A 144,179-nucleotide genomic window follows, 5' to 3' on the forward strand; every position below is an offset into this window, starting at 1 on the left:
TCCCAGAGGTTACTTATTGTGACCACACGGACTCAGGTATGGAGACGCACTTTGCAGTCATTTGCCCTTCTTATTTGCAGTCAGGCCATTGTGCCTTTAGTACAATATTTAGAATTGAAGATTATTAGCCCTTCCGAAATCCCCTGATGAGTCCATGCTGGCAGGCAGACTAAAAGTGTAGGAAGGGTCTATCAGGGCTGTTTAGGGCTAAGTTACATGGATAGCTGCAGGCAGTGGGTCGCCCCTTTCGGGGTGGAAGTCCTGTGCACCTTCAAGGAATAGTAGGAGGTTATTTTTTTTGTCTATGTGGTGTATTTGTTTTTTTTATAGGTTATCAAACTTAAGATGAGGTTTTACACTTTTTAAATGTAGTGCAGCCAGAAATGTTCTGCACAACCTGCTTTTTTTGTCTTTGCCTTCCCTCAACATCAATTCTGTAAATTTTCTCTCTGTAACTGTGCTGAGTGGGCATGTTTTTCTTGTATTGGCGCTGGAGAGCTCTGCTGTATTTTCTGACCAATCAGCTACCTCCACCTGCTGCTCCCTCAACCCCGATCATGCACACTGGCTGGGTAAGGGAGACTGCAACAGGACCCCTCTCCTCTGTGTCTTCAGCTACTGTGTAAGGGTATGTTCACACGCAAACTCAAAAACTTCTGAAAATACGGAGTTGTTTTCAAGCGAAAACAGCTCCTGATTTTCAGAAGTTTTTGTAACAACTTGCGTTTTTCGCTGCGTATTTTACGGCCGTTATTGGAGCTGTTTTTCAATGGAGTCAATGAAAAACGGCTCCAAAAACGGCCCAAGAAGTGCCCTGCACTTCTTTTTCGCGGGCGTCTTTTTACGCGCCATGTTTTGACAGCGACGTGTAAAATTAAGCCTCGTGGGAACAGAACACCGTAAATACCATTGCAAGCTATGGGTAGATGTTTGGAGGCGTAATGGTGCAGTTTTTCAGGCGTAAATCGAGGCGTAAACAGCCAGAATTACGTCTGAAACCACTGCGTATGAACATACCCTTACTGATGAGTCTTCTACTAACTGAAAAGGTTTCTGAACATTTAGGGTATGTTAACACATTTTACGCCTCGAATTACACCTGAAAAAACGCCCCTAATACACCTACAAAGATCTGCCCATTACTTTCAATGGGTTTTACGGTGTTCTGTTCCTACGAGGCTTCATTTTACGCGTCGCTGTCAAAATACGGCGCGTAAAAAGACGCCCGCGAAAAAGAAGTGCATGTCACTTCTTGGGACGTTTTTGGAGGCGTTTTTCATTGACTCCATTGAAAAACAGCTCCAAAAACGGCCATAAAATAAGCCGCGAAAAACGCGAGTTGCTACAAAAATTTCTGAAAATCAGGAGCTGTTTTCGCCTGAAAACAGCTCCGTATTTTCAGACGTTTTTGGTCACTGTGTGTGAACATACCCTTACAGAGATCCTGCAGGCAATGGGAAAGGAGAACTGCAGGCTGCTCAGAGGCAAGGAACATGCCACTTTCTTGATATACTATTTCACTGCGAATCGCTGGCGGTTTTTATTTGCCGTAGAGCTCTGGCCTAAAAATTTTGCATTAATTGGCTTCATTTGCATGAGAAAAATATAGACTGGAACAAGAAAAAAAAAAGCAAAATCCTCCTCTCAATCTAAATCTAGACTGACAGCACTGCTCAGGTCTGGTACAACCCAAGAACAGCAGATTGTAGGCAAATTCCTGTGAGTTTAGAATAGGGATGCACGGTGCATCGAAACTTCGATACTGTTTCGATACTGTGCATCCCTAAACGGTTCGATACCGCTATTTCCTGTATTTCGATACTGAGCTGCGCAGCCGCACAGCTCAGTATAGTAACACATGAATGTATGGGAGCGCGGCTGCGGCTGTGTAATACATGTGTAATTCAGCCACAGCCCCGTTCCTGAGTCATGATAAGTTTGCGGGGTCAGGATGACGCGATGCGGCCAGCGCTGCACTAATGATCTGCGGCACTGGAGACAGAACATGGCGGGCGCACTCCAAAACACCCCCATGTTCTGTCCTCAGTGCCTGAACCTCCGCTCATTAGTGCAGCGCCGGCCGCACCTCCTCATGCTGACCGCGCGCGCACTTCCTGTCAGGAGCGGGGCAATGGTTGTATTACACAGCCGCAGCCCCGCTCTATAACGGCGGAGATCAGAGAAACCTCTCATCTCCGCCGTTATTCCCCTGAATGCTGCGATCACAGCTGACTGCAGCATTCAGGAGAAAATGAGCAGGGGGGATGCCCCTCGATCGCGTCACAGGGAATTCCTGTGACGCGATCGAGGGCCATACCATATATGGGCAGACAGCCCAGGGTCTATTGACGGACCCCAGGGCTGTCTTACCATATTTCCTGTTAGGGCATACCCAAGTATGTCCTAACAACTGCCTGTGTGCTATCTGTCCACAGGTTAATGTACTTGCACATATCTGATATATGTCAGTACATTAGAGTTTAAAAATAAAGTAAAAACAAAGTATTGTTAAAATGAAAAAAAAATACACATTCACCTTTTTTACAATAAACATTAAAATAAGTCTCAATACATAAAATATTCACACATTCAGTATTGGCGCCCGCAACAATTTTTTTGCATCATTTATGACGTGTACGCTGTAAAAAAATGAAATAAACACGGCTTTCTTTCACTTATTAATGTAATTAACCCCATCATGTACCTCGCACATTAACCCATTATGACTGAGAAACATGATGGGATTAATTACTATTAATGTGAGGCGCGTTCAAAATTCATCACACGTCGCGCCTCACATCAGAAAACGGAAGAATTTTTTTTTTATTACTGTTGGCAAAAGTATCGAAATTGGTATCGAAATCGCAATACTAAACGAAGTATCGGTATCGAAGTCCAAATTCTGGTATCGTGACATCCCTAGTTTAGAACAACATTTTATGGGCAGCTACACATCATATGGGAAAAAATAAACGCAATCAGTAGGTATTGTGTCCATTTTTTCTTATCTGAAGACTGAATATAAGTTTTTAAAAATGTAATTCTAACTATACAATAGATAAAATCAGTATCAGTTGTGCATTTTATAAAAAATCTATTGTGCTTGAATTCAATGATCTCGCTGTGCAGATAAAATATTAGTTTACACATTTTTGGCAGAGGTTTGGTAGTGTTAGTGGCCAACATTAAGTATTCTATACAGAGGTGATGAGAGGTTTGATTAATAGCACCAGGTCAATTTCAGTGTCAAATACACAATTTAAAAAATGTGTCACAAATGTTCTGTATATACCCACACAGATAATAAAGTGCCCACATACTATGGAGGCCCAACTGCTCAGTTAAAAGAGGATTTCAATTTTCATACCCCCTAAGACTCTGTTCACACTGCCATTGAATTTTCAGCAATTTCATCACATTTAAAGGTAAGAATAGCATAGCATGTGGTGTCTCGGGTATTGCTAATATCTATCCTATGACAGATCCAGCAGAGCGTTGTGCTTTCCGTTATAAATAGAAGCCTTGGTGCACATGTTAACAGAGACAGTCTTGTGTTGTGTCATGAAAACGAAAAGGAAATTGTGGGCAGAATAAAAATATCACCCATAATGGAAGGGAAAGAAAGGGCAATCATAAATTAATTCCTTTCTGCTCTAGCGTTCCTATAGGCAAGAAATGTGCAATATGTATCTGTAAATCTAAGTGCAGGGTTAGGCTACATTCACACGACAGTGAAAAACAATGGGCGTTAAAAATTAATCAACTGTCAGATTTCATGGCCGTTTTGCATCAGTGTGTCTCCAACTTTTCATCCATTTCCAGTCCGTCTGTCCGGTTTTTTTTTAATGGCCGTTTGACATCAATTTTCTATTCGTTGTTCATGTCCGTTAAAAAAAACTGATACATTTCATTTGTTGCCACACAGCCACCCTGTAGATGATGTCAGACAGCCCCGATGTAGATGCCACACAGACCCCTGTAGATGATGCCACACAGACCCCAATGTAGATGATGCCACACAGCCTTGATGTAGATGCCACACAGCCCCGATGTAGATGATGCCACACACACCTCCCTGGAGATATTGCCACAAATTACCCCTGTAGATAGCGCCTCATCTTCCCTGTAGTAATTTGCCTGGACTGTCTATGTAAATTATGGACAGTCCGGGCAAATTCGGGACAGTTGTCAACTATACACAATGCCCCTTCTACTAGCGCCACACTACCCTTGTAGTGAGTGTTTACCCTGAATTTATCGCTAAAAAGCCGACTGAATGCACTACACATCCTATGCAGCTCCGTGTTATTCAGGTGTGGTCTCTTCACGGGTTCTGCGCAGGTGGGGCGATGTCATCATAGCGCTGCCGATAGCCAGCAAGGGAACCAATAGTTCCCTTGTCTCTTGAATCCCCTTGTCACAGATCTGTTTTTGACAGTTGTTACATGTATTGACGGTCTTTCAGGTTGCTTTGTCACATTCTCACTGCTCTGTTCCTGCCTGTATTGTGTTTCTCTCTGGCAGTGAGTACACCCTATTAGACCTACCCCTTCCTCCTTACTGGTATTTAATCAGACCCTACGCGTTTCCATATGTGTCTATTTCAATCAGCGGTCTTAGTAACACATTGAATTTTATGCATTGGTAATTGTGCCGTCCGGCAGCATAACGGCATGGATCGGCATTAATAGCAGCCTCCCTTTATTCCTCCCCGGTGGTTAAGATCCACATTCGCAGGAACGAATCAAACTCAATTGATATTAGACGCGGCACAGGGCAGGGGTGACTTTTGTCACCCTTACTTTTTGCGCTGGCAAATGAGCCTCTGGTGGCATTTTTACAGGCGGACCCAAACAACAAAAGGTTTTCAAATAGGAAGTCCGGATCCCAAAGGAACATTGTTTGCCAATAATATTTTGTTGTTTGTATCTTCTCTACTCACATCGCTGCCGATCATATATAGAACTCTTGGTAGGGTATCTCAGAGATAATTATTCTAAATCCATGGCTCCTAATATTATCTTGACTGACCATGTGATCAAACTTTTGAAGCTTAGTGCGACTTGTAATAGCGGAGTGCAAGTCTTCCTTACCGGAGTCATTTGACTGCTACATTTGAGACCTGTACCAAACTAATTATCCACCTTTATTGCAGTGTTTGGAACAGGAATTTATACAGTGATTTTCTCGTAACGTGTCTAGGGAGGATACATGCTGTCAAAATGACCTGGATCCCAAAAATCCTTTACCTTCTCTGCACAGTCCTCATATCTACAGTTAAATTTTTTATAGCAGGGTAATTGTCACCGTATCCCTTAAAACACTCTACATGCCCCTTGCACCTCTGGCGGCTTGGAGGCTCAACATTTATTGAAATACTGCTCTGTTGGCACTACTTTCCACTGTTTTTTTCTAGTCACTACCTTCTTGGACAACTATAGAGGCTCAGGCAGCATCCCCTTCTAAGTTAGACCATATCTTTTGGTGCAAACCTACAACTAGACAACCGATTCTCTCTGGTTATTTCCAACTCTTTTACCTTATAGAATAGACTGGCAAGAAAACACACCTTGATTCATTGCCCACTGTCCACTGTGTTTGGCAATCCTGTTTTCCCTCGGGCCAGAATCTTCGCAAATTTTAGTGGTGGATATCCAAGGGACTTCTGAGTGGGATTGATCCGGTGGACAGCTGGGTTTTAAATTCCTTGAATACTTTTGTTCAGTTCATTCTATGCCTGATGCAGAGCTGGTTCACATCAGCAACTTAAAGTGAAACTAAAATATTTGATCAACTTCTGACATGTCATAATGATGTCAGAAGTTTTGATTGCTGGGGGTACGAGCATGGAGAACCCCACCAATTGCTAAAACAAAGCAGCAGAAGTGCTCGCGTAAGCGCTCAGCTGCTTCGTGTCTGTTCGGCTTTTTGCGGGAAGCCGATGTATCGGAGTACGGGTTTATAGACTTTGTTTAGCCTGTACTCGGATACATTTATTTCCAGAAAAAACCGAACAAATACAAAGAGGCAGAGCGCTCACACGAGCGCTTCTGCCGCTTTGTTTGAGCGATTGGTGGGGGTCTCAGTGCTCGGACCCCCACCAATCAAAACTTCTGACATGTCACAAGTTTGTCAAACATTTAGTTACCCTTTAAGCTTTATGCTTTGTCAATCGCTTCAAATCAGAAGAATTTGGCAGATAAGAGTTTGTTTTTTTCAGCTGTGTGCCTGGGGTCCGGGTGGAAATGGTGGGATATCTATATTTTATACTCATTAGGTTACTCCACAGAGGAAGTTGTCCTACATGTCCCAATGGGAGAGGGACTTGAGGGAGCAGCAATCATTGCGAGACTGATAATTTGGAAGCCGCTTCTGCAATTTTCATACCAATAAACGTCTCCCTTGCAAAGGTGTGATATAAGGTCTTAAATGTGTTGGTATTTGACTCACCAGAGACTCTCCCATATGTTTTCAGAAGCTTCCAGCAGATGCTTTAGAGGTTACGACGGTAAGGGACATTTTTTGGTTCGAGGGTACTTGCTAATTTACTCATAAACAAACATCAACTTACACAAATCCCCATGGGAGGTTCTTCTGGCACATTCCAAAGACTAATCATAGATGGATTTGTGTGTGTTTTCTGGCTGCCAGGATTACTATAGTGCGCTCATGGAAGAAACCTTCCAGTAGAATTGATTTGGTAAAACTGAAGCTCTCCTGGATAATGGTCAACAAAATATTGGCCTCTATTCTTCAGACCTGTGCAGAATTCTTTAACAATACATGGTCCTCCTGGCATCAACACTTCCTCACCATGAGATTTTGGAATCCTAACTCCCTGCCGGGGGTAGGGGAGGGCATGGAATATAAGAATTGTTTATTTCAGTAAAACCTATACCCTCCTCTTTGAGGCATGTGTGCATGGCCACTCCATGAACGGGGGTCCCGAACCCCAAGATACTTCTCACTGTACCCCCCCCCCCCCGTAGTGAGGAGCTGGAATGTAGTGGCACATGAGCCCGCCATTCTATTCAATGCCTAGGGGACTGATAGAAACAGCCAAGCATTGTACTCTGTGATTACCATAGACTTTAAATGGATGGGCAGCACGCATACTCAACCGCCGCTCCATTTAATGCTCTCCTCACTGCGGTCAAGCAGTCAGGAGAATCTGGGGGTTCGACACCACCGTTCTTGCGATCGGTGGGGCCCCCAGCGAATAGACAATTATCATCATCAGATAGGTGATAATTGTCGATTCTGGGAATAGCCCTGTTATAAAGTGATGGCCAATTGCTAGGATATGTGTCATTCCTTTATGATTGGTGGGGGTCCGACCTCTTTATTTCCCACCGATTCTGAGAATAAAGGGGCCACAGTGCTGATTTAAGTGCTGCATACCCATCTAAGCTTTCCTTGCACTGGCGCGCTCCAAGCCACCCAGCTGTGCATTGAACTGCAGTCAGTCCCATTAAATTCAATGGAGCTGTGGTGCAGTTCCCTACACAGCAGGAAGCACTAAAGCAGCGCTCCAGCACCTACATTCTCAAGATTGGTGGAGTTCCCACGGGTCAGACCCCACCGTTTATAAAAAGATGGCATATCCTAGAGATATGACATCACTTCATAACATGGGAATAGTTCTTTATTTCCCTCATCTCTAAATAGGACCATAGTATTTTCAACTACACGTGAGACGTGACTAATGGACATAGAGCAAAATTTGTAGTTTTAAGATTTATTGAATAATAGAAATAGGCAAATACAATACAATTAGGTCTTAACATAAATTGGCCATAATTGTTTCTTTGTACTATAACAAAGAACAACTGTTGGAAGCAATATCACATGTACTCATTTCCACCTTGATTCAATCCTCAAATGTAAAGCTCACGGACAACGTTAATATCATACATATTTTACTGGATTTAGAATACGGCAACTTTAACTAACAACCACCAGATGCTATGGACAATACACACAACCAAAATTCTAGTACACTGGATTACGGTTTTCGCTCAATGTAGTCTGTCTTTCAACATAAGCTGTCAAAGCTGTTCATCCCTTGAAAACTCAGACTTCTTTCGATTCTTCAGTCAGGTGCAGCACTCTCAGAAGTTAGCTAGGGTCCTCCTGCTCTGCCTTCATACGTTTCATAAGATGCTCCGTCACAGCAGAGAGTGGGTTGGCCTTGTAGGAAGGATTTTTCACCAGCTCCTGAACACGAGAAATTTCTTCTTCCCTATGACAAAAATAAATAAATAAAAAAGTCATATTCCGAACTCTTATGCATTAAATTACAAAAATAGTAAAACAATTTCAGGTGACACCCAGGAATGCCACTCAGATGGCCCAGGGCGGCTTAGTGGTTAATGATGAACATTCCTGGTGTTCTAAGGTGCATTAAGCGTTAATGATAATTTTTTCTCTGGTCGTCTAAAGTGATTACAAAGGTAATTCATACTATTGCCACTTTTTAGCCGCACTACTACCGCCTGGTCTAATGGTTGCTTATGATTTTTAAGAAAATATTGTAACCTACAGAAATGTTGGCACAATTCTAATTCACCATAATACTGTTCTATTCCACAAAACAGGTCCTGACAAGTAATACTGGCAACGCAACAACTACAAAAACATGGGTAGAAAACTTTTACTCCATGTGATCATAGTAAATGATCAGTGAGATGCTAAACATATGCAGACGATTTGTAGGCAAATGTAGCGATAACTGGAGACTGAAAAATATAGTGGGTCCAATAAATTCCCCAGTCACTGATAGAACTTTCAGACATATGACCCTTTATTATTGCTTGTACTGGACAAATGATCACGTCAGTGATATGAGTCACATGGTTCTTTGTAGCACCCCAAGACTTTTCCATAGAAAGTGCAACACTTACACATACTTATAACTTTCAGATTATTGTAATCTGTAATTTTATAAAATACGAATCCAGTTGAGTTTAGTAATAAGTTGCATGTAAATCACACTGTGTATGTAAACTCAAGAAGGGAGACTTACTAAACTAGAATTCTGGATCAATTTGAGCCCAAAATAATGGAATACAAACCATGGGTACGCTCACACACAGCGTAAACACTTCCCGTCAGAATTTTCAGCGCGGAAATTCAGTAGCAAATTGGATGAGATTTAAACAAATCTCCTCCACACGCTGCGGAAAAACCCGCAGAATACAGGTGCGGAAATTGACCTGTGTTGTGGATTTCTCTTGCGACAATGCTGCAGAATTTCTGCATGGAAAATAATTAGTGTTTACACGGCGTATGGACAAACTCTTAACACCTCTTGCACAAGACCGAGTTCGGGGCATGAAAAACGTTCTGAGTGTCGGCTGCATTTCTTGGCCCGACCGCGGTACAGGTGAACGGGACTCCTGGCATCATAGACATTTTATGATGCTAGGAGTCTGCCTCCCCACGGAGCTGCTGTTCCTAACTGAACAAAATACTGCAGCTCCGTGGGGAGGCAGGGACTCCTAGCATCATAAAACTTTTATTATACCAGGAGTCCCATTCACCTGTACCGCTGTTGTGCCGGGAAATGCGGCCGACACTTGGACCGTTTTTCACGGCCCGAACTCGGTCGTGTGCAAGAGGTGTTAATCTACGGTCATCAGAAGAGCAGAACAAGGGAAAACCGGAAGGGACGGTTCCGTTGCTCCATGGATACCACCGGCGGCCAATGGAACCCATTGATTTTAATAGGTTCCGTCGGAGTGTCTGTGGTTTTACAGGAAACAATAGCGAGGCATGCTGCGCTATGGTTTCTGGTAATCTCGGTGATGTGAACAGAGACTCCGTTAAATACATTTGTATTAAATCTATAAACAATTGCGATTATAACCAGCTACACAAAAGGAGTTTAAGGTCATGTTCTGGAATCTATCAGGATTTAGGAGCGGATTTTGTACCTAAAACTTGTCAGAATCTGCTCACATTGTGCTAGCAATGCATGTAAATGGGGTAGTTTCTACCCCATTCTCACACTTCGGAAAATATCTGCGTGGAATAATGAACGTGCTGCAGATTTTAAATTACGCAGCACGTTCATTAGTGGTGTGGATTCCACGCTGAATAGCCGCAGATAAGCTCCACTGAATTAAAATGAGACTAACCCGCGTGTGGATCCACTGGCCAATCTGTGTGAGAAATCAGTGTCAATTGTGGATGTGTGCCGTGGATCTTCTAAAATAATCCAGGCCGGATTTCCCCATGGCGAATCAGTGTTTTGTGAACATAGCTTTAGATTACTGCCATGCAATTTGTAGAGTAACATTTATCGCTTCGATATATCTAAATAACCTCTTACAGCAGACAAGAAAATGGAGACAGCACACTGCGAACACCAATGCCACCTAAACATTATAAATAAATAAATATGCATTTCTGCTGAATCTACTTACAATAGTGAGGTTCTTAGCGCACATTCTGATCATATTGTGTGAGCCCACCTGCCACGACAAGGCGACCTCTGAGGTGGGTCCCTATGCTGCACATACACCCAGAACTGGGACTAAGCCTACATATTCTTGGGGATGGTAGGAATCAGCATTAAACTAATTAAAGTCACCCAGGGCAGAATGGGAGGAGTGCAAGATAAAAAAAAATGGAGGCAGTCACTAATCCCACATATATGCAATACACAAAAGATTGATCAGAACATTCCAACAAAATGAAAGAAAACGTGTATATAAGTGCAAGAACGCCTGTGACTGCAAATATAGAGCACACGAGAAAATGGCGACAGCACACTGCGAACACCAATGTCACCTGAATCTACTTACAATAGTGAGGTTCTAATAGTAATAAGCAATAGTAATAAGCTCTTAGCTGCTCTGTTTTAATCTGTATCTTCATAGTTTACAAATTGCAAGGCCCTAAAACGGTCTTATAGCCTAGAAATGTAAAAGAAATGAACCGTGGTGAGAAGTCTTTCCTTCCTCTAGGTACACAGATGGTTAATCATTCACAGTTCTGAGATTTGGTACATCAGTGCTCCACTCTTGGCAGCTGTGCCAGTACGCTCTGCGCATCAACTGTTATGTCTGAGAAGTGGATATAGCTCCCTAGGGTCTGGAATCAAAATGTTAGTAGAAATCGGAGGCCAACAGCCAAAGCAAACGATGTATAGTCCAGACTTCGCTGCACAGAAATAGAGGGTATGCGAGTCATGGTATGCTTAATATACAAATTTTATCAAACTGAATGTCAAAAGTAAACATGCAGAAATCATAAAACCTAAGGAGCAATAGATGTGCTGCAATGTTGGCAGATAACTATAAGGCTGAGTTCACACGGGGCAGATAAGCTGCGTAAAAGCACACAGCGTATCCGCCCTGCGCACAGCAGGTAATTCCAGGCGAAAACCCGCAAAATGTTTTTTGCCCGGAATGTGCGCTGCGGAAAACTGCATCACTTAGTCTGTGTTTCTTTCTCCAGGCCGGCCTCCCGGGATGACATTTCAGACCTTTGATTGGCTGCAGCGGCGGTCACATGGGATGAAACGTCATCCCAGGAGACCAGCCCTCAGACGTCATCCAGGCCAGCCTCCTTGGATGACGGTTCATCCCATGTGACTGCCGCTACATCCTATGATTAGCTGCAGTGGTCACATGGGATGAAACCTCATCAAAGGAGGCTGGCCTGGAGAAAGAAACACAGACTTCTGGTTAAGTATACGATTTTTTTTTCCGGAGTTGTGTTTTTTGCGACGGAATCGCTGCGAATCCGTGGCAAAAAAAACGCAACGGCTATTTGTTGCGGGTTTTACCTCCCCATTGAACTCAATGGGGAAAATCTGCAACAGATAAAACTCCAAACCGCAGGTCGATTTCTGAGCCTTTTTCTTTCGCTCAGTATTTACGCAGCGTGTGGATGAGATTTGTTCTAGCTCATCCACTTTGCTGCTACTGTATTATGCTGCAGATTTTCCGCAACGTGTGAACGGACCCTAAATGAGGAGAACAGCTAGTTGCAGGAGGAAACCATTATAAAACCTGATATTATATGTAATAATAATTTAAAAAACAAAAACACCACAACACTTGAATAATACTTGGATGCAAAGCTAATTGGCCATGGAAGCAAAGCATTTTCTACCAAACGTAATGAGATTGTAATTAGTTACATGCATATAAGTCTATCCGGCATTCAGCTTTGAATGCATTTTGGGAGCGTGGCAGACACAAGATAAATGTACCAACAGTAGAGTGATCGCCTTCGTATCACACACAAGATTACGGGAGTCTTGCACATGTAGTGCACCTCCTGGGGTAAGATCTGCATCAAACACTTTAGTTAACGGAGAAGTTCCAGAGTGGGGGGGGCGGGGGCTATGCCTTTAGCTAAACATGCCCTAACTGGGTATATAGGAAGAGCTTGCATGAAGGGGAAACGTATCCGTGAAATAAGTCATTTGTTTATTAAAGGGATTATCCAGTTTCAGCAGATGTTCTTTTTTTTGTAGAATTAAAAGTTATACAATTTTCCAATAAGCTTTCTGTATTAACTCCTCACGATTTTAACCCCTTAGTGACCAGCCTACTTTAAACCTCAATGACCAAGCAATTTTTGTACGTTTTTCCATCGTCGCATTCCAAGAGCTATAACTTTTTTATTTTTCCATCTACATAGCTGTATAAGGCCATTTTTTTTTGCGGGACAAGTATTTTTTAATAGCACCATTTTGGGGTACGTATAATTCATTGACTAACTTTTATGAACTTTTATTGAGGGTAATAGAAAAAAAAAAACCAGCAATTTCGCCACACTGTTTTGTGTCCTTAATATACACCGTTTATCCTGTGGTATAAATAACATAAGAATTTTTTTCAGCGGGTCGTTACGATTGCGTCAATACCAAATTGATATAGTTTTCTTACGTTTTACACAGTAAAAAAAGTTTTTCCCAAAATGATATGTTTTTGCTTCTCCATATTTGAAGAGCCATAACTTTTTTATTTTTTCGCCGATGCAGCTGTATGAGGGCTTTTTTTTTGCGGGACGACTTGTGGTTTTCACCTGTACCATTTTTGAGTACATGCGACTTTTTGATCACTTTTTAATCACATTTTTTTGAAGGCAGTATTTACAGAAAACAGCAATTCTGGCATTGTTTTATATAGCGTTCGCCGAGCAGGTTAAATAACATAACAGTTTTATAGTTGGGGCCGTTACGGACACGGCGATCCCAAATATGCGTAACTTTTTTTACAATAAAGCATTAAGGGAAAAAGTGGGTTTTTCTTTTTTTTTTTCCTTTGGGCTTTTTATTTATTTCTTTAACTTTTTGACTAGCCCCACTAGGTGGCTTTACTGTGCGATCTTCTGTATTGCAGCGTATTATTGCCAGTCAGTGTAAAACTGACAGGCACACGCTAGGCCATGCCTCTGGCATGGTCTAGCAGGCATTAACTAAAGGAAGACCTGGGGGCCTTCCTAAGGCCCCCAGCTGCCATAGAAAGCACCGACATCCTGCAATCGCATGCAGGGTACCGGTGGGGTTAGAGGGGGAGCCCCCTCCCCCTCCAAAACCACTTAAGATGCGGCGCTCGCTAGCGAGCGCCTCATCAAAGGGGTTAAATGGGCGGATTTTGATCCACCCGCTCAAGCGGCACTGCTCCAAGCCCTCCGCTACCGGAGGTAGCGGAGAGCATGGAGTTTTTTTCCTTTTCACGGCGCCGCTTATTTATTCTGATGCGGCGCCGTGAAAAGTCATATGTATCAGAATAAAGCCCGTTAGTGGCCGCCGTGAAAAGGTGTATTGGTGGTCACTAACGGGTTAAAGATCTTGGCTGGTTGTTATTCAGTAGGAACATTCAGCGTTTACTTCCAGGGGATAAAATTCTTGCAGATCTGATTGTAACTGCAACTATCCCAGCACCTGTGTGTCCATCACATGACTATGGACAAAATTGTATCCACTGGAAGTAAACAATGAATGATCCTACTGAATAACAACAAGCAGAGATCTTGAAAATATATTGGAAAATCGTATAACTTAATTATTAAACAAAACCAACAACATTTATTTGCTGAAATTCGACAACTTTAGGGTTATTAACTGAAGAGAAACATAGTAGTGAACATCACTGAGTATAACGTGGGGTTGTTTGGTATCAAGAATGGAACTCCATCGCAGAGGTACGCTAATATTAGTAATTGCCCCCAACAAAATGCTTGGACCATAGTATATGGAACGGGCTCAGCCCATTAACACAATCCATACATCCCTCCTCCGACAATGACATACATGTACATCAAAAGTCGGAAGGAATTCAATAGCTTTTCAGAGTTCAGGAAAAGCAGGAAATGTGTTCACTGGATAATTTCCCCACCTCTCCAATGCTCCCAGTCGGTCTTTGTTTACTTGGCTGCAGCAAGGACGTGGTGCCCGTATAACCATCAGTGGTCTCGTGCTGTACACTGCTGAGGACAGTGATTGATTGCAACGGTCACGTGGATTTACAAGCGCATCATTGCTGCAGCCAAGTAAACAAAGACCGGCGGGGAGAAACGAAGCGGTGCTCTGGAGCGACAGGAAATTTATAAGAGGAGCACTGGTTGTTTTATTATTTTAAACACATATTCTGCTATTACCCCATTTTTTCCCTGAACTCAGAAAAAACTTTTCAAATCTATACATGCAAAGCCCAAAGATTACATTTGGGCTACATGTCTCTTGCAATATCGGGCGCAGGAGTGTCACATGATCCATATGAGTCAATGGAAAAGAGGTAGTTATTACATTCCGTTCTTACTTAGGCTATGTTCACACGCTTAACCAAAAACGTCTGAAAATACGGAGCTGTTTTCAAGGGAAAACAGATCCCGATTTTCAGACTTTTTTTAAGCAACTCGCGTTTTTCACTGCCGTTTTTGGAGCTGTTTTTCTGTAGTCAATGAAAAACGGCCGTGTAAAGAAATGCCCCGTCGGTACAGAACGCCGTTTTTCCCATTGAAATCAATGGGCAGATGTTTGAAGGCGTTCTGCTTCCGATTTTGTCGATCGTTTTTCGTCAGTTTATGACCCGAAAAACAGCCGAAAATAAGTCATGTGAACATACCCTTATACGTAAGCCAAGTATGAAGGAGGTCAAAGCAATCTCCTGCCTAACATCAACGTTAAAGGGGTTTTCCCATCTCAGACATTTATGATGTATCCTGTGATTTTGCCATAAATGTCTGATCCATGTGGGTCACAGTCTCCCAGACGGGGGTCCCCCGACCTAGGTAAGCCCACTGGCTGCTGCCGGTGAAGAATCCGTGGAGAGGTGGGTGGGAAATTACGGAAACCGCCAAGCATGCTGAGCTACCAAATACGCATCAATTTACAGTACAAAACAAGTGGATAGGGTTTTGAAAACCCCATCAACATGTAGCGGGAAAAAATCTGCAGTGAAAGCATGCTCAGCATGTTGCGGAGAAGCAGCGGATTTTCACTCCAGATTTTAGTTTTTGCATCGCATAAGTGGAAACCTGTGGCAAATCCGCCGCAAAATCTGCATGTTTTATATGCAAATTTAGACACACATCGGCACATCCATCAAAAATTACGGCGGATATTGTCCGCAACCTCTAAGACCGATATGAGCTGCCCATTCGATCCAATACAAAATCACTTGAAGACTTTACGGACTCTGCTTTGTACGGTCTCTTTTTTTAGACTAAATAATTATAAATTTATGTGCTGCATATACAGATACCAGGGTCATGGCGGAATAGAACAGCCCTACTTTGATATACTCCACAGCTCACCTGGACTGAATATGTAGGTCACATTTTATTTTTATGACCAGAACTCTACACTTCTTTTTTGCAGCATATGAAATCCAATAAATAAAACATTAGTAATCCAGACAGTCTATGTAGACTTAGGGAAAATAATAAATGTAGCCATATTTGGAAGTCTCTACCCCTGGAACACGACGTATTACAGTAGAATAATATTCTCTGTATGTCTGGCCAGGTCTACTGGTTTCCCACTGGTTATTCAGGAGGTTTCCAGGCTGATTGTGAAGCTCCTGCCTGCCAGCTGCAAACAGCTGTTTTCGCTCTCTTGTTTGCCTCCAACGGGATAAGGAAAGTGATAAGACACACACACACACACACACACACACACACACACACACACAAAACCTGAGCGAATATCACTAAGGGGCAGTATGGAGCAGATGAGTCTATGTGCAGTACATGAAAGGGAAATGTTTACACGAACAGCCATAGAAAACAAATATATTAAATAGTTGCGGGAAGGAGGGGGTAAAGTAAACAAATTATATACCCTTGGAGAACAGCTCAGATAATAGTTTGAAATTATGAATATTAATATAAATACAAAAGTGTTTACACCGGGCTGCGCGCCGACCAGAGCGTTTACACCGGGCTGCGCGCCGCCCAGAGCGTTTACACCGGGCTGCGCGCCGACCAGAGCGTTTACACCGGGCTGCGCGCCGACCAGAGCGTTTACACCGGGCTGCGCGCCGACCAGAGCGTTTACACCGGGCTGCGCGCCGACCAGAGCGTTTACACCGGGCTGCGCGCCGACCAGAGCGTTTACACCGGGCTGCGCGCCGACCAGAGCGTTTACACCGGGCTGCGCGCCGACCAGAGCGTTTACACCGGGCTGCGCGCCGACCAGAGCGTTTACACCGGGCTGCGCGCCGACCAGAGCGTTTACACCGGGCTGCGCGCCGACCAGAGCGTTTACACCGGGCTGCGCGCCGACCAGAGCGTTTACACCGGGCTGCGCGCCGACCAGAGCGTTTACACCGAGCTGCGCTCCGAACAGAGCGTTTACACCGAGCTGCGCTCCGACCAGAGCGTTTACACCGGGCTGCGCGCCGACCAGAGCGTTTACACCGGGCTGCGCGCCGACCAGAGCGTTTACACCGGGCTGCGCGCCGACCAGAGCGTTTACACCGGGCTGCGCGCCGACCAGAGCGTTTACACCGGGCTGCGCGCCGACCAGAGCGTTTACACCGGGCTGCGCGCCGACCAGAGCGTTTACACCGGGCTGCGCGCCGACCAGAGCGTTTACACCGGGCTGCGCGCCGACCAGAGCGTTTACACCGGGCTGCGCGCCGACCAGAGCGTTTACACCGGGCTGCGCGCCGACCAGAGCGTTTACACCGGGCTGCGCGCCGACCAGAGCGTTTACACCGGGCTGCGCGCCGACCAGAGCGTTTACACCGGGCTGCGCGCCGACCAGAGCGTTTACACCGGGCTGCGCGCCGACCAGAGCGTTTACACCGGGCTGCGCGCCGACCAGAGCGTTTACACCGGGCTGCGCGCCGACCAGAGCGTTTACACCGGGCTGCGCGCCGACCAGAGCGTTTACACCGGGCTGCGCGCCGACCAGAGCGTTTACACCGGGCTGCGCGCCGACCAGAGCGTTTACACCGGGCTGCGCGCCGACCAGAGCGTTTACACCGGGCTGCGCGCCGACCAGAGCGTTTACACCGGGCTGCGCGCCGACCAGAGCGTTTACACCGGGCTGCGCGCCGACCAGAGCGTTTACACCGGGCTGCGCGCCGACCAGAGCGTTTACACCGGGCTGCGCGCCGACCAGAGCGTTTACACCGGGCTGCGCGCCGACCAGAGCGTTTACACCGGGCTGCGCGCCGACCAGAGCGTTTACACCGGGCTGCGCGCCGACCAGAGCGTTTACACCGGGCTGCGCGCCGACCAGAGCGTTTACACCGGGCTGCGCGCCGACCAGAGCGTTTACACCGGGCTGCGCGCCGACCAGAGCGTTTACACCGGGCTGCGCGCCGACCAGAGCGTTTACACCGGGCTGCGCGCCGACCAGAGCGTTTACACCGGGCTGCGCGCCGACCAGAGCGTTTACACCGGGCTGCGCGCCGACCAGAGCGTTTACACCGGGCTGCGCGCCGACCAGAGCGTTTACACCGGGCTGCGCGCCGACCAGAGCGTTTACACCGGGCTGCGCGCCGACCAGAGCGTTTACACCGGGCTGCGCGCCGACCAGAGCGCTTGCGCCGACCACAGCGTTTACACCGGGCTGCGCGCCGACCAGAGCGTCTACGCTAGATTGTGGACTGACAAGAGCGTTTACACTAGGCTGCACACTAAAGAAAGCATTTACAATAGACCACAGACTGACCAAAGCATTTACATTGGGGGTACAAACTCTATGCTAAAGATTATTTACATCCAAATGGAAGGGGATCTGCTGTGCTGGGGGAGAAAATTCTAGCATGGGTGACAGAGTATTTCAACCAAGGCAGAATAGAGATGACAAGGCAAAAAACAGATATTATTTGGGGTCATAATTCTGCAAGTGAAATATCTCAACTTGTTGCAGGATAATTTCATAGGCCAGTTTGTCGTAGAACCGACTACAAATACTTCTTTGGTGGATTTTGTCATTTCTAACAATGCAGAGCTTGTTGGGAATGTCACTGTTCATGAAAACCTTGGTAACAGTGACCACAATTTAATTAAATTTTGTCTAAACTATAAAAAGCAAAGGCGGGATGGGCAAGAGGACTACATTTTAAAAAGGTATCAGGTTGAGGACATAAAATGAATCAAATATTGTCAAATAAACATACAGACACTACATGGGAGTTCTTTAAATCTACTACTACATGTATTTCTATAGGTAATAAGTATAAAAGACTAAAATAAACCCACACACGGCTAACACCTAAATGTTAAAAAGGCAATAAATTACAAAAAAGGGAATTAAAAAATATAAGTCTGAGGGGTCAGCTTTAGCCCTTGAAAATAACAAAGAGTTTAATAAAATCTGTAAAATCGTGATAAACTGGGCGAAGAAACACAATGAAAGGCAGGTGCCAAAGAAAGCAAAAACAAATTCCAAAAATTCTTTAAAGGGAAGGTGTCACGAAATTTTTTCTTTTTATATAAATTTGCTTTTAGTATGTTATTAAAATAAATTTTATTTGTGTTTTTGTGTTGTACTTTTTTCTGTCTTTTACTTCACTATGGGGGCTGCCATTTTTTTTTCATCTCTGTATGTGTCGATTAACGACACATACAGAGATGGAATACGGCACATACATCCCCATAGAGAGTGCGAACGGGAGCCGTTCCATTCACTATAGTGTTCACAGTCCAAAATGAAGGTCTTCGGCAGAGCGACATCCAACGCCATTTTCATGTGGACCGGAAGCAGCGGCCGGACAGTAAAGAGGACTACTTCCGGTCGCGGCTTCCGGACATGTGTTCCAGGCAGCGAAGACGCGAGGAGTAGGATCGGAGGCAGCAGCGGCAGCAGGCAAGTTATGTTTGTGTATGTGATGTGTGTATTATGTTTGTGTTATACTGTCTGATTACCACTGTATCTAATCATCCTACACTGTGTGCCGCCATTTTCTGAGTGAATGCACAGTGTAGGAGGATTAGAAGATTCAACCACCTCCTTCTCCTGGCACTAGCCAGAATAAGGGAGGGGGGATTGTGTGAGCACACTAGAGCGTGTGTGTCTACACCAAATTTGCAGCATAAAGAAATGAGGTTGCTTTACCACAGTGCAATGCTGCAATTTTGGGAATTGCTCCCTCTAGTGACCAGCACATGGAAAGGTTATAAATTATTATCTAATTTATAATATTTCCTGACTTGTGAAAAAATTAAAACAATGTTTAATCACTTAAATACTGTTTAACTGAAAAACATTTTTTTTTTTTTTTTTTTTATAGGGACACATTCCCTTTAAGTGTATGAAAGCAAGAAAAGAAAGGAGTAGATGATGTAGGCTGTGCCAATGTTGCGACCACATCAATTAACAAATAATTGGCTAAATGTAGATCTGGTCCTAGTAAAGTTAAATAAAGTATATGGAACAAGGCTCTGGAACCAGATGCGTTATACCCAAGAGTTCTTAAACAAATTATTTTTGTACAGCTGCTGATAATATTTAGGAGATTATCCAATGACTGCCATGGTGCTAATGCACTGGGCCAAAGCAAAAGTGGTTTGCCTTTTTTAAAAAGGAAGTATGGTCTTCCCCATATTATTATAGACTAGAAAATCTATGGTTGGAAAAATATTTGAAGGACTATATACAGGACTACGTAATAATGTTCTAAGTTACAGCCAGCATGGTTTTAGCGGAGAGAAGTTGTCAAACTAACCCGATTTGTTTGTATGAGGTGGTAAGTAAAAGCTGGACAGAGGGGCAGCCGTGGACATACAGTGCTTTTGGACTTTACAAAGGTGTTTGACAATGTCCCTTATAAATGCCGAATGAGTCAAATAAGGTCTTATTGGTTTAGAAAGTAAAGTTTGTCATTGAATTAAAGACTGGCTCCGTATCCAGAGAGTTGTAGGTCAATGATTTCTACTTTGAATGATACCTGGTTATAAGTGGTGTACATTGGGGTTCAGTGCTGGCACCACTATTATTTAACTTGCTTATTATATATAGTAGATCAGATTAAATGAACGCTAAATAAACAAAATGTTCATGTGTGTGATGTATTCCTTCCAACTACCGGTCGGCCAACAGCTATCAGAAGTGTATGGCCACCGTTAATCTCCCCTTTTCCTATGATACCATTTTGTCTCATAATGCAATTGATCTAGATAAAAATATAAAGAATTCTTCTGTGTCCCAGAAGATAAGCCATTTCTCCCCTCCTTCTCCTCAGTATCCCATGTCTGCCTGTAAGTGAATTCTAATTTTTGCTGCAACAGGAGACTCCTCCCACTGCGCTGTCTGCAGTAGGACACACATTAAGCCCCACCCTCTTGGATAAGCACTGCCCTCAGTCAAAAATGTAAAAGATCAGCAGGAAATTAACCCGTGTTGTCTGCAGGATTTCTACAATATTGTCAAGTTAGCAGGATTTTTTTGCATGGTCCTGAAACAAAGAGTGAGCAATTTTATCTACTGGTAACTTTTATCATACTCTAGGTGTAGAGTTCCTTTAATAGCATGGTTTCTATTTTTGTAGGAGACACCAAGCTATGTAGTATCGAAGTCTATTGAAGATGTTTAGAAATTAGAAGAGGACTTGGTCATACTGAGGGTTTGAGCATCTATTTGGCAGACAAGATTCAATGTGGATAAATGTGAAGTATGCATCTGTGCACTAATAATCTGCATGTATTATATCTCCAGGGGGGGGGGGGGGGTGTAAAGAAGAATCTAAGTGTACTTGTAGATAATACACTAAATAACAGCATGAAATGTCAATCAGCTGCATCTAAAGCCAGCAGGATACAGCCATATATTGAACGAGACATGGACTCGTGTGACAAGGTCAGGATATTACCGCTTTACAAAGCAGCCTTATCTGGAATATGCAGTTCAGTTCTGGGCGACAGTTCATTAAAAAAGATACCCTGGAGATAGAAAAGGTAGAAGGAAGAGCATTAAAACTGAGGGTCATGGAGGATCTTAGTTGTGAGGAAAGGTTAAAATAATTAAATATATTTAGTTTTGAGAAGAGATGTCTAAGGGGATATGAAAAATCTATATACTGTAAGTATATTAATCCCTTGAAGAAACAGACAATTTGTTTTTTAATTTTCGTTTTCTAATCATTGCAATCCAAGAGTCATAACTTTTTATTTTTCCATTGACATACGTATGAGGGCTTGTTTTATGTGGGACGAGTTAGAGTTTTTAATAGTACAATTTAATGTACCTTATAAAGTACTGGGAAACTGAAGAAAAAAAATCTTTGTGGGATGAAATGGTAAAAAAACCCAAAAAAAAACAACTGATTCCTCCATTGTTCTTTGGGTTCTGTTATGGCTTTACCATGTGGTAAAAAAGACATGTTAACTTTATTTTGTGGTTCAATATAATAATGGCGATACCAAATTAACACTGTTTTTTTCATGATGTACTACTTGCAAAAAGAAAAAAACAATTATCATACGGCGTTCACTCAGTGGGTTAAATAATGTGATATTTTACCAGTTCAGATTTCGAATGAACGCGGCGATACCAACTATATTTACTTCTTCTATTACTTACATAAATTATTTTTTAATGTTTTAAAAAATACGACTTTCTTTTAGTCCCACTAGGGGACTTTACCATGCGATCGTTCGTTCGTTCGTTCGTTCGCGTTCGTTCGTTCGATCATTATACTGCAATGCTTATGTATTGCCTTCATTCAATCCTTGCCTCTGGTAAGGCTCAATAGTGGGGCACTGATGGCAGACCTGGAGGCCTTTAATAGGTCTCTGGCTGCCATGGCAACCAATCGCCCCTTCCCCCTGGTGATTTTGTTGCAGGAGGGGGTGGGATTAGGAGACAGAGGGAACCCTTCCTCTGCCTAACCGCTCAGATGCTGTGGTCGTTGTTGACTGTGGCATCTAAGGCATTAAACATCTGAGATCGGAGTTCTCTCTGATCCCGGCTATTGCAGGCAAACGTCAGCAGTTTGAAACAGCTGGCGCCATAAGTGGTTTGAGAGGTGAAAATGTGATGACAGGCTTCCTTTAAATGGTCAATTTAAGAGAGTTTGTCACACAAAGACAGCCCCTTTTTTTAATAGAAGCTGGTCGGCAATCAGCAGTTGCTGGTTGGCCCCATTAAAACGTTTTTTTACATTTTTTTATTACTATTTTTTAGCCCCCTAGGGAACTTGAACCTGCGATGCTTGATGGTTGGCTTCTGCAAAACCTGTGATGGTCGATGGTTGGCTTCTGCAAAATCTTTTCCCTACGTGGCAATCAACATGAATGGCCAAACATTTAACCGATTGATGGTGGGCTCAGTCTGCCAAAGCTCATAGAGGAGACCCAAACGGCTGTCCCCTCTATGAAGTCTATGTGCACTATTAGGGCATATGGACAGGGTTGGTCATGCAGCGATAACCTTTTAAAACTAATCACAACTGTTGCCAAAACAAACCCACCAACATAAGACCTTGGGACAAAGGTTTTTAAGCCCCATAGACATTAAACTATCAAAAAGATCCACTGAAAAATATCTAAAAAGGTCTCCAGAAAGGCTCTAGAAGAAAAATAAAAATAACTGACTATAAGGCTGGATTCACACGAGAATGTGCGTTTTGCACACGCAAAAAACGCTGCGTTTTGCGTGTGCAAAAAGCACTTAACAGCTCTGTGTGGCATCAGCATATGATGCATGGCTGCGTGCTTTTCGCGCAGCCGCCATCATTATGACACTCCGTTTGGATGTTTGTAAACAGAAAAGCACGTGGTGCTTTTCTGTTTTCATTCATCCTTTTGACAGCTGTTGCGCGAATCACGCGCGTCCCATGGAAGTGCTTCCGTGTGACATGCGTGGTTTTCACGCACCCATTGACTTCATTGGGTGCGTGATGGGCGAAAAACGTCCAAAGAACGGACATGTCGTTACTTTTTTTCCAGCGGACTCACGCTGAGTAAATATCACGCACATGTCTGCACGGCCCCATAGACTAATATAGGTCCATGCGACGCGCGGACGTATATCCCGGTTGTCTGAATAAGCCCTTAGAGAAATTAACTGCTGAATTTATTTCTAAACTCTGCAGACATAAATGCCCATCTATTACATTTACAGAAACAATTGGGTCTGCATTTCCCTATATTTCTGTATAATATGTCTATTACAGGTTTAAATTGGGATTATGCATAGCGTTATGTACTCACATCATTTTACGTTTTTGTACAGGCCTCATTTTGCTGTAATCAGTCGGCTCTGGTTTCTTCTTCTTTACAGCTCTGAAAGGAGAGGAACAGTAAATAGATTTGATGAGATCACCATGTAATTAAATATTACAAACGCACATGCCAACAGTGGCCCTGAGGAATCGACATCTCTCATGCCTGCAAAATACCGAGATGATGGCTGCGTACACAACATGGAGAACAGAAACACACACTGTAAGGCTCGGTTTCCATATAAAGTAATTTGAAGGTGGAAAAATCTGCCTCAAAATTCCCTCAGGAATTTTGAGTCAGACTTTGACCTGCCGGCAGAACATTTGCCGCGTTGTTTGTCCGCGGCCATTGAGTGCCGCGGGCATAAACCGCTGCGAAATATGCAATGGGAGGTCAGAGACGGAAAAACCAAAAGAGAGGGCATGTCGCTTCTTTATCCTGCGAGCGGTTTTTAACGCTCGTGGGAAAAAACGCCTTCTCCTCCCATTGAAAATTTCGGGCGTTTTCCGACGCAGTTACCGTGTCAAAAACAGGGCCAAAATACTCTGTGTGAACAAGCCCTAAAAGTAACTTTTGGACATGAGGGGGGGGGGGGGGGGTCGCTGCCCACCTGCACTGGAATCCTGAAATATTGTACATAGCTCCGTAAAACTATATTACAGTTTCAGCAATTAAAGCTTACTTATTGTATAATTAAAAGCTGTACGATTTTCCAATACATTTTCTGAATTAAGTCCTCACAGTTAAATCCACTTAAGGGAATGGATCACCTTTATTTTTTTTCTTATTCACCAAAACCAGAAACAAAAATAAAACTGTAAATTTATGTAATTCGTGTAAATTTTATAATCTGTAAATGATGAGGCAGCCATCTTGCCCGAGCTGCTCCTCTGCTCTGTGAACAGCAATTCAGTGACTGCGCTATTGATTCCATCGAAAAAACTGAAACCTTCCGGAACGGTGACAAACGGAATCCATTAGCAATGTTTCCGTCACCATATCAATGGTGATGCAAACGGAAGCTAAGGTTTCCGTTTCACTTTCCGTTGCAGGGTTCCACCACGGAACCCCTCAACGGAAAGCCAACGCTGATGTGAACAGGCCCTAACTGACGAATAATTGAAGTTTTTTGGCTTTTTTTTTTTTTACCATATCTATACATAAACATATAAGAACCACAAATTACCATAGACTAAATATTCTGAAATATTTCTAAAATAATTATTTGCAGAAATTTGAGCCACACATTATCGCTAATTTAAACCAAACATTTTTGTTTTAGAAATTGTAACAGCAAATGAACATCACAGTAAAACAATGGCTCAAAAGCAAATCTAATAATCTAAAATTCACAAGTCAGGGTCTGGCTGACTTCTACATTACAAAGCCCTTCAAGAGTCCGGAAGGGTACTCATCCAATGAGATCAATATAAATGACTCCCACATGCACCAGGATCGATTTTTGGTACCTTGGCTTTGTGTTTATGAGGAATGCTCCACCCTGATGAATAGGACTGATTTTCTGGGGTATACAGGTCGTCTATATGGTTTCATCTCTAAAGTAAATAGCAGTGAAGAAACTCTGAATGCAGATTTTTGTCTTCTAAGCATATGATATTAATAGTAAGGTCAATAGATTGATCAGATCCAAATAAGCAAATCGATAACTATTGCTTGAATAAACCAACAGTTGCAGGGTGATTTCCTCAAATATGACAGAAGACAAGTTCCAAGGGCTGATTATTTCGCAGTGGAATACAGTATGATATCTTGGAATGCTGGTGGACAGAGATCACAGCAAAGTGTTTGCTAAAAGCACTACTTCACAGGTCAATGAATGACCTTTAACAGAAGCTGTAATGACGGGGTAGGGAGACAGACAGGTGAGCCCTAATCTACCCGCCACTCAGTCCCTGCCTACTTGCAGGGCCCGTCCTAGGCGACGGCGTACAACTGGGCGATGGTCCCTATGCTCAATATGTGCACGACAGACAAACAGACAAGGGTACACAGAAGCTAAGGGAAATGGGGCAGTTGCCCACGGCAACACAGTGAGAAACAGGCGTAGAGAACGAGCCGAGTCAAACCAGGAGTGAACGAGGTACCAAACGCAGAGCAGGAGCGTAGTCAGTAAAGCCAGGGTCAAAATGAAGAAAGGTCAATAATAATAGCAGGAGCAGCAGAGCCAGGAAACAGGACAGAATCACAGGAAAAGACAAGCAGGAAATGAAGGTATAAATAGACCGAGGGCGGGAGCTAGCTCCGTCTGGCCAGGCTGGGATAGGTTCTCCGACTCCTGAGCCTACCAGCCTGAGTGGTAGCAGATCGAGTCACTCTATCAGACCTAGGAGCAGGTGCAGACTGATTAACCACGGGCGTCGACACAGAAGCTGTGTCTGGCAGATCCTTTACAGAAGCATTTGGATCTTCCTCCTATGACAATCTTCAAACCGTCTTCTAATAATCTTTGCAACTATAATATAGAAAGAATGCGGAGATGATACCATTTTTCACTTATTATATATTTTGGCAGCGAACAGAAAATGAATGTGGTCAGCGCATGAATCATGTTCTTGAGTTCCTTTGTAGGACTGACAGTGGAATTTCTGTCCGTGACAAAGTAAATGAAGACTTGGCTGTTTGTCCGTTGTCTGTGGTCCAATATGTTCGTTATAACCTCAGCAGCACCCATGTTTGCCAATGTCATTATTTTTGGTCTGTGTTTAATGTACGTATCTCTAAACATGCACCGTTTGTTTTTTTTACCTAGTATGGGCCGAAACCATTAAATGTATAATTTGTAGATTTATATTTATCCTAAATGAGATTTCTGCCTCCGCTTTTCTAATAGATAAGATACAAAACAAAAAGAGAGAAACAAAAGGACACGAGATGAAGCTGCTGGCACTGGCGTTTTAGTATGGCTTTGCCCCAGTACATTTTGGCTGGCTGTACATAAGTGGATCTTTTGTTTTACTCTTTGTACCCAGGATGGTGCGCAGTTGGGTGCTCGCCCTGCTTTTGTCTGCATATACAATATGGGCCCTTACTTAATTACCGTGCACTGTCATGGCAGATTAGAAATCCCATCCGTATACAAGTTCCCTCCAGTTGATTTTTATCAGAACGGGTGGGGGTACTGAGCTTCCAGCAGAGACTAATCTTTTATTAATAACCCTTTTACAAACGGCTCAAGGATTTTTTTTTTTTAAAACACTTTTTATTTAATTTTTCAACAGTAGTAAACAGAAACATATGCATGACATTACATTGGACATTACATGTGAGTTATTCCACTGATCGTCAATACAAAATTGTACAGAACTGGCAGACGAATTTGACATAAATCATGCTTAGCGAACATTGTTTTCAACCTTTAACCCCTTGGAACTCCCCCCTCCCCCCTGACATCCTAAATATGTATGTTTCTAATATTAAATTGTAAAATGTTTGGCTCAAGGATTTTATGTCCTTCCACACATCAATTCTAATCTCTTCAAATAAACGCTTCTGTTGAAATGTTTCTAGATTATCAACATCAGATATAAACTGTAGGAGAACAAGCTGTAGTGTCAGAGCAATTAAAATTGTAATCTCTGAAACTTTGTATCAGGGAACAATCTGGATGAGCAGGGATTGTGTCTTTTTGGTCAATCTCAGGAAATGAATAAAGGTTTTAAGGAAGTTATTAAAATAAACATCGAGGTGGCCAGTATAAGAAAGGGAAGCGCCGCTTGATAGAGTAACTATGCTGATACCTTGTAACGATTACATAATTCCAATCTTTTGTAACAATTGTTGTTTAATGTAATTGCACAAAATGATCAACAAGAAAAAGTACCGACTATCAATTGGTGAAAAAAAAACATACATACCATATATAAAAATGGGAATTGTAACCTGTAACTGGACGTCCTCCAACCTGGAGTTATATTACTACCAACATCATATATACAATAGTTGTAAGAATGTTAAAGTCTAACTAAAATGTAAAAAACTTTTCGCATGTCCTAGTGACATGTCAGAAGTTTTGATCGGTGGGGGTCCTAGCACTTAGACCCCCACGATCACTAAAACCAAGCTGCAGAAGGGCTCGGTGAGCGCTTTTGCTGCTTCGCTTTAGGGATCCGTGGGGGTCTCGGTGCTCCGACCCCCACCAATCAAAACTTCTGACGTGTCACTGGGACATGAAAACCTACAATAGTATCCCAAAAACAGAAGGATATTGTATTATATATTATGTATTATATAATATGTATTGTATTACTGGAAGCCTCGATAAGGTAGGATAGCAACACTATACAAAGATAAGACTCTACACATCTGCATTGGTCTCTGCGGGAGAGGTTGATCTCCATCACTTCTTTTTCTCAGTCAATTGACTTCCATTAATTTCAGCTGCCATACAGCGCACACACACTCCTGTTCTGACTAAAAAGGAAGGGTGTCTCCAATATGGCCGCCCACAGGGAAAAGTTTACGAATAAAAAGTAATTAACTACATAAAAAAAAAAAAAAAAAGGCCAAACACCTTATTTATCATCAATATACTTAAAGTGTAGCTAAACGTTTGACAAACTTCTGACATGTCATAGTGACATGTCAGAAGTTTGTATTGGTGGGGGTCCGAGCACAGAGACCCCCACCAATCGCTAGAACGAAGCAGCTGTAGAGTTCGTGTGAGCGCTCAGCTGCTTCGTTTCTGTTCGGCGTTTTCAGGAAATAAATGTATCGGTGTACAGACTCAATAGAAAGTCTATGAGCCCGTACTCCGATACATTGGCTTTCCGGAAAAAGCCGAACAGAACTGCTTCGTTCTAGCGATTGGTGGGGGTCTCAGTGCTCGGACCCCCACCAATCCAAACTCCTGACATGTCACTATGACACGTCAGAAGTTTGTCGAACATTTAGCTACACTTTAAATCTAAATAATGAAGCCAAAATGAAATACGACACACACCGACACACACACACACCAGATGTTGCATTTCATTGCCAGTGTGCCAGCCTGCAGGATGTGAGAGGGAAAAAGTTTGAACCTTTACCTTTTAAAATGTGTTCGGTTAATAGATATACTAAATAAAAGTCATGTTTTAGAATCATTCCATTGTCCTACTGTTACTATGGATTAGTAGTGTGGAAATTGGGTAAGGGCTCATACACACGACGCCTCTATGACAGTGCACAGAGGCTGTACAGCTCCATGATAGAGCCGTAGAGCCTCCATGCCTTGCTGTACCGGCTCCTTTAGACTGTTTGCATTGTTTTGTTTCTAGGAGATAACAATACATACAGAGTTCAATGAAGCATGCCATACGATGGGTGAAAAACCCTCTGTCTGCCTCTGTAAGAAATTGGAGTCATAAGTAGGTGAAGTAGAGGCCTCATGGACCTCTGTGGCACCATACAGAACAGAGCACGAATGTCGCGGTGTGAATGAGACCTTACTTTGAATATTACTTTGTTCTAAGCCTCTTATCAGCATCGTACATGTATATATGGTATGAGCTTTACTACGAGGCAGCTTTGTTTTTGTGTTTCAGACAGCACAGCAGCGGTGCCTTAAATGCTTTATATATTCAGGCACTTTTCTCTAGTCAGCATATTCTCGAAAGATGATACTTAGAAGTAAGCCGTTTGTTTGTGTGTAACCACACCAAATAAAGTGAAAATGTTCAGATCAATAGGACTTCTATTTCCTGGGACCAGATTAATTTCTCATATTTATGTGGTATAATCCGACCTTTGCCAATTTACTCTCACACTGGGGATCACGTATGTTTCTATTATACTTTATTGAAAAATGACAGCATTGAAAACAATATTTAAAAATAAATATTTTTGGCTGTGTTCACATTAACACCATCGCTTCGGTTCTTGGATTCATGCTTGATTTTTAATGGCAAAAAACAAAAGTCTAATTAATCCCCATTGATTCTGTATTGTGTCGTTCCTCTGTTATTCCTCCAAGAAATGTCTGAATAAATTAACAATTGGGCGTTACTATTCCCCTAGTCAATAGGGTGTGTCCCTACACAGTGACACGATCAGCACTGATTGGACAGCGTCAGAGTGTATAGGGACACACACCTTTGACAAGAGGAACGGTAACACCCAGTTGTCAATTTATTCATACATTTCAAGGAGGAGTATGCGGTTTTAGAATGGTTATTTTATGTAGAATACAAGTATTTACTAAAATAGACATGTCAGGAAAGCGGACACGTCCTCTTTAACGGAAACGTTTTTCTACATTTTTACAGAAAAATTACAAAACAGAATAACATAGCGGAACACCACATAATGAACAGAGCCTTAAGGTGCCTATGATGCCAAGCTAATGGGGGCCATTTGACTCTCCTACAATGACAGATGTCAGGAAAAATCAGTATCGGGCATGTTGGACTTCAACTTGCCCGATCGTTTGTCCCAATTGGAAAGACGTCACTGCCAGTGTTGTCTGGCAGTGGCTTATTCCCCTAAGTCCATTAAAATAAACATGCACGCTGCATAATTTATGGGGCACTCGTGAGAAATATCGGTCGGCCAAAATAAAGAACCGTTTGACTTTAGAGCTGTTCATGTCTCGGGGGAACAAATCGTACACCATTATTTCTGACGCATATGCTAAAAAAAAAAATATTTTGGTTGTTCTGGGATACAAGAGCTTCAATATATTTTGTTTTCAAATAATATGGTGAACACCACTTGACTGACTGTTTCTTTACTACGAAACGAGGGGGAATCCAGAGAGGTAGTGACTGGGAAGTAAAACTAAACCCAGAAATAATCAGATACCAGAAAAATAGTGACAGGAACAGAGTTCGACAGCAGACAGGATTGAACTGGTTACATTCTCTGGGACTTCTAAGCAGAGAAGTGCATTGGATGACTTCATTATTGTAAATGAATGCCAGTATTAAGCAGGTTTTAACGCCCACCACACCTATCACGTTGCTATGGAGCTGTGTCGTGCAATTAAAATACCACTCTCACTGAGGTATGAATTCCAACGCTAATGGGGAAAATAATGAATTGGCTACAAAGGAGGGAATGTTTGATACAAGTCAAAAACAAAATTCCACGGTTTACCGTTTATGTGCCGATACAACAGTTAGGACAAGGTTTCCATATCTACTCCATTTATTGTGCGGTATTCTAAAGATACAAATTCCGCACAGAAAATTTGGTCAGAAATTCTGCAGTGTTTACACTACGTGTGAAATTACCCTAAGGGCTTATTCAGACGAACGGATAATAGGTCCGTGCAACGCGCGTGATTTTCACGCGCCTCGCACGGACCTATGTTAGTCTATGGGGCCGTGCAGACTGTCGGTAAGTTTCACACAGCGTGTGTCCACTGCGTAAAACTCATGATATGTCCTATATTTGTGCGTTTTTCGCGCATCACGCACCCATTGAAGTCAATGGGTGCGTGAAAATCACACGCAGCACACGGAAGCACTTCCGTGTGACGCGCGTGATTCGCGCAACAGCAGTAAAAAGTATGAATGAAAACAGAAAAGCACCACGTGCTTTTCTGTTTACAGAGTGTCATAATGATGGCGGCTGCGCGAAAAGCACGTAGCCACGCATCATACGCGGCTGACACACGGAGCTGTTAAGTACCTTTTGCGCGCACAAAACACCGTGTTTTTTGTGCGCGCAAAAGGCACCCGCTCGTGTAAATCCTGCCTAAGTGTGTTGTTCAGTTTCATACAGTTGTAATTCTACATCTAGATTGTTCTGCATTGGGGTATCCAATCAGTTCTATTATAGTGTGCTTCAGGGTGCACACGCTCGTGTAAATCCGGCCTTAGGCTGGGATCACACAGGGCACTTTGGAAGAGGTTCACAATAGTCAGAGAATTAGATTTTTATTTTATTTTGTTCTACTTGTGGTCTCATGGATGTTTTAGCACATACTTCTGGCAGCGCAACCCAACCCCCATTTTTATGATGTTCTTCCCCACTCCCAAGACAAATCTAACCTATCTGAATACTCTAACCCAGCTGCCATACTGCTAGTAGAAATTGCAGCAAAGAACAGTTGGGTATTACCTCAGCTCCGAGGGAAGAGTTCATTTGAGGTGAGGAAGATAGAAGGGAGATCGCTATATATTATCTACATTGAAAAGGCAGCAGCCCAGGGCGTCCTTTAGTGCAGATCTGCTGTTGTCACCGGATTCATAGTTACATAGTTGATAGTGTTACCAAAAAGGCGTCCATGAAGTCAAATTTATAATTCTACCATATTGATCCAGAGACCGGCAAAAAAAACCAAAAAAAAACCATGAGAAGTATGCCAATAGACACTACACCTGTTATATTGGCCGTCACCAAGAGAGAGTTCTCTGGAGGTAGCGACCTGGGGTTCCCCTGCAGCAAAGTCCAGATCCCTGTACAGGGGTGAAAGGGTGAAGACAAGGGTTCCCTTAGACACTAGTACCCGGTTTAGCCCCAAGTCAAACCCCTTGATGACAAGGTGGGTTCACATAAATCTCCTCAAAGAAGCTACAATAGTTACTTATGCAGCAGCCCAGTCAAATCCCGGGGGATATGTTATTATGCAGAAAGCCAGAAAAAAAAACGGCAGAGGATTCAGACATGATTAGGAGTAAATCATATGTAAAGTTTTTTTGGTTTTTTTCTTTCACTTAAATAGAACACCAAATACAGACAATGTTATGCACATTCTTGGAGGAATTGGCACCAAATTTCAATATATATGTTTGTGTAAAGGGATTCTTATGGCAAATTTTCACAACATAAAAAAAAAAAAAAAAAAAAAAAAAAAAGAAAGCTGCATTTTCTGGTTTACGAGCCCGTCCCTTTGAGTCCATACTCTATACGCTAAGCTGTGGACCAAACACTTTAAACATGTTTGGTATTACTTCCAGTGACTAATACTTGCAGTTGACAGAATAAACACATGTCCAATACTTCCCCAGCTCATAATAAAATGACTGCTGACAATAAGTGTGGTAGGCTATAAATAAAGAAAATCTTATTACGGATTCTGCGGATTTTCATGCAAATATGCAAAATGTGCATATAGAAAACACGCTGGTTCTATTCTAGGGATTGTAATTCTGCCCCAGGAGCATAAATCACAGGAGAGAAGTAAAAAGAAGAGCAGGGAAAGAATTGTACATTGAAGAAAAAGTGGATATCTGTGGAATAAAGTGAACTCACAAATATAAGGTAGCTACTACAATCTTTAAAGGCTATTTTTGTGTAACTTTATAAATAGTTTTTATTAAAAATGTATTTTACTTTGAGATACAGCTGCTCTGTATTCACGCAGGACCCGCTGACACTGAACCCGTCAGATCCGTGGGACTGACGGATTCTGGTAACAGCGAACGATATAGCTGCTCTGAATAGAGAATAGAGAACAGCTATATCCCAAAAAGTAAACCGAATTTTTAATAAAAAACGAATTATAAAGTTATACAAAAATACACTGACTGACCTGTTTATTTAAAATAAATAAATAAATGCCCTGCCCCTACATGGCCTTTAAAATACCACAATAAAAATAAGTTGGTGTAATATACATATGTACATTATTCTTAAGAAAGACCTGTCACTAGGTCATATAAGTTGAACTAGTAAACTGATCTGAATAATATTGTCTCCCTTAGGCCAGCCTGGATGACGTCAGAGGGCCTGGCTCCTGGGCTGCAGCAGTCTCCTAGGATGAAACATCATCCCTGGAGGCCGGCATGCCAGCAGGCTGGCTAACTTCAATTTTCCGCAGCGGACATTCCGGATGAAAAACTGCACAACAATTTGGTACGGGTTTTTCCCCCGAAATTCCCGGCGGCCACCGGGGTGAATACACTGTGTACCCTTACACAGCATATCCGCCCGTGTGAACTTACCCTTACAGTTCTGGATGCCTCCAGGTGAAGAAAAGAATGATTTGTATGTCTTTGCCCACTAGAATGAGTATTATTATCCTTATTATGCGGATGTATGACGGAAGTGAGTATGTGAATACCTTTAGTTTTAAGAAGGCCTTCTGTGTATGCCAAGATATTACACTGCGGTTTGTGCTCCTACTAGTGGCTTTTGCAGTTTCTATTAGTAACTAATGAAATCATCTTGATATTTTAAGTGTGTATGAGCCTATTACTAAGTCACATACTTAAAAAGGAACATTTTTCAGGTGCCACATAAAGCCTCCGCAATAGCCCCCCTCCCCCGCAATCACACTGCAAGCCCCAATGCCCTCCCCCAGCACATTGCATCCACAATGTAACCTGTACGTCTTGAATATTGCCAGCCACAGAGCACCCATAAAATTGCCAGGAATAATGCTTCAAGTACAGAAACAACCACCGAAAATCCATAAAATTGTCAAACACAGGTCTCTTAAAGAGACTACCACCACATTATAAGTGTCCTATCGCCTACATAAGGAGATGGGCGCTATAATGTAGGTGACAGCAGTGCTTTTTATTTAGAAAAACTATCTATTTTTACCACGTTAGGAGCGATTTTAGCTTTATGCTAATTAGTTTCTTAATGCCCACGTGGGCGTTGTACAGAGGAGTGCATGACGCTGACCAATCAGAGTCATACACTTCTCTCCATTAATTTACACTGCACTAGCGATATAGCTATATCGCTATGTGCAGCCACATACACAAAGACTAACGTTACTGCAGTGTCCTGACAATGAATATACATTACATCCAGCCAGGACGTGATGTTTATTCAGAATCCTGACACTTCTGAATCTTTTCTGGGGGATTTCCAGCAAGGCAAACGTAATCTCGCGAGATTACGCTGTAAACGGTCATTTAAAACGAGATTACGTTTGCCTTGCTGGAAATCTCCCAGAAAAGATTCAGAAGTGTCAGGATTCTGAATAAACATCACGTCCTGGCTGGATGTAATGTATATTCATTGTCAGGACACTGCAGTAACGTTAGTCTTTGTGTATGTGGCTGCACATAGCGATATAGCTATATCGCTAGTGCAGTGTAAATTAATGGAGAGAAGTGTATGACTCTGATTGGTCAGCGTCATGCACTCCTCTGTACAACGCCCACGTGGGCATTAAGAAACTAATTAGCATAAAGCTAAAATCGCTCCTAACGTGGTAAAAATAGATAGTTTTTCTAAATAAAAAGCACTGCTGTCACCTACATTATAGCGCCCATATATCGCTATGTGCTGTGTAAATGAATGGAGAGAAGTGTATGACGCTGATTGGTCAGCGTCATACACTCCTCTGTACAACGCCCACTTGGTCTAAAGTAAAAACACGCCCACTTGGGCATTAAGAAACGAATTAGAATAAAGCTAAAAAAAATCGCTAAAAGTGGTAAAAATAGATCGTTTTTCTAAATAAAAAGCGCTGCTGTCACCTACATTATAGCGCCCATCTCCTTATGTAGGAGATAGGGCACTTATAATGTGGTGACAGAGTCTCTTTAAGCCAAGTATCTCTGATACCTCTGCCAAGCTCCCATGCCATGCTGCTTATAGACACACTTGGGTTGGACAGCAGCTTTTTTAGTAAAATGTTCGGTGCAAGTCTCAAAGGCCTACCTGCCATAGATCATACATACAATCTTCAGAAATGGAGATATGACACAAAAGGCATTGTTTTTCAAAATGCCTTGTGGTTTATTTTACCAGCCACACATACATAAGTACAATGCCCTTTTTCAGGCAATTGCGGTGGTGGTGCGGGGAGGTTCCGGCACGGTTACTGTAAGTGGCCGGTAAGAGGGAATACTAGTCTTGGCAGAAGCAATCTGTAGCTCTGTAAGTAAAATGCATCTCCTAGTCTTCACTAGATATACCAATCCAAAATATATCCATTGTTTACACTGCTGGCTGCAGATTTATTTAGCAAAGTTATTCATTCATTACTAAACCGCTTTATCAATAAAATAAAAAATTTGTCCGAGGGTGCACCCCCCTTTCCGACTATCTAGCATTATTAGAGATTAGTAAAAAAATATAAATCAGAAGTAAATAAAATGTAACTGTGCTACTATGTATTTCATCTGGAACATGCACATTCTATATACATTGTACTCTTATAATATTAAAAATCATAGGGCTAAAACTCAATGATAAAATTTCATATTCTAAAAGAGTAGATTTTCTGTAACATTATCTTTTCAGCAGAAGGTGTATTACCACACAGCACCACATAAGGAAATATAAAACCTAAATCACTGGATTAAAAATACAACGATGATCCAAAAATCCCCTAATTCCTTAGTATCCCTGATGAGGGTTTAAAAAAACCAAAAAAAAACCTGCTCTAAACAAGATCCTTTACGTCACTGCAGAATTTAATTCTTTGTTCTCACGGCATCGCATCTGTCCACTATTCATCACTAGCAAGGACATAAACTGTTATGTTCCACAGAAGGATCTTCATAGGTATATAGCTCATTCTGTGCTACAGAAATGTTAAATACAGAATTTACTAAACTCTATATATGCTCCTGGACTGTATACTCAACCCAGTCATATACAAGGCAGATTCTAAATGGTAAATCGAAACAGCGCACAATAGGGTAAAATCCTACCAACTGAGGGTACGCTTAAAAAGCCAATTTGCTGCTCACCTCCCAGGATTGTGCTAGGTAAGGCCCAACTCTACTAAGGGCCTCGTAGATCTAAAAAAAAAAAAAAAGATGACGCGGCTGCTGGTCCTACTCCAGTGATACATGCCAGTGCGTGGTTCCCGAATATAAGAACCAGAGGAAGGAAGGTTTAGGAAGTTATGAAGAAACAACTTCAGTAAAAAGTTTATTACATTCCCAAGTTTATTACTTGATCAGCAGATCCCAAACCTTGCTTCCCTTGGTTCTGATATTCAGGAACCCGCTCTTGCATATATAACACAGGGCAACTGAGTAATTTTTTTTACTGCTTTTGGCTTTTGTATGTTTCCTAATTTTTACAAGAAGATTATGATGCTAACAGGGGCAGCAGGTATATATAGACGCCGCTCAGGTATGAGCAATGACATGTTAATTTTCAACGTCACCTCAAATTCTCGTTCAGGGCTCATAATACCAGTGGAGGTAGAGTCGATATGGTCACGTGATGCCTCACAGTCCTCTCATGACAAGAGACAGCATTCTGGTATTCGGTGGATGTGGGAACCTGCTGACACGTTACTCGGACTTACAGGGGTCTGTCATATTGTTTTTATTTTATTCTAGTGTATTCAATGACATCTGTCAGACATACCCAGGTCAATATTCTCAAGGGGAAAATAGATTAGCCAAAATAGAATTTCTCTAATTTATTAATACATACTATATATGTCCATATGAAAGCCTCTTAAGCCCACAGAATCCCAAAATAAGGGATAGGACCAGACCACGAATGACAAATACGCTCTATACCATATGAGATAAAGTGCTATGTGCTCCAAACAATATCTCACAGGGCGCGAGGCGCATGATGCAATAGCCTATGTGAAGTGAATATAACCAACACAGACACCAGCAATAAGCCTTCATTTGTGGTGTCTGCTTTGGCCAGACTTCACGCTCCCTTATTATCTTTGTTCCACCTTTTTTTTTTGTTCATTTGTATTGCATAGTATATATTATGCATCCCGTGGGGCGAGTCTTTATACTACACCATGCTTTTTGTATAACGGAGTTGGTTATATTCACTTCACATATGCATTTGCATCATGCGCCTCGCGCCCTGTGAGATATTCTTTGGAGCACATAGAACTTTATCTCATATGGTATAGAGAGTATTTGTCATTCGTAGTCTGGTCCTATCCCTTATTTTGGGTTTTCACCACAAGAGGGTCACATTATCCTTTGCGGCCCTCATTTGATTTTCCCTGTGCGGGTGTGCATACCTCCTGTGGGTTGCTGCTTTATTTTGTGGTTTCAGAATCGGAACTATTAATGACTTGAAAGAATAAAAAAATTTAAAAAAAAACGCTGCGCCTTGTTAAGAAAGGAATAAAGTATTTATCTCCAAATTCATATGTGATAGACAAAAAAGTAATCAGGGGTAAAAAAAAAAAAAAAAAAAAAAAAAAGACTAAAAAAAAGTTCTAAACTATTAAAAACTTCTCCTACTAACAACTTACGCCCAGTTCATACAAAATTATTTTTCCGGCAGAAAAAAAATCTGCCTCAAAATTCCTTTAGCCTGCGCCTTTTTGCCACATTTTTCGACCCCCGGCCATTGAGCACCGTGGTCAAAAAACGCAGCGAAAAAGCTTTTTCTGCCTCCCGTTGATTTCAACTGCAGGTCAAAAGGCGGAACCGCAGCAAGAAAGGACATACCGCTTTTTTTTCCCAGCTAAAAGCCGCTCAGGAAAAAGATGCCTTTGTCTCCCATCGAAATCAATGGGAGGTGATTTCGGCAGTTTTTTTGGCACAGATTCCGACGCGGTTTCCACGTCAAAATCAGCGCCAAAAAAAACCCCTCAGTGTGAACTGACCCTTAAACTCAACTACCAAGGCTGTTTTAATGACGTGATACTGGTCATCTGCCATCACTAAACTATTCTATATGTTTTAGAAATTAACTTCATTGGATTAAAAAAAGTGGAAAAAAAACCCCACGCTCCGCAATTGATGGGAGACACCTGCAGTACTATTCACAAAAGCTTTCCTATGCAAATAGGCATTGGGTTAAACAAAGACGACAATATTACAAGGGGTGACTTGTGGGCCGAATATCTTAACTCTATACTGCCAAAAATACTGGTAAAGTATATACAGATAAACTTACATTTTTACTAATGGGGGTCAACTATGGCTTACCGTGCCATGAACAGTGTGCTAGATACAATGAAACGAGGCGCAGAGCACACTTTGACCGGCACTGTAAGAGGGGCTCACTGCATTGAGAAAAAAGGGGAACCTGCTGTATCCAATTTACATATTGGTGTACCGCTATTGATAAACATGCCCCATTCTTAGTACTTTACCTCATCCCAATAAATGTAAAGTGCACTCGATCACTTATATATAGACACATATATGAATGTACCTATATGAATAATGAATAACAGAGAACTTAGAAAACAACTTACTCCTTAGGCTGCTTCCTAGGCGCTTTGGGTTTACGGGCAGAGGTCAGTTCTGACAGCTCAGGTAAGGCATCCACCAGCGGTTGCAGGTCCCCAACGACTGGTGTAGCTTTTCTCTTGGCCTGTTCCTTTTTTGCCTGCTGAGCCAATTTCAAGGCCTCAATTTCTAGAGGAAATGATAGGCTTTAAGTAAATAGATTTCTTTTACATTCCAAAAGGAAAAAACATATATAGAAAATATTCAAAGTAAACAGAAAGTAGAAGAGCAAAGTTCTTAACCCCTTCCCCCTGCTTGCATTCTGGGCCCTAATGTCCAAGCCATTTTTTACATTTTTCCATTGTCACATTCGAAGAGCTATAACTTTTGTTTTTGCGTCGGCATAGCTGTATAAGGTCTTGTTTTTTGCGGGACGACTTGCAGTTTTTATTGGTACCATTTGAGAGTAGATGCGACTTTTTGATCACTTTTTATCACATTTTTTTTAAGTCAGGATTAACAGAAAACTGCAATTTTTCCATTGTTTTTTATTTAATTTTTTACGGCGTTCACCGTGCGGGTTAAATAATGTAACAGCTTTATAGTTGGGGTCGTTACGGACGCGGCGATACCAAATATGTGTAACTTTTTTGCTTTATTGTAGTTCTTTTTAATAGTAAAGCATTTTGTAAGGGGAAAAAGTGGGTTTTTCATTTATTTTTTTTTCACTTTATTAAACTTTTTTTACTTTTATACTAGTCCCACTAGGGGACTTCGCTATTATAATACACTGCAATACTTTTGTATTGCAGTGTATTTACTGCCTGTCCGTTTAACACGGACAGGCATCTGCCAGGTCATGCCTGCGGCATGATCTAGCAGGCATTCGCCCCAGGCAGACCTGGGGGCCTTTATTAGACCCCCGGCTGCCATAGAAGACACAGACACTCGGCGATTTTATCGCCGGGTGTCGGTGGGATGAGAGGGAGCGCCCTCCCTCTCTCCAAAACCACTCAGATGTGGTGCACGCTATTGTGCACCGCATCTGAAGGGTTAAACGGGTGAGATCGATACTAATATCGATCTCACCCGGCAGAGCAGGGACGCCCCCAGCCCTCAGCTGCCTCTGGCAGCTGAGAGCAGGGAGATTTCACGGCTCCCTGCTCTGTTTACTTTATTCTACAGCAGCGCCGTGGAATAGCGGCGCTGTAGAATAAAGCCCATTAATGACCGCCGTGAAAAGGCTAATCGGCGGTCATTAAGGGGTTAAAGAGCTATCAGAACTATAAACAGAACTGTGATCGGTCAACAGATTATAACTGGTAACAACCCTAATCTCCAAATGATTAAAGCGACTATCCAGTTTCATGACTGGAAATACTCAGTGTGTATTTAAAAAAAAATAAGAATAATAAAAAATAAATAAGAATAATAAAATGCCCAACTCCTCTTCCAGCCTGCAGCTCCAGAATAGAGGGGGAGTACAGACGCTAGCGAGTTCCATCACCAGCTTTGCTTGTCCGTTGCATTCAATGGCCCTTTAACTACACCATACTGCCACTGGGGAGAAGCAGTAGTCTAAAAGTCACGGTGGCGGGTGCTCGCTCATGGCGTTTAGCACGATTCTACAGTAGAAACGAGGTCATGGCTGAAAATGGCTATTCAGCCCATTCTCCAAATAGATTTTACAACTGGACAGTCGCTTTAAATGTTATTTACTGTTGCTTGTTATTATGGTAGACAATTCAACATGTTGTGAGAAGTTTTAAGTAGCGTTTTAAAGTACCCTTAACTTCTATAAGTGCGTATAATAAGTTTTATGAGACGCCTACTCAATAATGTTAACAGAAATACATACATACTTGCAAATACTACAAATTATACCAGAAATCCTAAACATACATTTTGGACTTTTTCCCAGTATAGCTTGAAGAACAGGTATTTCAGATCGATTGATTTAGATCTCTGATAAGTTTTTACACCCATGGGTGTAAACACATTTGTGTAGATTTCACAATTTCACATTAATTGTAGGCTAAAAAGCGTTCCCGAAGCAAGGAATTCCTAGAGACAAAGAATAAGAAATAACTACGTGTGTTGGAAAGCCCATCCAGGGGCGGACTGTTGGTGCAACGGCACCAGGGCCCAGTGGGTAAGGGGGCCACTGTCACCTTAAAGAATTCTTCTTCTGTCTATTAGATTGCATGTAAAATGCCTGAGGAAATACATTTTATGGCTGACAATTACTGAGAGATTGTTAGAGCGACATAAGGTTGGTGATCTTCCATATGCTGTTCTTGCACAGGGAGCCCCCAGCTGTCTGTGTCCGCCCCTGAGCTCATCTCTATGTAGAGAATGTCTAGGAAGTAGGTTGCAAAGTGGAGAACGGCTATGAAGAAAGGCTTTAAACTCTAAACAAGAAAGGGCCAGATTGAAGTGGAGGGAAGCCAGGCAAAAAGTGCAACTAAAGACAGATGTTGTGGTGCAACAGAAACATGCTGGTGACACAGTAAATTATCCACCCCAGCCATCATTGTGCGCTAGAACAGCTGCCATGGCTCGCTTCAATGACACTTCTGTGTATGCATAAGTGGGATCTGACGCTAAACTAGGAAGCCCTAAGACAAGCAGAATGTTAGAAAAGGGCTTAGGGGGCTCTAACTATTTTTGAATGAACAGTCCGAAATATCTGAAGCCCTTAACATTTTAAGACCAGAAAATTTTCATATTTTGCACTACTAAAGCTGGGGATGAATTCCGAATACCAGAAATACAAAAAGAATAAACTTCTCAGTAATCTTCATTAAAGGCTATGTAAACCTTTGAAAGATTTTATTTATATATATATATATATATATATATATATTTATTTTTTTTAATAAAAAAAGTTTACTAAATGGACTTTCTAATTCGTTTTGATTATAACAAAAAATATTTTTACTTTTTGAGATACAGCTAACTGTATTCTGTAAACAGAGTAGCTGTATCGTGCGCTAAATACTGTTCCCGTGAGGTCCGCGGATCTGGCGGGTTCAGTGTCAGCGGGTCCTGTGTGGTAATTATCACTACTAAGTTACGAACTAAGATGTGATCGTTAACAGCTTGATCCTGCGTGTCAGAGAAACACAAGACCCGCTGACACTGAACACGTCAGTCCCGCAGACCCAACAGGAACAGTATTTGGTGCACGATACTGCTACTCTGTATACAGAATACAGAGCAGCTGCATCTTAAAAAGAATAACTAATAAAAACAAATTATAAAGTTGCACCAATCACACAGATATACCATTTTAAAAAAAAAATGCCTTTCAAAAAGATGTACATAGCCTTTATGTTCGTAGATGGGGCAGAATAATAATAGTAACCATACACTACAGTCACTGTGACGTGTCATCTATGGTGACATCTAGTGGTCAAGTGACACAATCACATGGCATTATTTAATGGCTCTAGGCCCTTATGGTAAAATTGTCTGAGTCTTTGCAAATAAACAAACAAACAATATACTTTTGTTTGAACTTGCTAGTTTGTCCACGGCAATGAATTACCACAGTGACCAGATATTACATTGTAATAAACAGGATTTCTTAAAATCGAATTCACATAATAAAAGACTAACAACCTAGCAGTTTTTAGGGTATGCTGCTGCGGTTTGCCCTATTCTTTGCCGTTTTATTGTGGCTATTGACTTTAAAGGAGAAAAGCACACAGCATAAAACGGCACTTTGTATTAATATGCGGTATCGTAATGCAGTTTCCATAGAAGCCGTTCAAGAACAATTTCCTAAAACTCTAAGGCCTAGTTCACACAGTTTTTTTTGGTGCTGTTTTTGAAGCGGAAACCACGCCAAAAAACACCCGGCGGGAAAGAGAAGAGTGATGCTCTTTCTTCAGGCGTTTCGGTCTCTGTCCTCTTATGAACATCAATGGGAGGCAGAGAAAGAGTCTTTTACTGATTTTTGTCCGCGGCGCTTACTGGCTGCGGCCGAAAAACACCGCAAAAAACACGGCAAAGAGTGCAGGAAGGTCAAAATCTGCCTCAAAATACATTTTCCTGCCTGAAAAAAACTCTGTATGTGCTTACCCTAACAAGAAATCCTGTGTATTTAACATGCGGTCTTACCACGTTTTTTTCTCATGCTGTAGCAGTGAGACAAACAAAAGTTGGATCAGTGGGGGTCCGAGTGCGGAGACCCCCACCATTGCTGAAACAAAGGTGCAGAAGCACTCCGCTCAGCGCTGTGCACCTTCGGCTGTGATCAGCACTCCCTGTCAGGCTGAAGACGGCTCACATGGAACATTGATGTGATATGTCTCTATGGGTTTGTGGGTTCCGTCAAACCTTTCAGTCAGGGGAACTAAAACCATAGCTTTTCGTTTGCATTACCCTTGATTTTAATGGTAACGCATCGGTTGCAAATGGTTTCCGTTTATCACCGTTCTGTAAGGTTTCCGTTGTTTTGACTAAATGAATAGCGCAGTCGACAACGTTATATATTCTGTAAAAAAAACAAAAACGGAAACCTTACAGAAGGGAGACAAACGGACACCATTTGGAATGGATGCGACACCCTTGCCAACGGAAAGCTATGGTTTCCATTCATGGGTTCCGCTGATGGAAAGGTCCAACAGAGCCCATGAACGGAACCACGACGCAGATGTGACCGAAGCCTAAGAAACACTGTTTCAAAGGCAAATAAACTAAACTGCTAATTTTAATGTTTTACTGACTTCAGGAGATAAATATTCAGATAAATTAAGGAAAGTTTTAAAGAATTTGGAATGGACTAACAACCAATGGTGAGACCCAGGCATCACCGGTTTCTGGCTAAAGAGGCCCCAGTAGAGAAAGATTGAGACGCCCTGCCCTAAAAGTTACCCAGCAGTGCCATGGTTACAGGATATTAAGGCTGTGTTCACATATAATGAGCCTCCGTTAGAGATTCCTCCAAAGATTGCAGAAAAATTTACAAGAACAAAACTGAACCCATTAAAGTCAACGGGTTCCGTCGGGCGCCTTTGGAGTCTGTCATGAGATGGATTCTGAACTTCCGAGTTTTTTTACCATTTTTTCCTGTTCCTATGACGGAAAAGAAAAATGGAACAACGAACACAGATGTGAACATCGCCTCAATATGGCCAAGCACTGCAGGCACCTAACATGCCCTCACTCTGTAATAAACATTATTTTAACCCATTAAGGACCGGCCTGTTTTCGTCCTTCAGGAGCAGGCAATTAGATATTTTTTGTATTTATGTATTCCTGCATTCCAAATGATATAACTTTTTTTATTCCCCTCATCAATGTGGCTGCATGATGGCTTGTTTTTATGCGGGACGAGTTGTAGTGTTCTTGGCACCATTTTGGGGAACACATCATTCAGGTTGTTGTTTTTGTGTTTCTTTTTTACACTGTTTAACGTGCAGTATAAAGAACATATTTATTCCACATGTTGTTACTTTTGCAGCGGTACCAAATATGTATTGGTACCTTTGCACGATAAAAGCATGTTTTATAGAAACGCTTCCACTTTGCAATAATAACACTCACAGTGGATGGTGGAATATCTAGGAGGGAAGAAATGTCACTGACTTGCTGCATCCTATTACAGGACCATGCCCCAATTCAGTGAGCTATTTAGAACGACCTACTCTTTCACAAATGTTTGGAAGGGCATGTTCACACGCAGCGTAAACACTGCAGATTTTCTGTCTCTGATTTCATTGCGGAAAATCTGCAGCGTAATACAGTAAAAGCAGAGTGGATGAGATTTAACAACTGTCATCCGGAAGCAGCAGAAAAAAAAATTAAAAACAGCCGAAAAAGCGTTAATAAATTGACCTGCAGTGTTTTTTTTATTGAGCAGTATGTCAATTTATGCTTCAGAATCGCCGCTCTTCCGTTGCGGGTTTTCCCCATTGAATTCAAATAACAAATAGCAAGTGTTGCAATTTTTGCATCGGGAAAAAAAAGAAAACTTATTTTTTTAATTAATAAAAATGCTAATACTTCCCACCCGCGCGTTGTCATAGCGACAGTTTCTAGTCTCTGTCCAGGCCGGTCACTTGGGATGACATTTCATCCCATGTAACTGCTGAAGTTGGTCACATGGGCTGCAGCGCCATCCTAGGAGGCAAGACTACAGAGAACAAAGGGATGCGCCGCTATGACAACGGAGAACGGGGTAAGTATTAGCTTTCGTTTGTTTTCAACCACTGCTTTCGGCAGTGGTGATCCCGTCTGAAAAACTGCACCACAATTTGGTGCGTTTTTTGGGGTGGAATGCCCTGCAGGTCCCAGGACGCATACGCTGTGTACTTTCACGAAGCCTATCTGGCCTGTGTGAACATACCCTAAAGGTAGACTGAATGGCTAGGTGCCTGATTTATACACCTGTGGTAATGGGACTCAATGAAACACCGGAATTCAATGATCAAGACTGTTGTCCCTAAACTTTTGTCCATATAGTGCAGCTTAGATTTAACAAAATAAAGTGTAGATGCAACATGCCTTCGAATGACAATAAGTAAAGAGGATAAATGCATTTCTATGTTCAAATCATGAATAATACAGATATTTCCATGCCTGGAGCTGAGCTCATGGAACATTTATTAGACTGGAGATTGTGACAATAGAAGTTAATAACTGGAGATACTGGAGCTGGCGTAGTTGAGGAAGGACAGTGGCCGAGTAACTATATCATGCAAATCAATCAGGTCCACCTATTTTGGGAATGCTTCTGTCTCATGACAAGGAATCGAAGAGGTCTGTTCATCTGAGCAATAAACATTTTTTTTTTTTGCAAGAGCTTTAGGAAACTCATACTTACTCTGTAACCATCTTTCTCGCCTTTGTTTTGTTTTTTCCTTCTTGGAAAGGAGTATTTTCTCTTCTGTAATAAATAAAGAAATAAATAGGTGAATATTGTGTATACACACAACACGGAAGTCATATGGCAGTGTTAAAAATTCTTCAACAAATCTACAAAACTAAATGCATCATTTCTCAATTGATTTTTTTAAAGCGGCTCTGTCACCACATTATAAGTGCCCTATCTTCTACATAACGTGATCGGAGCTGTAATGTAGATAACAGCAGTGGTTTTTTTATTTAGAAAAATTATTAATTTTGACCAAGTTATGACCTATTTTAGATCTATGCTAATGACTTGAATGCCCAACTGGGCGTTTTTTAGCTTTTGACCAAGTGGGCATTCAGTGTCATACACTTCTCTCCATTCATGTACACAGCACATAGTGATCTTGCGAGATGACGCTGAGCTGTCACTTACTCACATTAACGTTACTGAAGTGTCTTGAGAGTGAATAGACATCACCTCCAGCCTGGACGCGATGTCTATTCACAATCCCGACACTTCGGTAACGTTTGTGTGGAAGTTAATGACAGCCAGCGTGATCTCGCGAGATCACGTGTGCGGTCATTAAGTCCCACACAAACGTTACCGAAGTGGGATTGTGAATAGACATCGCGTCCTGGCTGGAGGTGATGTCTATTCACTCTCAAGACACTTCAGTAATGTTAATGTGAGTAAGTGACAGCACATCATGATCTAGCAAGATCATGCTGATCGGTGGGGGTGACGGGAGTCGGATCGATTAGCTATTGATGGCCTATCCTGAGGATAGGCCATCAATTTTATGGGACTGGAAAACACATTTAAGAACAAAAAAACAATTATATTGTTCAACCCTAGAAGTAGCTGTATCAATGCAGCTGTGAAGTTAAGAGAATTCCAGTAATAACAGATTTCCATGATCTGTACTTAAAGTATTCCTTTTTTAGGCATTTAGAGCATATCAAGAGGATGCCTGTGGGTTGGCTGACTTCTGATTTCCAGCTGATGCATTCTCCATACATTTCAAAGAGGAGGTGGCCGCATGTGGCCCTCTCCTATAAAGTCTATGGGAGTTACGGAAAGAGCCATGCAAGCAGCTATGAGCCTGCTGTATTCATGGGGTGAGCATTCCCCTCATTAATACAGCGGACTCATGACTGAGTCAGATGCGTTCTTTGTATGGGTAGGGCCACACGGAGCAGTCCGGACACGGATGCAATGTGGCTAACAACCCACCGTCACCATGTTCGGTGCGGCTGTCAAACAGCCTGTTAGTGGCCGTATGTTAACGCGGGTAAACCGTCCCTTTATCTGCAAAATCGTGCGGCCATGAATTAATACACCCCTTATGGCCGCACGATTTTGCAAATTACAACAACTTAGCTTCTATTCATTCTCTATGGCAGCGCTGGAAAAAGCCGAACACTGCACTCGGCTATCTCCGGCGCTCCCATAGAGAATGAATGGAGCGGCACATACTGGAATACCCCTTAACGAGGTATTTGACAGCCGCTCCTACATAGTGCCAACACGGTTGGTGGCCGCGTAGCGACCTTGTCAGGGCCGCACCCTTCGGCATTAGCCAAACCGCACAATATTTTTTTTATGCTGTTTGGGCTAATCGTACTGCGGACCGATTTTAATAACATGCTGCCCTAAAATAGGCCTGCATATTATGTTGGTAGGTCCGCTTTAAAGTTATTTGTAGAAGTCTGAATGTGCAAGTGTTTGAAAAACAGAAATTCTATGCCAGATTTATATAAACTACTTAGTAAACTAGATGGAGAAACTATAAATATACTCTTAAATTAGAAACAAACTCCAATACATACAGGTAATTAAAAATAAGTTACCTGCCAAAAAAAGACTTTATTAGCTCAGCTCGCCCCAGCATCAAGCATATGTTTTATAAACACACTTAAGAGTACGATTTTTCAAATACATATCTCAGCGCTGACATGTTACTGCAAAGTCGTCTTATAATGCATTCCAAATCTTTGTGTTGTAGGAGCACCGAACAAACAAAATGTTCTGTATAAATCAGCAAAAATCACACAAAGTCAAACCAAGAGACACACCCCTGGGCATGATTCCATCTGTCCTGTTCTGATGGATTCAGAGGAGCTCCTTGGAGGTTCGAGGAGTGGTACACTCAGCATTATTGACGTTCTAATGATAAATAAAATCATTAAACTATGAAAATATGGGAGCTGTTTTCAGACGTTTTTTTAAGCCACTTGCGTTTTTCACGCCCGTTTTTGGAGCGGTTTTCCTATGGAGTCAATGAAAAACGGCTCCAAAAGCGGCTCAAAAAGTGCCATGCACTTCTTTTTCGCTGGCGTTTTTTTATGCGGCCGTTTTTCTAAAACAGCCACGTAAAAAAATGCCCCGTCGGAACAGAACGCCTTTTTCCCATTTAAATCAATGGGCAGATATTTGGCAGCATTCTACTTCCGATCTTTCGGCCGTTTACGGCTGAAAAATAAGCCGTGTGAACATACCCTCACTAATAGAAACGTTTCTAAAGTTCACCTTGAAAAAAAGGCATCATTGTTTCCAGTCTTTCCAAGAATTCCTTTATCCTCCCAAAGCTACATTTTTTTTCTTGTTGGTGTAATAATCCCAAACAATTCTATTGCACACGTAGTATGGGTGGTTGTACACGAGCAGATATCGCCCGTGTTTACCACTTTTAGAGTCAGTTCACACGTTGCATAAATACTGCGGATTTTCTGCAACGGAGTTCGTTGTGGAAAATCCACAGCAAATACAGTAGCAGCAAAGTGGATGAGATAAAACAAACCTCATCCACACGCTGCGTAAATACTGAGCGGAAAAACGTTCAGAAATTGACCAAACAGCAGTTGTTGCGTTTTTTTGCGACTGGTTCACAGCGATTCCCCCCACAAAAAACGCAACTCAGAAAAAAGAACTTAAAAAAAACCCTCATAGTTACGCAGAAGTCTGTGTTGCTCCCTCCAGTGCGACCTCCTGGGATGAAGTTTCATCCCATTTGACCACTGCAGCCAATCACAGGCTGTAGCGGCGGTCACATGAGATGAAACATCATTTCAAGAGGACGGCCTGTAAGAAGTCAGAGGGCCGGCCTCCAGGGATGCCGTTTCATCCCATGTGACTGCCACAGCAGCCAATCTTGGGTGTCTAGAGAGCCGGTGTGTATTAAATAAGTGCAGAGTTTACATCATCATGAACAATATTTTCATAGGGAACATTTCTCGCACCATTAACTTCCCTCATAATCCACACACCCCCTTCTGCACAGTCCAGACAGACAATGGCCTCCTCCAGAATAAGGTTTAAAATTACTCAACTATACATTTAGGGGAAAAAAATATTTCTCTTATTCATACATTACCTTAAATATTTTAATTTGCATTGTAATGTATAAAATAAATGTGCAGTTGTGCTCTTAAAAACACTACTTATGGGTAGCGACTGCCTGTCATTTAATTCTTCATTCTGGCTGCTTGGCTAGTTTTAAAGAAGAACTCCAGCAAATTTGATTTTGCACAGATCATGCATTTTGAACCCTTTCATTATGGGCAGCTGTATCATGTGACCACCACTAGAGACCATGCTCCCGCGTGTACACAGGAGGTCACTATCCCCTGTGTAGATGACATGCTGTGAATTACAGGATTACATAATCGCCTATCAAATCCCTCCTGGCAGCCCTGAAACCCCTCCCCACCCAGCTCCACCCTCCTTGTTTCACTGTATGTCCCCCCCCCCCCCATGTGTATAATGCTGCTGAAGAGATGATGTCTTCCCTATCTAAAGGGACAAAGCATGAGGTGATATAATAGGCGAGTCCATACAATGATTAACTGCAGTTATAAAAGTCCCCTACTCACACTGCCTTCTATACTATATGCGAGCTCTGTGTGCAGCTTCACACGGCTCTCCCATTCCTCCTGCTTGTAAGAGCGGACAGAGAGAAATCTATCACAAGCAGGAGACCGATGAGACCGGCTGAAACTGCATCAAATAGGAATATACTGAAGCCCTAGGGTGTGAGTAGAGAAGTTCTGTGTCACTGATTTATCACTTGCTGCACTTAGATTGCACTTGCTATGCTCTTTGTCCTGTGTGATGAGACTCCGCCCCTTCTGCCTCTGCAAAGTCAGAGGCATGATGGGAAATGTAGGCTGCATTAGGGGAACCACATCAGAGGGGGAAAAAGGAACCTAGATGGCAGGCATCAACTAAAGGAATGACCAACTAAAACAGGTATACACAAAGCATACACAGGAACCCCTACATTATTCTTTTTAAGTATCTGTCATTTCAGGAAAAGTTTGACATGTCATAGTGACAGGTCAGAACTTTTGATCAGTGGGGGTCTGTGTCAAAAAAGTTTCCTGAAACTACAGCTGCTCTTTAATAATAGCCTATACTGCACTATAAAAGGCAAAAATAAAAATATTTGCTGGAGTGCTTCTTTAAGCACTGCTCCAAAAGAGCACATATTTGATCAGTGACTCTACCTAAACTGCATTGTTCAATGTCTGAGGCATTCTTAGAAACACCACCTGTCTCTTCATAAAGTCCGGCTTCTCTGTTGTTTTACACTGCAGCACTGCTTGCTCAAATACGCTGCTATGTATATGCACAAGCCCATCAGGAAGAAAAACGTGAGCAATCGAAAAACATGGGCAATTGAAAGCCGTCATCTATCTACGATGCGTATCATCAAGTGTTACAAAAGGTCATAACCAGTCGAGTCACATTATTATGACCACCTTAGACTGCGCTATTGATTCCATTAAAAAAAAAAACGGAACCTTTCACTACGGTGACAAACGAAAACCAATAGTTCTGTCACCATTGAGATCAACAGTGATGAAAACGGAAGCAAAGTTTTCCGTTTGCCTTTCCGTTGAGGGGTTCCCCCGACAGAAAGCTCCCACGGAACCACTCAACGGAAGGGCAACGCTAATGTGAATAGGCCCTAAGATAAAACTTTAGAAAAACAGGCACTTTCACTAAATTTAACTTACTACTCGGCTAACCACAAGAACCTTTAGTGAATGATTCTACCTTACGTAGTATATTTTAAGAAGTTGCTTTCTTTCATCAGTCTTCCCAGTAATGAATGTTCTGCTTATTTGTTTTCTTAGTGCAAAGTGACCACAGGCAAGATTGAAAATGAGCCATATCCTTACTGGCAGAACTCGAGAAATAAATAGTGTTAAGAGTTGGAATCCATCGTGTCACCTGCGGATACTGTAATAGACATATCACTAGCAGTGAAAGGCTGCATTGCTCACACAGATATTGTGACCCAAGGAAAACCGCAGGCATCTGGGATCTTTCAGCAATGTTTGTGCGCTACTCAGATAGTCCAGCCCTCAACATCTGTAGCGTGTGCCTGAAGACATATGGAAAACCTCCGATAGTGGAAGGCACACACAGTTAATATAAGCTATGAAATATGAAGAGGAAACTCGGCAATGCTGAGCAGAGATGCCGAATGCTCGAAGAGTCTGTATGCAAATAATCAAATAGACCTTAAAGTTCATAGGGGTGTAGTGTGCCGTTTGAGATGCTTCACAATCTCAGAAATAGTCAAAAATTACTGAATTAGGTACACCGAATAACTGAAACCACAACCTGCAAGGTTTGGAAAAATATATGTTATTCTTTGCATAAAAAACGCAATTATACAAGACACTTATATAATAGTCTTTTAAATTGGTATTCACCCCATATAAAGAAGTCCCCAGATCGTTAACTCTGGCCGGTGAGATGTTCGTTGAACCAGGCTTGAAATCCGATGGACATCTGCAGAGACCGCCGTTAGACTACGCCAGGTGCGACGTTTCGGGGATCCCCACCTTTCTCAAACGGGAGAAAGGGGTGGATCCTCTCCACGTCGCACCTGGCGTAGTCTAACGCTGCACTTCTCCCTCCACGTCAGTCTCTGCAGATGTCCATTGGATTTCAAGCCTGGTTCAACTAACATCTCACCGGCCTGAGTTAACGCTCTGAGGACTTCTTTATATGGGGTGAATACCAATTTAAAAGACGGTTTTCCACTATTTTATAAGTGGCTTGTATAATTGCGTTTTTTATACAAAGAACACATATATTTTTCCAAACCTTGCAGGTTGTGGTTTCAGTTATTCGTTGTGCCTAATTCTGACATTTTTGAATGCTGGAAGAGGCCACGGAGTTGCATGGGTAAATGATTATTGGTGGGAGGAAAACCACAAGAGCTGGAAAAATCTATTTCTGAGCAGCAGAAATGCCTCAAGTGACTTCATCTTGCCTTGTATTTACAGCACTGGCTGAGAAGAATTTGTACATTTTTATAAAGAAACGGCTTGTAGCTTTATCAGCACCAAGCAAAAGTTATGAAAGCTATATTTATAATAACAACACCAACAAATAAAACCGCAACAGCACATTGATACCCATTGACATGATAATAATTACATTCCCATCGTTTCTGCAGGACGCTGGACTTATTGGGGGGGATTTATTAAGACATTTCATGTCAGTCTTCATGTAAAGAAAGTTAGGAGTAAAATGTGCCTAATTTATTAAGCCACGAGCTGGCATGGATTTGCACTATAATTTACGCCAGTTTTGGCAGAAATTATATATTTGTCGTCCATTTTGCAAAGCCACACCTATTTTTTAAAAAGTGCAGAATGAAGCATAAAATGTAAAAACGTCGCAATGTTTTTGTGCTACACAGGCATGCGCCAATCTTCCCAAAGTTTTTGGCCAAAACTGGACTATGGCACCGATATATTTCGAATGAACATTTCAAAACATTTTGTAACGTAAAAATCCTCTCATTGCTGGAAACAATTTTAAAAAGTTAAGATACAGAAATTAAGGACTCAAACAGCCCTGTGGACTAATCCAAAAGACAGCAGCAAATGCATATAATTGAATTCCTAATGAAAATGTTCCACCTGATGACGCTCTTCCCTAGAGCATGGCAAAGCGCTATTCCGGAAGTCGATTGGAAAGCATTTGATTTACATTAGGGGAACGGTGTGTTCCCATTAGCAACACATTATTCAGGAAACACCGCAGTATAGGAATTGTAATTGGAAGACAATGCAGGTGTGACGTGAGCCTGGTGGATAAGACGACCTGCTTAACCTCAACACAACAATAACCCCTATTATGGTCGTTTATGGACAAAACAATTATCATCAAAGTTAGTTATACTTTAAAAATAGATTAAAGCGTACCTAGCCAATCAGGCTTAGTTTTCTCTAAGCTAGTGGAGACAAACTGCTATCATGTCTTATATACACAGCACACATAGGAGAGCAGGATTCTCCCATTTTATCTCTATCACATAGCTAGATCGATCGATCGATATAAAGAAGGTGCTGCAGCATGGAGGATTTTATACAAGAGTAATGAGCTATGTAGCTGAGAATCCAACACTGGGGTGAACTATAACTCTTAATATGAAGCTGCTGCAGTATCTGTGTGTCTCTTGGTCGCTTCCTCCCCTCTCTATATGGGCAGCTGTAAACTGATCCTTCAGTGAGCGGAGAGTCCAGCTTGTCTAAAGACCCATTTACACAGGCCAATAATCGAATGCTCGTTTCCCATTATTGGCCGTGCAAACGCTTGTTCTTTGGCTGATCAAATCGTTTGTGCAGTCTATAAGACCATAGTTGTCGGCAGCACATCTTCCCTTGTACACGGGATGTGATGCTGACAATTCTGCAATCTGATAGGGACTGAACGATCGCAATCCCGATTATTCGTCCCCATACAGAAAGCATCGGCCCATGTAAAAGGGCTTGTTAACGAGTGCCTATCGACCTCTTATATTGTCCATCGCCACTCGTTATGGGCAGAAATCTGCCCGTGTAAACCAGTCTTAAAGAGGATCTGTCACTAGTTTAGTAATGCCCTATCTCCTAGATAATCTAATAGGCACAATCACACTGATAATGCTAGTGAAAATTGTGTCCCAAAAGGTCTATTATTTTAAAAGTTATGACCTTTTTTTCTAAGTATGCAAATGAGGGTATAATAGACAAATGGGTGTCAATACCAGCGATTCTCCTGAGGTGGAGCTACCTCACAGCCTCTGACGCTGCCCTATCAGCATGAAGCTGCTTCACACAGTGTGAGAGACAGACTGGAGGGAAGGGAGAAGGGTGGTTCTGGTGGCATATAAAAGATGAGATTCTAATCTTTCATAGGACACTAGGATCGCAGATCTAGCTGTGAAACAACGGGAGATATCACCAGTTGAAAAGAAAGTCGGAATGTAAGCTGTATACTATATGATCACGCTGTGTTGCTGGGCTGGAAAGAGGAGAACTGATTGGACAGCGTCATACAGAAAACATTACACCGCCATTAACCTCCCATTTGGAAAGTAAAGCCACATTAGCATATTTAGAAAAAAAATTACACTGTAGTGATCCGCATCATAGCACCTATTAGATTAGCCATTCATAAACTAGTGACAGATCCTCTTTCAGACAAGATGGAAAAAGCATTAAATTCGGAGTAAGTTAACAGTTAGGAGGAGGGGCAAGGAGCCTCATAAGTGAACCAGATTCTTACACTGATCATTAAGATAAGGCCTCATGCATTCGAGTCCGCAATTTAGCCACATTTTTCGGATAAATTGCAGACCCATCCTTTTTTATGGCCCAATGCAGACAACCACGGTATTCACGGATCTGTGCTGGGGCCGCGAATTCGGACTGCAAAACTCAGGACAAGTCACTTTACGGTCCAGATTTGCGGCTTCACTAAACTGGTGAAATCTTATCTTTTTTTGTGGATCCATGAATCCCGACGACACACGGATGCACAACAAAGGCTTTTTGCGGTCAAATGGACCGCAACGGATCTGTGGTTTTGCAAAACCTCAACGGTTGTGTGCAATGAAGCCCAAGAGTGTGAATGAGAGAGCTGTAAGGTATCAGTTCCCCTATCAATTACTGTTTTACTTTATTTTATTGAATTTTTTGTCACCTGAAGGTGTCACTGTTGATGTATTACGGATAAATTCTAATTGTATTTCATATGACAGTACGCAGAAAAATATGTATCTCATAATGGACTCCACAGAGCATTGCTGTAATATTTTATATATCCATAGAAGCCTATAGATAAATTCTGCAAACATACGACACATGGCATGCCTCACAAGGTTATTAAGGCTGTAAAAAAGTTACAAATCCGTTATGTTCAAGATCCAGTGGAAAAAAAAAAGAAGAAATTCAACATGTGGGCATTGACTTAAGAAAATTAGGGATGACAACAGTAAAAATTATACAGTTAATAAAGAAGATAGTATTGGGATTTATTCATTTAGCTAGGCTTTAGCAGGGATCAGTGGCTGAATTGCTAAAATTATCTGATGCAGACTGTCATGGATTGGAAGAGGGGAGATCGCTTTGGGCTACTTTCAGTTAATTAGATATTGTAACTAAAAGCGAGTTTTGCTGGAGAATATTTTCCAAATGAATTTAGATATTCTTGCTATAGCTTATATTAGTTTTTTTTTTTTTTTTTTAAATAATGGAAATAATGTACCATTTTGCAGCTTGTACGAACATATCTGCCCTCATGAAGATTTTTGTTATTTTGTCCAGCCTTCCTTTTTTGTCAATATGAGTAGATGGATAAAAAGTGCGCATGTGGTTATTAAAGGGAACTAAAAACGGGGAATTACAAGAGGTTAGAGAGGTGCCTTATGTCCTATTCAGCTCAGCTCCCCTACTGGGAGGTTCACAAGCTGGGAGTAGATTGTAGGGCGAACTATTTTGTAGCACTTCAGGCCGCTGTATAGTGGGTGCAATTCTGTGCTCTAGTTTAGCACGATTAGGGCATCTATAAAATGTTCTAGTGTAAAGTCTATTCTGGCCACACACTCCTTTTAAAGGGAGCCAGTCGCTGACTTTCTGCTGCCCTCTCTGATACAATTTCAGCGGTCTGGCCTCCCGGGTAGTCCGATTGTGAACGGGGATAGAGGTATTCCATTTGGCCGATATGGCTGATCCTCACACGCTAGTGCTCCACCCATTTTCATATTTCCAACGGAATCATAACATCCCCTCTTCTACATTTTTCCACGATCTTCAGATCAGAAATTACATGCAACAAACTTTCGGATCCACGCGGGTCACTATACCTACAAGCTTTGAAATGTTGTGTCGGCATACTACCACCACTAAAGGGCTTATATCCGCTATTTACGCGATACTGCTGACTCCGGATAACTCCCCTCCACCTGGGCATAGATATATGTTGAATAAATCTATCCTTCTCTCATTGTGGCAGATTATCTGGTCACAAGCAGCTAAAACTTCCATCTGCACTGCATATAAAGAAAATCAATAGAAAATTCTTATGTTTTGGTACCATACCCCTGCCTTTCTGCATAGCTTCAATCCGGGTATTCCTTCGGATTGTTGGCGATGCAGAGATCAGAGAGGAGACCTGTTCCATATGTTTTGGAGCTGCTCACTGGTCCAACAGTTTTGGCTGGAGGTTAGGAATTTGGCGACGGCGGTGTTACAGCAGGATATTCCTCTAGACCCCCTTTATTATCTCCTGAATGTCCCTCCTAGGTCCTTGTTGAAGCCACTAGCTCGACTTTTTCGGCACTTTCTCACTGCCGCTAAGACTTTGATAGCTTGGAAATGGAGAGAGACTGCCCCTCCCTCTCACATCGACTTAATGACTAGAATTAGGGAAATTCGCACTATGGAGCGTATGACGGCTGGACAGGTTCAAAGTGGTGTGGGATCTGTGGGATAAGTATTGGCTACCGATATCTCAGGGTTAGGCCGTAGATTGCTCTCTGATTGTCCCCTTTTGTCTTTTCCCCGGTGTCTTGTTTTGTCTGTTTGGATTTACTGCTATGTCAAATGGATTGTATGGCCTGCCCATGCGTCCTAATGTTATGTGTGTATTTTGAAAACTCTCAATAAACATACAGTTGAAACCAATTTCAGCAGTCTGTCACTCATGTCTGATAGTTTAGTATTAAGGCCAAGACCGACATGAGTGCCATGAAATTAGCAGGTCTGTCAGTACTTTAGCTGCACTGGCAGTTTGTATTTTTATAAATATTTTTATTGCGTTTTGAATACAGATAAAATTAATTATAATTGTAGCAGCAAGGAAACAGCAGGGGGCAGTTTATAGCATATTTTAATTTCTCAATACCTCTATAAATTTTGCTCTGATGATCTGCATTCTGGGAAATTTAATTCTTACACCAGGCACTTAACAGTAATCTGATGTAAGACAACTTAAATCTCTTCCACTATACGGTTTTAAAAGTGACAGTCATCAAAAAAACTCTTGCAGTAGGACGTTTGAGGGTCAGGACTGTCAAAGGTTTATGTAAAAAAATGGGGGTGTTACTGCCGACGGCCGCGTTACATTGCTAGGCAACAGGACACCTCCTCTGCCCCAGTGATGCCAGAGTTTACTGCTCCTATCTGCCAGTCGTGCCGGGTTACCATGGCGACTAGTGGCCACTAACAACATCAGACCACCCAGAAGACTATTTAAAAAGGAGAGGCGTCCATGGATCCCTTGTCTACAGATCAAGGTACATCCTGCAGTTTGCTATTATTCGTATTTTGACTCGGTTCCTAACTCCTGACCTCGGCTTTGTTTCTGAGTTACACATCTGTCTTGCCCTTTGAATTTGTCCCCCAATTCTAGTGATTCGCCTTGTATCGACATTGTGCCTGACTGCTATTCTGTCTAATCCTTGTGACTCGGCTAATGTTCTAAGCTACAGCGCATCCGCAGTCAATCGTTGACTATTCTGGGGAATGCAACCTGGGAATCCGACCAGTAAAGTCTATACCGTCTTGATGGGGTTAAGGGTGAACAGAAGGGAGATTCATTAAACGCTATACCCCAGTGCAGCCAGCGCCAAACCAATTGTGGCTTAGAGGATCTACTTCTTTGGTGAGAATCGTTACAAAACGGATACAGAAGGAAGAATACTGTAGAATTACCTTACATTGCACAGTGCGATCTATGGATTGGGCATTTCATGGAAATGACTGGTTTCAATCAACAGGAAATCCATCTTTCATTGGACTATGAGGCCCCATGCACAGGACAGTAATTTTCATCAGTAATTACGGACAGTAAATACGGACAGCAATTACGGACCCATTCATTTCTATTGGCCACGGACACCTTTCAGTAATTTTACTGGTGGGTGTCCGTGCTGAAAAAATTATAGAACCTGTCCTATTCTTGTCAGTAATTACGCCAAGGACTCTCTCATAGAAGTTTCTGGGCGCTTCCATAAATACGGACGGCTACTGATGTGCATCCGTAAACCGTCCATATTTATGGAAGCATTGCTAGGCAACATGTTGATGACCTCATTTGCAACCACCCTCTTTTTGTAAGGATCTGTATATACGGACGGAATACAGATGCAATACAGACCATATTTATGGACACCCTTCCGTATATACGGATAAAATACGGATGCCTACTGATCCGTATTTACGGTCAGTATTTCGGGATAGATGAAAATACTGTAGTGTGCATGGGGCCTTACGCAGTCAAACCAGTTTGAGGTATCATTGGCGTTTGATATGCTTAGCATAAAAAAAAGCATTATCCAAACGGAACGGCCGGTGCTACTATGCAGTTTGCAAGATTAAATTCTGCAATTCAACACACACACAGCTCTCTCGGACCAGTATAATCTCTATGCTTCTTAACCATACAAGGCTCATATCTTTACTGAAGGTACTCAGCCATGAAAATCCTGAAAACCAGCTATCAGCTAAATTAAATCAAGTCAAAAGAGCTCAAACTGAAATGGACACGCAGGCTCAATAGCCAGGAAGGAGACAAAACGAGATCACATGGAACCTTCAAGAAGTACACTGGTTCCACATGATGACTGGAGGGTTGTCTGTGTACGGACAGGCTAATATTTGCCTTTTGGTGCATAACTAGAACAAATACATATTTGGTTTTAAAGTGGTTTATGCGTTTCGTACAAATCAGTTGCGAGTCTCATAATGACAACATACACAATGCTTAGATAAGGTTGATATACGGACATCTTCCACATACCAAAAATACAAACACTCCAATTTGGAATGCAATAAGAGGAATTCATTGTACAAAGTTATAAGGTGTGGCCTGAATGGAAGAGAAAGGGCAAAGATGAATAAGCAAAAGAGACTACGATCCGATTTCAAACTAAATAAAACCTGGATGACTGACAATCTCCATTGGTTCATAATCCTTTTTTTTTTTTTTTTTTTTTTTTTTTTTTTAACGGCCCGTGAATATTCGCCGTCAAAAAATAGGACAAAAATAGAACTCAATGGATCAGTTTTTAACGGCCGTTTTTCATAAATGAATCCTTGTGACGGCTGTTACAAACAGATCCTGGTCCTCACAAAAGATCTCCCTGGGCACAGCGCTAAGCGTACATTGACAGTGATGTCAGGGCTTTCAACTATTGAGTCCCCGGCCAAAGCATCGCAAGCGCTCTGGCCGGGGACTCCTGTCTTGGGAAAGCCCTTGATGGCACTGTCCATATATGGACAGTGACATTAAGAGCTGTGAGATGTGGGAATCCCCAGGCAGTGTTGCTGACGCTCTGGCCAGGGATTCCGGCATCTCAAAAGCCCCTAACATCACTGTCCATATATGGAAAGTGACGTCAGGGGCTTCTCCTGGAGCGGAATCCCAGCAACACACTGGCTGGGTATTCCGCTCCTAGAGGTAACCCCAATGGTGCTATCTACAGGAAGGGATATAGCATTATCTGCAGGAGGGAGGGGTTTGTGGCTCTATCCGCAAGGGAGGTGGAGCTATCTTCAAGGGGGTGTGGCTATTTACATGGGAACTGTGGCACTATCTACAGTTGGCACTGTGGTGTTTTCAGAGGGCCGGGCTAAAAAAAAAAAAAACAACCCCCAGACAAACTAAATACAACCTTTATTTAACAGTCCTGAAAAGCGGACAGACGGACTTGAAATGGATGAAAATTTGGAGACACAATGTGCCTTAGGGCTAGGTTCACATGTAGCGTAATTGCTACAGATTTTACATCTGGATTTGCTGATGGAAATTCTGCAGCGTATTACAGAAGCAGCAAAGTGGATGAGATTTTAAAAATAATAATGTTGCATTAGGTTTTAGACCTATTTATTAAGCAAATATGCTTAATAAGCAAATATGCAAAAAAAAAAAATCTGGAAAGGGGGTGCGGTTTAAGAAAAACGGGAATAGCTTAAGAAGCGCCAAAAATCCTGCGCAAAATAATCCAATTCAAAAAAGGTATGTGGAAGAGAAAAGTGTCTAACAGGTCAAGCAAGATGCGCAAAACTTATCATACAGCATGCACCGCTGTGATAAATTTGACAAATCTTCTGAATGCCTGGTCTATGTTTACGCTGTATAAATCTTTAGACAGCATTAGTAAGTCTGCACCAATATCCTTCTAGTTAGTTGGGTTGCGTTGGTGTACAGCAGTCTTCCAATCATGCCACAGATTCTTGATTGGATAGTGGTCTGGGCTTTGACTTGGCCATTCCAAGACATTTAAATGTTTCCCCTTAAACCACTCCAATATAGCTTCAGCACTATGCTTAGGGTCATTGTCCTGCTGGAAGGTGAACCTCCGTCCCAGTCTTAAATCTCTGGCAAATTAAAACGATTTTCTTTAAAGAATTGCCCTATCTTTATTGCTGTCCATTTTTCTCTTAATCCAGACCAGTTTTCCAGTCCCGGATGATGAAAATCATCCCCACAGCATGACGATGTCTCCACCATGGGAATGCTGTTCGTGTGAACTACGGTTTATCACGATACCAGAATTTGGACTTCGATACCGATATTTCGAGTAGTATTGCGATACTCGATACCAAAACGGTACTTTGCCAACAATAATAAAAAAATAAGTTATTCCATTTTTAGTTTTTCCCGTCTCCCTTTGATTTTAATGGGGTTTTTGAGGCAGAAAACGCCTCAATATAGGGAATGTCACTTTTTCACGTCACTCGCGGGGAAAAAAAACCCACCTCCAACTCCCATTGAAAACAATGGAAGGCAATTTCAGCCATTTTTTGCGTAAAAAAACATTGTGTGAACAGGGCCTAATAGTAATTAACCCCATCATGTTCCTCAGACATAATGGACAACATTGGGTTAATGTGGGAGGAACATGATGGGGTTAATTACTATTAATGTGAGGCACATGGAGATTCAAAATTCATAATCCCTCGTGCCTCACTTTAATAATTGAAAGGACGTTTTTTATTTTATAACAGTGTAAACATAAATCACGACAATATCGAATGTTTACATTTTATGTATTGAGACTTATTTGAATGTTTATTGTAAAAAATGTGTTTGTTTTTTTAAATTTAACATTACTTTATTTATTTTTTCACTTTTTTTTATTTTTAAACATTAATGTACTGGCATATATCTATTTACAAGTAAATTAGCCTGTATACTGATAGGTATGTCCTAACAACTGCCTGTGTACTAAGTATGCCCTAAGGGTATGTTCACACGATGAGAGGCATTTACGTGTGAAAAGACAGCCTGTTTACAGCTGCCTCGTTTCACACGTAAATGCTCCTCCTCGTAATTTACGAGGCGTCTGAGACGCTCTGAGACGCTCGTAAATCTTGAGCTGTGCTTCATTGAGTTCAATGAAGAGCAGCTCAAATTACGTGGCAAAGAAGTGCCCTGCATTTCTTTGCCGAGGCAGTCCATTTACGCGTCATCGTTTGACAGCTGTCAAACGACGACGCGTAAATTACAGGTCGTCTGCACAGTACGTCGGCAAACCCATTCAAATGAATGGGCAGATGTTTGCCGACGTATTGTAGCCCTATTTTCAGACTTAAAACGAGGCATAATACGCCTCGTATACGCCTGAAAATAGGTCGTGTGAACCCAGCCTAACAGGAAATATGGTCAGACAGCCCTGGTTTCCTTCAATGGACCTTGGGTTGTCTGCCCATATATGGTATGTCCCTCGATCGCATCACAAGGATTCCCCGTCACGCTATCCAAAGGGCATACCGCCTTCTTATTTACCCCTTGAATGCTGCAGTCAGCTTTGATCGCAAGGGAGCCTCTCATCTCCGCCGTTATTAAAGCGGGGCTGCAGCAGTCTAATACAGTAATTTCCCCGCTCCTGACAATAAGTGTGTGCGCGCGGTCAGTATGAGGCGATGCACTAATGAGCGGCAGTACAGGGACGGAAGACAGAACATGGGGGTGTTTTGTAGTGCACCCGCCATGTTCGGTCTTCAGGGCCGGCGCTCATTAGTTACAGCACTGGTCGTATCACATCATGCTGACCGTGCACGCACTTGTCAGGACAAGCCACTCTCTGACTAAATTCACGTCTTACTACACTTAGCTGTGCGGCCGCAAACTTTAGTATTGAAATACATGAAATAACGGTATTGAACCGTTGCAGGGTGCACGGTATCTTAACAGTATCGAAGTTTCAATGCATCGTGCAACCCTAGTGTGAACCACACATAGCTGTTAGGAAAACGCCTGTTCCTTTAAGATCAATATGCCTACTGTTCTAGCTTCTGGGCGGTTCTGTTTTACACTTTGAGACTTTTCTCGGTCTGCCTGCCAATTAGGTGTGGGGTTGTATTTATATCTGCTTATTCCATCTGGTCTTTGCTTGTGATTTTCCTGGTCTTCTGATCAAGCTCTGACATGCCCTGTACATCTGAACTTCTTGGAAACGGGCCTCGGCTTGTCTCTCGTTAACCCCTCGTTTACCGATTTTGATTATCTGCTCCCAGCTGGTTCTGACCTCTGCTGTACCCGATATCCACTTGCTATGTTTTGGACTTTCTGTTTACCCTCTGGCTGGCTGGTTATCTTGTTTAGGTTTGCCTGCATTGCACCTCTTATCCTACACTGAACTCTGCTAAGACAATCTGGGTTCTATGCAGCAAAGACCATCCCACCTTAGTAGCCTTAGACTCTGTCGATCAGAGTGGTGACGGATTTGAGGTTGCGACTTTATTTGCACGCTCCCTCCTGGCAGTCTCCAGCAGCCTTTTGGGAAATCTCTCAACTAACAATAGCGTTTCCCATGGCCAAACATATTCTCATCTGACAATAGAACCATCTTCCATGTGTTTGGGGAGTCTACCACATGTTGCTTGGCGAACTCAAAATGTGTTTGCTTATGTTTTTCTTCAAGCAATAGCCTTTTTTTCTGGCCACTCTTCTATAAAAGCCCCACTCTGTGGAGCGTACAGCTTAAAGTGGTTCTATGCAGAGATCCTTCCATCTCTGCTGTGAACCTTTGGCGCTCCTTCAGTGTTATCGTTGGTGTGTTTGTTGAATCTCTGCCCTACTTGCCTGGTCTGAGTTTTGGTGGGCATCTCTCTCTTGTCAGCTTTGTAGTTGTGCTAAAGTCTTTCCATTTTGTTATATTAGCTTTAATGGTGCTCTGTGGGATGTTCAAAGTTTGTATTTTTTTATTTTTATTTTTTTAAAACCCAACCCGGATCTATACTTCTCCACAGCGTTGTCGGACCTGTTTAAAGAGCACCTTGGTCTTTATGTTGCTTACTTAGTGGTCTCAGGGGCCTTTCAGACATCATGTGACACTTTTTTTTTTTTTTGCACACATGGGGACCTTATTCAACTAATTGTGTGACTTCTGAAGTTAATTGGTTTGACCAGACCTTCTTTGGGGGTTCATAGCCTTTGTTTTGTCAGGTTCAATACATAAAATCAAATTTAAAATCCATTTTAAAGAGGCTCTGTCACCACATTATAAGTGCCCTATCTCCTACATAATGAGATCGGCGCTGTAATCTAGATTACAGCAGTGTTTTTAATTTAGAAAAACTATTTTCACCAAGTTATGAGCGATTTTACCTTTATGCTAATGACTTTAATGCCCAACTGGGCGTGTTTTTACTTTTAACCAAGTGGGCGTTTGTGGAAAGAAGTGTATGACGCTGACCAATCAGCATCATACACTTTTCTCCATTCATTTACTCTGCACATAGTGATCCTGCATTGTTCACTATGTGCAGTCACATACACACACACACACACACACACACACACACACACACACACATTACCGTTACTGAAGCGTCTTGACAGTAAATAGACATCGCGTCTAACCAGGACAGGATGTCTATTTTTTTTTTTCTAAATAAAAACCACTGCTGTTACCTACATTACAGCGCCGCTCTCATTATGTAGGAGATAGGGCACTTTTAATGTGGTGACAGAGACTCTTTAACTCCAAGTTGTAATACGGTAGAAATTACCTTTTTTTTCCCAGTTTTTTTGCAAGTAAATTTTTTAGTATACTACTGGAGAAGTAAAAGATCCATAAGATTTTGCTATAAGCCTCTGCAAAAGGACATAATTCCACCTCCATTTAAAACATACAGATTTTTCTACAGAATCGCCACAGATTTGTGGCAAAAAATCTGAAGCAGATTTCTTCCACTACATGTGTATACGGCCTTAGGCTGGGTTCACACGACCAAGTTATGTCCGTAATGTACGGAACGTATTTCGGCCGGAAGACCCGGACCAAACACACTGCAGGGAGCCGGGCTCCTAGCATCATAGTGATGTACGATGCTAGGAGTCCCTGCCTCGCTGCAGGACAACTGTCCCGTACTGTAATCATGATTACAGTACGGGACAGTAGTTCCACGGAGAGGCAGGGACTCCTAGCGTCGTACATCACTATGATGCTAGGAGCCCGGCCCCCTGCAGTGTGTTCGGTCCGGGTCTTCCGGCCGAAATACGTTCCGTACTTTACGAACGTAACATGGTCGTGTGAAGCCAGCCTTAGAGCTAAAGTTGTTAAGATTTCTGTATCCATTTTGTTTGTTTTATTTCTCACATTTGATGTTCATTCTTTCTATGTATGACATTTATATTCAAGAATTTTAATCCCTTTGGGGAACATCTGTGAATTTTCTTAAAGTAACATGACACTATGTGTTTCTAAACCTACAGCGATATTATACATATTATACATATGTTCTCTTATTCTAGTTTTCAAATTCCTCAGGGTTTATACCACATACTGGTATGTATATCATCCTTATAGTTTAAAAACAAAAAGAACCTTGAATTTTTTAAATTCCTTATTATAAACTCTCTACCACCCACCAAACACACCATGTGAAGATACTCTGTTTTTGGTTACCCCCTAAAGCAGGGGTCTCAAACTCGGCTGGGTAAGTGGGTCGCATATAGAAAAAATGGGAAGTTGACGGGCCGCATTACTTTAAAATTTGATACAGTACAAAATTATTGTTAATCAATTATTTGAACTCCTATAACACTATAACAATAATAATACTACATTACTATAATAATACCGCTAGGTTTAAAATTTGAGATATTTCTCCACGCGCTTATTTCAACAATCCAGTTATAATGCAACACACCCCTAGATGCTGCCACAGTGCCCTCTGTAGATGCTGCCACAGTGCCCTCTGTAGATGCTGCCACAGTGCCCTCTGTAGATGCTGCCACAGTGCCCTCCGTAGATGCTGCCACAGTGCCCTCTGTAGATATATGGACAGAGATGTCAGGGGCAACCCCAGAGCTGGAGTCCCAGGCAGAGCGCTAGTAGGCTTTTCCTGGTACTCCAGCTGTGCTCCTGACATCACTGGGACTTCTGCTCTGGGGAAGCCCCTGACATCATTGTCGATGTATGGACAGCGATGTCAGACGCTTCCCCAGAGTCCCAGAGCAGAGCCTATACTAGCGCTCTGCCCGGGACTTCAGCTCTGGGGAGGCCCCGGACATCGCTGGACAAACCCTGCAGGACATGGCGAAAGTAGCATTTCCCTAAAAAAAGGATGAACTCATTTCCCTTGCTGGTATGATTATATAAGTGCAGATTTAAAGTATGACGTATGTTGTGTATGTGCTGAAGCTCTGCCCGGGACTCCGGCTCTGGGGAAGCGCCAGACATCGTGTGTCCAAACATGGACACCGATGTCAGGGAATTCCACAGAGTCCCGGAGCAGAGCCGATACTAGCGCTCTGCACGAGACTCCGGCTCTGGGGAAGCCGGCCCAGACATCGCTGTTCATATGTGGACAGCGATGTCAGTGTATTCCAGAGTCTCGGAGCAGAGCCTATACTAGCGGCTCTGTGTCCCGCGGGCCGCAGATGACCGCCCCAGGGGCCGCATGCGGCCCGCGGGCTTGAAACCCCTGCTCTAAAGCTACCTCCTTACTATTTTTTTTATGTTAGGGGCATTCCTATGAATGAATATATGTTTTCTTTTTTGTAATTGTAGTCCTATAATCATATAATCTTTTCGTTTCTTCCAAGATCTTCTAATGAGGTTTATTATTCCAAAATTTTTAAAGTATTGCATTAGAAAGGCAAAGCTAAAACCCTTCTTTTCTTCCTTTGTCCCTTCTCTTTTGTTCAGGGTTTACTACATGAATAATAGTTGGTTCTAATATTTTATTATTAGAATTATTAACGGGCTTTATTCCGACGCAATTGCGGCGAGCAGTTAAATCTCGCTGCTCGAACGGGCGAGATCGAAATAAGTATCGATCTTGTCCGTTTAACCCCTCAGATGCGATGCTCAATAGCGATAAGATCGCAGGGTGCCGGTGCCTTCTTTGGCAGCTGAGGGGCCTAATAAAGGCCCCCAGGTCTGCCTCTAGTTAATGCCTGCTAGGCTATGCCAGAGGCATGACCTAGCAGATGCCTGTACGTTTTACACGGACAGGCAGTAATACACTGCAATGCAGAAGTATTATAAGTGTATTATAAAAGTGATCAGGTGATCGCACAGTAAAGTCCCCTAGTTAGACTAATAAAAAAGTAAACATTTTTGTAATTACATTTTTATTTATTATTAACTTTAAGTAAAAAAAAAATAAAAAAAAATTCAAAACCCACTTTTTCCCCTTACAAAATGCTTTATTTTTTTTTTTAAATAATAAAATAAATATACACATATTTGGTATCGGCGCAACAACCCCAACTATAAAGCCATTACATTATTCAACCCGCATCGGCGGAAAAAAAAACCAAAAAAAAGTTATGGCTCTTCAAATATGGAGACACAAAAACAAATAATTTTGGGGGAAAAAAAAAGGGTTTTTACTGGGTAAAAGTAGTAAAACATAAGAAAAATATATGAATTTGGTATCGTTGCAATTGTAAATACCCACTGAATAGTCATTGTGTTATTTAAACCACACGGAAAACGGTGTAAATTTAATTCACGCAAAACAAGAGAGAGTGGCGAAATTGCAGTTTTTTCTATACCCCCCCAAAAAAGTTAATCAATATATTATATGTCCCTCAAAACGGTGCTATTAAAAAAATACAATTTGTCACGCAAAAAATAAGACCACGTTGGCACAAAAATAAAAATTATAGCTCTTTGAAGGAGAGGATGGAAAAACGTAAAAAATAGATTGGTCATTAAGGCCTAAAATAGGCTGGTAACTAAGGGGTTAACACCCTACTCTGTATCTTATAGATTTCCTTTCTTGTGAAACTCCTTTTTACCCTTAAAAATTGTCCTTTAGGGACACACTTTATCCAACTTATTGATGCCACTAGCATGTCAGCTAGTGGTATAAACATAGGAATTGCTCAATGTAGGAGTTGCGATCTGTGGATTTAAAGTAACATCTTGTCCCAAGCTTCCATAAATTCCACATACACTTCCAAATCAAAAAAATTAACATAAGATTTACTTAGAAGATCTGAATTTATCCTCAAGTTATTTAAATATCCCAAAAATCCATTTAGCTATGCGGAGTCCCCATTCTGTATTAAAAGACAATCATCTATAAACCTATTCCAGTATATTAACCCTTCTTTTTCTCATACTTTCGGGGTAATCTTCAAAGATTCACAGTATGCAATAAAATGCTGGAGGCGAATTTCGACCATATCATCACCGCAGTCTTCTGTAAATAGAATTTCTGATCAAAACAAAAATAGTTCTGACTCAAACAGTATTCCAAACACATGATAATAAGTTATTATAGTTCCAATATATATATATATATATATATATACACACACACATATACACACACACACACACACACACACACACACACACACACACACACACATACACACATACACACACAACCATTCAAATTTTTAGGGTCACTTAGAAATTTCCTTATTTTTGCAAGAAAAGCAGTTTTTTTCAATGAAGATAACATTGATCAGAAATACACTCCATACATTGTTAATGTGCTAAATGACTATTCTAGCTGCAAACGTCTGGTTTTTAATGCAATATCTACATAGGTGTATAGAGGCCCATTTCCAGCAACCATCACTCCAGTGTTCTAATGGTACATTGTGTTTGCTAACTGTGTTAGAAGGCTAATGGATGATTAGAAAACACTTGAATACCCTTGTGCAATTATGTTAGCACTGCTGTAAACAGTTTTGCAGTTTAGAGGAGCTATAAAAAAAAAAAACTGACCTTCCTTTGAGCTAGTTGAGAATCTGGAGCATTACATTTGTGGGTTCGATTAAACTCTCAAAATGGCTAGAAAAAGAGAGCTTTCATGTGAAACTCGACAGTCTATTCTTGTTCTTAGAAATGAAGGCGAGAAATTGCCAAGAAACTGAAGATTTCCTACAACGGTAACAGGCTCTAACCAGAGTAGAAAGAAGTGGGAAGCCCGGCTGCACAACTGAGCAACAAGACAAGTACATTAGAGTCTCTAGTTTGAGAAATAGACGCCTCACAGGTCCTCAACTGGCAGCTTCATTAAATAGTACCCGCAAACCGCCAGTGTCAACGTCTACAGTGAAGAGGCAACTCCGGGATGCTGGCATTCAGGGCAGAGTGGCAAAGAAAAAGCCATATCTGAGACTGGCTAATAAAAGGAAAAGATTAATATGGGCAAAAGCACACAGACATTGGACAGAGGAAGATTGGGAAAAAGTGTTATGGATAGACGAATCGAAGTTTGAGGTGTTTGGATCACACAGAAGAACCTTTGTGAGACGCAGAACAACTGAAAAGATGCTGGGAGAGTGCCTGACGCCATCTGTCAAGCATGGTGGAGGTAATGTGATGGTCTGGGGTTGCTTTGGTGCCGGTAAAGTGGGAGATTTGTACAAGGTAAAAGTGATTTTAAATAAGGAAGGCTATCACTCCATTTTGCAACGCCATGCCATACCCTGTGGACAGCGCTTGATTGGAGCCAATTTCATCCTACAACAGGACAATGACCCAAAGCACACCTCCAAATTATGCAAGAACTATTTAGGGAAGAAGCAGGCAGCTGGTATTCTATCTGTAATGGAGTGGCCAGCGCAGTCACCAGATCTCAACCCCATAGAGCTGTTGTGGGAGCAGCTTGACCGTATGGTACGCAAGAAGTGCCCATCAAGCCAATCCAACTTGTGGGAGGGGCTTCTGGAAGCATGGGGTGAAATTTCTACCGATTACCTCAGCAAATTAACAGATAGAATGCCAAAGGTCTGCAATGCTGTAATTGCTGCAAATGGAGCATTCTTTGACGAAAGCAAAGTTTGAAGGAGAAAATTATTATTTCAAATAAAAATCATTATTTCTAACCTTGTCAATGTCTTGACTATATTTTCTAGTCATTTTGTAACTAATTTGATAAATATAAATGTGAGTTTTCATGGAAAACACAAAATTGTCTGGGTGACCCCAAACTTTTGAACGGTAGTATATATATATATATATATATATATATATATATATATATATATATATCTCTGTCCACCCAAAATAATTCTACTGCAGCCATTTCCATTTTAATTGGAATAAAGGTGTATAGCTACGCAATGTCACGCCACTAAACACGTGCTCTCCCCCACTTTTCCTGTGGAGATCCTTGATGGGAAAACCCCAGGAAGCACAGGATTTTATACTATTTTTTTAATCTAATTACTTTATTTGAGATACATTGGAGCAATTAAGAAAAAAAAAAAAAAAGCTTATAAATGCGTACATAGTCTTTAAATTAAAGCTCTGGCAAAATAGTTTTCTCCTTAGCTTTGTCATCTTTTTTTTCCCCCCCAAAGACTGACTGGGGTTCCTTGCATAGCCCCAACAGAACCTATGTGATCACCACCCTGTGCTTAGGCTTCAGAGTAATCTAGTGGTCCATCTTGATTGGAAGAGCATATAAAATAATATGAGGTAGGCACGGATAGTACTGCATTTCTGTCTCGTCGCCCATTGAGACATGCTACAGCCTCTCTTACACAGCACCCTGAGGGTATGTTCACACGTAGAGTCAAAAACATCTCAAAATACAGAGCTGTTTTCAAAGGAAAACAGCCCCTGACTTTGACGTGTTTTGAGCAACTCCCGTTTTTCACGGCTGTTTTTGGAGCCGTTTTCAATGGAGTCTATGAGAAAACGGCTCCAAAAACATCCCAAGAAGTGTCCTGCACTTCTTTTGACGAGGCTGTAATTTTACGAGCCGTCTTTTGACAGGTTGTCGGCACAGTACATCGTAAGACCCATTGAAAGTAATGGGCAGATGTTTGCCGACGTATTGGAGGCGTTTTTTCAGACGTAATTCGAGGCGTAAAACGCCTCCAATACGTCTGAAAATAGGTTGTGTGAACCCAGCCTAATGGTTCTTTTACAAGACCCGAAACTGGCCAGAAAAACTAACACCGATCAATAATACAGAACATTGAACGGTGCTCTCTATTTTCAAGGAGCAACGATAGTGAATGGGGACAAACAATAGGTAATACGATAATTCTTCCCCAGCACATCCTCCCTCGATTGCTGGCTAATCGCTGCCTTGTTCACACATGGCAATAATCAGAAATGAGTGTTCATTTAACCCCTTCCCGCTGCAGCCACTTTTGACCTTCATGACAGAGCCTATTTTTCAAATCTGACAGGTGTGACTATGTGTGTGTATGTATATATATATATATATATATATATATATATATATATTATATATATATTCCCCAAAAAATGAAGAGGCCGCACTCCAAGGAAATTGGTGAAAAAAAAGTGGTGTGTTTATTCACCCCAGGCAGGCAACGTTTTGATCCGTCTCTATGGGATCTTTGTCAAGCCTATATATACACACACACACACACACATATATACACACACACACACTACCGTTCAAAAGTTTGGGGTCACCCAGACAATTTTGTGTTTTCCATGAAGACTCACTTCTATTTATCAAATGAGTTGCAAAATTACTAGAAAATATAGTCAAGACATTGACAAGGTTAGAAATAATGATTTTTATTTCAAATAATAATTTTCTCCTTCAAACTTTGCTTTCGTCAAAGAATGCTCCATTTGCAGCAATTACAGCATTGCAGACCTTTGGCATTCTAGCTGTTAATTTGCTGAGGTAATCGGGAGAAATTTCACCCCATGCTTCCAGAAGCCCCTCCCACAAGTTGGATTGGCTTGATGGGCACTTCTTGCGTACCATACGGTCAAGCTGCTCCCACAACAGCTCTATGGGGTTGAGATCTGGTGACTGCGCTGGCCACTCCATTACAGATAGAATACCAGCTGCCTGCTTCTTCCCTAAATAGTTCTTGCATAATTTGGAGGTGTGCTTTGGGTCATTGTCCTGTTGTAGGATGAAATTGGCTCCAATCAAGCGCTGTCCACAGGGTATGGCATGGCGTTGCAAAATGGAGTGATAGCCTTCCTTATTCAAAATCCCTTTTACCTTGTACAAATCTCCCACTTTACCGGCACCAAAGCAACCCCAGACCATCACATTACCTCCACCATGCTTGACAGATGGCGTCAGGCACTCTTCCAGCATCTTTTCAGTTATTCTGCGTCTCACAAATATTCTTCTGTGTGATCCAAACACCTCAAACTTCGATTCGTCTGTCCATAACACTTTTTTCCAATCTTCCTCTGTCCAATGTCTGTGTGCTTTTGCCCATATTAATCTTTTCCTTTTATTAGCCAGTCTCAGATATGTTTGTGCTGTCCTCTGAAGGGAGTAGTACACACAGTTGTAGGAAATCTTCAGTTTCTTGGCAATTTCTCGCATGGAATAGCCTTCATTTCTAAGAACAAGAATAGACTGTCGAGTTTCACATGAAAGCTCTCTTTTTCTAGCCATTTTGAGAGTTTAATCGAACCCACAAATGTAATGCTCCAGATTCTCAACTAGCTCAAGGAAAGGTCAGTTTTATAGCTCCTCTAAACAGCAAAACTGTTTACAGCGGTGCTAACATAATTGCACAAGGGTTTCAAGTGTTTTCTAATCATCCATTAGCCTTCTAACACAGTTAGCAAACACAATGTACCATTAGAACACTGGAGTGATGGTTGCTGGAAATGGGCCTCTATACACCTATGTAGATATTGCATTAAAAACCAGACGTTTGCCGCTAGAATAGTCATTGAGCACATTAACAATGTATAGAGTGTATTTCTGATTAATTTAATGTTCTCTTCATTGAAAAAAAACTGCTTTTCTTTCAAAAATAAGGAAATCTCTAAACACACACAAAACACACCACACACCACACACACCACACACACACACACACACACACACACACACACACACACACACGGCTCCCTTATGGTATTGCATGATGGATAAGTATCTGCCTTTATTTCTCAGCATTGGACACACCATTAATCCTTACCAAATCCCCAACTCCATTTGCTAAAATGCAGCTCGAAACTTGCAAGGAACCTCCACCATGCTTCACTGTTGCCTGCAGACACTCATTTTTGTACCACTCTCCAGTCCTTCTATGAACAAACTGCCTTCAGTTACAGTCAAATACTTAAAATTTTGACTCCTCAGTCCAGAGCACCTGCTGCTATCTTTCTGAATCCTAGTTCCTGTTTGCGTGCATAGTTGAATCGCTTGGCCTTATTTCCACATCGAAGGTATGGCTTTTTGGTCACAATTCTTGCATGAAAACCACTTCTGGCCAGACTTCTCCGAACACTAGATGGGTGTACCTGGGACCCACTGGTTTCTGCCAGTCCTGTGCTGATAGAACTGCTGGACATGTTCCGATTTCGAAAGGAAGCAAGCATGAGGTGTCTTTGATATTCTGCACTAAGTTTCATTGGCCGACCACCGTGCCTACGGTCCTCAACGGTGCCTGTTTCTTTGTGCCTTTTCAAAAGAGCTTGAACAGCACATCTTGAAACCCCAGTCTGCACTGAAATATGTGCCTGGGAGAGAATTTGATGATGCAGTATAACTACCTTCTGTCTTGTTGCTGTGCTCTGTCTTGCCATGATGGACCTGTGACATGAAACGGTCTTCCACAACCTCACCTTTGAAGCAGAGTTGGGCTGTTCCTCACCCAGTTTTAAAGAGGATCTGTCACTAGTTTAGTAATAGCCAATGTTCTAAATAATCTAATAGGCACTGTCACACTGAATTCCAGTGAAAATTGTGTCCCAAAAGATTATTTTAAAAGTTATGAGCTTATTTCTTAATATGCAAATGAGACCATACTAGCAAAAGGGGTGGTAATGCTGCCCTCGGTGAGCGGTGTTTGTGTGGTCAGTATGACTCTGTACAATCCACTTCATACAGCTTCTCCCCTTCCACGCACAGCGTGATCTTAGCTTCAATTGCAGCTCCTTCAACACATCGCCTCCGCGCTCATCCAGGAAGATAATCATTCATATTCCATATGCATACATAAACAAATCATCAGTGCAAGCTATGAACAAACATCAAGGAGTGAGTGAATACAGCTCTGGCCCATAGTTCAAGCTGTAACTCAAGACCACTACAAGTAATGATTAATAAGAAAATGAAAAATAAGGGCTCATGTACACAGGCACAGATCCTGTACGGTAGTGCACGGATGCCCTATGGCTCTGTTGGGCAACATGAGAAGTTGGTTTTTTTTCTGTTGTATACAGACATAAATGACCTCACTATGAAATCGGAGGCATACAGATGTACAGTAGAAGCCACATGCACCTTTACGGCAGTCCTATTACGAACCCGAACAAAACAGAAAAACGGACCACTTAAGGGTCATTTCACAAATTAGTGTTTTTCTCTACATTATTCTTTTTCACCATTCTTCCAGAAAAAGGAAAACATTTACAATAACAGCCCCTTTATATTTTAATGCAATTTTTCTGACAACAAACAGGTGGCATCGGTTAGACCCCATGCACACGACTGTAAAAAAAAAAACTCTTTAATTGCGGACTGCAATACGGTCAGCAATTACTGACCTGCCCGGGTTTTATTAGCCGCGGACACCTTTCCGTATTGCTACGGAAGGGTGTCCATGCCATAGAACCGTGCTGGGACATATGGATCATGTCCTACTTTTCTCGGGCCGTGCTCCCATACCTTGTGTGCATGAGGCCTTAGCCTCTATTTAGTAAGGAAACAGTAATAAAGCTATTTTGTCTCTACATTACTATAAACAATCGCCTGCATACGAAAGCACGATATGACCAAGTAATGTATAGGTCTATAAATACATAATGTCCAATACACGAAAAAAGACCAAACAAGCAGCTTATTGGTCCTACAGACAACACTAGGCACAGTTCCAGGCATCCTGATAACATACAAGGCTTGTCAACATCCACTGGACATTAGCAGGAGACAGACAGCTCTGCATTATTTAGAAGTCTCCCTCATCTCTTCTCACACTGGTTCACAATCTCGTCGGACAGCTGCTATTGATGCCAACCGTCTCGGTTTTCATGGAAGACTTATTTGCCCGGTGCCAGACATATGCAATATATTGTGAATCAAACATTTAGTTTTACATGTTACAGACTGTTCCTCTCTTTTCATTAAATTTCTTCATGGCAAGTGACACTTCTTAAAACACAAAAATGAGTAGCTGTCAATTCGCAGAATTCGATCAAGAATAAGATACAGGGATAATTTCTACGTGATAGAAAGGGTTAATAATGGCATTAATAAACATACATTTAATTCAGACACCTTTCGAAATAAGATACTCGGAGATAAGCTTGTCATTATCAGGAAAGTTTTTCCACCGGCATATTGTAGTCCTTCAAATAGAATTACTAATACACTTATTTAATCGTAGTGACACTGGGCAATGTTTCATGGGGACTGCAAGCACTGACTACCTTAAAGGGGTTGTTCACTCCTGGACAACTGATGACCTATCCACCGGATAGGTCATCAGTATATGATCTGTGCGGGTCCGACACCAGAACTCTGCGCCGATCAGCTGCCTGGGGGCACCAGATATCATTGCACAGTATGCAGTGTACGGATCTGGAGGCAATTTGCTCCATATACAGTTGTGAGGTAGTGGACAACCCCATTAAAAGTAGCATCCATTTACTTTTGTGCACAGATTATTTCAGGTCAAAGTTTATTGCCAAAGGTCATTGCTTATTTGATGGTCAGTTAAATACATAGGAATAAATCCCAATAAAAAATACAGCACAAGAGTAGAAATCAACATCAGGTAGACTTCAAGAGGCTCTGTCACCACATTATAAGTGCCCTATATTATACATGGTGTGATCGGCGCTGTAATATAGATTACAGCAGTGTTATTTTATTTAGAAAAACAATATTTTTTGACGGAGTTATGACCTATATAAGGGCCTGTTCAAATCACCGTTCGCTTTCCAGGGTTCCGTCGGAGGTTTCCGTCGGGTGAACCCCGCAACGGTAAGTGAAACCACAGCTTCCGTTTCAGTCACCTTTGATATCAATGGCGACGGAAACATCGCTAATGGTTTCCGTTCGTCACTATTCCGGCAGATTTCCGTTTTTCAGACGGAATCAATAGCGCAGTCGACTCCGCTATTGATTACGTCGTTAAAACGGAAACCTGCCCAAATGGTGAAAAAAACGGAAACCATTAGCGATGTTTCCGTCACCGTTGATATCAAAGGTGACTGTAACCGAAGCTGTGGTTTCAATTTCACTTTCCATTGCGGGGTTAACCCAACGGAAAGCTAACGGTGATGTGAACAGGCCCTTAGCTTTATGCTAATGAGTTTCTTAATGAACAACTGGGCGTGTTTTACTTTTTGGCCAAGTGGGCGTTGTACAGAGGAGTGACCAATCAGCGTCATACACTTCTCCCCATTCATTTACACAGCACATAGCGATATAGCTATATCGCTATGTGCAGCCACATATACACACTATAACGTAACTGCAGTGTCCGGACAATGAATATACATTACCTCCAGCCAGGACGTGAATGGGGAGAAGTGTATGACGCTGATTGGTCACTGATTGGTTAGCGTCATACACTCCTCTGTACAACGCCCACTTGGCCAAAAAGTAAAACACGCCCAGTTGTTCATTCAGAAACTCATTAGAATAAAGCTAATATACTATAATATAATACTTCGTCAAAAATAATCGTTTTTCTACATAAAAAACACTGCTGTAATCTACATTACAGCACCGATCACATCATGTACAATATAGGCCACTTAAGATATGTTCACAAATGGCGGATGCACTGGCAATTTTATGGCCGGATTTGCGGGCGGAAAATCTGCAGCATAATATAATAGCAGAAAAGTGGATGTAACCATCTCATCTACGCGCTGAATTTTTAACCTTTTAATTCGAGGGATGGAATTTGCAGTGAACCCGAAATGAAATCCACAGCAAAAGACGCATGTCTTTACGCAGGAGGATTTCTGCAAGAATTTTTGATCTGTGTGAACGTACCTTTACTTTAAACGTGGCACCATTTCCAGCACCTGCAGTCAGAATACGCTCTCAACTATAAATATGCCTAAATACTATTGGAAAATATCATAGGATTAGCTACTTATTGAGGCTCTGAAATAGTAATAGAAATTCTCTGCATGGCTTGGATAAGTTAAAATAGCATTTTATCAATACGGTCAGGCATACACTACAACTAGTCTATTCCACCTGCTGTTTAATACATCCTAAGTGCAATGATGCTAGCACCCAGGCAACTAAAATACTTCCTGTACCAAGAGAGTATCAACACTTTGCAAACTGCACCATTATGCAGATTAAAGAGAATTGGTGGTATTTCCCTTTAAGAGATCATCCTCGACATCCTGTCTCTTTCTTGGAAGGTAGAGTAGCAGCAGGGACAAAATGGCAATGACAGCTAAAAAACACCAATTAAGAAGCGTAGTAGCTTTAGCACTGATCTATAACTGACATTAAGGGCACCTTGAGCGAGAATAGCTAGCCGCAGCATCTGGGTCAGGCCCAAGCAGCTAAAACAAATGAAGGACAATGAAGGACCCGCTATGCATTGAGAAATCCCTCGTTTCGCTTCATTTACCATACTTCCTGCTGTCAAAACTCAGAATTATCGCTCGGCACCTTGTTTATACCGCATTGTGCATGCAGCTTGGCATCCTGACAGCATATCTGAGAACAACGCCACCACTCTTTTACTCTCCCTCGCACAAATGAGTTTAAGAAATTGTTTAGGGAAAAAAGAAAAACGAGCAAAAAATATGAATTTGGATAAACAAATAAACATAAAAAAACCGAATGGAATTATAAAAAGAACCGTTCTGCTCTGGAGCCACTTTAATGACTAAATTAAGGAATTGCATTGAGAGCGATTCACTAATATATTGTTTTTATGGGAATTCACTCAAGTCAACAAATTTTACTATGAATGCTGCAGGGCTGCGGAAATATAATAGATCGCTTGCCATCAGCAATATGCAGGTACCATTTACAGCTATACTTTATACACTGAGGCTGGGTTCACACGACCATGTTACGTCCGTAATGTACGGAACGTATTTCGACCGGAAGACCCGGACCGAACACAGTGCAGGGAGCCGGGCTCCTAGCATCATAGTGATGTACGATGTTAGGAGTCCCTGCCTCACTGCAGGCAGTGGCGGATTATCATATGGGCGATTCGGGCGGCCGCCCGGGGCCCGAGGCTCCCAGGGGGCCCATGGCAGCCCGAACCGCACATCATTTTACAAACCTATTCAGCGCGCTAGCGCTGCTACAAGCCGAAGATGAGGAGGGGAGGAGCAGAGAATTGGCCGGGATCCAGGGGTAGGACACGCCTACCTGACAAGTGCGGGCGCCGCCATTGAGTAACAGAACAGCGACGGACGGTTGTTCTGTTACTCCAAAGCTGCAAGAAGAGCCGGGCGGGCGGTCACCGGCGCTGAGGTTAGTTGGCTTATCCTCCTGCCAAACTGGTTCCCGACCGCTGGCTGTATTTTTACAGCCAGCGGTCAGGGACGGGTCCTTAAAACCCGAGCCATAGACTTTCTACGGCTCGGGTTTTAACTTGCTGCCTGCGCGATCGGGCAGCTGAATGTCGGGTCTCCGGCTGTCAGTGACTGCCGGGGACCCTGAGGAGAAGACAGAAGCAGCTATTCTGCTTCTGTCTTCTCCGATGTCTTACACAGCGTTCAATGAACGCTGTGTATAGGAATAGAGACAGCAGCAGCGGCGCTGTCTCTATTCCTCCCGGTGATCATGTGACTGGTCACATGATCGCCGGGTGCCGTTAGTGGCAGACTGTTGCTGGGTCTAACTAGACCCAGCACAGCCCTATTAGTGACAATCGTCACTATGAGAGGGCTGATTTCCCCTGTAACTGGGGCTGCTGTGCAGCTCCAGTTACAGGGGAAAAACATGGTGTAAAAGAAAGAAAAAGTATATATAAAGTTCCCCAAAGGTCTTTTTTGACCTTTGAGGGACAGACCATAGTAATAAAAAAATAATAAAGTAAAGTGCAAAAAAAATAAATATTATAAATACACATAAAATACCCACCCCAAAAAAAACGTTCCCCCCGCCAATCATTGTTGTAACGCTAGCGCTGACCCAATTACCCTAATATAGACATGTAATATATAAACATTTCCGGTAGACAATGACGATCACAAATAAAAGGTCTATTTTAGGGTAAAAGTATGTTATTACCAAAAAAAATAGCTGAAACGTAAAAAAGCTTATTTTTTTACTATTATTTTCAAACTTTATGAATAAAAATTCTAAAATAGCAAAAAAGGTGTGCATAAAAACGATTAAAAAAAAAGAAACCTGCATTGTCTACGGAAAAAACGTCGCAAAAATCCCGTCGTTTTAATTAATTTTTTATAAAAATGTGTTTGGTGCAACTTTGTAATTACGTTTTATTAAAAAATATTTTCACTTTTTGAGATACAGCTGCTTTGTATCCTGTATCCGTCAGGTCAGCAGGACTGACGGGATCAGTGAAACGGGCCCTGCGCTAAATTATAATCTTAGATGTGATAGATTTGAGGTGGATCCTGCGTGTCACTGATCCTGTCAGTCCTGCTGACCTGACGGATACAGGATACAAAGCAGCTGTATCTCAAAAAGTGAAAATATTTTTTAATAAAATCAATCAATCACACACATACTAATATATATATATATATATATATATATATATATATATAAAATTATGATAAAGTTTTTAAATGTGTACATAACCTTGTGCCACTATATACAAGGGGGGGCGCTGTGTGCCACTATATACAAGGGGGGGCGCTGTGTGCCACTATATACAAGGGGGGCGCTGTGTGCCACTATATACAAGGGGAGTGCTGTGTGCCACTATATACAAGGGGGGCGCTGTGTGGCACTATATACAAGGGGGAGCGCTGTGTGGCACTATATACAAGGGGAGTGCTGTGTGGCAATATATACAAGGGGGGCACTGTGTGGCACTATATACAAGGGGGAGCGCTGTGTGGCACTATATACAAGGGGGGGCTGTGTAGTGCTATCCACAGTGGTATGTGTGTGGCGCTCTTTATAGGGGGGGGGGGCTTTTTGGTGCTATTTACAAGAGGGGGAGGGCTGTGTGGCGCTCTCTACAGGGGGCTGTATGGCACTATCTATATGGGGCTGTGTGTAACGCTCTCTACGGGGGGGATGTGATATATAGAGGGGGCTGTGTATGGCGATATCTATGGGGGTGTGTAATATCTAGAGGGGCTGTGTGTGGCACTATGTACAGGGGGCTGTGTGTATGTGGCGTTTTACAGTGTGTGGTATTATATTCAGGCACGCAGTGTTTGGTGCGATTATATTTAGGGGCACAGTATGTGGCACCATGATAACTTTATTTTCGTTTATAGGTGTGGAAATGTTGGAAAAGTGAGGAGACGTCTGAGTGGCAAATTCTGCAGAAATGAGTCATGGCCGGGAGATGTCGTCATGAGCGCTGGACCGGATGGAGAAGAAAAGAGGAAGAAAACTACTAGAATGTGAGACGTCGTCACCTGTGAGTCACTAGAATTATAGAGAATCTGTCACCTCTCCTGACATGTTTATTATAGGAATCCTTGTATTTCACAAAAAGTCTTTCTGCAGTCCAGGACTGATAGACAATTCCCCTTGTCAGGAGGTTGTGTCCCTGCACAGTGTGATACTCTCAGTATGTATGGACACAGCCCTGTGACAAGGCTGTGTAATCATGTTTTCAGTACGGGGCAGTAGTTCCACGGAGAGGCAGGGACTCCTAGCATCGTACATTACTATGATGCTAGGAGCCCGGCTCCCTGCACTGAGTTCGGTCCGGGACTTCCGGCCGAAATACGTCCGTCCATTACGGACGTTAATGTGCTTGTGTGAACCCAGCCTTACACTGTTAATGCTTGCCCAAAAAGGTAGTGTTAAAAATAGTTACGGCGCGGCAGGGCGGCGGTGAGGAAGGGGGGCCCAAGTTTGGGTAACAGCCCAGGGCCCATGGTCTACTTAATCCGCCACTGGCTGCAGGACAACTGTCCCGTACTGTGATCATGTTTTCAGTACGGGACAGTAGTTCCACTGAGAGGTAGGGACTCCTAGCATCGTACATAACTATGATGCTAGGAGCCCGGCTCCCTGCACTGTGTTCGGTCCAGGTCTTCCGGTCGAAATACGTTCCGTACATTACGGACATAACATGGTCGTGTGAACCCAGCCTAACTCTTTCAGAACAGACGAATTTTCATTTTTATGCTTTTGTTTTTCCCTCCCCGCCTTCCAAAAGTCATAACTTTTTTTTATTAGTTCGTTGACAGCCACATGAGGGCTTAATATTTATGGGATAAATTGTACCTTCTAATGGCACTACTTAATATTGTGTGATTCAGAAATGGGTGGAATTGGAAAAAAAACAACAGTTCCGCCATTTTCTTATGGCTTTAGTTTTTATAGTGTTTACTGTACGAATACGGGGATACGAAATTTATATAGTTTTTGTTATTTTTTAGTACCTTTCAAAAAATAAAGTTTGAAAGAAACAAATAAATTAAAAAAATCGCCATATTGTGACCCACGTAACTTTTTATATTTCTGTGTATAGAGCGGTGTAAGGCGTCTTTGTATGGGGAAAGGTGTCGTTTTTATTCATACCATTTTGGGGAATGTCTGCCATTTCGTTCACTTTTTATTTTTGGGGGTTGAAGTGGCAAACAAATGGATTCGGACATTTTGATCTTTCACCGTATTGGATAAATAGTTCATTTGAGGGTATTTGAATTTTCTAAAAACGTTTTTTTTTTTAAAATGCTATTACTATTTTTTAGCCCCACCAGGGGGCTTGAACCGGTGATCATTAGATCGCTTATGCCATAGACTGCAATAACACAGTATTGCAGTCTATAGCAAAAGCAGTGCATTGTTATTGAGACCCGCAGAGCTCAATAGCAATATTCCTTTAGCAGGCCTGGGAGTGTTCACAAGGTTCCTGGCTGCCATAGGAATACACCAGCTCCCGCGATCACGCCGCACGGGAGCCGGTGACTGGCCCCAAAGAGAAAATGAAAGCAAAAAACCACTCCGATATCGGCTGTCACATCTGACCCCAGCATCAATGGGGTTAAACGCTTGCCATCAGAGATGTCTCTGATTGCAAGCATTGCCGCTGGGTCCCTGCTGTGTAACACAACAGAGACCCGGCAGCTATGAAATACCCTCTCCCAACGTAAATCGGCAGATTAACAACGGGAAAGGGTTAAATGGGAAAACCAATATGGCTGCACTTCATGCAACCGAAGACGAAAATGACAAATGCGTAAGTAGAAGAATCACAATCCTCAAACTATTGGGTTTTCTGCGAACTTCAAATATACTCATATAAAAGGCAATTTTATGTTTTGGGTGGATACCCCTCCAAATTTGCTATCAGAATACTAGAATAATAAAGAAAATCAGGCATTGATGCTTAATAAAAAAAAACAAAGCGCTTTTTTAAAAAATCATTTGAGTGATTACAAATGGTTTTATTTATTTTTATTTTTTAACAAGTCAGGAAATATTATAAATTAGATTCTAATTTATAACATTTCCATGTGCTGGTCACTAGAGGGAGCAGTTCCCAAAATTGCAGCATGGTCAATGCGGTAAAGCAACTTCGATGCTTTATGCTGCAAATTTTGGGTAGACACACTCGCTCTAGTGTCCTCACACAATCCCCCCTCCCTTATTCTGGCTAGTGCCAGGAGAAGGAGGGGGTTGAATCTTCAAACCTCCTACACGGTGTGCCGCCATTTTCTGAGCGACTGCACAGTGTAGCAGGATTAAATACAGTGCTCAGCAGACAGTATAACACAAACATACACGAACATAAATTACCTGCTCCTGTCGCCTCCGCTCCTATGCCTTGCGCCTTCGCTTCCTTGAACATATGGCCGGAAGCCGCGACCGGAAGTCGTCATCTTACTGTCCGGCCGCAGCTTCCAGTCCACAGGAAAGTGGCGCCGGATTTAGCTCTAACGAGCTTCGTTTTGGTCTGTGTGGGAGCAGCGCATGCGCCGTTCCCACATAGACAGCATACGCTGCAGTGAATGGAACGGCTTCCGTTCCTATTCCCTATGGGGATGTATGTGTCGTAATCCATCTCTGTATGTGTTGATAATCGACACATACAAAGATGAAAACAAAATGGCAGCCATCATAGAGAAGTAAAAATAAAAAAAATATGATAAAAAAAGAAAAAATGTCATGACACTTTCCCTTTAATAGGTGCACAAAGATGGCAGACCTGGTGGCCTTTATTAGGCCCCCAGGCAGCCATAGCAACCATCCCCCCCCCCCCCCCCCACGATTGCGTTGCGGGGGGCTTATTGAGCTGTTATGGTATGTTCACAAGCCCTATTTACGGACGTAATTCAGGCATTTTACGCCTGGAATTACGGCCGAAAAAACGGCTCCAAAACGTCGGCAAACATCTGCCCATTGAATTCAATGGGTCTGTGTTCTGTGCAGACGGGTCTTTTTTTTTTTAAAAACACAGCCACCTCAAAGAAGTGCATGTCACATCTTGGGACGTCATTGGAGCCGTTTTTCATTGACTCCATTGAAAAACGGCTCCAATTACGTCCGTAATGGACGCCGCGAAAAACGCCTGCACGAGCAAAAATGTCTGAAATTCAGGAGCAATTTTCGCCTGAAAACAGCTCCGTAATTTCAGACGTATTTTACGTTTGCGTGTGAACATACCCTTAGAGGGGGTTGCCCCCCTCTTTCTAACGGTTTAAATGCTGCGGTCGCTACTGACCTCCGCATTTAACGAGTTAAACGAGCGGGATCGTGCTCGAGCGCGATGCCGCTCGTTACTCTGAAGTGTCGGTTGTAACAAACAGCCGACACCCGCATCGTATGGAGCGGGTTCACTCCGTGAGCCCGTTCCATACTTCCCCCTACCCGACTTTGGCGTATGGATACGTCAAATGTCGGGAAGGGGTTAAGGAAGGCCTACAGTAAAAAGAATGAGGCACAGATTGACTCATCAACACTTCGGGTTGCTGTTATGTCAGTAGATGGATTTACACAGCAAAGAAAGACAGACACTTCGCACAGCACATGATATATAATGCAGCTGGCTGGAACTACTGATCACAAATTCATGGAAAAGGGGAGAGAAAAAAAAAAGCTGACACTCCTAGTCCAATTAATAAGAGCACTGCAGCAAGGCTCCCGCCAAAATACAGTATATAGCAGAGATCACGATGGCTCGTACTGCAATATCTTTGGAACCGACTATTATATATGGAGGAACAAACCGTTAGGCCTTATTCACGTGTGAGGAACGATATTGTGGTCGCTTATTTCGGACTAGTTTTTCTTCTAAATGCAGGGCTTCTGGGCGAGAAGTTGGTCTGAAATACAGCATGTATTAACCACCACGATTGTATACATAGCCTCATTGAAATGTAAGGACACCATTTTCAGGACCCATGCGATACTGATCCTTAAGACGCTTGCGCGCATCAGGCAATAAAGTAATTTTTGTCTGACTTTTTTAAAAACTGGAAGGAAGTTTTAAATTCATCTCTAGGGCCCACAGTTACAGGGAACCCGTCACCAGCATTTCACCTATTGAACTTTACTTTTCCCTCACTGGCCGCTGCTATCAAAAGTTCATTGCCGTTATCCCCTCTCCTAAACTCCTCCTCCGACTGTAAATAACGGTCCGCAAACATTTCGCGCCTTTTATCGTAATAATCCGGTGTCTCTTTGTACGCACATACCAGAATAGGACATCAATGCGCAAGTTCAGGATTTTGTATGGCGAGGAGCTGTCAATCAAAAGTAAGGAGGCGGGGTTAACTCGGAAAGACTTGAGGAATGAAGATATGACTTTTCAAACGAAGATTTGACTCTTTTCTGCTCATTAGCATACGGTGCGGGAACATTAAAAAGCTGAATACTAAAGCTACAGAGCCAACTAAGAAGACAATTATAGGTTATATAGAAATGATTTTTCACCCACTACCACCAGGTATTGCTGGTTTAATAGGTGAAATGCTGGTGACCGGTTCCCTTTAATGTCTGATTTTAGCAAAAAGTACTTCTAAGATTGCGCCAAATTGCACAATCAAACATTTCTGTGACATTTCTCTACTCATGCCATGTGGTCAAGCTGTAAACAAACTTCTAACCTCATTTATCAAAAAGTAAAAAGTATAAATTAGGCTAGGTTGACATCACGTTTCAGCATCCTGTTAAAAACGTCTTGTTTTGTTTTTTTCTACATGATAAAACAATCGGGTGTTGCGACATCATGCCTATCCTGTCGCATCCTAGTGCCATAGACTTGCAATTTATAGAAAAACTGATCCCTCGTAATGCAGTTGTTCAACAAGACAGAAAATAAGATAGTCTCCGTTTGTCTGTCCTGCTGAAAAGACGGATCCTGATGGAAACTTGTAAAACAGACACAGTTAACCATGACGAAAGCTCTATTAAAAACCTGAGGATCCGTTAACTCATCCGTTTTTTCCCTTTTTTTTTTTTCAAACACAAACTGACGTTTAAACCGGATGCTCAAGTGTAGATAGATAAAACAGTCAGACAATTCCAAATAAATTAGGTATAATTCACCCCAACTACCCGTTCCAATTTTATTGGCACAAAATTTATGATATAACCTAAAGTAAGGTGCACCAGCTACTGTCTTTACAATGAATATAAAAAGTTCTACTATTTCCAATTCTTTAATGTTTTTTTTATTGTGACATTATATAAAATGTAAATCAACCAGTGCTCATGGATGCAGAGAAGGAGCGCGCGCGCACAGAGGCTTGTCCTACACTTCTGTAATGTTTGCAGTGAAACTAAACAGATGTTCTGCGCTAAGCAGAAGAGCAAACACTGAAAGCTGATCTTCTCTGAAACCTTCATTTCGGCTATGTCATTAAAACAGGTCTGCTGATATAGACAAGAGACAGAGGACTCTACTGTAAATGCAATGGGCGCCAGTCTTAAAAACATACAAATACTCAATCTGGAAATGAAAGGGGGATTCATACAATGGTATGTAATACACCGGAGAAGCGTTAGTCGTGTTGTTTCAGCAGTATTTTACCATGCAGAATATAGAAACACTAGTCCAACAAGTCCAAATTATTATATAAAATTGTTGGAATTTGTCCATTTGGTCTTCTTTCCATCTCCACAAAGGTCAAAATGATCAAAACCAAGGATGAGCCACACGAACAACATGATTAAACCCATTCACACGAATGGCCATAACTGCATCCATTTTAGCGGTACCCTTCCACAAATGGGCGTACAGTTAGGTCCATGGGATGTCGCAGGGACAGGAGCTCTGCTCGCGCCATCTGCAGCGGATGATGGCAGTAATATACAGATATCCTGCTGCAATGGCTGAGATCAGAATTACCTTCGATTTCGGCTGTTTAACCACTAAGATGAATCGGTCAATAGCAACCGCAGCATCTAGGTGGTTAGACAAAAGGGAGGTTTCCTCCGTCACCGCATCAGCCCCACATGTAAAGGGATCGCAGCATGCCAATGGGTTGCCACAGCAGCCAGGTCTAGCAAAGGCCCCAAAGCCTGGCGTGGCTGTATGACTATTCAGCCATGCCAATAGATCTATTGTCAGTTTTAGGGGTAGTTTACACATCTTTTTTGGCACCGATTTTGTTGCGGACTCCGCGTCGGAATCACTCGCCAAGATATGACCAAAGTTGCCCCTTATTGATTTTAATGGGAGGAAGAGGCATTTTTTCATCCAAGGAAGCTTTTGGCCACTCAGGGGGAAAAAAACGGCATGCTCTTTCTCAGAGATGTTTCCGCCTCTGACCTCGCATTGAAATCAACCTGTGACGCCTGTTTGAAGCCAGCACCCGCTGCTCATGCTCCGGCAAAAACGTTGCAATTAGAATGCAATACAGGAGAAGGTTAAGGTGTGTTGCAATTTCTTACCAAAAAATATATATCACGCTTAAATCCATTTAATGAGTACTTACTGCTTTTGTCAACTCCTACAGACTGTACATACATTCTTTGTGGTTAGTTTTGTTTTTTTAACAGGTGCATAAAGCCGAGATCCGTGCACTCTTCAGTGAAGTCCTCTAGGGAGCAGTTACATGTGGCGTATTGTACTTATTTCTGCAGCGTAAAAATATGCAGAGGAAAACTGTGAAGTGTCCTTTGGGAAAAATATTCCCCATTAACCAACAGATTTCTAAATTTTGCACGTTGAGGATTTTTTTTTTCTCCCATAGGCTTAAAGTTATCGGCAGCGTATTTTTACGCTGTGGAAATACAATGAGAAAACGCCACGTTTGACAGCACCCTTGCCCTGGAACAAGGCTGTTCAGGTTTAATGTTTAGTGAACGTAGCTACGTGAGCAATTTGTGTGAACCGCACATGTGGACTGGGCCTTCTGGTAAAGCCTTGAACGCAATTTGAGGTTTCTCAGGGGTTGGACCTACAGAGAGGCAGCTACGCACGACCTCCACAGTTATGCCGCCATGGTTCACTGAGTTAAGGCACTTTCACATGGCAGTATTTTCCATCACTCTTTGTAAGCAAAAACATGGCAGAGGTGCAAATCTTTCCATTATACTTTTCCTCTGTGTAGGTTCCACTCCTAGTTTTGGCTTCCAAATACGGATGCAAAATACCATCATGTGAAAGAGACCAAAAAGGTAAGAAACTTAAAAAGTGCTCCCAAAACAACCACATCCACAGTAGGCCCTAAATGACCAGACGTCAGCTGCCAAATTTTGTTATTTGATGGTAAAATTACTAACTTTTTTCCTAGTAAGAATCTCTGACTTATTTCTGCTATGTTAACTATTTTTCTGAAAAAGTCAGAAAAGGTTAGAGGAAATTGCTTCAATATTTCCCTATGGGGGAGGAGAGTCATGCAAAAAACAAGAATTTTGACATGTTGCCCTTACACCATTATTGCTGTAACCCACAATTTCATAATTTTACTACAAGAAGTTGCCATGGTGCCTTAGTCTTATACTCATCACACACATGATCTAGAACAGGATCCCTGTGGCTAATAGGAAATATAACTGGCCCAATATATAAAAGGTAATGCATACAAAAAATTCACCTAGCAGAAAACTGGAAGAGGGGCATCTTGACAGAGTCATTGCTGTAAAGATGAAATAATATTTTTAGCGGGGATTGATTTGAGGCAGTTAGACTTAACATTAGGCTGGGTTCACACTGAGTTTTTTGCAGGAGGAAAATATGCCCCAAAATTCCATTTGGAATTTTGAGGCAGATTTTCCTCTGCCTGATCGCCAATTGTCGCAGTGTTTTTCACCCGCGGCCATTGAGCGCCATGGGCATAAAACGCCACGCAATATGCTTTCTCTGCCTCCCATTGGTGTCAATGGGAGGTCAGAGGCGTGAACGCCCCGAAGATAGGCCATGTCCCCTTCTCTTTCCCGCGAGCCGGTTTTTCCGCTCGCGGGGGAAAAAACCGCCTCCGCCCCGCAATTGAAATCAGGATTTTCGGCCGTTTTTTGGCGCGGTTTCCCCGTCAAAAAACTCTGTGTGAACCCAGCCTTAGAGAGGTTTTTTTCTTAATATGGAAGCAAGACTATATAGACTATATGAATAACATATAGTCCAGCCAGATTATGGTGCAGATTTTCTAATGCCGTCTAAGATTTGGACAGCTAAACTTTGATAAATTTGGTGCATTTACCGTCTGTTTGTTCTAAGTGCTGTACCTGTATAATAAATCTTGCTAGACATGTTAGACACTTTTTCTCTTCCTTATACCACCTGTCGGTTGGCCTAGTTTACGCCAGTTTTTTTGCGCACATCGGTATTTAATAATACAAGTCTGTCGGAGCTTTTAATTGCATACTAGTAAACAAAAAAAGGAATTGATTAAAAATAAAAATCCCATGATCCCTGTGAGCACACTACATGTTCCATTACCTATACTTTATACACAGTGCTAAAAATATGTAGTATACACATGGTGTACATAGCAGGGGAAAAAAAATTATACACAACCGCGATTATTTTAGGGCAAGGATTGAGAAGTTTGGGTCATGGACTCGAAGATTAACAGCTATTATGTTCCTCTCAAAATTGCCAGCATACTTGGATGGACAACTAAAAGAACAAGGGAGTTTATACAAGCAAAACACTGCTGACCTCACTTTGTTGTTCTAACTAAACACATTCCAAAAGATTGAGGTTATGCAAGACCTTTATTAGGCGAATGCTGCCGATTAAAAAGAGACAAACAGAGATTAGGTAACACGAGTCGGTCTCTGGAAAACGATTATTTAAGAATGCTAAAATGTCATTTTATGGCGCAAAGTCTTTCCTTTACTTAAACAAATTTTAATTGGGTGTAGAATTGCCAATCATAGCGAAGAAAAAACAGAATTCCAACTGTATATGTACACTATATAGTCCAGAAACGTATGTGTAACCCAACTCTCTTTTCAAAGAAATGGACCAGTGGAACTGGCCTCATAAGGCATTGAACTCAGTGGCATATTACCATAAAGGTAGTTTGGGCAGCCACCCGGGACACAAGACTACCTAAAGACTTGGTGTACATTGTAGGCACAAACTGCAACAAAACTGCGTTGCTCAAGACCTGCAGAAGGACCTACACAGATAAGATCACATGACCATGTGTGCATGTCCTGAAGCTAGAGGGCAGTGCAGCAAGGCTCCATAGGAGGAGAGCTGCTGTGTAACGGGCCATTCACATAGGTCCGTTGTCCCGGTTAGTTTCCCTCGGGCGTGTTGCAGAAAACCCAGAGGAAAACTGATGCTAGAACTGCGACGTCAGGGGCTAGTCTGGCAGTGGAATCCCCTGCCAGAGTGTCGGCAACGTTCTCTGGCCAGAGATTCCACTACTAAAGGGAACCCCTGACATCACTGTCCAAACATGGATAGTGACGTCAGGGGCTAACTCTAGGAGCGGAATCCCCAGCCAGAGCATTGCCGACGGGTTCTGTCAGGCAAAGTTGGGTTCTGTTATGGGTCGGACCCTGCAGCTCCGATGTTTCCTTGTTCTGCTCCTATGATGAGGAAAAACAACGAAAGACCCGAAAACAGATGTGAACATAGCAAGGTCTTACATAGGTGAGGTCTTACTTAATGATTAGATATATAAAGTAACACATACATATGTAAATAGGCTGTGTGCTTATCTGCTGCAATTATAGTCAATAAAACTCTGTTTCTTTATAATACACCAACTTGTCTGCTGATTAATAAAGACAATATGTTCTTAATTAAAAAAGAGGCTTTCACATCTGCAATGATGCCTACAAATAGCAGATGGGGTAGTCCAGTGTATGCGTAATGTAAAATATACGTCTGCCCTTCTTGGCTCATGCATCAAGAAGCACTGATCAGCTGTTTGACAGTAATGGATTGCCATTTTCCTCTAATGAATTACAGATTTATTGCACTGGTGAAGCAAGATTCATTTCAGATGGGGATAAAATAAGAAGGATGTGGCAGGGCGAAATAGACAGGACCACTGAGCATCAAAGTGTGAAAAGCCTACGTTGCTATGAAAATATTTAAAGGTTGCTATAGTAACCAAGCACCCCAGACCCCCTGAGAGCAGTGAGTCATTCTTCTACACTACAGCCAATGAACTACATACCTTCTCATTCAACCCTTAGCCTTTGAACGCCCAAACATCTTGTTAAATCTCTCATCTTTCTCTGTCTGTCACTTTTATTCCAGGGGGCTATGGGGAAAGTTATAACTAATTGCTTTATTCAGTCAATGACATCACTCAATGTGAAAGTGCCCTTAAGGTGTACTTTTGCAGTCAGGCAATTGTACAGATGTAGTTCATGCGTCTTAGTCCTTCTGCTTAGCTGAAACACTTGCGATGGACCACTCTGGAAGCATAAAGTGGTTTAGAAGAATCACCATATGTATTAAAAAAGAGTAACTATAGAAACAGTATGCAACTCAAGCGAGGAATGCAGTGACTAGTGGGTTCCCATTAATTAATTCCTAGTTAAGTCCCTATTATATGGAGCGATTATCGCCCAAATTTTCATATAATTGTTTAAATGTAAGTGATAATCGCCACGTGTAATAAACATGTAACGATCGATGATAAATCGTTGGGTTTCTGTGGATCGGCCACATCTACCAGAGTGAAATATTATTGTTCGTTGCTGCCACATCCCCTCAGCTAAATCAGAAGTCTTCCAGTCGTTAGCAGATCAGTCCTTTGTACAACACGGACAGGTGTGTGTGTGTGTGTGTGTGTGTGTGTGTGTGTGTGTGTGTGTGTGTGTGTGTGTGTGTGTGTGTGTGTGTGTGTGATTGCGGTATGGGTGAACAAGCAAAGATCAGAGTAACGACTGAACAGAGAAAATCTTTACAATTATTGTCATGTGTAATAGAGAGTCTTGCGAACCCAAGCGACTTGCTAAATCATCGCTTATCGATTAAAGAGTATCTGCCCGTTTCATAGGACCCTAGCAACCAACAGAAGCCAAAATGCAGCTCTGGCTGATAAGGCTGAATTTACATTAGTATTTTTCTTGACATTGTTCAAATATATTTTGTTGAAATAAAAAGAAAATAAATTGACAATCCCTTCATTTCCAAGGCCAGCATCGTGGCTCAGTGGCTCGCAATGTTGCCTTGCAGCACAGTGGTCCTGGATTTAAATCTTACCAAGATGGCACTAAATGTGAAATTCTCAGCAGCCATTCACATTATTATTGAACTACTCCCGCTTAGAAAAGGAAGCAATTCCATTAACAGCAGCATTATGGAACTGTTGGTTTAGCTAAATTAGCAAAAAAAAAAAAAAAAAAAAAGCTTAAATATAAAAAGTACTTTTACAGGGTACCATGCTACAAAATGTTTTACTACCTGTAAGAATACAAAATTAAATGAAATTCACTGACATCTGCAGGATAAAAATAAATAAGTGAAACAAATGTATTCCAGTGGGTTACACCCTCATACAAGGTCTTTTGATTAGTAGGTCGTGTTGCCCCAGCCGTGTGCATTCCTGTCTATGCAGATAAGCTTCAAAACACTCTCCAGGCACCGGGACTGTACACAGAATCTATGATCTACTGCTGACCACCAAGCTATGACAGTCCGCTAATATACAGATTTATTCAGAAAAGAGCAGCACGAGCCCATAAAGCCGCCATACTGTACATCTCAACTCTCTCATTTTGTCTCCTTTAGTTTCCAAATGAGGGTCTTTAACATTCTTATCAAACTTCTGATACATGTGTCCAATATGGCGGTCATCTATTTTGTTTTATGTGGGGATTTTCTGTAACCGGAAAGGCAATGTCAAAGGTTAATTATATAAATTGTGTTTTTACAATAAGTCCACATGCAGAATGTATATATATATTTTTTTTAAAAGTCGCATTTAATAAATGTGTCTAAATCCTGACCAAGCAGTAAGTCACGCCCACTTTTCACTTTTACAAACAAATTTGCATGGCGCAAATGGCACTCAATTCTGGCTAATAAATGTTGCATAGCAGACAACACAATTTTGGGCTAAAATACACACACACACAAAAAAAAAAGGTGCAAACACATTGCGGGAGACTTGTTAGGAGTGGCGTTTTATACGCCAGTCTTAATATAAAGATCACTGAAGATACGTCTAAATTATTAAGAGGCACGTCTTTGGCTGTCCAGGGAAAAGACAGTCGAATCTTCTGCAAGCCTATTTCAGATGAATAGTACAGAAATTTCTGCAACAAATCTGCTGAGAGTGAATACACCCTAAGTGCTTATTCAGACGAACGTATAATAAGTCTGTGCTAAGCGCGTGATTTTCACGTGCGCTGCACGGACCTATGTTACTCAAGGGGGCCGTTCAGACTGTCAGCGATTTTCACGCAGCATATGTCCGCTGCGTAAATCTCATGACATGTCCTATATTTGCCCGTTTTTCGCGCAGCACGCACCCATTGAAGTCAACTTCCGTGTGCCGCGCGTGATGCGCAATACAGTAGTCAAAACTGTGAATGAAAAACAGAAAAGGACCACGTGCTTTTCGGTTTACAAACATAAAAACAGTGTCATAATGATGGCGGCTGCGCGAAAATCACGCAGCCAAGCATCATATGGTGATGACACACGGATCTTTTGCGCGCTCAAAACGCGGCATTTTTTGCACACGCAAAATGCACACGCTTGTGTGAATCCGGCCTTAAAGCCCTTTTACATGAGCAAATAATTGGGGCAAACGAGAGATCTGTACGAACGTTCATTCCTGATCCTTGGCTCGTGTAAACAAGGCAGCGATTAGCTCACTCATCAGCTGATCGCATCTTTTACGTGGCAAAAAAGATTGTCGCTTGTCGGCTGCACATCTCCCTGTGTAAATAGAAGTGTTTGCCAATGAACACAAAATGTATGGTAATGAACAACCATATTAACAATATTTCGTCCCAATACTTGTGATCATTCCCTCATTTAGACAAAAGAGCGCTGATCCCCATGCCGCAATGTGGATCGGCACTCGCTTAAACGGGCAGATAATCAGACTGCATGAAAGGACCCTTAACCTAAAAATTAAAACTGGCCATGGTATTTATTAGTTTTTTTAGGAATATGCAGATAGTCATGCAGATAGTCCTGCAAACTCACAGCCTTGTAGAAATCCTGTAGAAAACATAGGGGCTAATTACCTACTTATCTCTACCATTTTCAGCGGGTGAATGGCGGATGGGTCGGTGCTTAACTATTTTTGAGTCGTCTTGCAGACAGAAGTGTGTCCTGCTGTAGCCAGGTGTCTAAGGGTATATAACATGTATTTACTACAGGATTCGTGGCCGACACTTGGATTTATGTAGCGAATATGCAGTTAGATGTGCCACAGATCTACACAAGGATTAGAAACCATTCAATAGGGCTAACCCGCTGTTTTTTACATGCAGAATCCTCAGGAATAAGCCTGCTACTTATTACAGTGGATTTTTTTCTTCCACTGCATGTGAACGGGGTTACAAAAACCCCATTTACATGCATCAAAAGCGGATTGCCCTCAGATTTGACGCCATCATTGGAATGGGGTTAGAGGAGTATGTATTTTATTAGGCACTATCAGGGCCGTGGGGGCAGGAGACTGCGTGGGGGCATTATGTTTGGGGAGAACTATGGGGGTAATACACTGTCTGGGGGCAGTGTCAGGGGGTATATTGTATACAGTAGTATACAGCAGGATCAGGCGATAAATATTAACTCAATGGCGTAGCATGCACATAGGGGGCGTGGTACGCAAATAGGGGTGCGGCCTAAATAATCGTTCATTAAATCGTAATTGAGATTACATGTTCAATGAATCACGATTTTGATCATAATTGCCCAGCCCTGCACCCCATTGTCGTTTCAATTCTTCTAAATCACAAATTATTTTACCAATGACGTTAAGTCAGGTAGGCTGCTGCAAACTACAATGTATTAATCATGATTTTAAATTAGGTCATAATCGCCCGGCCCTATCTGTGACCACTGTTTTCCTGCATTACAATTAACATGAGTAAACCAGGCAAGTCTCAGATGTCACAAATATCACTCCTACTTCGTAGAAGAAACCAGAGGGTAGTGAAGGTTTTGACATGCTGGTTTTCCTGCCACAAACCTCCAACACCTCAACAAATACAATTAGTTTTAAGTGTAATATTTTTTTAACAGCTCATTACAAGATCTCACCAGTATATGGAAACATGACTTATGAGAACCTCAGTAAGTGTGAAAACTTCTGCAATAATTAGCTTGGGAAAGTCAGCAACAGGCTGATAATACCTTTAGTGAAATGTAAAAATAAAACTATAATTCTAATACAAAAAAAATAATAATACGTGCACACACTATCCTAAATTACTTTGCTGTTCATCTGTCAAATTAGGTTTTGGTCCAGTGGCAGGACTGGAATCTAGTATTCCAGAATGGGAATATTTTTGGAAAATATCTTTACTAGTCTAGACAACTGGATCTAGATGCTCACGGAAATGTCTAATGACACTACCAATATAGGCTACATTCACACGACAGTGAAAAAAAACGGCCATTAAACACTGATCAACTGTCAGTATTTCATGGCCGTTTTGCATCAGTGTGACTCCAAATTTTCATTCATTTCCAGTCAGTCTGTCCGTTTTTCATGGCTGTTAAAAAAAACTGATGAATTTTGTCAGGCTTTTTTTGTCCCCATCCCCTGAAAACACACAAAGGAAGGTCATTGTCATGATTGTCTCACAGACCCCCTGTAGATGATGCCAAAACACACCTCTCCGGAGAAAGCAGCCCCATCCTGTAGTAATCTTCCAGGACTGTCTCTGTATATTCAGGACAGTCCCGAAAAATTCGCTAGTTGACAATGCCCGCCCGTACTAGCACCACACTACCCGACATATAATTCCACGTGAATACCCTACATATGTCATCTCGTCGCCTTCGCAGAATCTGAGAGACTAGAGACCATATGTGAAGAGGACCGTGCTGCATCGGGTAGTATGTGTCATCGCGCCGCCGATAGCCAGCAAGGGAACCAATAGTTCCCTTTCCTCCTGAACCCCCATGTCACAGATCCATTTTTAAGAGTTGTTTGTATTGACAGGCTACATTCACACGACAGTGAAAACATATAACAACCATTAAAAACGGATCAGTGACATGAGGATTGGCAAGGGAACTACTAGTTCCCTTGCTGGCTATAGGCGGCATACTCACCGATGCAGCGTCATCCTCTTCAGGTGTGGTCTCTCGTCTTCACAGGCTCTGTGAAGGTGACGCGATGACGTCATCACGCCGCCTTGGCAAATCCCGTGCAGATGAGAGACAACTCCTGAAGACGAGAGACAAAGCTGCATCAGTGTGTGTGTGTGGTGTGTGTGTGTGTGTGTGTGTGTGTGTAGGGCAGCCGAAAGTCAAATGTAGTGTATTGTTGCACTCACTGCAAGGGTAGTGTGGCGCTAGTACAGAGGGCATTGTACATAGTGGTCAACTGTAGTGAATTTTCCGGGACTGTCCAGAATTTACAGAGATAGTCCCTGAAAATTCCCAGTGAGGGTGTGCGTGGCATCATCCACAGGGAGGCTGCGTGGCATCATCCACAGGGAGCACACAGACTACCGTAGATGATGGCACATAGCCCCCGTAAATGATGACACAGCCCCCTTGTAGATGATGACGCGCACACACCTCTCCGGAGAAAGCAGCACCACCCGTTCCAGTAATCTTCCGGTACGGTCTCTGTAAATTCAAGACAGTCTCGAAAAATTTGCTACAGCTGACAATGCCCCCTATACTAGAGCCACACTACCCTTGTAGTGAGCACACCAATACCAGACATTTAATTCCGCCTGAATGCCCTACATACTCACCGATGCAGCGCTGTCTACTTCACGTGTGGTCTCTAGTCTCACGGGTTCTGCAAAGGCGGCGCGATGATGTCCTCTCGACGCCTTAGCAGAACCCATGAGACTAGAGACCACACATGAAGAGGACGGCGCTACATCGGAGAGTATGTCTTATCGCGCTGCAAATAGCCAGCAAGGGAACCAATAAGTTCCCTTGCCTCTTGAATCCCCATGTCACAGATCCGTTTTTAATGGTTGTTAAAAAAACGGCCACGTGAATACACCCATAGAACTTCATTGTTCTGAAAACGACCGTCCCATGGCCGTTTTTCACTGCCGTGTGAATAGGGCCTAAGAGATTTTAAAGAAAAAAAAAGAAAAAAATTTGGATTTAATAATTCTGTCCTAAATTTACAAAGAATACAACTAGACCAGACATGCAGAAACTGTACCAAATGTATCACATCTAGTTATTTCTTAGTTATATCGGTTTCTAGAAAAGGTGGCTGACAAAAATGGCAACCATTACAACTCTCCCATACAGAATGGCACGACAATTAAACAATGTTTTTGTAGTGTTTTCACATTTTTGTTAAAAAAATAAAATTCTAAATTCTACTGTTTGAGGCCTTTTTTATTACATGCATTAGTAGTGTTTTTTTTTTTAATTTGTGTTAGTGTTTTACCAGGCGTTTTTGAAATTTCATTGAGAAGCCTATTGAGAAAACCATCCACAGGGTGTGGTGTTTCATACTGGTGTGTATATCTTAACCCCTTAATGACCAGGCCATTTTGCACGTTAATGACCAAGGATTATTTCTTGTTTTTTCACGGTCGCATTCCAAGAGTCGTAACTTTTTTTTTTATTCCGTCGACATAGCCGTATAAGGGCTTGTTTTTTGCGGGATGAGTTGTATTTTGTAATTGGACCATTTTTAGATGCTTATATATATCGATTAACTTTTATTAACTTTATTTTAGGAGAGAATTGAAACTAAACAGCTATTCCAGCATTGATTTTCGCGTTATAAATTTACGCCGTTTACTATGCAGCGTAAATAACATGTTAACTTTATTCTATGGGTCGGCACGATTACGGGGATATCAAATATGTAAAGGTTTTATACGTTTTCCTACGTTTGCACAATAAAAACCCTTTTAGAAAAAAATTACTTGTTTTTGCATCGCCGCATTCCAAGAGACATAATTTTTTTATTTTTCCATCAATCTGGCTGTATGTGGGCTTAATTTTTGCGGGCCAATGCATAGTTTTCATTAGTACTATTTTGGGGTACATAGGATTTATAGATTAAACTTTAATTTTTTATGGGGGGAATGGGAGAAGAGAATTTTGTCGTTTTTTGCGTTTTGTTTTGGACACGGTTCATCCAGCGGTTTAATTAATGTGTTCATGTTATTGTTCAAGTTGTTAGGCTGGGTTCACACTACCTATTTTCATACGTAAACGAGGCGTATTATGCCTCGTTTTACGTCTGAAAATAGGGCTACAATATGTCGGCAAACATCTGCCCATTCATTTGAATGGGTTTGCCGACGTACTGTGCAGACAACCTGTCATTTACGCGTCGTCGTTTGACAGCTGTCAAACGACGACGCGTAAAAATACAGCCTCGTCAAAAGAAGTGCAGGGCACTTCTTTCAGACGTAATTTGAGCCGTTCTTCATTGAACTCAATGAAGCACAGCTCAAAATTTACGGCTGTCAGAGAAGCCTCGCAAAATGCGAGGAGGAGCATTTACGTCTGAAACGAGGCAGCCGGTTTCTCCTGAAAACAGTCTGTCTTTTCAGACGTAAAAGCCTGCTACCGTGTGCACATACCCTAAGGATCGCAGGGATACCATATATGTGAATGCGTTATTCGTTTTGGCACTTTTATTAAATAAAACCAGTTTTATTTGATTTTGACTGTAAATTATAAAAAAAAAATTTCACAAACTTTATTTAACTGCTTTACATTGTTTTTTTTAGTTCCACCAGGGGACATCACTATGCGATCTGCTGATCGCATATATAATGCTTTGGTATACTTAGTATACCAAAGCATTATTGCCTCCGGCATGGCCTAACAGGCATTTGCTGAAGACAGACCTGGGGGTCTTTGTTAGGCCCCCGGCTGCCATGGAAACCCGATGGCGACCCGCGATTTCTTTGCGGGGGCGCTGATGGGGTGACAGAGGGATCTCCCTCCCTCTGTCAAACACATTAGATGTCGCTGTTGACTGCGGCATTTAATAGGTTAAACTGCCGGAATCGGAGTGCGCTTCGATTCCGGCAGTTGCAGCAGGAGCCAGGCTATGTATAACAGCCGTGCTCCTGCTGCTGATCGCGTGTGTACAGTGTCAGTACCTGCGCGATCACAGGACGGATATATCCGTCCTCCTGCGCGAACTAGCAGCTGCAGAGGACGGCTATATCCGTCCTTCGGCGTTAACAGGTTAAGGCCCTTTTACATGGGCCAATTATCAGGCAAACGAGCGATCACAGTGTGTCGGCAGCACATCTCCCTGTGTAAACAAACAAAGCTCCTTGTGAAAGGAGCAAACGAGCGCCGATCAACGAGCCGTCACGTTCATCGGCGCTCGTTTACACGGCCCACGTCGGGCCGTGTAAGAGGACCATCAGCCCTTACTAGTTGTGTATTCCTATGTACCACTCTGTGCGGACATATATTGTTTTTTGTGTTCTGAGAGATGCTTATGTACATAGTATGCTAATAAGGTTAGATTCACACGCGACAGATTTTATTGCATCAATTCCTGCGTCTGAAAATCACTTAGGGTATGTTCACACGGCCAAATTTCAGACGTATACGAGGCGTATTATGCCTCGTTTTACGTCTGAAAATATGGCTACAATACGTCGGCAAACATCTGCCCATTCATTTGAATGGGTTTGCCGACGTACTGTGCAGACGACCTGTTATTTACGCGTCGTCGTTTGACAGCTGTCAAACGACGACTCGTAAAAATACAGCCTCGTCAAAAGAAGTGCAGGACACTTCTTTCAGACGTTTTTGGAACTGTTTTCTCATAGACTCCAATGAAAACAGCTCCAAAAACGAGTTGGTAAAAAAATGAGTTGGTAAAAATGCGAGTTGGTAAAAAACGTCTGAAAAGCAGGGTCTGTTTTCCCTTGAAAACAGCTCTGGATTTTCAGACGTTTTGGTTGACTACGTGTGAACATACCCTTACATTCATCAAAATGTGGTTGTTTCTGCAAGTTACATCCAGATGAAAGAACAGATTTTTAGTTGAAAAATTTCTGCAACAAAGTCTGCCGCGTGTGAATCTACCCTACAGCAGCAAAGTGGACAATAGCTTTTACCTTACATGTATTTATTGGAATAAGTATTTATACTTACCACTTGTTTATTTCATTGAGAGAATGTCACCAATGTTATTTCTTTTAGATTGTTTCATGTGATTTCAATAAAGATGAAATTGCCGTTTTTCTAGCAAATGGTTCTAGTGGCTTTCTAAGTTGTGGTTTGATTTTTTGGGATTTTATTATTTTTGGGGGAAAGGCCCTTACAGTTAAATAGTTATATAATGTAAAGGCTAAAAACAAAAAAAACAAAACAAAAATGATATATCATAAGATATCTTTAATTACACATAGCATGACTTCAGAATCAGCTCATCTACACATTATATTTGTTAGTTTGTGTGGGAGTAAGGCAAAACTGACGACACAGAATGACGAATAGAAACTAAAGACTGCATAAAACACTTCTTCAGGAAGGACAGGAAAAATCTATCAAAAAGGAACTATACCGTAAAAATGTCACCGTTACAAATATATATTTAAACAAAAGAAGAAGAACCAAAAGCAAAAAAGTAGCTTTATATGAGTAAAGCCAGCCATACACACAAAAGAATTAGTCTTACCGGTAATTTTGTTGCCTTGAGACACTTGTGGGAGGCGGAGGATGAGGCCCTTTTAACCTCTGTTTTCTGTCCGTACAGTGGTCAAGAGGTCATCCTCCTAGTGTGCCATCATGGGGGATGATATGGTAATAATAAATAAATCATTGCGCATGTTTCTGGTCTATCGAGCAGGTTGGTGGAGGAATAGGGGATTCGAGATTTCGTGAATACCTCAGGTGGTAGGTGTGTTGCTGCTCTTCACTAGAAGAACAGTATTTTAATTCGGAGATCTGCTCTCCCATACGAGTTTTTAAACAAAAGGAGTATTGGCTCTCATCACAAGGAAGAGTTGAAACCATTCACTTAGGGAACATTCCTTTTCCTCCGGTGTCGAGATCCAATTCTCTACGAATAAGAATGGGAAAAAAAAAAAAAGGACATACGGATCTCCTCACGAGACGCTAGAGGTAGTTTACTGGCAAAACTGATGTCAATATGAAGATTTCCCCACAATTATCAGTTTCCTTCTTGTGCAGTAGCCCTTACAAGCCCCCCCACCCATTCCAGAAATATGTCGCACTGTTGTGTTGGCTCCCTATAGGCTAATTTGCTGTAGTTAGCCTACAGGGCATGAACTATCCTCAAGCTGCCTTGCGCTGATTGGTCAGAATCAGAGGCAGGGACGCTAGCTCCATCCCGTTGGCAAAACTACAGCAAATTAGAATATAGGGGGTTAAAATAACAGTGGGCCATATCTCTGGAACAGAAAAAAACCGAAAAAAGTGTGGAATCAGGTAGACAGCGCTATTCAGGTCAGTTAACCAGTTCAGCTTATACGATATAGTAACAGGTCCTCTAAGTTTTACCTGCAGAAATAGTATATAAAATAGATACATTAGTAGCCTATAATCCTTGGAGAAAAGATGGACAATGGAAAACGTGACTCTTGGTGGTCAATAGGGGACAAAAAAAAATTAAAAATACACCGGCTCGGGAGACTTGTCCAGCCCTGCCTTAGAGACAGTTCTGATAGCTATATGAATAAATATCAAAATACTTCTCGTGTACAGGACATATTAGGAGTCATTAGAGGACATGCTTAAATGGAAAGCTACAATACTTTGTCTGATGCTGCCATGGGGAAAATACATAAATAATCAATTCCAAATAGATTTTTCCTGTTAATGACATCAAGAAAAAAAAAGTATATATATATGTATGTATTTAAAAAACCTAGTGCTGGGACAGACAACAAAGCTTAATTGAACGTAGTGTCAAGATAACGTAGCCCGAGAAGCTCCGGGGAAAACTGATCATTACACAACGCAGGCATAATAACAGGAGTTGGTAAAGTGACCCCAGTGCAAGATCAGAGAATTTACTGTTAGAAAAAGAAATGTTCTGTTGGCCTGTGTTGAAAGGCAACGTCCCCATATATTGGCCTATGTTTGAATGTATACGCTGGGAAAAGCTTGCAACGTATAGGTTAAACGTAGGCTGTGATTGATGCCTTAATAGTGGCATCAATCACCGTAGAGTTTAATGGTGTACGTTTTATACACACACACACACACACACACACACACACACACACACACACACACACAATGAACTCTCATGACATATGCATTAAACGGATATCATTAGTCTGTTAGATATGGACGCCATAGGCTATAATGGTCTCCATTAACGTATAAGTAGTGAAAAGCTATTGAAATGCCTGTGAAGTATGCCATGCAGTGGCAAACGTCATCTATAGGCTCCCATGTGAAAAAAAACAAAACTATAATGCACAGTATACACCTTGGAATAGAAACGAAAAGTCTGCTACACTATTCCAGCCTTTAAAAAAAATAAAATAAAAAAGACTAAATATAACAAATCAGTGTATATCAGCGTAAAGGAAGCCAGAAGGACACTCTTTTGGTCTTTATCTGGCTTTACGTCAGGCCCTACCATAACAATGCACCACTTCTATCCTGGGCTGTTACTGTACGCCTGTCCTCCTGGGATGACGTTTCTTCACGTACCTGCTGTAGACTGTGATAACAGTCAGTACCGCAGGCCCATTTCCATGCAAATCCGGACCGAAATTCCATCTCAATTATGCTATATGCAAACGATACTTAGACCACGTTCCCACAGAGCTGTTTTTTCCTATTTTTAAGGCATTTTTAAGTCAAAACAAGCAGAGGATACATAGGCCTCATGCACATGAATGATATTGGATTTGCGGTCCGCAAAACCACGGGTCAGTGAAGGTCTGTTGTACCGCAAAAAACCCTTGTTGTGCATCAGTGTGTCATTTGGACACACGGATCCACAACAATACACCAGTATTCGTGAATCCGCAAATCCAGAGGGTAAAATTACTTCTGAGTTTTTCCAGTCTGGATTTGTGGCCCCACCACCGTTGTAAATAACGGTTGTGTGCATGGGGCCATAAAAAAAATGGGCTGCAAAAATACGGTCGTATGCCAGATTTAGATGGAGGAGGGCGGACGGAGCCAAGTAGTGTCATTCACTACTAGTGAATGAGGCGGCGGCCTGAGGTCGGTGTGTACAAACCCGGGAGTGGACCAGTCCAGTCACCTGACCTAGTCACTGACTGAGCGGAGGCCTCATGTAGAGTTAGGACCTAAATGCATTTGCCGTGAGCCGTGGCCAAAATCAGACCGCTGCCACAAAGCAAAAAAAAAATAAATTGTGTTGCAAACCTGAAAAAGCAATTGCGAGTAGCAATATCGTTAATACCGGCTAACATCACACGCCTCACCAAAGAGAAGCCATTTCAGGCACATTAGGGGTGGGTTACTTGTTTGACCAAATATAGCAGACTCATTTTTAAGTTGATAATTATGTATGGACCGCGAAAGAGGTTATAAACATCCAAATGGCCCTTGGCAGCGAAAAGGATCCCCACCCCTGATAAAATGGTATAGATCTATTTGTGGATGCCCCTTTCCAGGGAAATGGAAAGCGTTGCTTGACACCCCATTAGGGCTGGGCAATTAATGGAAAAATAAATCAAAATTCTTCTAAATTAAATAGACGACATATTGCGAATTTTTGTTTTATCAATTTTTTTCCGTATCTGCATCTTCAGGACGCAGGTTCAGTTGATCCCAATGGTAGAGCAGGGGACCGTAAGGTCCCTGCTCTTTCACTTTGTATCGCTAGACGCGAGGCGGTAACGTCATCGCGCCTGTCTGTCGCACCGACTAGAGGAGCAGAGGGATCTCCTCCACTCGTCATTTAAACAGTGCTAGGGGAGTATATATATTATTATTTTTATTAGGCACTATTGGGGGCATTATACAGCGCGGGGACAGCTATGGGGGACTTTATATTGTGTGGGGTGCATATATGGGGCAGTTACGGGGGCATTATACTGTGTGAGGGCAGCTATAGGGGGCATTATACTACGTGGAAGTCAGATATAGTGGCATTATACTGTGTGGAGGACAGTTATAGGGGCCAGTATAACATGTGGAGGCAGTTATAGGGGCATTATAGTATGGACCCCATAGGCTATAATGGTCTCTGTTTAATGTATATGCCGTGAAAGGCTATTTAAATGCCTGTAACGTATACCATACGGTGGCATATGTCGCACATAGGCTCCCAGAATTAGACAGAAAAAATCCTCCAGTGAGGCAGGGCTCATCTCACCAGACCATGCTCAACCGTGGCCAAACAAACACAAAACCAGGACCTGGAGGATCACCTTCCCTTGACCAGCGTTACATAGAGCATTAACCGATTGACAGGTTTTAGTTATTTCTTGCTTTAGATATTCTTTACTGAGTACATACATGATATCTGTCATTCTAAACTTACCATGTAAAAATTTGAGCTGTAGAGAATATGAATAATTAATAAATTGCTTTGCCCCATTAACCTAATGTAATTTATCGCATTGATTCCAAATCACAGAAGGTTGACTTTTCATAGCCGCAATTGACCTTCAAACATTGATTGTTTTCTTTAAGAAGGTGTCACATTCAGAATGAGGATCCTATTTCTATCATTTAGATCTACCCCTGTACAAACTAATAGAGTATTCTGCAAGCTATAAAGGAAAGACAAGGATCAAGTTACTGCTTTCCTGTAGTTACAGCAGAAGTCTTCCCTCTGACGCTCTTCAGCTCAGAATGATCTTTGTATTTTGAAGAACAATTCAGCACTTTAAGAATAAACAGAAATGCATATTGGCATATAGTGAACAATAAAAATAAGGAGGTCATGCTGCTATACACATATATTATATTTAGGGATGTCACGATACCAGAATTTGGACTTCGATACCGATACTTCGTTTAGTATTGCGTTTCCGATACCAATTCGATACTTTGCCAACAGTAATAACAAAAAAAAAAAAAAGTTCTTCCATTTTCTGATGTGAGGCGCGAGGTGTGATGATGAATTTAACCTCCATTTGCCTCACATTAATAGTAATTAACCCCACTATGTTTCTCAGTCATAAGGGGTTAATGTGTGAGGTACATGATGGGGTTAATTACTATTAATGTGAGGCACATGGAGGTTAAATTCATCACACCTCGTGCCTTACATTAATAAGTGAAAAGTTTTTATTTTATTTTTTTACAGCGTACACATCATCAATGACGCAAACAAATTATTGTGCAGGTTATTACGGCTGCGCCAATACCGAATATGTGTATGTTTTATGTATTGAGACTTATTTTAATGTTTATTGTAAAAAAAATTAAAAAAAAAGGCGTGTGTAGTTTTTTAAATTTAATATTACTTTATATTTTTACTTTATTTTTAAACTTTAATGTACTGGCATATATCTATATTACAGTACATTAGCCTGTGTACGGATAGTACACAGGCAGTTGTTAGGACATACCTAAGTATGCCCTAACAACAGGAAATATGGTAAGACAGCCCTGAGGTCCTTCAATAGACCCTGGGCTGTCTGCCCATATATGGTGTGGCCCTCTATCGCGTCACAGGAATTCCCTGTGATGCGATCCAGGGGCATCCCCCCCCTTCTCACTTTCCCTTGAATGCTGCAGTCTGCTGTGATCGCAGAATTCAGGGGAATAGCGGTGGACGAGAGGTTTCTTTGATCTCCGCCGTTATAGAGCGGGGCTGCGGCTGTGTAATACAGCCAATTGCCCCGCTCCTGACAGTAAGTGCGTGCGCGGTTAGCATAAGGTTATGCGGCTGGTGCTAAACTAATGAGCGGCGGCACAGGCACTGAAGACAGAACACGGGGGTGTTTTGCAGTGCGGCCGCCATGTTCTGTCTTCAGTGCCGGCAATCATTAGTGCAGCGCCGGCAGCATTACCTCATCCTGACGGCGCGCACTTGTCAGGACTCAGGAGCGCGGCAATGACAGTATCACACAGCTGCAGTCGTGCACTCATTCATTCATGTATTACTATACTGAGCTGTGCGGCGGCGCAGCTTAGTATCGAAATACATGAAACAACGTTATCAAACCGTTTGGGGATGCAAAGTATGGAAACAGTATCGAAGTTTCGATGCATCGTGCATCCCTAATTATATTTTCAAATATTTCTACCTAGCTGTGCAGTATTTAGTTTTGATGAAGTTCATAGGGTTTGGTCCATGGAACTGGAAGGGTGTTGTCACTTCATATGGCAGCAAATTGTAGTCGGAGAATGTTTACGAGTTGCGCCTCAATCACACGAGCGAGTCCGAAGTTTTTCATCCATACAAATGTACGTGACACGTCCATGTTGTTTCCATGTGTCATCCATTTTTCTCCTCTGCATCCTGGTTTCACTTTTTGTTTCCTGTATTTTTTTTTTAGCAACCGATACATGAAAAACAGACAGCACACTGATGTCATCCGTTTGCGGTCTGTTTTTTTTCACGACCACTTAGACATTAATGAGCGAGTCTGGTTTGCAAAAACGGACGAGAATAGGGCATGCTGTGAGTTGTTCACAACGGATACGTGCTTCGAGAAAAAATAAATAAATAGATATGTGAATAGCCCAATTGAAATGCATGGCTCAGTGTGCTGTCCATTGTTAAAACAGACAGCACACTGACAAGATGTGTAAATAAGGCCAGGCCCTTTTACACCGGGCAGAGGAGCGTTCATAGAATACTGTAGTCAACTACGCTATTTATTCCGTCAAAACGACGGAACCCTTACACAACGGTGACAAACGGATACCATTTGCACCGGATCCGTCACCATCGAAATAAATGGTGATGCAAACAGAAACCTATGGTTTCCGTCTGTTTCAGTCAGGGTTCCGTTCATGGGTTCCCCTGATGGAAAGCTCCGACGGAAACCCATGAAAGGAACCCCGGCACAGATGTGAACGAAGCCTAAGGGCTGCATTTCAGGTTGTGTCACTCCGGGGCCACAATAAAAACTGAAAGGGGTATTCCTATCTGAGACATTTATCTTACAAAGCAACTATAAATGCTTAATTTAGGATCATAAAGTCATAAGCACTGGTAAATCATAAACAAATTCACATAGTGTTGCAGCAGCCTAAAATCAGATTCAGAGGTAAACGCAACTGTCCTGTTCCTAACCGTAATATATGTAGTAGTCTGCAAACGTTCTCGGTCAAGCAGAGGATGCAGATAACTTTCTCCTCGAAAAACTGCAGCTACATTCTCTGCTGCACAGTACAGAGCCTGCCTGTCCTAGCGCTGGTAGAGAACTACCACTACTACTGTTAGCAAGTGTTATTACCCAGTAAAGCGGCACTAGGGCAGGCTATGAACAGTACAGCAGACTTCGCTGAGCGGAGGATGTGGCTGCCGGTGTTTGGGAAGAAAGCATACCAGTATACTCTCCAGAAGAGAAGACTAAAAACCTTTCTCCATGATCACCGGCAGCCACATCCACTGCTCTGCCTATAGTAAAAGGGGCTAGAAGAATTGGGGGGGGGGGGGGGGGTTTGGGCAGAGCGGTGTTAAAGTCTGGCCATAATTATTTTTATTTCCCTACCATCTCCTTGGAAAAATCCTGCGTACACCCCTGTCCAGTTTTCAAATTTTTATTATACATTTCTATTATCCTAATCTAGCCTGACCAAACTCTGCTTGTAACACAGGGCAAATTATACAAAGTGAGAGACAACCGTGACGATTAGGAAATATCCAGGATTTACACAAGGGGGTTTAAAGTGGCTTTAATGTAATTACAATGTAGTAGCAAAGTTACACCAGACTCCGGTTAATGCAAAAAAAAAAAAAAAAACAGACCCAAGACAGCAGAAAAATGGATTCAGTGTTCCTGTGGAAAATGAGAAATGACACTTATTGCAGCACAGGGAAAGCTACAGATCTCCACTTCCCTCTCCCTAAGGAGTGGAGCAATCTCATATACCTATATTGTGTACACAGAGAACAAGTAACAGAACCTCGCTGCCCTGGAAATCCCAGGAGAGGAAAGCATATCCCAATCTCCAGACAACCAGCGTATATTGAATTAGATCAATAAAAGGAGATTTTAACGGCTTAAGAAGACAAGTCCTTTCTTGTGTCTGTGAAATTTCTTGAGTAAATGCCGTTTTTGTTTTCGCTCTACATAGTCAAAAGATGCACATGGTAAGGTTTTTTTTATGTGCCCACTTTACCAAATTATTTGTTGTAACCATTAAAATATTTCTCAAACCTAACATGTATTATGCTTGCTGCCCATTAGGGCATTGCTATCTTGATCTGTTTTATTCGTACCTTATGACAACAAATTTGTTGTATTTGCTATCCCTATAAAACAATAAAAATATTGGAAAATAAATTATTTTTCAAACTATTAAATGCCATGGGAGGATACCTCTGAAATTATCACTGTTTATATATCTATCTTTCCCATTCTTGAAGATCAAATTTACATGGGTGACATTCAAGTGATAACTTCATGTTACGCCATGTTAGCCTATTAGGCAGGATATGGGGCAGACTTTGAATTTTCTGCAACTTTGACCAATAGTGACATCCAGGACAACCTAAATCAATGGCAGGTTATCCCATTGCATCCAGCAAAGTCTGCCCTATACACCATAAGGGTATGTTCACACGAGGTCATTACGTCCGTAATTGACTGACGTATTTCGGCCGCAAGTCCCGGACCGAACACTGCAGGGAGCCGGGCTTCTAGCATCATACTTATGTACGACGCTAGGAGTCCCTGCCTCACTGCAGGACAACTGTCCCGTACTGTAATCATGTTTTCAGTACGGGACAGAAGTTCCATGGAGAGGCAGGGACTCCTAGCGTCGTACACAACTAGGATGCTAGGAGCCCGGCTCCCTGCACTGTGTTCGGTCCGGGACTTGCGGCCGAAATACGTCCGTCAATTACGGACGTAATGACCTCGTGTGAACCCAGCCTAAGGGTAAATGCACACGGCGCAGACTTGAACACAAAAGATCCGCAGCAGAATACAGTTGCAGTCAAGTGGATGAGATTTGACCAAATCTTCTCTACACTCTAATTTCCGCACTAAAAAAATTCTTCAAACTGCGGTGGAGATTTTTAATTTCGTAGAGCGTCAATTTATGTTGCGGATTTTCCCTTTTGACTTTGATGGGGAATCCGAAATTAAATGTATTGTTGTGAATTGCACGGATTTGTTGAGGTAAATGGGTTTAAAATCCGCAATAATGCAACAGCAAATCCGTCATGTGCGCTTTAATCCAAACCCTTTAATGACAAGGTTGCACCCATATGTATATTACCTGACAGTAACATACAGAACAAATGCTGGGGTATAGAAAACATCGGCATGACGCGACTAGTTTCTCTTTTGAAAACGTTCTTACCATAAAAGTGATTTATTATTGTAGATTACTGTTGTGTACAAGTTTGTTTTCTCATCACAATGAACGCTTTTTTAACAATTCATAGTTACCTGCAACTACAGAAAAACGGATATTGTGCCGTTGCCTATTGTATTTGTAAAAAAAAAATAATAATAAATATAAACGTTTCGTCGTTTATTTCCTCACTGCTTTGAATACCTCTGCTTGTGGGTAGAGCATAAAAACAACGTTAACATTTTATGGCTCTTCACACTCAAATGCTGGGTTTGTAACAATGATTAATTAGTAACTGAAGGTGCCGGATCATTGGAAATTGAAAAAAAAAAAACTGCGGACACAAACACACACACTTGTTTGGGGGGGGGGGATTCTGAAAATCAGCAAGTGCCAGGAAGTCATCTTGAAGAGGTGCTGTATACCTTCTGTAGATTGTAAAAATCCACCGTGCACCTTCTAAGTATTTGACGATTAGGTACATTTCTATTAATCTAGTATGTATCTATTTTTTGTAGCTTACCATATTATTAGGTTTTCAATGATTAATCCCTTTGACATGTCACGTACAGTTACGTCGTTGCAGCTAGTGACTTAGCGAAAGATCACATAACTGTACGTGACAGTGATGGAGCAAACTCCGCTTCTGTCAGCTGTATATTACTGCTGACACCCTGCTTTCCTTCGATCTGGTCAAATAACCCTTTAGATGCCGCGGTCAAAAGTAACCACGGCATCTATGTGGTTTCTAGCCCATCAGCACCCCCGTGACGCGATCTCAGGGGTGCGGACCTAACAATGGCCAGCTGATACCCTGCTGTAACGGCCAGGACCGAAGCAGCCTCCATACTGGCTGAATAACCCCTTAGATGCCGCAGTCAAAAGAAACCGCGGCATCTAAGTGGTTTCTAGCCGATCAGCTCCGCCGGCATCCTGGTCTGCCAAGTACAGAGTGACAATGACAGTCCAATACACTGCACTATGTAGATAGTTCAATGTGTTCAAATAGAGATCAGTGATGCTGGCCTTAAAGTACAAAAAAAACAATAACCCACCTTTTTTATATAGGAAAAAAATGAAAGTATAAAAAATAAAATAAAAGCATACATATTTGGTATCGCCACGTTCGTAACAACCCAAACTATAAAACGATTCCATTATTTTTCCCATACAGTGAGTGCCGTACAAAAAAATTATAAAAACAACGCCAGAATCATTGTTTTTTGGTCACCAGCCCTCCCAAAACATAGGATAAAAAGTGATCAAAGTCCCATGTACCCCATAATAGTACCAATAAGAAAACTACAACCCGTCCCGCAAAAAACAAGCCCTTACGCAGCTTTCTTGACAGAAAAATTTAAAAGTTATGGCTCCTAGAATATGGTGACACAAAAAAGAAATTGTTTTAAAAAAAAAAAATGATTTTATTGTGCAAACGCTGTAAATTTCGTTTTAACTGCCTATTTTGACTAAACTCAGCAAAAAACCTGTGGGGTCAAAATGCTAACTATACCCATCGATAAATTCCTTAAGGGGTTAGGGCTAGGGCGATTAATAAAATTAATTCGATTCATTCTCTCGAGGCCTCTGACGATTCTGTTTTTTGCCAGAATCGTTGAATCGATTCCCTAATGGCGCCATCGCTCCAAGCAACAGGAGGAATCCCCACCCCGTGGAGTTGCAGTTGGTGGAAGCGATATATGAGCTCAAGCCTGGGCTGGAGCCTGTATGGCGTGGTGGCCAGATCATACCAGCTAACGTGGAGGATGTGAACTCTAACATGAACGTTGATCTGGAGGTATGGAAGCTGCAGGATTTGGTGGAAAAGCTTGAGAAGCAGAATGAGCAGCTCCAGTCCCCGTCCATTCTTGCCCCAAACTCCCGTAGAAAACCAACACTGCCTCCGGCTCCCTGGCCGCAGGCCCTCCCAGCATACCGCCCCTTCCTCCATGCTGCTAACAGACTGCGTCCGTTAGTGCCAAAGTCCTGAGCCTGTAGAAGGGTGAGAAGACGGGGCTGCTTCGGAAGAGATCATAGAAGCGATAGCCGAAGAACAGAGAAAGGACGAGGAGAGCAGGCTCCTGCTGGACCAGGTGGTGCCGCTTCGACCGGAGGAGTTGGAGAGAATGGTGGACTTCAAGGAGGAGGAGAGCTGGTAACTGTCATTCAATGGGGGGTGTATGGAAGCTGTCACATCAGATCACATAACTTATATTTGGGGACTCTCCCATCTACAACATAAGTTGTAACCACAAGCCCCCTGCCCTTCTTCTGTATGTGACAACTACGTTGGACCAACTATGGCATCCAAAATGAATCAACCAATCACAGCCATGCTTTGAATAGAACGTACTGCAGTCATTACATGGGATATTTATAAAAACGACATTATCTGGGCAATAAATATGGAGTTGCATTTCCCTGGTAAAACTTTCTGCGTTACAGAAAATGGATTAAAAATTATTTTCTGCCCAAAAAATTAAATTTATACATGTCACCTCCACTTTGCCTTAATTTCGGAGAATTTTCTAAAAAAGGTTAAAAAAAAACGTTATAAAACAGCGCTCAATGGTCGCACCCGAAAAATGCTGCAAAAAAACACCACAAAGAAAGTGCAGGCAGAATTCCTGAAGGAATTTTGAGGCAGATTTTTCTGCCTGCAAAAAAACTCTGTGTGAACATAACCTTAGAATCGCTTGGATAAAAAAAAAAACATTCCAAAGTTATTACCACATAAAGTGACACGTCAGATCTCCAAAAAAATGTGTTGTGTCCTTAAGAGTTTAAAATGAATTTTGTGAACACCTTTATAAACAGAAAGAGCACAATTTGGATAAGAATTCAATCTGTAATTCAAAAAAGCTCTCCTGCTGCTATTTCTATCACAGGAAACTGGATCAGGCAAAGGCCGCACAGCTACTTTTACCATGGAATTAGATGCAGGGCCGTGGTTGACACGCCTTTTTGTAAGCCACACCCCTTAAAAGACCCAAAAGTCGCGGATTACGACTTTTCTATGCCAGAAAACTGGCGTAGAAAGGTAAATAAATTCCCCCCCGCTGTCTTCCGACAGACTGACTCCAGACGGCACCAAAAGATAGAGAGAGATCTGATCTTTAGATCGGTTTCAGAGGATCGTATAATTATGCATGCTTCAACTAATTCACAGTGACGTCGAGTATTTACAAAAATAGCCCTGGCGCAGATGTGAACGAAGCCTAACAAAGTTGGTTTTACTTTTTAGTATATAATTATGGACCACTAAAGGGATGGCAGAAACTACACAGCCAGAAGGAATGGATGGTAACTTTAGATTTAATTTTCAAGTATACTATTGAAGATGAAATTATACGTTCAAATGTATTTAAAGAAGTGACACATCAACAATAAATGACACATATGCATGGATATATATAAAAAAAATACAAAAACATGCCTAGTTATCATATTATAAAATAGTTTTCTGTCGTAATGCAGAAAGAACTGCACGGTCAGACAAAAAAAAAAGGGAAGTCAGACATGAATACAGGAAGCACAAACTCAAATGAACACTTAGGTTGCATTCACAAGAGCGGGACAGAAATTACGCGCGTAAAAACCGCGCGTAAATCTGTTAGTGTGCATTTCGGATGGCATTTTTTTTTTTCCACGCACTCAAGCGCTCCCCCCCCCCCTGTGTAATTGATGCATTAAACGCAGACAGCACAGGATGTGCATCCGTGCGCGGTCCATGGTTTTCACGAACCCATAGACTTCAATGGGCGGCTAGCTGAGTGAAAACGCACCAATATAGGACATGCAGTGAGTTTCACGCAATGGACTCTCGCGGCGTAAAAACTCACGCATCTGTGAATAGCCCCATTGGAATCAATGGGGCCGTGTTCTGTGCGTTGTTTCAACGCACAGCACAAGGACGAGATTCACGATCGTGTGAATGAGCTCTACCTTTTCAAACAACTTATGCTAATCTAATAGTATAAATCGATATAGATCAACTTTTTTTTTATTTACTTACTGTTAGAATTTGCATGGGTATAACTACAAAAATTTTTGTGAAGTTAAGGCCCTTTTACACGAACTTGCGGGCCTTGCTTTTGGGCAAATGAGAATTCATATGAAACAGGGCAACGATCAGCCGAGGAAAGCGTAAAATGCTCTTTAAAATCGACTATACTTTATGCAGCAGAAAATATTATCATTGTCGGCAGCACATCCCACTGTGTAAACAGGGAAATGTGCTGCCGACCTGATGGAAATGCATGGGGACGAGCAATCAGAGTAATGATCGCTCGTCCCCATACAATACTGATCATAGCTCCTTGTGAAAGGAGCAAAGAGCGCCAATCAACAAGCTGCCTCATCAATCGGCGCTGGTTTTTACGGGCCATATTGGCGAGTGTAAAAGGACCCTTAGGCTCAATTCACACGACAGGGTCCGAGTGTCGGCCGTTAAAAACAACCGTTTTGGTCCGTTTTTCTCTGCCGTTTTGCATCCGTTCCGGGCTGTGTTTCCGTTTTTTAACGGCCGATTTTGACCCATTTTGCATCAGATTTTTTCCCTGTCCGTTTTAAAAACGGATGAATTTCATTGGTAAATTTTCTGCCACACAGACCCCCTTGTAGGTAGTGCCACACAGACCCCCTTGTAGGTAGTGCCACACAGACCCCCTTGTAGGTAGTGCCACACAGACCCCCTTGTAGGTAGTGCCACACAGACCCCCTTGTAGGTAGTGCCACCCAGACCCCCTTGTAGGTAGTGCCACCCAGACCCCCTTGTAGGTAGTGCCACACAGACCCCCTTGTAGGTAGTGCCCCTTGTACATAGGCCCCCCCCCCCCCCACATAGATGGCACCCTTCCTACCTTCCTGTAGGGGACCGCTCCAGGAGAAGTCCCTGACGTCACTGTCCATATATAGACAGTGATGTCAGGGACTTCTGAAGCGGAATCCCCCGGCGTTGTGGCAGGAGAAGTCCCTGACTTCAATGTTCATATATGGACAGTGAAGTCAGGGACTTACATAATAAAGAATTTTTAAATGGACTTAAAAAGATTTTCAGATTTTTATTCTTTTAAAAAAAACCATTTTATACTTTTTTTAGTCTTTTAGTTTAGCCTTGGGGACTTGACCACGTATGAGCTTTATCGCTCATATAATACAATGCAGTTCCTATATTGAACTATTTTTCTGAAGATTTAAGATAAAGTGAAACATACGTGTCTATTTCAATCTTCTCAGTATTTTTTCTTATTGTTTATCTGAAGTTTGATCATTTTTGTACATTTAGATATGAGATGATTTATTTTGTATTTGCTATTATTAATACGGAGTGTAGTTTGTAACATACTTCTATGTAGTTTTGTGCATACTTCTATGGAGTCAAAGGTCATGCCCGGAAAGGAGCAGATTTAAACAAAAATAAAGCCGGATGGTATATGTGTGGAGACAGCGTAGACGGTTTTCTCTTGAATTGCGATAGCATCGTGTGTAACATCAGGAGTAAACTTGGTAGGTTTCAGCCGTGTGACAACTGATCAAAATTGTCAATTATTCCTGGAGTAGGGGGATCAGGACTATATCCTCTTTCTTTGCATTTGTGAAACTGGTTGAGCACAACAATTGTTTTCTTATTAAAATTCTGTCTCTACAAGAAGCTACAACATGTACAGGGAAGCAGGAAGCTGTCAGACCGGCTGCAGGACAGAGGAGCTGACTCCAATAGATCTAGGCTTGTCCATGCGGCCGCTCACAAGCACAGACCTGCAGCAGCTCCTGCTTACTGTATATTTTGCAGTTGCTTGCAAAGCCGCAATTTTAACACAATGGAGGAGATTTATGAAAACGAGAGAAAAACCTGTCTTTGTTGCCCATGGCAACCAAGCACAGCGCAGGCTTTATTTTTCAAGAGAACTATAAAAGAATAGATGTGCGGTGATTGGTTGCTAATGGCAACAAAGACAGTTTTTCATGACTTTCCCCCAAAGTATATTACAAGATATTAGCACTTGAGGCTTGGTGCTGACCCTTGGTAACATATTGACATTAGTAGGGTACTCCTTTAACCCCTTCTCGCACAACGAACTGTACGTAGAGTTTTTGAGTGTCTTGCCGCAGGGGCTGGGCTCAGACCATCAAAAGCGGGTGTCAGCTTTAACATACACTTGACACCCTAGTGCAAAATCATTACGTCCTGGAGGTCAAAATAGGCTGCCTCTTGAAGGGGTTAATATTACAAGTATGTGAATATGCATTTGAACACTTGAATAAATAAGCTTCATAAGCGTTCTAGGCAGAGAGATCAGCTTGCAGCCATGGAACAGCCATCGACGTCCTTTTCAATACCCCCAAACAAAATTGTTAACTGCATCAAATTTCAGGTGCTGATCCGGGCCATTCATTCGCATGAGCAGTTCATATAAGCAGGCAGTGAAATAACAGACCAAAAACAGCTCCGGTCATTCCAGTAAACATGTAATAAGACAGGAATCTACATGTGAACACAACTGAGCAAACAAAATAGATATAATGCTCATCAATATAGCGCACGAGTTCTTTGGAGAGCTGTACCTAACTTTATTCCACAAACCAAGGTCTCATGAACACAACCGTTGTGGTTCTGCAATCCGCAAAACCACGGATCCACTACAGTCCATTTGACCGCAAAAAACCTTTGTTGTGCATCCGTGTGTTATTGCTTTCCGGGTTCCCGGCCCCAGCATGGATCCGTGAAAACCACGCTCGTGTGCATGGCGTCATAGAAATGAATGGGCTTGCAATTTATCAAAAAAAATGCAGATTAAATGCGGAGGCAAATGCACGGTTGTGTGCATGAGACATAACACACATAGGCTAGATATGTCCACAAATCAAGTGTATTTATGTCATTGGATTTAGAGAAGATCTGTCACTAGTTTAATAATGCCCAATCTCCTAACTAATCTAATAGGCGTTATGATGATGATAACTACAGTGTAAATTGTGTTTCAAAACGTTTATTTGCAAAGTTATGTGCTTTTTTTCTTCTTGTTTTAACTCTGGACGTTGTAATCTTTTCGGTGTTTTCGCTGTCCAATCAGAATCACGCAGTTCTCCTCTTCCCAGCCCAACGTGATCTCCGCTTCAATCGCTAAATCTCGCTGGGTAGGGAAGGGGGGAGAAGCTGTATGCTGATTGGACAGTGTCATATAGAAAGTGCAAAGATAATATTTACGAGACGAACAGCATGTTCCACAAGGGTGAAGTGTTAAGATAAGTTCACACGTACAAAATCCGCAGGGAAATCCGAAGTGGTAAATCCACACCAAATTAAGCTGATTTTAGTGCAAATTTTCCTTTGGAAAACAACAGTGTCTAAAAGAAAAACTAAGGCTGGGTTCACACGACCTATTTTCAGACGTAAACGAGGCGTATTATGCCTTGTTTTACGTCTGAAAATAGGGCTCCAATAAGTCGGCAAACATCTGCCCATTCATTTGAATGGGTTTGCCGACGTACTGTGCAGACGACCTGTTATTTACGCATCGTCGTTTGACAGCTGTCAAACGGCGACGCGTAAAAATAGAGCCTCGTCAAAAGAAGTGCAGGACACTTCTTTGGACGTTTTTGGAGCTGTTTTCTCATAGATTCCAATGAAAACAGCTCCAAAAACGGACGTAAAAAACGCCGCGAAAAATGCGAGTTGCTCAAAAAACGTCTGAAAAGCAGGGTCTGTTTTCCCTTGAAAACAGCTCTGGATTTTCAGACGTTTTTGGTCACTACGTGTGCACATACCCTAAACCACTATGCTCACCTCCTATGGCAATGCTTCCCTGGTCTCTTTACACCCTGTCTCCACGTGTCATCACAACATCGCTAGAGGGAAGGTGTACAAAGACTGGAAGAGTACCAAGAAAGGGTTGCCATGGGAGCGGAATATAGTGTTTTTTTGTTTTTTTTTTAAATGCTCAGTAAAGTTTGTTTTACATTTTAATCTGGACTTGCAGATTTTGCTGCAGATCCACAGGTAAACCGCTGCAAAATCCACAACAATAGGATTTGCTTGCCGACTTCTTCCCAGTTAAACACAATCGGGAAAATACACAACAAATCCGTGCACTTTCCGCAGCAGAAATTGACATGCTGCAGATTTAAAAATCACTGAAGATTTCCTCAGCACGTGGATGAGATTTGTTAAAATCTTATCCACTATGCTTCAACTGTATCCCACTGCAAATCGTCCATAGACAGATCCGGACAGAAAACCTGTGTCAAATCGACTACATGTGGACGTACCCTTAGCCACATTAGATTAGTAAATTCCATACCTTTTTTAGCAGGGACCAAAATTTGTGTCTCCACTTCTAACTTTTGCGTTAAATTTTCAGGTTCAATCTTAGTTGATGCAAAGATATCAGAAGACAGTAATGCCCAGTCCTGAGAAAAGAAATGCAGTTATTCATTTTTAAAAAGTTGTTTTTTAAAGAATAAAAAAACTTCTTAAAGAGTCTCTGTCACCACATTATAAGTGCCCTATCTCCTATATAATGTGATCGGCGCTAGAATGTAGATTACAGCAGTGGTTTTTTATTTAGAAAAAGGATCAATTTTGACGGAGTTATGAGCAATTTTAGATCTATACGAACGACTTTCTTAATAGACAACTGGGCGTTTTTTTACTTTTTGACCAAGTGGGCGTTGTGGAGAGAAGTGTATGACGCTGACCAATCAGCGTCATACACTTCTCTCCATTCATTTATTCAGCACATCGTGATCTTGCTAGATCATGGTGTACAGTCACATACTCACACGTTAATGAAACTGAAGTGTCTTGAGAGTTAATAGACATCACCTCCAGCCAGGACGCGATGTCTATGCACAATCCCGACACTTCGGTAACGTTTGTGTGGGATTTACAGCATAAATGACAGTTTACAGCGTGATCTCGATATGCTGTGCTGTAAGTCCCACACAAACGTTACCGAAGTGTCGGGATTGTGACTAGACATCGCGTCCTGGCTGGAGGTGATGTCTATTAACTCTCAAGACACTTCAGTAACGTTATCGTGCGAGTATGTGACTGCACACCATGATCTAGCAAGATCACGATGTGCTGAATAAATGAATGGAGAGAAGTGCAGGACGCTGATTGGTCACTGATTGGTCAGCGTCATACACTTCTCTCCACAACGTCCACTTGGTCAAAAAGTAAAAACACGCCCAGTTGTCTATTTAGAAAGTCATTAGCATAGATCTAAAATTGCTCATAACTCCGTCAAAATTGATTGTTTTTCTAAATAAAAAAACACTGCTGTAATCTACATTACAGCGATGATCACATGTAGAAGATGGGGCACTTATAATGTGGTGACAGAGCCTCTTTACAGAGCATACGCTGTATTATGTAGCTTTTCAGAATAAGCTACTTTGTGTGTTCACTGGTGTAATAACACTGTTCCTGGCCATTATAGGACTTGTATTCTGCAATTTTCAGCAGTTTTCCATTCATCTCTAATTGACCTGAAATCCAATCCAGAGGGGGAGGAGATTAGCTGCTATGATGTCTCCCATACACAGCACAGAGAGAAGGGGAGATTCTGCTTCCCATCTCACACACACACAGAAGAATAAGCATGGAGGACATTATACAGCAGTAATGGGCAGTGTTGCTATGGATCTAGCACAGGGGTGACGAAGTAGGAGACAGAGTGTATCCACATATGCAGGTATTGATCAGGTTTTTGTTATGCAATTTGTTTAGCCAAAACCAGGTGTGGCTCATAATGATAGATAAAGTATAAAGGACAGATACGACTTCTCCCCTGATTTCCCCCTAAAACTTCAGTGGTCTGTTGCCACCAGGAAGCTGATCTGTATGCAACTACTATTCAGGTAATTAGGACTCTTATATAGATCAGCTCCCTAGTAACGCCTAGCGACGGCACTTGCTTCTGGCTGTCTACATAAAATAAAGCATGATTCATCAGACAAGATCCTTACGCTTGACCATTTTTCCAACTTCAAGAACTGGCTTTTCACTTGCTGCAAAATATTCCCCACTTCTTGATAGACGCCATTGTAACAAGATAATCAATGGTTTTCGGCTGGGTTCACGCGTTGTGTTAGTATGCCACAAGGGTGGAAACCGCATGGATTTGAAATGCGGTTATTGGCCACAATGTTTTTACAAGAGAAACATGTAAAAGAAAAAAAAAGTGTTTCACCTGTAAAAACCATACAAAAAACCAACAGCGCAAGACTGCCCATGCGGCACACTATCACATGTGAAAACATTGCAGGGCTGGTACAAATTTAGATGGAAAAATATAGGTGTAATATGAAGTTGGCACGTTGCAGGACAGTCACTACTGCCGCTGATAATCATGTGTCACTATTTTATGGCTTGCACTACTCTGTGTGATTGAAAACTGTATGGGCATCAACATGTCGCTGGCAGAATTGTACAGGTACTGGTATATGCAATTATTGTTTTGGCCTCATTAGGTATCTGTTCTAACTGCACAGACCCTAATTGACGGATAATATGGGGTCTGTTGGGGGTTTCCGTGATTTTTACAGCAAAAAAAAACAAAAAACGCTGCAAGTGGTGTCATTCTTGCATCAAAATCTGATGGCACCCCCGATAGAGGCTCTGATCGCATGTGTAAACACAGGGAATACCACACGGTACATAGAGGTCCACATCTGTCAAGCGATTTGGCTTTTTAGGGAGACACTTGGGTTTTGCACCTCCTCTCATACTGGTCCTTACAGGCCAACCTCTGCTCCTCCAGTTGCTATGGACTTGCACTGGATGTCGGGCATGTTGGAACTAGCAGTATCTCGACAGCCGCAGGCTAAAGAAGCTCCACGCAGCCATGTGTTGTCTTACCTTTCCTCCCTGCTTGCTCCAGGACAGCGGTGCCGACAGCTCGGCGGCACCGGGTAGCTTGTAGTCCGGGGCAATGGCGGCATTTTCTGCAGAGGAATCAACTCTAACAGCCGCCACATGCAGCTTCTGTCGAGCATGTTTAATTTTCCCTACCATACTTTCTAGTCCCGGAAGTGAGTATCCGCGTCACCACGGCAACGTCCGTGAGAAATGAACTTCCCCTAGAGGATGAAGCATAAACGTTCCGGGGAGCATCTCATGCCCCATAAACAGTCACCATGAAAGAAGATGCATAGAAATGTTTACTCATAGAAATGAGTACTATAGCAGCTCAACCATCATTATTTATTACTGAGCTGAAGTTACATTGTTGTGTTTCCATAAGCTGCCATTACAATTCTCAATTGCATATGTCAAAATAGATTTGTAAAATGCTTATCATTAATAAAAATGATTAGTCCCTACTCTGAACCCTGAAGCACACTATCATAGAACTGATCGGATACCCCAATGCAGAACAATCTAGATGTAGAATTACAACTGTATGAAACTGAACAACACACTTATTGGGGTCCTCTTTCTGGCTACCTCTATCAGTCAGTGTTTAGAGAAACTGCAAAGAGCATCTCTCCTTGTGGAAAATCTTATTGGGAGCCTTGTTAGGGTATGTTCACACACGCACTGATTTCAGATGTAATTCGGGCGTTTTACGCCTCGAATTACGCCTGAAAAAACGGCTCCATTACGCCTACAAACATCTGCCCATTACTTTCAATGGGTTTGACGATGTTCTGTTCCCACGAGGTGTAATTTTACGTGTTGCTGTCAAGACGGCGCGTAAAAAGACGCCCGCATCAAAGAAGTGCATGTCACTTCTTGGGACGTTTTTGGAGCCGTTTTTCATTGACTCCATTGAAATACAGCTCCAGTAACGTCCGTAAAATACGCCGCAAAAAACGCGAGTAGTTACAAAAACGTCTGAAAATCAGGAGCTGTTTTCAGGCAAAAACAGCTCCGTCATTTCAGACGTATTTTGCTACTGCGTCTGAACATACCCTTACACTGACAGGCAATAATGCTTTGGTATACAAAGCATTATGGCAGCGATCAAAATATCGCATAGTGAAGTCCTCTAATGGGACTAAAAAAAGAAGTAATAAATGTTAAATAAAAAATATTAATAAAGATTAGTTTGAAAAAAATAAAAACATTTTTTCCATCAAAAAGTGCTTTTATTTAGTAAAAGTGTAAAAAAGAAATAAAAGTACACATATATGGTATCGCCGCGACCGTAATGACCCAAACAATAACATTTGAAACCACAAGGTGAGCAGAGTAAAAAAAAAACGCAAAATACGATGGCGGAATTGCTATTTTTCCATTGCCCCCCAAAAAGTAATAAAAGTTAATCAATAAGTCTTATGTACCCCCAAAAAGTACCAATAAAAACTATGTCTTATCCCGCAAAAAAAAAAAGCTGACATAACTAAATAGACAGAAAAATAAAAAAAAGTTATGGCTCTTGGAAAGCGACGATGCAAAAACAAATAATTTCAGTTCAAAAGTGTTTTTATCGTGCAAAAGTAGCAAAACATAAAAAACCTGAACATATGTGGCATCGGCGTAACCGTACTGACCCATAGAATAAAGGTAACATGTTATTTACGCCACACGGTAAACAGTGTAACTTTAAATGCTTAGAACAGTGGCGGAATTGCTGTTTTTTTCTATCCCCCCCCCCCCAAAAAACGTTAATAAAAGTTCATCAAAAAAATGATATGTACCCCAAAATAGTGCCATTAAAAAATACAACTAATCCCCCCCAAAAATGTTCTCATACAGCTATGTCGACGGAAAAATAAAAGTTATAGCTCTTTATATATAAACCGGAGAGAAAAAAGGAGCTTAGAAGCCATATATTAAAATTTACTTTAATGACACAGAATGACAATTACATAGAAAAACAGTTTAAAAAGGTACAAAGTGGACATGAGGACACTGTTATAATTCCAGTGAAGATACACGGTTAGAACAGACAGCTTATATAAGAAATGGGAAGACGTATTCAATTACAAGTATACATAATAGTAACGCCCATGGAATAGATAGGGGAACGGAGGCACTAATATTGGTATTATATCTCAAAGAAAGATCAGCACTAAATCAATAATAACGTAGATATAGTAAGGTGCTAATATGTGACTAGTTAAAGACAGCAAATGCAACCATTCCTCCCCTTCAGTAGTAAAAAGTCTTACCCATTAGACAAACAGTGGTGAAGTCTGACAGCCGTGCACAGGACCCCAACGCGCGTTTCGCATAGAGCTTTCTCAAGGGGCTTGATATGCGACGATGGAAAAACTACAAAAATTGCTTGGATATTACAGAGTTTCATGTATTCACATGTACTACTGAGATAGGCCCCATGCACACGACCATAGATTTTATTCGGAATTGTGGTCAATAATTACGGACCGTAATTACAGACCCATTCATTTCTATTGCCGACGCACACTTTCCCATATATTTACGTATGTATTAACCCCTACCCGCACCAGGACGTAACTGTCCGTCGTTGCGGGTGGTTATTTCCCGCACGAGGACGTATAGTTACTGAGTTTATCCCGGTGCACACTGTCGGCGACAGTGTGCAGCGGGAACCGGGAGGTCAGCTGTCGCCGACAGCTGACACTCCCCTCTTGCCGGCCAGCGGTCCTTTGCCGCTGATTTCGTCGAATTAACCCCTTAAATTCGGCGATCGGGTGCAATCGCCGAATTTTAGGGGTTTCTAGCATATCGGCAGACCCCCGTCCGAAATCGCGGGGTCTGCCGATAGTTAGTATGGCAAACGGAAGCCAAACAATGGCTTCCGGGTCTGCCATGGACGGAAGCCCATCAGCTGGTCCTGATAGGCTTCCTGTCAGAGTGACAGAAAGTCACTGTGTCGTTCCCGATGCACACTGTCGGCCACAGTGTGCATCGGGAACTTGGAGATCAGCTGTCCCCGACAGCTGACACTCTCCAGCGTTTTGCTGATCAGCGGCTCATCGCCGCTGATTTCGGCAATTAACCCGTTACATGCGGGGCTCGATTGCGATCTCCGCATGTAGCGGGTTTGTAGCGCATCAGCAGCCCCCATGCAATCGTGGGGGCTTCTGATGCTTGTGATGGCACCCGGGGGCCAGACAACGGCCCCCAGGTCTGCCATGTATGTCAGCCTATGAGGATCAGCCTCTGCTGATCCTCGTAGACCAACTGTCAGAGTGACTGTGACGTCACACTGACAGTTGGAATACGTTACACTACCTAGGTAGTGTAATGTATTCTAGCAGCGATCAAAGCTGCAGGTCAAAAAAAGAAAGTGTAAAAAGTAAAAAAAAAAGTTAATAAACAAAAATATAAAGTGTAAAAAGTAAAAAAAAGTTTATAAAAATGTTTTATAAAAGTGTAAAAATAAAAGGTTTTGTTTTCCTATAAGTCATTTATTATAGGGAAAAAATGAAAACGTTAAAAAAAAGTACACATATTTGGTATCGCCGCGTTCGTAACGGCCCAAACTATGAAACTATAATGTTAATTTTTCCGCACGTTGAACGCAGCATACAAAATAAACGGAAAACTGTCAGCATCGCTATTTTTTGGTCACCACCCCTCCCAAGATATAGAATAAAAAGTGATCAAAAAGTCGCATTTACCCCAAAATGGTACCAATAAAAACTACAACCCGTCCCGCAAAAAACAAGACCTCCCACAGCTTTTTTGACGAAAAAATAAAAAAGTTACGGCTCAGAATAGCGTGTCCCAGAAAATAAATTATTTTATAGAAACTTAATTTTATTGTGCAAACGCTGCAAAACGTAAAAAAAACTATACACATATGGTATCGGCGTAATCGTACCGACCGTCAGAATAAATTAAAACGTAATTTATTGCACACGGTGAACGCTGTAATAAATAAAGAATTTAAAGCGCCAAAATTGCTGTTTTTTGGTCACCTCAGCTCTAAAAAAGATCCTGAGGGGCCAAAATGCTCACTATACCCCTAGAAAAATTCCTTGAGGGGTGTAGATTCCAAAATAGGGTCACTTTTGGGGGGTTTCCACTGTTTTGGTCCCTCCGGGGCGTTGCAAACCCGACATGGCACTGAAAACCAATCCAGCAAAATCTGCGCTCCAAAATCCAAAAGGCGCTCCCTCCCTCCTGAGCCTTGCTGTGGGTCCAAACATCAGTTTAAGACCACATATGGGGTATTGCCGTAATCGGGAGAAATTGCTTTATAAATGTTGTGCGGCTTTTTCTCCTTTATTCCTTGTAAAAATGAAAAAATTCTATGTTTCCACAGAAAATTCTGCAAAAAAACTGTGGGGTCAAAATGCTAACTATACCCCTAGAAAAATGCCTTGAGGGGTGTAGCTTCCAAAATGGGGTCACTTTTTGGGGGTTTCGACTGTTTAGGTACCACAAGACCTCCTCAAACCAGACATGGTGCCTAAAATATATTCCTAAAAAAAGGAGGCCCCAAAATCCACTAGGTGCTCCTTTGCTTCTGAGGCCTGTGTTTCAGTCCATTAGGAAACTAGGGCCACATGTTGGATATTTCTAAAATCTGCAGAATCTGGGCAATAAATATTAAGTTGCGTTTCCCTGGTAAAACCTTCTGTGTTACAGATTTTTTTTTATTACAAATGATTTTCGGCAAAAAAAATGAAATTTGTAAATTTCACCTCTACTTTGCCTTAATTCCTGTGAAACGCCTAAAGGGTTAAAATACTTTCTGAATGTGGTTTTGAATACCTTGAGGGGTGCAGTTTTCAAAATGGGGTGATTTATGGGGACTTTCTAATATATAAGGCCCTCAAAGCCACTTCAGAACTGAACTGGTCCCTGAAAAAATAGCCTTTTCAAATTTTGTTGAAAATATGAGAAATTGCTGCTAAAGTTCTAAGCCTCGTAACGTCCTAGAAAAATAAAAGTACGTGAAAAAAAATGATGCAAACATAAAGTAGACATATGGGAAATGTTAACTAGTAACTATTTTGTGTGGTATTACTATCTGTTTCACAAGCAAATACATTTAAATTTAGAAAAATGCAAATTTTTCACAAATAAATATTACATTTATCGACCAAATTTTTTCACTAACATAAAGTACAATATGTCACGAGAAAACAATCTCAGAATCGCTTGGATAGGTAAAAGCGTTCCGGAGTTATTACCACATAAACTGACACATGTCAGATTTGAAAAAATCATCTGTGTCCACAAGGCCAAAACAGGCTGTGTCCTAAAGGGGTTAATGTAGGTAAAATATATCAATTTAGAAACCAGGCTCACAGAGGATTGTCCAGACTTGATACAATTGTGGCAAACTATCAAGTGACTACAAGAGCCTCAAGTAACATTCTGATTAAAAAGAAGAAAATTTGTTACCTGAAATTTTTATTTCCTGGAGTCAGTAGGCAGCACACTAAGGCTGGATTCACACGAGCACATTACGTCCGTAAAGGACGGACGTATTTCGGCCGGAAGTCCCGGACCGAACACACTGCAGGGAGCCGGGCTCCTAGCATCATACTTATGTACGATGCTAGGAGTCCCTGCCTCGCTGCCGGACAACTGTCCCGTACTGTAATCATGATTACAGTACGGGACAGTAGTTCCACGGAGAGGCAGGGACTGATAGCATCGTACATAACTATGATGCTAGGAGCCCGACTCTCTGCAGTGTGTTTGGTCCGGGACTTCCGGCCGAAATATGTCCGTCCTTTACGGACGTAATGTGCTCGTGTGAATCCAGCCTAATAGGTTAGGGATACTTCATCTGCCCAAATAGAAGAGATATATTAATCAGCATTAACAATTAATTAATTAGGCAACACCATCCATGGTCATAAATATCCTAGACAAACACTAACAATCGTAACGTATGCAGCACTGACATTTTTTTATTGATGGTAGGAAACTTGTGCTAAAGAATAAGGTTTCTGACCTTTAGGGGAGATTCACACGAACGTTGCGTTTTTGCGCGCGCAAACAACGCAGCGTTTTGCGAGCGCAAAAACCATTTGACAGCTGCGTGTGTCATGCGTGTCTGATGCGCGGCTGCGTGATTTTCGCGCAGCCGGCATCATAGAGATGAGGCTTGTCAACGCCCGTCACTGTCCAAGGTGCTGAAAGAGCTAAATCTTTCAGCACCCTCGACAGTGAATGCCGAACACAACAGCGAAAAACCTGTACAAAAAAAAGATAAAGTTCCTACTTACCGAGAACTTCCCGGCCGTTGCCTTGGTGACGCGTCCTTGGTGACGCGTCCTTGGTGACGCGCCTCTCTTGACATCGGGCCCCACCTCCCTGGATGACGCAGCAGTCCAAGTGACCGCTGCAGCCTGTGATTGGCTGCAGCCTGTGCTTGGCCTGTGATTGGCTGGAGCTGTCACTTGAACTGAAGTGTCATCCCGGGAGGTCGGACTGCAGGAAGGAGACAGGAGTAATCCGTAAGTTAGAACTTCGGTTTTTTTTTACAGGTTAATGTATTTTGGGATCGCAAGTCACTGTCCATGGTGCTGAAACAGTTTAACTCTTTCAGCACCATGGACAGTGACTATCTCCTGACGTCGCGTACCGATAATTTTTTTGCCGGGATCGGCCAAAACGAGTTTGGCCGAACCCGGTGAAGTTCGGTACGCAAAGACACTCCGTTTGGATGTTCGGAAACAGAAAAGCACGTGGTGCTTTTCGGTTTTCATTCATCCTTTTCACTGCTGTTGCGCGAATCACGCTCGTCCCACGGAAGTGCTTCCGTGTGGTGCGCGTGATTTTCACGCACCCATTGACTTCAATGGGTGCGTGATGCGCGAAATACGCAGAGTTATTGAACCTGTCGCGCATTTTGCGCAGCAGACAAACGCTGCGCAAAAAGCACGGACTGTCTGTACTGCCCCATAGACTTGTATTGGTCCATGCGTGCCGCGTGAAAACCACGCGGCCCGCACGGACCGAATACACGCTCGTGTGAATCCCCCCTTAGTGGACTAACCTGTGGGTGTGGTAGTGCAATAAGAGGTGCTTTCAATCTCTTGGATATAACATATACAAAATCACTAATCCAGACAGTTGTGTTAAAAAGTAGAAAACTGTATTAAGTATTTTTCCATGTCAATTGACAGAAAACAAAGGCATCACAATTGCCAAATGTGTACAAAATATTTCACCCATTTGAAGGTTAGGGTCCTGGAAGTGTCCTGGTTAGAATTCCATCTTAGTCTTCCCAGTTAGATCCAGGGCTTTTGCTGAAAGCAGAGACAACACGTGTGGAGGGTCGGCAGCTGACAACACCTGTGCAACGTTTCGGGACACCGCCCCCTTTCTCAAGGGAAACTTGTGCTGCCTACAGACTCCAGGAAAATTACATTTCAGGTAACAAAATTTCTAGTTCCTAACTGTACTTTGGCAGCACATAAATGGGAAATAAAAAAGCAAGTAAGGACAAAAGCAGGGAGGAATTAAGGCTTGAATGCTCCTATTAGTACGAGCGAGGACACATCGGCACCAGAGGCTACAGTTGATTCTGCATCAGCGTTTGCAGGTAAGTAGCTACATCGATGCTGCTGCAGAATCAAATGTAGCCTCTGGTGCCGATGTGTCCTCGCTCGTCCGACACGATGCAGGACCTGGGGCAGGAAGTGAGTGACGTCACAGCGTGATCTCTCGAGAACACGCTGTGTGTCTGTGCACTGCCAGAAGCTGGGTGTTAACGAAGAGAAGTGGATGATGCTGATTCGTCAGCATCATACCCTCCCATTCACAACGCCCAGCTAGTAAAAGAAGTAAAAACACCCAGATGTACGCACATAATACACGCCCAGTTGTACTTTTACTTTAAACACGCCCAGTTGTACTTTAGAAAGCCTCATTTGCATAAATATAAAAATGGTCATAACTTGGCCAAAAATGCTCGTTTAAAAAAACAAAACGTTACTCTTATCTACATTGCAGCGCCGATTTGCTGCAATCGGAGATAGGGGTTGCAAAATCTGGTGACAGAGCCTCTTTAAAGCTTTCCCTGCATATAAAGAAGAGGCTGGACGCAGCCGCAGGGTTAAGGGAAGCCGGCATGACCGTCCTGGTAGGGAAAGGGTTAATGAGGTGAGGGAAAGTTGGGTTGGAAGGAGCTGAAGGAGGGACGGGGAGGAGTTAAGGGGGACGGGGGGGGGCTGTTACTGCGCTTCCCGCTGTTTCTCGGCATTGAGCCGGAAGCAGCGGGAGGAGTAACATAGAGTAAGCAAGCTCCCCGTTGCCCGGTTTTTAGAAATGGCAGAAGCCATTATGTTAGAGCGGCTGCGGGCCGCTGCTGTGCACCACGGTCCCGGATGGCTAGAGGAGACCGTGGCTGCAATAACGAGGATCCCGGACGCCGTTTCGCCACGTCGGGCACGGCGTTCGGGGTCTGTTGAAAGGGACAGGCTCCCCTCCCCCGGCCCCCTTACGAGCATGGCTATGGCGGCGGGGGGGGAGTCGGCAACAACCGCTCCTGCGCTGGGCAGGCAGAGAGCGGTGCCAGGGGTGACGGCGATGCAGGCTGGGTCGACCCGTCCCTCTCGGCGGTCCCGACCTCCAGAGCGCCTCAGTCCGGAGGTAGTCCCGCGGACACGGCGTCGCAGAGGGAGCCCGATCCCGGACGCTGCAGGCCAGGCAGCTGGGAGGACCGCCCCTTCCCAGGCCCTGCGTCCTGGCAGGAATCCCAGGCCGCGACGGGGTCCGGCGGTAAGCAGGGAGTCGCAGGCTGGGCTCCCTGTCACCCCTCCCCCATCAGATGGAAAACGTGGAGAGCAAGGTACGGCCGCCCCGCATGGTGATGTTCCGGCCAGGGGGCAGGCTTCGTCAGGATCGTCTAGATGGACGCCTAGAGCTGCAGCGACGTCGAGGCAACAGGTCCGGTCGGAAGTCTGGGTCCCGGCGGTCGGGCGGCAGGTTGCCGGCCCATTGGTCAGCGCGTCCTCATCCCCGTTCCGAAGAGGTCGTTGGGAGGGACAGTCGTCGGCGAGAGAAGAACTGGAGGAAGGTGAACTGGACGTGTATCGTCGAGGTCAGGATGGTCCGGCTGACGGGAACACAGCGCCTGTGCAGCCCGGTGAGTGTATAACTCCATCATTGTCTTATCCAGCGATTTTTATGTCGGGTGTCGGCGGGGGGGCTGCTAGCATTGCATCGGGGGCTGGTAGTGGCGCGGGCGGACGCGACGGAGCGGGTTTGGCAGATTTAGTGGGTTGCTTACGGGAGCTGGTGGGGCGCCTGGATAGGGCCGCGGCGCCGGTAGTAACGGAAGTGTCTCCTGCGATAGTTTGGGAAGGCCCCAGGGACGTGGGATCGTTACAGGCGCGTCCTGCGGTGGCGGTTAGAGAGGCGGTCGCGGTGTCGGTACAGACCGAGGCACAGAAGGACGGCGATCGAGTGCGTATGGACGATCGTGCTCGGGGGGAGGTGTATGTTTGTTTTGAGGGTCCGTTGGGTGCGCATTTAAAGCAGGAGGTGCGCGATCGGATCTGGAAAGACGAATATGTTGAAATTTTTTCTCTCTTGCCGCTGGCTAAATTTAATTTGGATAAGAGCAAGCGGGATGAGAGTAAAAAGGACGAGGAGGAACGGCGGCGGTATAGGCTGATCCCGCAGACGTTCGTTAATTGGTCGCAGGCGTTCGCCATATTGGCTAGTGTGATAGGGGAAAAGGCGCCGGAAAATTGTTCGGCGCTGTTTTGTTATTTTGATGCCATTGGGGAGGCTCATAGGGCGTATGGGGGTCAGGCGTGGCTGCGATATGATGAGCAATTCCGTCAGCGGAAGGCGGTTCGGCCGGCGATTCGGTGGGACCAGAAGGATATTGCTCTCTGGTTACGGGTTACGGCTCCGGTTAGGCAGCCCTTTCCCGGGAGCGGTGGCCAGGGAGGCCAGTCTAGTCAGAGTGGACAAAGCGGCGGGGGAAAGGCGGGGTTTTGCTGGCAATTTAATGAAGGTCAGTGCAAGTTCGGGGCCACGTGCAAGTTCAAGCACGTGTGCTCCGAGTGTAATGGTGCATCACACGGGGCGGCAAAATGCCTGCGAAAAAAGAGGTCAGGGAACCAGCACGGGACTGGTCAAGGGGGTGTCGCCGGTGAGGGTGGAAAGGATGGCCCCTTATCTAAATGAGTATCCGGATAGGGCGGCAGCTAAGTTGCTTTATGAAGGGTTTCGTGTTGGGTTTGTTATTCCTCCACCTCCTTATGAGGTTCCGGTTACGCGGAGGAATTTAAAATCGGCTTACTTGCATGCGGAAGTCGTGTCGGAAAAGTTGTTAAAAGAAGTTTCGTTGGGTCGCATGTCGGGGCCATTTGTTGAGTCGCCGGTAAAAGATTTAGTTGTGTCCCCTTTGGGTATTGTCCCTAAACGCGAGCCCGGAAAGTTTCGTTTGATTCAACATTTATCGTATCCCAAAGGTTCGTCGGTAAATGACGGGATTGATCACGAGTTGTGTTCCGTAGTTTATACCTCATTCGATAAGGCGGTGGGGTTAGTGCGGGCTGCGGGCCCTGGGGCGCTGCTAGCAAAAACTGACATCGAGGCGGCGTTCAGGTTGTTGCCGGTTCATCCAGAAAGCCAACGGCTGTTGGGTTGTTTTTGGAATGGCGCTTTTTACGTGGATCGGTGCCTTCCGATGGGGTGTTCCCTTTCTTGTGCATACTTCGAGGCGTTTAGTAGCTTCGTGGAGTGGGTAACGAGGGGGGCATCCGGGGTCGACTCGTTGATCCATTACTTGGATGATTTTTTGTGCGTTGGCCCGGGGGGTTCGCCGGTTTGCGGTAATCTGCTTCATGCTCTACAGAAGGTGGCGAGGGATTTTGGGATTCCTTTGGCGCCGGAAAAAACGGAGGGCCCGGTAGCGACGATTTGTTTTTTGGGAATCGAAATAGACTCGGTGGCAATGGAGTGTCGTCTCCCGGCGGATAAGTTGGGTGCTTTGAGGCTGGAGGTTCGACGGGCTTGTAGAAGGAAGAAAATGTCGCTGAGGGAGCTTCAGTCGCTGCTGGGGAAGTTGAATTTCGCTTGCCGGATTATGCCGATGGGAAGGGTGTTTGGTAGAAGGTTGGCGGCGGCAACGGCGGGAGTGCGTGCGCCGCATCATTTTGTGCGGCTCAAGGAGGAGCACCGAGCTGATCTTCAGGTTTGGGATGACTTCTTGGGCCAGTACAATGGTCGCTCGCTATGGATGGCCCCAGCGCAGGATACGAGTGATTTGAATATTTTCACGGATGCGGCTGGGGCGGGTGGCTTTGGAGCTTACGGGGGAGGTCCGTGGTGCGCAGGTCAATGGCCGGCTAGCTGGGTGTCCAGTGGACTCACGCGGAATCTGGCCCTGCTCGAGCTGTTTCCCATCGTGGTGGCGGCTACCATTTGGGGGGACAGGCTCAGGGATAAGAAGGTCCGTTTTTACTGCGACAACATGGGGGTGGTGCTTGCCATTAACAACATCACGGCGTCTTCTCCTCCGGTAGTTCAATTGTTGCGACATTTAGTGTTGGTGTGTTTGTCGTTGAACGCGTGGGTGGTGGCGGTGCATGTCCCGGGTGTACGGAATTGTATTGCTGATGCTCTTTCTCGCTCGCAGTGGGACCGGTTTCGGCAATTGGCCCCGGGAGCGGAACGTCTCGGTTTGGCTTGTCCGGAGCATCTTTGGGATCTGGTATCGGTCCCGTAGAGCAGCTGTTACAAAGGTCTTTGGCGCGCACGACGTGGAGTGCTTATGCTGCTTGTTGGAGGCAGTGGGAGGAGTGGGTAAGAGAGTTGGGTGACGTCAATACGGATAGAGACAGGTTGGTGGCACTTTTGTATTGGTTAGGGGATGCCTGGGAGGCGGGGTTTTCAGTAGCGAAGGTGAACCGGTTCATATCTGCTGTGGCGTTTGGGCTTAAGTTGCGGGGCTTGCGGGATGTATCGAAGGAATTTCTGGTATCGCAGGCTTTGAAGGGGTTGCGCAGAGGTAGGGTGGAGGCGGATAGTAGAAGGCCGGTGTCGTTTGCTTTGCTTGGCTCGTTGGGGGGTTCATTAGCATCGGTATGTCGTTCTTCAGATGAAATGGATCTGTTCCGGTTGGCTTTTTCGTTAGCGTTCTTCGGAGCATTTAGAATAGGTGAGTTGGTGTCGCCAAGTACTAAACAGGCAGGGGGGCTGAGATCTGGGGAGGTGAGCCTTTTTGCAGATCGGCTGGAGGTATGGTTGCGTAGATCTAAAACTGACCAAGTAGGGAAGGGTAAACTGATAGTTTTGTTCGCTCTCCCAGGGTCGGTCATGTGTCCAGTGGAGTGCATGCGGGGTTTTACGAGAAACAGGGGGTCTCCAGATTTGCCTTTGTTACGTCATGAGGACGGGTCGTTTTTGTCCAGGTTTCAGTTTGGAGCTGTATTTAAAAAATGTTTGACGGCAGTGGGGGTTGCGGCAGGCTCATATTCATCTCATTCCTTCCGGATTGGCGCAGCAACGGAAGCGGGGCGCTGGGGGTTGGATGACGAGGGGGTGAGGCGTATTGGTCGTTGGGAGTCTAAAAGGTTTAAGTCCTATGTCCGCCCCCATATGTTGTAATTTTGTTGTTTATGTTTGAAAATGTTATATGGTGGTGCCTAACTGTGTTTTCCGTTTCAGATTCGCCTCCTTGTCTGGTGTGGTTGATGGGTCATTCGTACGTGCACTGGGGGGCTTTGAGGGCGGACGTCCGCCCGGATGGTCGCCAGTTGCGCATTCCGCGACAGGATGCGGTTGTGCATTGGCTGGGTTTTAGAGGTATGTCTTGGAACAGGGTGTTGGCGGAATTCCAGACATATGTGCGGCTTGATAGGGTTCCGGAGGTTCTAGTGTTGCACGTGGGTGGGAATGATTTAGGAGTCCGCCCTTTTCGTGAGTTGGTGCGGGATATCAAACATGATATGTTGTGTTTGTGGGTATCTTATCCCAAGTTGGTGATAGTGTGGTCGGACATAGTCCCAAGAAAGCTTTGGCGGTTAGCTAGATCGGTGGAGAGAGTCAATAAGGCTCGCATAAAAGTTAACCGGGCGGTGTCTCGTTTTGTGGCAAAGAACGGGGGCATTTGCGTGAGGCATAGGGATTTGGAGTCAGGAGTGGGGAATTTCTGGAGAAGTGACGGGGTTCATCTGACCGAGGTTGGCATTGATCTTTGGAGTTTGGCGATAGCAGAAGGCATAGAAAGGGCGGTGGTGGTGTGGAGGAACTCACAGGCTTAAGGTGGTCAAGGCCTGTTTCGCGGTGGCGGGGGGAGTCCTTGAGGCCAGTCAGTACAAAATGGTGGGGGGGTCGCATCGGGGGTATGCGTCCCCCAAAAAAGGTACATGGTTGAAGACTTCATCGGGTGTTATCCCTTTGAAGTGGTCTTCTGGTAGAAGGTATATCACTTGAAGGCGCATCGGGTGTTATCCCTTTGAAGTGGACTTCTAGTGGTCGGTATATCACTTGAGGGCTTCATCGGGTGTTATCCCCTTGAAGTGGACTTCTAGTGGTTGGAGCCATCTGCAGAGGTGAACGGTGCTTCCGAGCTGGTTTACGGCTGGAGGTAATTGGTGGTTTGCAGATGGCTAATTCGGTGTGTTCTTGAAAGGAACATCTGAAGGGGCTTCAAGGACTTCCTCTGCTCGGGTTAATGTTAACGTTTAATTGTTATTTATGATTCTGACCCATGTTGGGTCATGTGAATTATTAGGAGGAATTCTCTGGTGGATTCCTAACTAGTTATCCGAATGTTTCGGATTTAAATTGTTTTTATAAAACTGTGAAATTAATAAACGGCTGCTGTGGCCATTTCACATCCAACCTCGGTGTCATGTGTCTTTACTAAATGGGGGTGGGGGGATAGTATGGTCTAAGGTTAACACACGACTCTACCTAGGCAGGTCAAGAAGAGGCTGGACGCAGCCGCAGGGTTAAGGGAAGCCGGCATGACCGTCCTGGTAGGGAAAGGGTTAATGAGGTGAGGGAAAGTTGGGTTGGAAGGAGCTGAAGGAGGGACGGGGAGGAGTTAAGGGGGACGGGGGGGGCTGTTACTGCGCTTCCCGCTGTTTCTCGGCATTGAGCCGGAAGCAGCGGGAGGAGTAACATAGAGTAAGCAAGCTCCCACCCTCCCACCCTTGGTTTGTTACTCCTTAGGTCTTATGTACGTCCGTCTATGAGTGTTGTGTGTTATTTTGTGTGCTTATTTAACTTGTTTTTCTTTTTTCCGGAGTAGGTTCTGTTGTCATGGCAGCTGGCGGGGGGAGTCCTTGAGGCCAGTCAGTACAAAATGGTGGGGGGGTCGCATCGGGGGTATGCGTCCCCCAAAAAAGGTACATGGTTGAAGACTTCATCGGGTGTTATCCCTTTGAAGTGGTCTTCTGGTAGAAGGTATATCACTTGAAGGCTTCATCGGGTGTTATCCCTTTGAAGTGGACTTCTAGTGGTCGGTATATCACTTGAGGGCTTCATCGGGTGTTATCCCCTTGAAGTGGACTTCTAGTGGTTGGAGCCATCTGCAGAGGTGAACGGTGCTTCCGAGCTGGTTTACGGCTGGAGGTAATTGGTGGTTTGCAGATGGCTAATTCGGTGTGTTCTTGAAAGGAACATCTGAAGGGGCTTCAAGGACTTCCTCTGCTCGGGTTAATGTTAACGTTTAATTGTTATTTATGATTCTGACCCATGTTGGGTCATGTGAATTATTAGGAGGAATTCTCTGGTGGATTCCTAACTAGTTATCCGAATGTTTCGGATTTAAATTGTTTTTATAAAACTGTGAAATTAATAAACGGCTGCTGTGGCCATTTCACATCCAACCTCGGTGTCATGTGTCTTTACTAAATGGGGGTGGGGGGATAGTATGGTCTAAGGTTAACACACGACTCTACCTAGGCAGGTCAAGGGTCCTCCCCTTCCTTTGTTCTTTGCTAGAGTAATTTGGTTCATCCAAGCTTGTCTTGTAAAATATCTGCTTTCTCGTTTTTTGGATTCCCTGTGTTTGACCTCTGCTTGTACCTATTGACCTTCCTTGCCTGCAGCCTGCCCTGACCTCTTGCTTGTAAACTATGATGAACATCTGGCGCCTGCTCTGACATTTGACTAGTGACCTGTGACGAACCCTGACCTTATGATATAACTGAGACTGCTTACTGTACTTAAAGAGGCTCTGTCACCAGATTTTGCAACCCCTATCTGCTATTGCAGCAGATCGGCGCTGCAATGTAGATTACAGTAACGTTTTTATTTTTAAAAAACGAGCATTTTTGGCCAAGTTATGACCATTTTTGTAGTTATGCAAATGAGGCTTGCAAAAGTCCAAGTGGGTGTGTTTAAAAGTAAAAGTCCAAGTGGGCGTGTATTATGTGCGTACATCGGGGCGTGTTTACTACTATTACTAGCTGGGCGTTGTGTATAGAAGTGTCATCCACTTCTCTTCACAATGCCCAGCTTCTGGCAGTGCAGATCTGTGACGTCACTCACAGGTCCTGCATCGTGTCGGCCACATCGGCACCAGAGGCTTCAGTTGCTTCTGCAGCAGCATCGGCGTTAGCAGGTAAGTCGATGTAGCTACTTACCTGCAAACGCTGATGCTGCTGCAGAATCAACTGTAGCCTCTGGTGCCGATGTGGCCGACACGATGCAGGACTTGTGAGTGACGTCACAGATCTGCACTGCCAGAAGCTGGGCGTTGTGAAGAGAAGTGGATGATACTTCTCTTCAGAGCGCCCAGCTAGTAAAAGTATTAAAAACGCCCCAATGTACGCACATAATACACGCCCACTTGGAGTTTTACTTTTAAACACACCCACTTGGACTTTTGCAAGCCTCATTTGCATAACTACAAAAATGGTCATAACTTGGCCAAAAATGCTCGTTTTTTAAAAATAAAAACGTTACTGTAATCTACATTGCAGCGCCTATCTGCTGCAATAGCAGATAGGGGTTGCAAAATCTGGTGACAGAGCCTCTTTAAGCTTGCACTTCACTGATACATTGGCCGTCACCAAGGAAGACTACTCTTGGGGTTCTCCTGCAGAGAAGTCCAGTTCCCTGTATAGGGGTTAGAGGGTGATCCATGATATAAAATCAACATCTTTGTTACAACCAGCAGGTTGTGGACCCACTGGCTTACTCAACTGGTTTGGCTTGGAGCCCCCCTCTAAGGGCGTTATCTAAGTATCCTCCCCGTTCTAAACCTTTTAAAGTTGATACCAGGTCGCTACCTCTTGAGGTAGCTACTGGCCCAGCGGACCAGGAACAGGCACTGTCAGATGTTACCTTTATGGACGGAACCTTCAGGCTTGTCACAGATAGTTGGAGGCAGACTGGCAGAGGGCACCTGAATAGAAGATGATAGCAGATCGCTGGACAAAGGTCGGAAGCTGGTAGCTGGATGCTGGCTGATGACAGGTAGCTGGACACAGGCAGACAGCGCATAACTGGATTTGACTAATTACAGATAACTGGATACAGGCTGGTAGCGGATAACTGGATACAGACTGACAACAGATAGCAATAACGGACTGGACTCAGCTGCACACAGAAACATTTGCACTTTTGCAGGTTACAACTGCGTTGTTCCAATGTGGTTCAGGCACTAGGCGAATTGTGGAGGTGTCTTAAGTAGTCCAGGAACGAACCAAGGATTGGAAGAGGGATTCTGAGCATTGTGGCTGCGAGTAGAGGAACATACAAGACACCAGCAACCTGGGCGAGGAGCAGGGCCAGGTCGCCCAAACTTTTATTTCGTACAATTAAAAAAAGTAGAACTTTCCTAGGAAGGACACTTACGTGTTTCGAACTGGAGGTTCTTAGTCATAACTAACTTCCCTATACTATGCTTCCAAATTTAAAGGAGCTGAGGGAGACACAACTTATAACCCTATAACTGCTTTGATTATTGCAATATAACACGGGTGAGACACACTTGTATATAAGTCATAGAACAATATAATTGTAACGTCCGTGGTCGCTGACCATGAACTCTTTCCATCCAGTCGACGCCCTTCTCACAAGAGATGTCTGCACATACAGCCATCCTGCTCCACAGTGACCACCAGGGTGCGCTCACAAGCTCAGTCCAGACTTGAGAAGCCAGAGCGCAAGCATGTTGGTGATTGAGCTAATTGGTCCAGAGCACCCTGGGCTATAAGAAGGTCCTAGCCCCATCCTCCCATGCCTGAGCTTTGTTGTTGTATTCCTAGTCTGTCTTGCAAATGGTCCCCTAGTGTTTCCTGCTCCCACTGTTTCCTGTTCCTGTATCCTGTAACCTGTATCCTGATCTAGTGCCATGCTTAGCTGTAGCCGTGCTGTGCTGTATACCACGCCTGTCCTGCTTCTCCACGCCTGATGTCTACCTGCTGCCTAGTTCCTGCCAAGCCTGTCTTGCTACTGTCCGAGCTGCCACAGGTACCCTATATAAACTATAGACCCTGACCTGCGCCCTGTTGGCCAGCTGCAATACCGCCAAGGTGGTACGGCCCAGTGCGTCCATGAACCCTACGTGACAATAATGCTATAGATTAATGTGAGGTATATAACACTTTACCTGCACAGTAATACCACCAAACGCTATCCTATTGCAAGACCTAACCAAACTATCATTAATCAAACAAATTGAAGGTCTTTTTTTGAGGTCCAGGTCAACCGCAAAAATGCATTTGAAGCTCTGGCAAAAGTCACGGGCACAAGGAGCAACCGGTATCCTACTCCCACGAGAAAACAATACTAACACAGCAAATTAACGAATTTACAGTACATAACCTGTCTACTTCTATTTTACCGAAGGACCAAACTAGTGTCCTCAAAAAGGGCCTTAAGTTCCTTTTAGCTAGGAAAAATTCATCTCTACCGTACCCTTCTTGATATAAATAAATTTGTCAGATTACTGATAGTGAAAAAGCATTTCCTGCCTTTGGATAAAATGGACTCACTATAGAACAGGGAGAAAACTTCCATAAATGCTCAACAACAAAAGTTCATTAACCTAAATTTCTTGGATCCACTATCAGTCTTGATTTTAATATCAATGTTCAACAAACGTATGGAATCTGATGTACTTATTCAGGCAGATACCGGATTTAGTACTATACCGAATACGATTGTTTATCCCTTAATTCCAGGTCCCCAGCGATGAGTGATTTCTAAGTATTGGTAGAACAGGATCTCAAAGAGGTTTTAAAACCGCAATTCTTCTATTCCGCATAATCTTACTAAAGGCGAGGCTCTGGCACTTAAAGGCTTTGTAGATGTTTTATGGTTTGTTTTTTTTTATCAAAAATGTCTATCAGTGTGTTTGGTGCAACTTTCCAAATACATTTTATTAAAACTTATTTTTACTTTTTGAGATACAGCAGCTTTGTATCCTGTATACAGAGCATTTGTATCTAGCACTGAAACCTGTATCCGTCAGGTCAGCAGCACTGACGGGTTCAGTGTCAGCAGGTTGTGTGTGTCTCTGACACGCAGGATTGAGCTGTTACCGGTCACATCTAAGTTCATAACTTAGATGTGATCAGTAGCAGGTGGATCCTCTGTCATTGAACCCGTCAGTGCCGTTGACCTGACGGATTCATGTCTCAGCGCTAGATACAGCTGCTCTGTATACAGGATTCAGCTGTTATTAATCACATCTAAGTTCACGAACCGCAAGATACAGCTTAAATGTGTACAGGATACATAAAAGCTGTATCTCCAAAAGTAAACATAAAAAATAAAAAAAACAATTCAAAAGTTGTTAAAAATCAAATAAAATATTGATTCATTAAAAAAAAAAAAAATCTTTCAAAAGTCTACGTAGCTTTTAATGTGTTCATTAAATGATTAATGGTTATTGCTGATTAACGTATCTCTTCTATCCTGGCAGATAAAGTATTTATAACCCATTAGTAGGCTGCTGTGGAACGATCAGGAAATATTTTTGCGTGGAAATAGACATAATGGGTCCTTATATTCATTTGACATTGAATTAGGCTTTTTATGCTTTGGGTTTTGTTTTTGTTGATTTTTAATTATTACTCTCCTTTAGGCCACTTTCGTATGGCAGTATTTAGGACAGTATTTCGCATCAGTATTTGAAGCCAAGATTAGAAGTAGGTCCAAAACACGGAAGAGGTGCAAATCTTTCCATTACACTTTTTCTTTTTGTAGGTTCCACTTTTGGTTTAAACTTACAAATACTGAAGCAAAATAATGACCAAAATACCGCTATGTGAAAGTGGCCTAACTGCATTTCATAATGCTAGAAAATGTTTTAAACAAATTTGAATAAATCTACAAAAGTTATTGGCTGTAGTTTTCCCAGCGATAACAGCTGATCACCAGGAAAATCAGCGGCCAGACCAAAGGCTGGCATAAAAAATATCTGGGCCCCAAATAGACAAATGTTCAAGGACCCTTGGGCACCCTTCTTCTTATATCCTCTATCTTCGGGGAAAACAATAATTTTCCAGTGTGAAGATTATGGTATCCTCTTTGCCACACACATCGGCTCATATTTGGTTGTTCTATGTAGAATCGATAAATAGAAGACTAATTGTGGATTATGCAGTCTCATTTACATAAAAAATGGGACCAATTTTTGCACATTAACAACTGAGGCACAGTAATAATTGGTCTCATGGGATGACTACTGGATGGCAGGTGAGAGCTTGTAAGATAAGGAAATCATATTTCCTAGAGAAAGGGGCCATTGTATTGTTCCATTGTATTAATTGTATACTGTGCCTTAAAATGCTATTGGTGGACGATTTCCATATTTGAGAGGTAGCTGTGCTATAATTCTCCCCACTGCAGGTGGCACTAGCAATATAGAAAGAAAAAGTGATAATGAGAAGATGGGTGTCTATCTGACAACAAAGATGCCAAGTGGAATGATTGTCGTGGCGTTGATATAAAGGAAGGTGAGGCGGATGCTGGCTTGTTGTATTTAAACACTGGCGCCGGGATTTACGGAACAGGTGCCATCTTAGGCTGCCTTTGCTAAGCTCTGTAATAGGGTGATAGCTCATGTGCGTGCGGACTAAGGAAGCGCTGAATCTAATAGAGAAAGAGAGTGTTGGAACTGAGGCGTCATACGAGGACTGGTGAGTACCAGTTGTAGGCTGTATCTATGCTAGGGCCTGAGCTACAGCATGGTCCCGAAGAGCAAGCAGTTGTTGGGGAATTATCCCACAATGTGAAGAGAGCTCGCTAGGTGCTTAGAGGGTGCACGTCAAGGAGACGTTCACTATAGAAGAAGTGAAGAGTGAGTCTGCAGTGTCCATCCACATGAAAACGACGTAGAAATAGCCGGTTCTCATACCATAGGTCTAAAGGGGCCTTCTTAGTTAGCAGCCAGTCACCACCAACTAAAAAACGGGCGAGATGCCCGAATCACACAGACCAGTAGTGCTCATACGAGGCAAGGTTGTCTGGATGGGACAACTTATTTAATAGTGCTAAGAGGACCTTCACACCTTGTGTGCTTATAACATAGGGAAGAACACTGGGACAGATTAGAGATAAGTACTTGCCATCCGCGAATACGCATAAGAACCTTGTTTAAGATTTAAGATGAAAGAGTCATAAAAGAAACGAGTCTACACATTTAAATTGTATAAGGGAATGGAAAGGGCATTCACAGTAATTGCAATGTGTCTCAATCTCCCCCTTAATCTGTAATACTTACAACTTGGTGAGAAGTAGGGAAACGGTTCTTTCATCATTACTGGCTTAGTATTGGTTTCCTCTTTTTACCGTTCCTATTTTCATAGGATGTATTTGAAATGAGACCACAACTACACAAAAAGGAGCCCTACAGCCCACATCCTGAGGTCTATCTAAAGAGGTAAATTAATACTTGTCTTTATTATTACCCTAGATATAATAGAGATCCTATACATGTGAGATATTTTAGCATATTTTTTTTCCTAATGTGACTTACAGTAATGAAAATAATGTTTCCAGTAATTTAAAAGGAACAACTTTTAATGGATGTGGATGGATATTATTCATAACATCTGACCTGATGCAAATAAGAAATGAATGAACTTGTATACTGTCAGATTTTATTTTCCTGTAGTTTGTCGTTTACTTTGTAGGACTTCAAGGATCCAGCTTCTTTGCAGTATTTTGGGTGGTGATAGTTGTCTTAAGAAAATGTTAGTGAAATAGAATTATATTGTCATTCTTGATAGAAAATGTATATATGAATCAGTTCACGGAAATGTATTTGTACAACGCATATCCTTCGTTACAGTAGGTTACATACAGGGATATTATACTTTTTTTTTTATAGCACGTCCACACTAGTGTTTTATTACAGTATGACAGTTAAACAGATCCTGTTCGTTTCTATCGGACAAACATTTGCTAAACTGCATAACACATATTGCAAAAAAGTTTTGTGACCTTGTAATTATTTGCATCAATTAATTGTTTGTAATCAGAGTTAGGGTATGTTCACACGGCCTATTTTCAGACGTAATTCAGGCGTTTTACGCCTCGAATTACGCCTGAAAAGACGGCTCCATTATGCCTGCAAACATCTGCCCATTGCTTGCAATGGGTTTTACGATGTTCTGTTCAGATGAGGTGTAATTTTACGCTTCGCTGTCAAAAGACGGCGCGTAAAAAGACACCCGCGCCAAAGAAGTGCATGTCCCTTCTTTGGAGGTTTTTGGAGCCATTTACATTGACTCCATTGAAAAACAGCTCCAATTACGTCCGTAATGGACGCCGCGAAAAAACGCGAGTACTTGTAAAAACGTCTGAAATTCATGAGCTGTTTTCGCCTGAAAACCGCTCCGTATTTTCAGACGTTTTTGGTCCCTACGTGTGAACATACCCTAAGGCTGGGTTCACACACCCTATTTACGGACGTAATTCGGGCGTTTTAGCCCCGAATTACATCCGAAAATACGGCTCCAAAGCGATGTTCTGTGCCGACGGTCATTTTCGTAAAAAAGACGCCCGCGTCAAAGAAGTACCTGTCACTTCTTGAGATGTAATTGGAGCAGTTTTCCCTTGACTCCATGGAAAAACAGCTCCAATTACATCCGTAATGGACGCAACATGCCATTACGTCTGAAATTCTCCTGAAAACAGCTCCGTACTTTCAGACGTAACGGAGGCTGCCGTGTGAACATACCCTAACTGTAAATGTGTATGTTTTTTTATAATGCAATGTCACAGGTGAATTATGCTAATCAAGTTTTTTTAAGGCTATGAAAACCAAATTCTCACCATCTTTGGCCAACCTTGTGATGGCCTGGTGGGAGGAATTAACCATTTTCTCAAGTGATAATCCATTTGGAGGGTCTGTCAATTGGTACGCAAGATACATCGATGACCTCTTATTTATTTGGGAGGGAGATGTGTCTGACATCCCGAGACTCATAAATTGTGGTGCAGTTTTTCGGCTAGAATGTTCGATGAGGAAAACAGCACTAAAAAAAAAAATAGTCAATACTTATCGGTAGCCATGGCAACGAATCTCTCTGACATCCTGCGGTCTGGCCTCCCAAGATGACGTTTCATCCCATGTGGCAGCTGCAGCCTGTGATTGGCTGCGGAAGTCACATGGAAATAAACGTCATCCCTGGAGGCAGTGCTGGACACAGAATAAGAGAGATCTGGGTAAGTGTAATGGCAGGAAGGAGGTGAAGGGAAAGTGAGCCCTAATCTACCCACCGCCCTGTCCCTGCCTACTTGCAACGACCCGCCCTAGGCGACGAGGTACAACTGGGCGGCGGTCCCTACGCTGGCTAAGTGCACAGGAAGACAAACAGGGAACACGCAAGGGAAGGGGCAGTAGCCACGGAACGCCACGAGGAAACGGGGCGGCGAACGAACAGTCAGGACCAGGACGAAGTGAGTACACCCGAGCGGACACGGAGACAGAAGCAAGCCAGGGCAAGCAAAGCAGGTCAAGCAGAACTGCAGCAAGGCAGAAGCACGGCAGAAGCAGGCTGGAGCAAGCAGCAGTGGGGCCAGGAATCCAAAAGAATTACAAGCACTGAGGGAGAGCACAGGGCAGGTAATAAAGGGCAGGGGGCGGAGCTAACTCCGAGAGACCAGGCCGCGATAGGCTCTCCCACTCCTGAGCCTGCCACCCTGGTTGGTGGGAGAAGGTGTCAGTCGAACAGGTCTGGCCTCAGGTGTGGATTGATTAATCCCAGGAGTGTAGCTAGATGAAGTACCTGGCAGATCCCTAACAGTAAGTATAATATTTTTTTTGTTTTTTCTGAATTGCGATTTTTGCAGTGGAATCGCAGCTTTTCCGCTGCAAAAATTGCAATATTTGTTATTTGTTGCAGATTTTATCTCCCCATTGAATTCAATGGAGAAAACCCGCAACAAAAAAACTGTGGTTCCGCAGCATAAATTGATATGCTGTGGATTAAAAAGAACGCACCGCAGGTCAATTTATGAACAGTTTTTCATTAGATTTTTTACACAGCGTGTGGATGAGATTTGTTCAAATCTCATCCACTCTGCTGCTACTGTAAAATACTGTGGATTTTCCGCATTGAAATACATTACGGAAAATCTGCTGTATATACTCTACGTGTGGACCCGGACTTCTTGTTCATGAAAACAAGGGCTAGTTAAAAAAGAAATCCTGGACAACCCCTATAATATATGGCTGACATGTTTCCCCATTTGGAAGATCACAGCCGCAAGATGTTACTATGTAGAAGCCATACTATAGAAGTAAATATGGAGAGCACAAATCTGTACTTCTTTAAATTACAAGTTCACCTTTAAGTTTTGGCCGAATAGCTATAAAAATAGAAAAATATACCACTTTGTGATGTATCTTAATTACCTATTATGCCTCCTTAGCCCTTTTTCATTGCTGGGTGTATTTGCTACTGGTGTACAGAATCATGTGGACAGTCTCCTCTGTGGTCAGGTTCTATCCATAGAAGCTTTCTTTAGACTCCCCAGCTCACAGACTGTTCTCTAGTGATTGATCCTGCAACTGCTGCTTCTCTCAGATGTCACACAGCAGGCTGCAGTAACTGAGAAGAATCATCTCTGCAGCAGGAAGAACCAGGGGACAGGGGAGACATTACAGCTAAGTGTGGGGAGAGGAGGTAGGAAGAAGTGGGCTGCCTCAATGTAGGAGAACAGTACCACAAACAGGTGGTTAGATGACGACTATGACTGTTCATTATTAGTCATTTACAAGAAAATGAATAAACATGAATACTATGGAGCATGGTTACTGTTACTTACAGTATATTATTGAGTGGAAGGTATGGTAGAAGAATCACCTCACACTTCACATTGTTCCCGACTAGGATGTTTGAGACATATTGATATTCTTTATATGTGATGGAAAGACAATTCAAACATCAATAAGGGAAAAGGGTTCTTTACAGTTAGAGTAGTCAAACTTTGGAATGCCATACCAGAAGAGGTAGCAATGCAAAATTCAATAACAGCATTTAAAAAATGGCTAGATGCTTATCTACTGACAAATGGCTTGAGGGTTCTGAATAATTTAGCAATAAGTTATATACAATTGATCTAGGGAAACTGACAAACTGTCATAAGCGAAAGAGATTTGCAAAAATTTCTTGCAAATGCTGACAAAAATGCATGTTATTTTTAGATTTTTGCCTAGAAAATGTTCTTTGCAGAGCATCATGTGATTCTTGCTAGGATTAGGCTTTGTTCACATCTGCGTCAGGGCTCCGTTCATGGGTTCCGTCTGAGATTTCCATCAGGGGAACCCATGAACGGAACCCTGACTGAAACAAACGGAAACCGTAGGTTTCCATTTGTATCACCATTGATTTCAATGGTGATGGATCTGGTACAAATGGTTTCCGTTTGTCTCCGTTGTGCAAGGGTTCCGTTGTTTTGACGGAATGAATAACGTAGTTGACTACGGTATTGCTTCCGTCAAAACGACGGAACCCTTGCATAACTGAGAATAGCGCAGATGTGAAGGAAGCCTAACACTTGTTGAACTAGTGAAGGATATTTGTGACTGTCTAGCTGT

At 42.7% G+C, this 144,179-nt stretch overlaps 1 protein-coding gene across 1 annotated transcript; it reads right to left on the minus strand.

Moving 5' to 3' along the window:
* Positions 1-7,722: 7,722 nt before the first annotated feature.
* Positions 7,723-119,365, minus strand: SLX9 (SLX9 ribosome biogenesis factor). Its single transcript, XM_075831196.1, has 6 exons — positions 119,162-119,365; positions 116,598-116,706; positions 45,505-45,567; positions 38,699-38,861; positions 23,632-23,703; positions 7,723-8,242 (listed from the first exon to the last, which is right to left on the minus strand). Exons 1-6 carry the CDS (start codon positions 119,315-119,317, stop codon positions 8,119-8,121), a joined length of 687 nt encoding a protein of 228 aa, XP_075687311.1. The 5' UTR covers positions 119,318-119,365; the 3' UTR covers positions 7,723-8,118.
* Between the last annotated feature and the right edge of the window lie 24,814 nt (positions 119,366-144,179).

This window comes from Rhinoderma darwinii, chromosome 6 (genome assembly GCF_050947455.1).
Source record: "Rhinoderma darwinii isolate aRhiDar2 chromosome 6, aRhiDar2.hap1, whole genome shotgun sequence".
In the NCBI taxonomy this organism is placed as follows: domain Eukaryota; kingdom Metazoa; phylum Chordata; class Amphibia; order Anura; family Rhinodermatidae; genus Rhinoderma; species Rhinoderma darwinii.

What these genes read in the sequence shown, in the direction of transcription:
- SLX9 (XM_075831196.1), bottom strand. Translation starts at nt 119,317, where the DNA reads ATGGTAGGGAAAATTAAACATGCTCGACAGAAGCTGCATGTGGCGGCT. An exon ending in GCGAGAAAGATGGTTACAGA is followed by an intron (nt 38,862 to 45,504) that starts GTAAGTATGAGT and finishes CATTTCCTCTAG; the next exon opens with AAATTGAGGCCTTGAAATTG. An exon ending in GTACAAAAACGTAAAATGAT is followed by an intron (nt 8,243 to 23,631) that starts GTGAGTACATAA and finishes TTTTTGTCATAG; the next exon opens with GGAAGAAGAAATTTCTCGTG.